The following is a 139,706-nucleotide window of genomic DNA, read 5'->3' on the forward strand; positions in this document are numbered from 1 at the left end:
AGGCTGTTTCCTCATAACTCTCCAATCAATGTAGTCAATATAATCAATATATGTCTCAGTCAATACATTATCGCCTAAAATCCTCTTTCGAGACCTCACAACTAGGATCATCTAGAACTTTTCACTTCCTATGTTTGATTGACGTCAATAAAGTAACCCTAATAATACATCTTAGTTATTATTCTTATTATTATTTAATAAATTAAATTAATAATAAATATAATTATTAGTAAAAGCGGATGATTCCTTTATTTTTATGAGTTTCCTGGTTTTGTAGCGCGCGCGCGCCGTAGACAAATTCCCGGCATCGACCGGCGCGGATATCAGTTGTCCGGTCCGTGACACTGTGTGCTCCTAAAACAGCACCATACACACCCTTCACTCGCGAGTTCGTAGCTAAATTTGAGACCACCAACGGACGGGGTCTGCACACCCTCAACCCAGCAAACATCTCGTCGTTGATTCGAGTCGACGAACAGGAACAAGACACGATACTAAACAAACACACGGTCATTATCTGAAATCCGAACACGTTTAACCGGCGAATGTCGGCGATTTTGTCGCTTCCGCGGGCAAATAGTATTCCGTTCAGTTTTACCCTTCCCTGGATAAAGCGAGAACATGATTCCTGATTCCTCGTAGTAGTTGACAAAAAAAAACTAGAAGTACTCTAACGAAATTGTTGAAAAGGTAGATAGATCCGCGGGTCTGACGAAGGGGCCAGAGCGCCAGTCATTAGCGGTCATTAAGGTTAGAAAATAAACTAGATGGTATCGGCGAATTCCTATTCAAATTCGCCCACGCATTTCACTTCCATCCAAAATCGTTCGACGCTTACGAACACGTGCGCAGCGTTACGATGACTTGCGGAGTCTAGCCGATGTGCCAAGTCAATGTTTTTATCCTACCAGACAAGTCTGGTAGTAATCTATCGATCCTGGAAGGTTAAAAGTTAGGTTGGCACCGGGGCGGTTTCGAACCATCGTACAAGGATGGATCGTACAATCACAGCCGAACCTCTCACCGTCTGAGCAACCTCCGTCCACACAGGTGATCATAAAGGATAAAGTTTCTGGCGTTAATTAATCCGCTTGGGACCTGCGCCCCCACGTTCACTTCAACTCAGAATCGTTTGAGGTTCACGAACGTGTAACTGGCTCGTACAATGACTTGCGGTGGCTAGCCGATGTGTCAAGTCAGTGCTTTTATCCTCCCAGACAGGTCTAGTACTAATTTATCGAACCCGGAGTGTGAAAGGCTTAGTGAGCACTAGGGCGGATTCGAACCTCTGATCGATCGTGCAGGAAGCGGAACCTCTAACCGCTACACCACACCCGCCCCACAACAAATTAAGAACTAAATTATCAGTTATGTTCGCCACAAAAATCACAAATTCCAGTGTACATCAAAAGAAGAAATATGTGACTGTTGGCTGTTGAAGGTCCCGAAAGATCATTTTTATGAACTTATTTTATTTTTGAATTTATTTTTATGAACATGCGGTTAATTCCGGGTTAAAGTTGAGATCCACCAAAAACGCACAGGAATTCTCCTTTTTTAGAGGTGAAAAATGGACTTTTTGCCTTTATTTTATTATTTATTTGTTATTATTTTATTTTATTTTTACCAACTAATTTTTAAGGCGTCCATGTTTGACAAGTAGAACGCAAAACTAGACCAGAAAAGCTCCACATCAATATTCTCTGGAATTGGAACATTAGAAAGTTCTGGAAGGAAACATTGTTGAACAAACAACATCTACGAAAGAAATCGTTTCTCTTGTTTATCGGAATCACACTAAATGTCCGTAAATGCGTACATATGTAGTGTTGGTTAGCCAAAATCACATCTTCATTTCACCTTCATTTGGACTCGTACATAACTTGATAGAATAGCGACGTGCCTTCCAATATCCTCAACATTGTCCCATGTGACTCGTTAAAATCCTTGATTTTCTATAAAATAAATGAAAATAAACTAATAATCAGTAAGATAAACCAAAATAATGAATTAATAAAGTAAAAATAATGAGTAAATAAGATAAATAACAATAATTTTTGGGTGTAGAGTCACGAACGATGACAACTAGGTGATACTTTGCGTCGAAGAATAATTTTTTTTTAAATCAAGCTATGTTGTGAACAACCTGAGACGACCGAAGAATGCTAAAATAATAACTGATTTTTTTCGTTGATTTTTGAAAACTCTGACAAGTACGAACCAAAACGTTGAAAACATTTATTAATAAGAAAAAGTAGTTCTGAGCCCACGGCCGGGATCGAACCGACAATCTTCTGATTAGAAGTCAGACGCCTTATCCATTAGGCCACGCGGGCTTGGTGCGGTCAGCAGGCATTTCACCTTTTATGGTTTTGAAAAGAGACAAAGTCTGCATCCTTGTGGTTTCCGTGAGAACTGAGATAACATATCGGATAAATTCTAATGAAGTAAAAGTACTGGACGTTGGTCCTGTGACCACAAATCCTTGAAGAATATAATCTGCTCTGCCTGTAGTACAATATTAACGAAATCGGAAGCTAGTGTCATCTTTTCGGCGAATATTACCGAAATTAATATGTATATTAATAATCATCTAAAAATATAGCCGTAAAGTATGAAGATAGAGTAAGTAAAGTGTAAAGTGTCTGACGTTAATCAATCCGCTTGGAACCTTCGCCATCACCTTCACTTCAATTCAGGATCGTTTGAGCTTTTACGAACTCGTGTACAGACTTTACAATCACTTGCGAGGGCCAGCCCATGTGTAAAGTCAGTGTTTTTATCCTCTCAGACGAGTCTGGTATCAATTTATCGACTCCGGAAGGATGAAAGGGTTGGCTGGCTTCGGGGCGGTTTCGAACCATTGACCGTCCAGTCGCAGTGGAATCACTTACCGACTACGCTATACTTGTGCACTTCTTAGGCAATTGCAACCGTATAATTGATATTATTCTATTTTATTCTCACTCAATAATCTGCAATCAGAGTTATAAGCAGTCATCTTCTGCGATCTGACAGGGACTTTATTTCCTTGTTTTATTTGTTTTTTTTTTAAATTTAGGATGGTTTTGGCAGAAATAAAAATAAGAATAAAAATAAAAATGGAATGAACGTGAATGGAAACGACAACGCTTTCAATTCTCGATAACACTAATAGCTTCTGTAATATTTTTCCGAAATATAATTCATACATAGGTCCACAACACGTCCAGGATGCTTTATTATTTAGAAATTCCACAAAATCATCTTTTATGCATGAGACTTCACAGGTTTCTGCTTCTTTTTATCGTAGACCTCATATAGACCGATCAGGAACGAGCAGGACAACAAAACACATAGCGTTGTCGCTAAAAATTTCCAATGACTGAGTACAGGATTGACGTGGAGACAGAAAAATTTGATTTGAAAAATTTTATCAGCGCTCACCTGCTGAAATAAAGAATGCGCTTTTAACGTGGCCAGGAAAAGCCTCCATTGGAGTGTAATTCAACGCTTTATTCTCATTCTCTGAATGCGAAATATCACCGTAAGAAATCAATAAATCAATGGGTACGGATCATACCGTAGTTGTCATCAAGCGAACTGAAATCTGTTGCTGTGGTATGAGCGCCACTTTGTGAAAACGCTAAAATGTTGCACTTTTATTTTTCTTCTTTAATTTTTTCTTTCGGTTATCTCATGAATTCAAAAATTAGGCATCACTGACTTGTTGTTGTGCCTTCCGAGGATCCAATGACAGATGGATAACATCCGAGTAGAGCTAAATTCCCATCTATTATTTAACATTGTTAACGCCCGGAATATTTTATCACATTCAATGCAAACTGCGGACTTAAATGTCGTTTTTATCTAAATTTTGAAATTAGTCGCCAGTTGATCCACAGTGTGTATGTAAGTCGGCGTTTCGCACTGACGTTAGATATTATTGGCTAGATAAATAAAATGCTCCGCCCACTGCTTACGGGATTGGTTGAAAGTGATCTTTTATTCTGACAAAACTTTGTTTGCCTTTCAATAATTGTACACAAATATTTCGTGTCACTTAATTATTTCTATTTATTTATTCGAGTGTAGATCTTTGAAGAAAATATCCAGGAAATTGTGGAAAAATTGTAAAGAAGCGGCTGAACTCGAACAGATAGATATTCTTACAAGAAATTGGGCCGAAATCCCACTTTTCCTATCAAAAATCGATCTTAAATGGAAAAAACCGCTAGGAACTAGGAAAATATAGTGAATAAAAATGAAAAAAAGAAGTAGAAAACATATAAAAATAAAAAAGACAAAAATAAAAAATATAGCAATAAAATAAATCTCTGGCGTGGATACTACCGTTAGCAGTAAATATGATCCAGACGGATTCGTTTTCATGCAAAAAAAAAAACACTTTGAGACTCAGACAGGGACTTTTCTTCCTTATTTTAATTTTCCGAATTTTCCACTACGATCAGAACTATCAGATCTTCTGCATGAAGAGCATGGGTAGAAATCGTAAGAATTCTAATAAATTAAATAATAATAGTAATAAATTCTTATTTAAGCTAAAAATCAAACAAACCTAGAATGAAGACTCGAAATCCGAGCATCATCTATCCGGACTACCACCGAGTATCCATGGAGGTGGATACGTGGAACACGTAGACGTTTCTATGTAATAAAGCATTTATCGACTTGCCTGTTTTTCGACTCGAAAACCTCCGTGAAGGAGTAATTAAATTTCAGCATTCATACTCCGTGTTGTAATAAAAATCTAATTGTTTATATGTTTATTCGCGAAAATACAGTAGTGGCGCATCCGAGAAAAAGAATACACACCTTACCCAACTCGAACCAGAAAAAAAATTCAGGGAATTTTTTTTTTCAAAAAGAAGAATCGGCACTCAAAGTTTTGTCAATGGAACCTGACGCAGTCCTTTTCGAGTTCAATAAGAGGTCTAAACTAATTCTGGTTTAATATAGGGGTCCCAGAACAAATTATTAATAGTAGAATGATAACGGATGGAAATAAAAGTAATAATATAATAAAATTGAATAAGTAAGGAATTTTGAACAAGGTTCCACAGTAAACGGGACGATCTCGTATAATAATGATACTCATTAAAGCATATGGATAAATATAAAGCTTTGGAGACCGCTTGTAGAGCAATTCCCGGGATTTTTCTAAGGTTTCCAGGTAGATCCTCAAAATTAGAAAAGATAGAAGGATTTTAAAATCTTGTTATGATTATCACGTGATTTCTATTCGTAGTGCAACTGCTTTGAGATCAAACAGCTCTTTTACTAATCTGTCACCTTTGAATTCGGCGGAAATTAACCGACGGAAATTCCCCCCCCCCTCTCCCCTCCCGGTATCCAAATTTTACTGGGGAGAACTTTACTACCGATGGCGTCTGATTATCCATTTGACGTTAAAAGTTGTTCCTAAGCAGGACTTTTTTTTTTGTTTTTAAAGGCATCACCCCACGAATCTGAGGCGGTGCAGATTTCAGGTGGAGTATTCGTATACAGGATGGGAGATTACGGAGAGGGGGGGGGGGGGGTGATTCCGTCCATTTCTTCCTAATTGCTGTAAAAAAACGGCCCGGAAGATACGGCTTCAGGCGTTTTGGCGCACTATTTTGTACAAGGAGTTCGACTGGAGCGCGCCAGCGTTGTGCGGCGCGGCACCTTCCGGGTAGTTTTTTACGGCATTTAGGAAGAAATGGACGGAATCACCCCCCTCTACGTAGTCTCCCATCCCGTATACGAATACTCCACCTGAAATCTGCACCACCTCAGATTCGTGGGGTGATGCCTTTAAGGGAGTTTTTTAAAACCTACGGTACAGATACGGTAAGCTGCATTGTATTGCTGAATGAGGTGCAGATAATTGAGAAAATCTGTCCATTTCTTCTTAAATGCCGTAAAAAAAAACGGCCCGGAAGATGCGGCGCTTGTACAAGGCTGGCACGCTCCAATCGAACTCGTAGAAAATAGCGCTCCGGAAAGCTCGAAGCTGCATCTTTCGGGCTGTTTGTTATCGCAATTAGGAAGAATTGGACGGGATCATCCTCCTCCCTATAATATACGACCTCGTATAGAACTAACCCACCTGAAACCCGCATCACCCCATATTCGTGGGGTGATGCCTTTAAGAATATCTACAATCCAGAAAGCCACTTAGGTTAAAGCTATAAGAAATAGCGAAAGACACCTATATGAGTTTGCTTTTCTTCAATTTTTATTAAATATGTGATCTCTAGAATATTTACTCTAGCTTTTTTCCTTATTCTTATGCTATGCAAGGGTTTTGTAAGTTATTCCTCATAGTGCCTGTTCTTATTCATTTATTATCCGACGCTTTTCTCTTTTATGTTATTTTATATCACTACAATTTCTCCTGAACCATCTTTGTCCTGTCGATGAGCTTCAGAGAAGGAGCACTTTTCTGAAAAAAAATTATTTTAATATCACGGACACAAAAAATTGAGTTATTTCTATGTATATGAGGGTTAAGTTTCCGAGTACTCAAAGCAAATATGACAATCTTTTTTCTTTAATATTTTAAAAAATGTCTAGAAAATTTCTTTTATGTGCCAAAAAGCGTTCAACGTACCCAATACTAAAAGAAATAGCAACATTTGATCGTATTCAGAAATAGAAACATTTCACTCGACACATCATCACAAAGTGAAGATTTCCACTAGCAACTTTCTTCCTTTTCGAGAAGAGCAGCAGAGAAAAAAACCAGACCACTTCAAATTTCTGTTGTGTTAATGGTATCATGTGCTTTTATTGCTTAGTTGAGAGAAAGTGTGTGTGAAAAAATCTACTCACCATCAAATGCATGAAGTTTGCGTGTTGTGTTTTTTTCCACAAGAATTTCATAAAAACTACCAGTGTCGAAAGAGTATAAAACCGAAAGAACATGCAGTATCATTCATCCTCGTCATCAATTATGAGCTTCTTCTACCTCCTTTTATCCCTATTCTTACTCCAGAGGTAAGTAAGTGTTCCCTAAATTGTTCTCCCAATTTTTCTATCGTCTGGTAATGCTTAGGTCGAGTCATTTTCAAGAGAGAGAGAGAGGGGGGTGATCAACAAATTTAAAACTTTAGAGAGGTACGACAAAGAAAGAAAAAAAGAAGAAAAAGAAAGGGAAAAAATAAGCTAGGATAGTCATATTGCGCAGTAACAATTGATTATAGCTACGCAGTGTACCGTACTGTACCTTTAAATCGCTAAATCCAGTCACAGTCACTTGTGTTTACACCAGCGACCGCCACGCTTCCGTCGAAATTCATGCCTGCTCTTAACGACACGGACTTTCACGCGCTCTGCTCTGACACAATCAGATTTTTATTATGGTCGTTCGAGCGAGCACTATTATCAATAAAAATACAGCTGCATAAGGAGACGGGTGTAGCGCAGACGGTAAGAGATCGGGCTATGACCGCACGATCCATCGATGGTTCGAAATCGCTCCGGAGCCAGCCAAACTTTCATCCTTTAGGGGTCGATAAGCTGGAACTACACCTGTCTGGAAAGATAGAAACGCTGACCTCATACATTTGCTGGTTATTGTAGAGGTCAACACGCGTTCAAAACAGCTTCAAATTCGAAAAAATTGCAGTCAGACGCGTTGTGGCATTCTGAACGGATCAATACGCCAGAGATCTAATCTTTTTTTCCTTTAAGTTCATTGCTTCGGAAATAAATTTAAAAAAAAAAATAAAGTGCACATTTCAGATCGTTTGCGAGCTCTCCTTTTGTCGGCGATGAAGGTATGAAAGTAATTTTTATTTTTTTAAAATCTTAATAAGGTAACGTATCTTTTAGGGGAACCCACCATGCTCCTCAGTGCTGAGCCGATCACTCATGCTCATGCGACTCCCATCGTGGCACCAGTGGCGCCTGTCGCTACGACACAGTACCATCTTCCCGTTTATTCCTATTCCACGGTAGGATTTCTTTTTAGCACTAATTGGGGATGAAAAATATTTTTTTTTCACAACGTTTACCCTAAGCATGTAGTTTTTCAGTACTTTCACTATTACCATCCTCGGGCTGAGGTTCACAATGTGGTGAAGTCCTATACTAAAGGTAACTATTAAAAAAAAGTCTGCATCCTATTCCGATTATACTGGAAAAAATATATTACAAAATATTTAAAAAAAAACATATATTATAATATATTGTTTAAAAAAAAGTACCTACATCCAATTCTGATGCTAATCAAGTGAAGAGTGTCGGCTATTTTTAGAAGCAGCCCTCGCTTCCGAGACTTCGGTAGTTTCCGGAGATGATCATCTTCCTGCGTCCTTAGGATTACATCCATTTGATCAAATCTCGGATTATGTCTCGTCGACACCGATGCGTTCCCGTTTCCATCGAAAGAAATATGCGAAGAAAACATCTCGACTGCACAAATCGCTTGAGAAGAAGAAGTTGAAGAATTAAAAATGTATAATATTATTTTTTTGTTTTTATACTGTTTAATACAGAGAAATAAATCCTCTGAAGCAAATTTTGTTTTGTTTTCATTAAAAAATCATCATTAGAGAAAAAATGTTGAGTGTTAACGTCTGTTTCGGGACATTTTATGGGAGTTGGGTAAAGAACAAATTTTATTTTAAAGGTATGCTATCTAGTTAGGATGACTTTAAGGACCTCTCCTTAGATCCAGATACCTCTTATATCACATCCCACAAAAATCCGAAACGTTATCGGTTAGTTTCTTTTTTTTTGCACGAGTGACAAGAGGAGAAATAGCATAATCCGCAAATACTAAGAATAAATAAATATAATGATAATAATAATATGATAAATAAAAATAATAAAAAACTTTTAAAACGAACTAAAATAATGTGAAAGGTGTTTTTTCTTGAGAACAACCCTAAAAAAGAATTCTAAGGGCCACTAGCACACAGATTTTCTACGACGTCGCAAAAATTCTCGGGAAACTTCTGATCTCTTTCTCCTGGGCGAATACATCCCTCTGATTGATATGTGCAAAAATCAGATGTATCACAGATAATTGGATGATCACAGACGTACGTTGTGAAGCTTGAAAGTTTTCTGGATAGAGATTGAATTTCGCCAGAAATATCTCGAAAACGTTGTATGTAGGTATGCCGATTGTTTCGGCGAAATTACGAATCCACTGCCTGGTTTAAAAATGACTTGGGGGCCACCTAACAGAAACTTCCAATTTTTTCCTGAAAAAAACTCTTCAATGCCTGTAAAAGGAGTGGAATTAAATTCATAATTAAAAGTCTAAAAAAAATTAAATTGAATTTAAAAAAAATGTTCAAATTGAAGTTAAATTGGAAAATAGCAAAGAAAATAGAAATTACTTGCGAACCTAATGGAAACTTCCTCGTCAGAACTTCGATCCGGTGCGTCCGTCGCGTTCACATCGATTTGAGCGTGATCTCGTCAATCAATCGCCAGAAAACGCGAGAAAGCACAAATCAACAAGAGATGAGGGGATTTTAATCGTGGAAACTCCTTCCAAGCGTATTTCAATCCGATTTCTTTTCGGGAAAAAAAACTGTTGGAATGAACAGGGAATTTTCTCAAATGGAAACCTTTATTGAAGAGGTCAGTTCAAAAAGGAATTATTGGGTATTTACTTTTATTTTTTCTCAGCTCAATTTTTTTTTGACATTCTGGGAATCGCAAGGGGTTATGTTATGGAAGCTGTTGGAGGGTGATCGGGCAATCAACAACAATCCTTCCATGGAACAGCTCCAGAAATTGGTCGATGCAGCGCCGAAAAACGCCGAGAACATCCCGGAGCCGCAGCTCGGTGCACGACCGCGCAAGACCTTCTCCATACGGCAAAGGCGACGCGGTAATTTCTGGACGGCCTGGACTAGACGACGGTGCCCAACTCTCCCTACCGGCTCGGACTTTGCTCTGCCTGACCTCACTCGGCTATCACTTCTTGCTCCGAGCCCTGAACCAACATCAGGAACATTTCAAAGATTTCTCAAAAATGTTCTCAAAAACGTGCTTAACGGATTTTTATCGTCGGTCGTAGCCTCTCTTCCTCTGAAAGAAGGTTATTAAGTCATTAAGAGTTTAGCAGCAATTAAAAGGCTACAAATTCCTAATAATTATCGTAATTGTTGCTCTTTTACTTGTATAAATAAAATTTTTAAAATATTATTTAAAAAATCCAAAAGTGGGAAGAACGGTAAGCAGATGGTATTGAGTATGGAGTATTTAATCTCAAATGAGATATTTAGATGAGTTTTCTTAAACCTTACCATTGTAATTTACGTAATCGATTGTAGATACAGTAACCACAGCTTAATCTACTTCAAAAAGGAATGGTTCCATCGAACTCAATATATTTCGATTTATTTATCCATTTATCTTTATATTTATCTTATATTTGTCTTTACTTATTTATCTTGATCTATTTTCCGTTCGGGATTCATGCACCATTGGCCTCGGTGGAGCACTGGATAAGTTGTTTGTTTCATGCTCTTACGCTGAAGAGTTCAATCTCAAACCAGCTCTGGTTTTTGCACGTTGAAGATAATGAACTATGTACTATGTTATGCGTGTGGAATATTTGCTGCTTTCAAATTTCGGTAAGAAAATAGAAATACCAGATTTCTTCTTTCATTTTTTTTCTTACCATTTTTCCATCTTCAATTAGGCGTTTAATATCCACCTTCGATCAAATTATCACCATTCCAGAGCTTTTTTTCGCATCACGAATTTTCTGGATTTTTCCTGAGGCAGGTCGAATAGAAAATTTACGATAAACACTTGAAGGTCTCCGTTTTTCCATCTTAATGAGGTTTTCTTCTTATTTCTAAGGACTGAGTACTGTAGCAATACGAGTAGACATTTATTTAAATCGATGGCAACCGCTGAAATTTCTCTCGGAAGCGTAGTAAAAAAAAAGTGAAAAAAGGAAAAAAGAAAAAGAGTGTCGTTCCTGGGAAATCTTGTCCAAAATCCAAGAAAGAAATCCAAAATTGGTGTTTTTTTTACGATGAACCACCATATAATTAGTTTCCTTTATATACATGAATATAGTGAAAAAGAGAACGATGATATTTTCAATTTTTTATTTTCGTGGTCCGTAAAAAAAATCAAGCAACAACGTGGTCAGTAGTCAAAGGTTTGTGATGAGCGGTTGATGCCACATCTTTTCAGTTCTTCGACTTCTTATCAAACGATTTACGCGATTTTTTAGCGTGTTTTTGACGATGAAGACGGGCACGGAACGGTAGCGCAAGAGCGTCGGAGAGGTGGTGTTCGGTGGGATGAAGTCCTAAACCGCCAGGAAGATGTCCGTTCTCGGAAACCACAGATGTTGCAGAAGCGTGACCGCTCTCTGAAAAAATGACTGCTTTTTTATTGAGATCTCGAAAAAAATACGATTATATTCTTCGAAAATTACCTTTAGCATAGGATTTCACAACGTTATGAAGTTCAGTGCGTGGGTGGTAGTAATGAGTGTGCTGGAAAAAAGTATATTCCGAAGAGAAGCAAAGAAAAATACGGTCAAAGCTCTGGAAAATCGCTTCTATATCCACAGAAACGTTAGAAAATGACAGTGATAAGCGCTAGTAGAAAAAAACCTACCACCGCATAGGGAAGAACCGGTGAAGGATAGTACGGTGCCGGTGCTACCGCAGGCACTGATGCCACCACTGGTGCGACATGAGCATGAGCAATCGGTTCAGCTGCGACGGCAACTTGTGGTTCTTCTGAAAAACAGTACTAACTGATTATGACTAGTCCACAGTACTAGTAGTGCACTACTGCGGTATTACCGCAGTAGGAGGAAAAAAATTCCATTCACAAACCCTCAACGACCGGTGTTGGGAAACTAGCAAGCGATCTGAAAATAGCATCTGTAAATAGCAGAACCCTGCCACTGGCTTTGAATTTTTTTCCAAACCTAATTTTTAATTTAGAAAAAAAATTTAGAATTCAATTTAGAAATTTTTCCTCACGTTGTATCACTAGCCTAAAACATTGGAGTTTTTACTCTTTGACGGTTTCAACTCCAGAAGTGGAGGTTTGAGGGAGGTCCTTTACATAAAAAGACAAAAAATAGGTTCCATAGGATATTTAGAAGTTAAAATGTAGAAGAGAAGTAAAATAATGTATAAAATGTATTATATCTCATTGCTATACAAAGAATATATGTAATAGATGAGAAAAACTTTTAATAGCTTGAAATTTAATCCATTGAGAAAATTCTAAAGAGACTTCCCGGATAGAAAGTCTATTTTTGAAGATTTTATTTTTTTTTTTTTGTAGGAAATACGAACCTTTGAGTGAAGAAGAAAAGGATGGAGAGTAGGCCGAAGGCAACTGTGCTCATTTCGCCGATGTCGGTGGATGCTGATGCTTTCCAGTGCTTTCTGTCACCAATTTATACTCCTGCTCTTATTTTCCATTTCTATCGAAAAAACTACTACTAAACTTGAATTTCTTAATGGAAAGCGATTTTTTTTTATCGTTCCTTTTGAGCAAGTGTTACTACTCACACACTATGAAGTTGAAGTAGTTAGGAACGTGAAAAAAAAAGAAAAGTTGAAGGACGATGTTACTAGCACTATCACTGAAGATCTATGCACTTTACATCGTAGCTGCAATGCTACAGTGAATGTATCTTCAAATTATTTGTCCTTATTGTCCTTGGCTACCCGTGGCCTCTTCTATCATTAAATACACTTAAGGATTCTGCACGCTTCCCTTGGACACATTCGGTGGAGCCGCGATTACTCGTCCCGATCTGCCGAAAGAAGAACAAACCGATTCATTGCGACATTGAAATAAAGTTTAAGAACAGTTAACTTTTTTTAGTGATGACGATAGCAGTTAAAGGAATCACTCCACGAATCTGAGGTGGTGCAGATTTCAGTTGGAGTATTCGTATACGGGATCGTAGATTATGCAGAGGGGCGTGATTCCGTCCATTTCTTCCTAATTGCCGTAAAAAACGGACTGGAAGGTACGACTTCGGGCGTTCTGGCGCACTATTTTCTAAGGGAGTTCGATTGGAGCGCGCCAGCCGTGTGCACGCGCCGCATCTTCCGAGCTGTTTTTTACGGCAGTAAGGAAGAAATGGACGAAGTAATCTCCCTCTCCATAATCTACTATCCCGTATACGAATACTCCACCTGAAATGCGTACCACCTCAGATTCGTGGGGTGATGAATTTCACACAGTTAATTTGAATTCCTAAATATTTATCTGTGTTACTTCCGGAGAAAATCACGACTGAAAACAAACCACCCCATCCGATCTAGCCACTTAAGAATCCCAGGTAAATCACTTCTCATTTTTATTCAAAAACACGAGTCAATGACAAAAATACACAGAATAAAAAGTCTTGCATTTCGCAAAACTCAAAAATGGACTCAGCTGACACTCGACTGGTGCTGAAATTGAGTAACAATCGACAGATATTCAAAAGATGCAAGGATTTATGCAAAATTTCTAGCAAAGCTAAAGCTGATTCATATGGAGTGAAAGATTTCTCCTAACAAAATATTCAAAAAAAAACACACAGATGCAAAATACTGAAAAATACTACGATGATACCCGTGCATAACCTGCCCTATCCGCCATTCATCTATCCAACTAATCAATAAGGTGCGCGCGCGGCGCGATTACGCTTCTGCTTCTCGTTCCAGCCGTTGAGCTTCAATGTCCAGCCGATTCGCTAACGACATGTTACCAGCGTATTCAGCCACACATGACGCCAATTTCATGTCGTTTGCAACGAACGAGGACAGGCACGGTGACGAGTGGTTGATCTCCTGAAAATGGAATCAATACATTGGTAAAAAAAAAGAGGTCATCTCTGGGAAAATCGTGCAGAAATAGAAGTAGATCCAGAAATTCGCAATTCTTATCTTAGGAACTTTATGTGTTTTTTTTTTTTTGACATCGGCAGAACCTCCAGGATGACTTTTTGACAGGGCTTTCTCTTTGTTTTAACTCCCGTATAATAAAAAACAGTGAATAACTATTTTCTCACGCTTAGAAAAAGGATTCAGTCCAGTTAGAAGCGAAAAATTATCACTAATTTCTCCAGATGATTATTGATCTGATTTGATCAATTCCTTATCAATGTGAATTTGGTTAGATCACGAGAGAAACACTAAAAAAACTCCTTGTACACACCATATGGAGTGTTTTCAGATATTGTCGTACAGCTGGTGCACTATCGATCGATCGCCATCTTAAATCGGCCGAACCTCCAGGATGACTTGGCTGAAATAGTTATTCTACTAACTATTCTTTCGGTAATATTACCTTATTCTTCATTTATTTTATTTTTTTCTACATACGGTTATTTTTTCTACACACGCATATCCTTTAGACTTTCATAGCTTTTTTTTTTGTAAATCACACATTGATACATTACATTAGATCATCTGTCGATGTATTCACCACGAATGTCTATCGCAGCGTTCCATCTTTCTGGAAAAGTTCGGATTCTCTGGAACCAGAAGCTAAGGAAGGACTAAGACCTAAAAAAAATAACTCAACAGCGGACATGCGCGCCATTCATCGACATCCAGATCATTTCGCGCACTCGTCGGCAACTTGAGGCCCTAAGGTGGGAAACGGTCCCGTATCCACTCTGTTCTCCCAACCTCAAACATCACATCAACAACAACAACAAACAAACAAACAACAAACCAGATGATCCGGGCCCTTGAGCTTTTTCTGGAGGACAAAAACTATTCAATTCTTTCATGGTCACAACCCCCGCCTACCCAGCTTCTGGTCTCAGGGAATTGTAACCCTTCCAGAAAAATAAGCACTGTGGTAGACGCTCATGGTGAATACATCGACGAATGACCATCAATATGTAATTAAGAAACAAAAATACAAATATAAAACATAAAAAATATGAATAAATAAATATACAAATATAAATATAAAATTGTAAGCTGGAATTGTAAAGGGTATGCGCGTGTGAAAAAAAAATTAGCCAACCTAAAACGACTTACCATCCTCATTCGCTCCAATTCCTTCGCCAATTTCGTGACTTTACAACTGGGACGATCGACTCGATGATCAAATATCTGCCTCAAAGTCCAGTCCTCCTGTTGGGCGAGTTCGTGATCATCCAAGCAACTGAACATGATTGGTAAAAAAAAAGAAGCTCCTAGAAATCGTGAAAACTCGTCCACCCGTCTACCTCTCAGTGACAGTTATTGGCACTCGTCCATGTCCGGTGGTGAGAATTTCGACAAATTCTCGCTTTCTCTCCTCATTAGTCAAGTCAAAGTATATCTCCTCTACGCCGGCTCCACGTAACGCAATCGAGGTCACGTCATCGATCGGTGGTAGAACTGTAGGTGCAGTGTCATAGTATGCCTGCGGTGTCGCGCTCTGTAATTATATGCTTTATTAGATTTTTATTTTTTTTATCGAATATGATCCATGAAAAATATTACGACTTCAGCACAGAAACCTGAAATTTTTCTCCAATTTTGCTGCCAGCACTGTCTATAAAATGTAAGTTGCCTAAACCAACTACAAAGTTTTGGAAGTTGGCCATGCCCACTCGGATCAGTTGCACAAATGCGGGGAAATCCGTCAATGAAAAATTTCAAATGTCGATTTTTTTAAAATTTTAACTCAATTATTAGTTAATTTTATCGATTTGATTTGATATGTTTGTTTCAGTAACTGACTATATCAAGCAAAATTTATCCTCCGCCTAAATAAATCCTTCAGAATCTCAAAAACCAACCGAATTCACGTGGATACTTCGTAGAAGCGGCCTAAGATTTTAGAAGAAGCTATTTTAATTATATTATTTTAATTATTTTTAGCTAAACACCAATGAGGGACTAGTATTCGTAAGGGCGTTCCCAGAGATCGGGCTCCATTGGTCAGCTTTAATATGCAGCTCTATGATTTAAAAAAAATAAGTGACAGCGGTGTGGTAATATAATAGAAATTTTTTTCATCCTGAAAGAAAAATCATGGCTGTGGCAGAGGTGAAAAAAACCATTTTTAAAAACAATATAAATCGAATATAAAACTCCTTATGCTCTGAAGGGCCAGTCTTGTTGTGTAAAATTCAGGTGAAATTCTAGTGAGCTCTGTTCCATCTTGTTTTTTTTTTTTTGTTTTATAGCACATCTGCAAGTGCTTTCAATAAATAAGTAAATGAATAAATATATAAATAGTTCAGATCATATCACGATCAATTATTATTCATTAACTGCTATCGTCATCACCGAAAAAGCTAACTGACCTTAAACTTTATTTCAATGTCGCATTGAATCGGCTTGTTCTTCTTTCGGCACATCGGGACGAGTAATCGCGGTTCCACCGCATGTGTCCAAAGAAAACGTAGCGGCTGATGATAGAGTCTGAACACACAATGAAATTTTCCTGCAAGAAAAAAAACAAAGAGAAGAAAAGAGGATAAAGCCGTGAAACACACCGATTATCCGCCACGTTGTGACCCACGATTGGATACATCGATATCACCAGCAAAGCAATAGAGAGGTTATCATGCTTGAAACCGTACCTAAACCCGTAATTTCCTCTAACCGCGTCTATCGTCTATCAAATATTTTTTTGAAAGAGCAAAATGCAGAAAATCATAAAGAAGAAGGGCTGGACTAGAAAAACAAGTCCAGTACAGTTCCAATTAAAATAAAAGCCTTAACAAAGCAACGTCCTCTAAGTTCTTTAAGGCACCTTTTTGCGAGGTTGGTTAAGTTTATTTTGAGTAACTTTGTAGCCCTCCTCGCCCCATACATTCTAAATCCCATCACTGCAACGCAGAACTTGCAAATCGGGAGATGTTACCGGTGTCGTTATTTCCCCCGCAGGCAGCAGATCAGAAGATTTCGTGAGATTCGGTGTATTCTACTGGATTTCCTGCACAGCTCAGTGAAAATACTCAGCGGGACGGTTTCACCGTGGAGAAATGAGCGGCAATGTTAACATCAGCTACTGATTACCATGGTTCCCAGAGGACTTCCATACGGAGTCGTAGATGGCGGAAAACCACGTGGTTCCGCTCATCTCTCCGTGATCATCGTAAGAAACGACATGGGAATCGCTTTCGTTCCTATTAGGTGCGTTAGTACGCGCCTCTGTGAAAATATTATTAATTTATTATTATTTATTACTATTTGATTTTTCTAATTTTTTGCGTCTTCCATTTATTTTGTCACTGATTTGGGGGCAAAAGATTTACACAATGTTACGTTAAAAGTGCAAAATATCTATTTCCAAGTAGTTCTGCTTTTTTTTCTAAACATTGCAGCCATTTTTTGCACCTGCACATTGACATGATCATGCAAGTGCGGTCAGAATCCTATAAATAAAACATCCGGGCGCAAGTACCAACATCCAGACAATCACTATCCTTTAAAATTCAGTTCTGAACGTATCGTGAGATGGGCACCATGGCTCATTTAAATTATGAGAACAAAGTGAGGGAAGAAAAAACGAAAAATAAATAAATTCTCACCTCCCTTCACCCAAGAAAAGCATTGCTAACGACCGATGCACCGACATTTCCTCGTGATATTTCCATAAATAATGAGACCAGTACGAGAGTTCATAGTCATGTGATCGACGATATCGAGCAAATCTTATAGTTTCTACTTTTCCTCGTCCAACATTCAACTAAAATTCAATCAATCAGCCGAATCAATAATTTTCGGATGAGGTCGAATTCCACCACTCACTATTGCCATGCTGGTCAGCATCATATCAGCGCAAAGATTCACCACGCTTCGAGTCGCTGCTCTGATTAGATGTCTAGCCGGCCAATCTATGTTTTCGATGTTAAAATCGTGCATGAGATACCGTAGTCGTTCTTCCTAGGAAAAAAAAACTTGGATAAGGTATTTTATGTTATATAAACACAAACGTCATACATTCCTTATCCGAAAAAAGTCTACGCCTATAATACTTAGGAGAAGGGGCAGGCAAGAATGTCAACCAAAAAGGATATTTTTCACATTTTTTTTTCGAGCAGGCATCTATTTATTTTGTTTAGTTATTTATTTGTTCAAAAATATACATAAAACTGCGCCAGAAATAGAAATGTTCAAATTAAAAAAACTGTAAGTAAAAATGACTAAATTCAGCAAGGTGATTTTCAAGTATTTCCTTTAAAATCACGGAATAAAAACGCCGATTAATGTTGGACGAGAACTGGTCCACAGTAGAAAACGTTCATAGACAACCATTTGCACTTTTTTGTTATTTTTCACTTTGCACGTATGCACCCAAACATTAAAAGCATCACCCACACAAATCTGAGGTGGTGCGGATTTCAGGTGGAGTATTCGCATACGGGATAATAGATTATGGAGAGGGGGGGTGATTCCGTCCATTTCTCTTTGAATGCCGTAAAAAACGGCCCGGAGGATACGGCTTCTGGCGTTCCGGTGCGCTACTTTCTACAAGGAGTTCGTTTGGAGCCCGCCAGCCTTGTGCACCCGTCGCATCTTCCAAGCCGTTTTTCACGGCAATTAGGAAGAAATGGACAGAATCATCCCCCCCCCCCCTCTCCACAATCTACTATACCGCATGCGAATAATTCACCTTAAATCCTTACCACCTCAGATTCGTGGGGTGATGCCTTTGAATAGAGCACACACGTCATTCATTGCTTATCAAAAAAAAAAGTCTACACTTATAAGATTTAGGAGCAAGACCAGGCAAGGGGAATCAACCAAAAAGGTCATTTTTTACAATCTGTGTGCAGGTATCGTGCTTACTTACTTATCTATTCGAAAACATACATAAAACTAAGCTAGAAATGGAAATGTTCTACTTAAAAACTGCAAGTAAAAAATAGCAATATTCAACATGGTGATTTTCAAGTATTTCCTTTAAAATCACGGAATAGAAAAAGACATTAATGCTGAACGAGAACTAGTCCCCAGCACAACCCATTCACAGATAATCATACGCACTTTTTGATATTTTTCACTTTGCACGTATGCACCCAAACATTAACGGAAGAACGTATTCGACAGCAAAGGTGAAACACGTGGAAGGCTGCTGGAGAACGAGAGGAATGTGTCACACTACTTGTTTTTCTGATTCGCTTCGCATATGGGCGAACAGCGCCTGGGACCTTTTCTCGCTTGACAAAACAACTGCGTCGCAATTATGCTCTACGAGCCAAATATCTTCTACATGGAAAAAAAAGTAAATGGCACATTCCATACTCACATATCACCATCATGATGTTATTGTAAGCAAAGAAAAAAAAGAAAAAAGGAAGGAAAAACAGAAAAAATGGAAGTTAATTCTACAAAAAGTGAATTTGAAAATAACAAAAACCTACTAATATTGCAGAAACATTATCGTAAGTGTCGCCGATCGCTCCGCTATATTTTAATGCCATTGCAAAACATGCACCGCTCATGGCGTACAAGTAAACCTGAACAAATTCGATCCAGGTGATAACTCCCAACAAAGATGTACCTTATATCAGAAAACCTCCAACACTAACCTCCGCTACAGTTTCTTTATCGACAACCTCATCCCAATAAGCTTGTTCCTTCTCCGATATATCGACTTCGACAGATGATGGGAATTTCAACACAGAGTAGGCGTATTCGTGGATAATATCGGGGATCTGTGGTTATCGATTTGTTTATTCTAAAAAAAAATCCTATAAATTCGCATAGCGAGCGCAAACTCACTTGTTTATCGATCCACACCACGGTTGGCTCTATTTGATCCCAAAGTACTAAACTTCTCGCCAATACACGAATAAAAATCTGAAAAAGAAAACTATTCATTTTTACTGAATAGAAATTCCTCTAACGGGACCAAAAAATATCCTTAAAATTTCCTACTGGAACAGATTTTATAGTGGAACAAAAACAAACAAAAACAAACGACAACAAACAACAAACAAGCAAAGACTTCTAAAAAAAATTTCTATGATTCAAAACGAAATACATCTAATTCTGACCGAAACCAAAGAAAAAAGTAGGAAAAAAGAAAAAAGAGTATGAAATTAGATGAGTTTCTCCTGTTCTCAAACTCACCAAATCTGGGCGAATCTCTTCAAGCATCGAAATTGTGGCTGGCAATGCCAAATCCTTAGCAATCGCCTCATTTCCCGTACGCATGTACATCAATCCTAAGGCAATCGTGGCCGGATGAGCAGTCATATGAATATTAACATTTGAACCTTCCTAAAATAGTAATAGATAATCAAACGTGGCACATATCCATTTTAAAAATCTCGTTAAAGCTCTTGATGGAAGAAAATTCTAGAAAATAATTTACTCGTACGAAAAACTCATCGAACTCACTCTGACATGGTTTGAACGACTCTCTTGCGGCGGTGCTGTGGTGGCCGCTTGTGCTTCTGGACATGTCATCATTTGAGGATGTATAAACACGCATTGATCCTATAAAAAACACTAGGAAAAATGGCCTATGAAGAAAATGGGACCTTTAAGAGAATAAATGGAACAACAGAATCGGATGTCATCTTCTACCCTCTTTTTTTTTTGGAAGATAACCTGTGAAACTTCGACTTTCAACTATGATTCTTCCGAAATTAACCTCGCGTACCAGCTTACTCCCCACAGCAAATAACCAGCGACTTAATTTGAGGAAACCAATGCGCTCCTCCTTATTCCACCAATGATAAATTACTAACTTGCCCACTGCTTTACTGTTCGCGTGACTTACTCCTGTTTACTCTTATTCTACTCTTCTCGTTGCTGGATTTTCTATTGTTTATTTGTATTCATTCCTTGCCTCTCACTCTGGGCACGCTTTTGAGCGTAATAAATAAATAAATAAATAAATAGTGATGGAAAATCAACTACGACAAACCCTTGGTCCTCCAAGCATCAAAGCACGAAGTCGATCCGGAATAGATGGAAGTGGTTGTTCAAATGGTGGTCTTGCGGCAGCAATTTCATCTCCTGAATAAATGTAGGATGCTTGTTTTTTTTTCTCTGTTTGAATTGAAAGAATTTTCTAAGGAATAAATTCCAACGGGGAAACAAAAACAGCATTAGTAATGGTAAACGAATCACAAAACAAAATAATTAAAAACGTGAGAAATACTGAACTTTGGATAGCAAAAAAACCATCACAAAATATCTTTCACCGAGAGCACTATTTATGTCATTTTTTCATGTTATTTATTTGTGTAATTAGCTAAACAAAGAACAACAAAGATAAACAAGGACGTAATCCTATGCAATATTTTTATGAAACTTTTTTAAAACTAAAAACTTAAACTTTTTAAACGAAACTTTGTTTTATGAAACTGACCTGTTTAAAAAATTGTGCGCTTTTTTTCGCACGCAACCATTAGGAAATGCTTAGTCAGAGATAATTTTACTTTACCATGCCTTTTTTTAATTATGACTAACACCGCTCCAGCGAAAATATTGTGGCTAACTTAACTACGTAAAATTGCACAATAACTTATTCAAATTCACAATATGAAAGAAATGAACAGAGAGGAGATGTACGGTATATCAAGCAGTTTGATTTCGACAAAATTTTGAAGCAAAACTTTCCTATAAACAAGTTCTCGTCTGAATGTAACCGACGGAATCAATCGATAGGTATCAAGCGTTAAGAATTACGAACCAAGTGAAAGGTCGGTATATCCTACTATATTATTAGATTCAAGCAAATTATTGATTTTTGGAAACTATCAAACCGAAACCACCACTAAAAGGCTGTCTGAACCAAATAAACTATCAGCTTTGTGCGACTCAAATTTCATTTCCGGTTGGATAAAGGAACGTATTTCAAATTACGCTTCAAAAAAAAGAAGGAGCAAAAATACAAGAGATCTGCTGTGCTAGAAAAAAGCTATTCTTTGAAAAAATTGAAAATTCGAACAAAAAAAAAACAGGACAGTCGAGAAGATAAATAAACACCTTTCGGCAATCAAACTAAAACTCACCCAATCCGAGACATATTAATCCTATCGCAAATCCTGCGCTTAACTTGTAAGCTGGAAGTTCTGGTGACGGTTCTTCATCAGCACGCAGAGACTTCCCTATCTGAATATTCTATTATTCATATTCAAATATTGGGTGTTTCAGATAAACAAACAAACAAACATTCGTTTCATTCATTAATTTTCGTGAATTGGAGGATTAACAGAGAAAGAAGAGTAATTTACAACAGAATAAGTCCAGAAATAGATTATTACTGTCTTAGACTAAAGTAATCTACGCGTTCCAATTGTTTCATTTCCCTGGATCTGTGATTTGTAGAAGAAACACATACAATCATTCGTTTTACTTTATTCATATGAATGATGAATTTAATGATTTTATAGACAAATGAATATTCGAATGATTGCAACGCAGTTTTACAAAATTTGAAATTTCTCACTGTTTTCTGCACTTTTATTTGTTCACTTGTTTTGATTTTTTTTTTGTTTAGGATTTCCTATGTTAGAAAGTGAAATGTCCCATTGAAACAATTTGCTTCCTCTCTAAAATCTCTTTCCAGCCAGTGAACACTTTTTGTTTTGTTTTTTTTTTTTTGCAATCTCAGGACTACACACCGGAAAAATACATTCCTAAAATACAATGAAGCAGAATGTATGATCACCAAATCTTCCTTCGACTTCTTCCATATTTTTTTCACAGAAAAAGTGACGGAAGGATTTTGTCTGCACTATAGGAGGAAGTGACTGGAAATGAATAGAGAAGGGGGATAATAAAATAAATGTTACAAATAAGGAAGTCTCAGAGTAAATAGGTTTAAAGGCTGCTTTTGAGAGCGAAGTAATAATAATTGATCGCGAAGATTACAAATGCATACTCATTTATTAATCTATTTATTAATAACTAGTACTTAATTTACTTATTTAATTATTTACTTATTTATTCATTTGTCTATTCATTACGCTCAATGGCGTGGTAAAAGGATGTGGCAAGGACCATTACAAACAGATACAGTAAATACATAGTAAAAAGAAAGAAAGAATAAAACGAACAGGAATCAGGCCCGTGTACGATTTTGGCCTAGATGAATTGATATACAAACGCACCCAAAATCCAGAATTAACTAAACCATAAGAAAAAGGTTGGGAATCACTTCTAGACCCATCGAACAACCTAAATCCATTTATTTCAGTCCATTTGAAAAATTAAAAGAAAACAACGAGCTGCAACATTCAAAAAATCAGTGGAGAGGTATTTCGTTATTTCCTATTTTATTTTTTAAAATCAGTCAAATTTATTTTATTTTTAAAATCAGTGGAGAGGTATTTCGTTATTTTTTATTTCATTCATTTCCGAGGAGGAGAAATATACTATTTTTAGCTCTATTACCCCGTGACCACTAATTTCTGTAACGAATTCTGTTCGAATAATCGAATAAGTCAAATAACTACGCTGATTTCGAATAAATAGCTACTATACGACCCTCCGCAAAAAAAAAAACAGTCGCTTCCATTTGATTTGTAATTACTGTCAAAAATTTATGACCAATGCTAATAATAGCGTTTTGAAAGCTGTACACGTATAATGCGGTGCTTGCCTGCACTTGGCACCTTCACCGATAATTTTTGCAATTTAAGCCACACGTTTACGGAAAAATCTAGCTCTATAGCTATAGTTCTCTACTTTATCTAGTTTAGTACTCTAGTTTTTCAAATATATTCATTAGTGCAAAAGCGATAGTAAAAGAAGTGAAAAAAGGTACTAATTTTCACAGCAAATCTACACCGAACTCGAAAAAAACACTATCCGAATTCCTATTCCTTCACACTATCCGAAACTTTTATTTGCAACTAATACGAGGCGCCAACTCTTCGTTTATTAATAATTCAAAAATCGATTACTTACAATAAATAATAAAGTTGTTGTTATAACTACATGAATTATTCAGTTGACGAAAAAATGATTTCTAGTCCCGTTCAATGCGTCTTTCTCGCCTTCCGACAAAAAAAGGTCCCGCTGGCTGTGCAGCTAACATAAATTCAAGTGCGCTTTTTTTTTTCTAAAATCCTATCTCAAATTTTCCATGCAGATAATAGTAGGTGCAGAATCCGTTTATTTCCAGCACAAAAAAAAACAATCTATTACTTTCAGGATAAATTCCCAGTTGTAACTATACGAAGTGTTTGGACTCTATGATATGCAGTTTGAGAAAAAAAAAAACTAATTTTCAGCCAATTTTGTCGCGTTATTCTCCGCAGTGAGAAAAAAGAAAACTGCCCTCTGGCTGTACAGCTCATATAAATTCAATTGCACTTGACTTAATAACTAAGCATACTTAATTCCGGAAAAAACAAACGAGGGAATACAAACGGAATTAGTTCAAGGGAATCGCGGACCATTCTTGTCCTTTTTGTGTTTTTCTCGCAGAGTTCAGAAAATACTTTTCCAGAAAGTTAATTGTTATCGATAGAGAATGAGATTTCTGTAATAATTAATGAGATAATAAGATTCCCATAATAATCAATAAGAAAATGAGATTCCTATAATTTTTCAGAAGATAATGTGAATCAAACTATCAGCAACCAGAAGACCTCTTTCTCACGCAATAGTAAAGTAATGCCATTTTTCTTCTTTTCTTTTTTCTTGTTTACCCCATTTATTTTTCATAAAAACATTTGAGAAAAAAAAAACAATTGCAACAGAAAAATTTACATTCCTCAGTTCACTTTTGATTGAGTGATTCATTTTTTTCTGTTATACTTTTGTTGTTTCGTATTCTTTACACCTATTTTTCGTTTGTAAATCCCCTTTCTTAGCCGGTCATACAATTTCCTGCGTCTCCGGATTTTGCAGGGATTTCCGCTCGCCCTCCTTCCTTCAACTTGTCAGTGACTCAAAGAGAAATACGCAGAAAATCGACAAAATTCTTCTTCTCCATTCTTCTTCTTTCTTCTGATTAACTAAGCGTTTTGCGAGAAAAAAAATCAAAAAAGAAGGAAATGCGTCGAAACCCAATGAAACTAAGTGAAGTATCGAGAAAAATGGGTCGCTGGGCTCGTCTAAGAAAAAACCTCATTTCCGACGACGACAATCCGTCATGGTGCAAATCTTTTCGTTCACCATTGAAGTCATCACCCCACGAATTTTCGGTATGGATTTTCGTTGGAGTATAGCTATATCGGGTTGTAGATTATGAGTACAGAGGTGGTCCGGCTCATCTCTCCCTGCATCACTGTAAACAGACGGCTTCAGAATGCGGTTCCTTACGACGTCCTCTATTCCAATGCGCCGCCCTTGCGCCCCGCCCTCGCCTGCGATTCGTCGAAAATCCATTCGGACCCCCCGATAGGTAATTCATCTCATTCGACGATTCACAGGCGGAGCGGGGCGCGAAGGTAGTGCGTTGCAGTAGAGGACGACGTAAGGAACCGCATTCCGAAGCCGTCTGTTTGCAGGAATGCTGGGAGAAATGAGCGGAACCACTCTTGTATTCATAATCTACGACCCGACATGTCCAACAAAAATCCATGCCACGCCAGATTCGTGAGCTGATGCCTTTAACGAATCGTTTTGCGGGAAAAATCATGGAAGAAGGAAATGCGCTGAAACCCTATGAAACTTAGTGAAGTATCGGGAAAAATGGGCTAATCGCCTAAGGAAAATCCTGATTTCCAACGACGACAATCCGTCATGCTGCAAATCTTTTCGCACTTATGCGTCGGGGTACGTGCGTGTGTTAGCGTCCCGCCCGTCGTTTCCCATTTCCCAGGCAAACAACGCGAAAAAAGAAAACTTCGTATAGTCAACTATACAACAGAGTAGACGAGACGAGTTTCGACACGTATAGAACGTGAATAACACGCCGCCCACTTTGTTAACAGGTTCTCATCGGTTGTAACACGTTCAAAACGCGAAAAACACCTGTAAACCTTCCGAACGTAATAAATGAATGAATGTGTGAATGAATGAATGAATGAATGAATGAATGAGTGAATGAATGAATGAATGAATAAATAAATAAATAAATAAATGAATAAATCCATAAAAATGCATGAAAAACACGTTACACCCAAGTTATTCGTACTATTATGAAAAATGAATAATACATTTTAAAAAAATAAGTTCTTAACAAAAACTTAACAAAAAAAAAACAAGTTCTTATAGGACACATACCTCATTAAGCAACTTATTGACGACATTTGTATGACCAGTTTGTGCGAAAAGAATACCAAGCCCGGTGACGGCACTTGTTTGAATCAATGGATCGATTTTTAGATTCAACATCGTCGGTCCCATGAGAAATGGTAAATGTGTGGTCAACATTTTATGTACCTACAAAAAAAGTAATTATCCTGCACTTAGATTAGAATAATGATAGAGAAAGGGAATCTCAGAGTTTCCAATCCATTTCAAAATGTTGGCTAAGTGGGCGGAGTCAAGTGCAAAATCCGGCATACTTTTGTGTTTTTTTTTGCAGATGGAAAAATTATATAAGGGAAGTGTACATTATATGCAAATATTTCATATTTTTGTGCTATTTTACAGAGAGTGTAGGACAACAAAGCGCTCCTAAACCCTAGATGTATTTAGTCCGGACGCGCGCGCATCAAACAAGCAACACGGCCGCCTATGGCCAAAATTTTGAAACGAACAAATATTTCTGTGCGTATTCTTGACTGTTTCTGAAAGTACGTGAAGAGTAAAAAAATTGAGATAGTAAAGAAGAGAAAAAAATTGAGATAAGCGAATACATATAGTCCAAAGCACTAAGCATAACTACTATTTAAAAAAAAAACATAAAAGTAAAAGAATTTGGGCCATTTTTCAGTTTTATTCCATGTCAAATACTTGTTAATGGTCTTTGATGAGACTCTTTCGAATTCCTTATACTTTTACTGCAACGTTTTTAAAATGTTCGACTTCAACTGTTCGATTTTACAATCAAAAATATTTGGTGCTAACGGTGCTACTACATTTAAAACACTCCTGGAAACATTTCATAAGCCGTCACTTCCTGTAAGACTTAGGCTTATTCTTTCTCTTGCAAAAAACACCCACTAGAAATCCTGTAGGATTTGTTTCCGTAAGAGGATCATTGATGACGTATGACGAAATGTTCTCGAATGGATTACTAGGATAAGGTGGTCTGGATACACGGACATACTACGCAAAACTCAAGCCCAACTTCTTTCGAGTAGAATTTACTCAGTTTGCAGTGGATTCCAAATCTATCTACTACTTTTGTCTCCACATATTTTGTCCGGTTGATTTGAAATACAGTTTGAGTTTAGATTTTTCACCGACACAATGGTGTAGCGCTTAAAATCGATTTTTAATACTCAATTTTTGTATTTAACGTGATTTTTGTCACATAAAACCTCTACGAATATTTGTTTTACAATTATGATGTATTGCTAGCAGTTGCAGTTATCTTTTCTTTTATTTCCTGAAAAAGTCACCTGTCATATATCATCATGTTCAACGTTTATCTTTTTTACAAAAACAAAAGCAGCACTTTCCTGTACAACATGCGAACAGGCAGATTATAGAAGAAGTTGTTGTTGTCAAATTTTAAATGATAGGTCTAGCGTGTGCGTACTCAAAAAAAAAGTAGTTATTTTCTCTTCAAATCGTAAGAGTTGCCATTAAATAATCTAAAATCCTTTTGTTTAGCATAATGCAGAAAAAAAAACAATAACATCACATCATACGCTCACATGAATGGTATCAAATGTCACTCATTTAATCGTTCTTTAGATGATAAGTGAGGACGGCATGTGGACAACTGTTCCCGTCGTTTGCACATTCAAAGAATGTTCACTATCTAATCTGTGATTCCCTACAACCTTTGTAACTGTCTCTCTTTTCATTTTCTTTCCCTTTTTTCTCGGATTTTTTTCCTCGAAGTTCACGTGTATTTCCCCTCCATTAAATAAAAGAAAAATGGATGAACTGGAATTTTCGTCATATCATCGATCACCAAAATTGTCTTCTAATGTGCAAAAGAGGCCAATCAAGAGGAATGTTCCAGCAAGAAAAAAAAAGATTGCCTGTGACTAACAAGGGTCTTTCGCCAAGACTCGTGACTAGTAATAATTATCCAAAATTGACAATTATAGTGAGTTAAGGGCGGATCGAACACAATTAATTCTAATACCAAGAAAAAAAAGAATACACCCATTTTAGCCATAATAAAATTGAGCCTCTACGAAAAAATTAAACAATGATAATAATAATAACAATAAATAATAAATAATTAACAAACACTAATAAAAAAAATAAAAATAAAAACCAATATATATAATAATAAATAGTAATTAATAAATCATAATTAATTAAATTGGGTTACTAGGTTTCCAGGTATGGGTTGATAGCAACGAGGTGTTCAGATCAACAAGAGTTGTGGGACAGTTTAGAAGAGGACTTCAATTAATAAATAATAATTATTATTAATAATTAATAAATAATGACAAATAAAAATTGATAAATAATAATAAATAGTAATTAATAAATAATAATTAATTAAATTGGGTCCCCAGGTTCCCAGGTATGGATAAACAGCAACGAGACCGGGAGATATTCATCATAGAAATTTTATTTAGCAAAAATTTATTGATACACTGATGTGATTTCTAAATATTCGCAAAACCATAGCTCAACCATAGCTTTCCATATACTCGCATAACAGTTGGCTAGCTAGTTTTTTTTTTTCTTTTTTTTTTAAGATTCCATCCATATTAAGTTCACATATTCGCCAGTGGTTTTTTTGTTTCTCGTGGTGAGCGCAACGTGTTTATCGCTTTTTTCCTTGCTTGACCCATGTCGCCTCCGCCTCTGCGCTGCTCCAATCGCATTCGAATCGCGGCCCTTTAGATAAACATATGTAGAACTGCCAATATATTCCAAAGATGTCTTCCCTTGCAGTTCTACAGCATAAATGGTTCTTTTCAGGATCAACCTGAGTTAAGAGGGATTAATTATTGAAGTAATTCCGTATCAGGACTTGAATACTTATTTCTATTGTTTTTTTTCCCAGTGTGACAGTAGTAGTCATTCTGTCTCATACAGAAATTTAAGCCAAAACTATTGGAAAAGATTCCCAGTTGACGTCGCATTTATTGCCCGACGCGTAACATCACTGCCGCGCTAATCGATACGGCATGTTGAAGCGAGACTGGTTAACAGTCCCGCCCCAACCTGCCATATCGATTAGCGCGGCCGTAATGTTAATGAGTATAGGCGCAACCATTGAGCAGCCGGAAATCCGCCCACCCACGTCACAATTAATGCAGTAATCATCAGCCGTAATTACAATGCATAATAAATACCCGTTACATCGCAGTGACAAAAACGTGAATTTTGCAATTAGGGTGTAGATTGCAGAAATACCGCAACTTAAGCTGCAAATTATCACTAATTATAATTATTTTCTACTCGCAATTAACAAAACAACAGATTTCATTGCATTAAAGCATCAAAGCGCAATCACATCACAATCATAGAAGTGCTTTGTGCACTTAAAGCCAACGTGCAGCACAAAGCAGCTGTAACGGGTCCCTACCCTTTAAAAACGAAATATTATCTGAATTTATTTAAGGTGTATAAATATTCGAATTTCACTTATTGATAAAAGAAAGTTTCACAATAAAAACATCTATCATTAACAAATTTTCAATCGTGCAAATGTATGAATGTCATTGCCCTGCACTAGAGTGCAACTTACCGTTCAACGACATAGCATTGTACACCTTTTTATGGAATAAATTATCTAAAACAATCAATTGACTACTGTAATGGACTTTTATGACGCTAACAAACTATTTTTATCGGCAGCTTTGTTCTTTGGATGCGAATGCAGAACTGACATTTTGCTGAACAGCAACAGATGGATTTCTGATGGATTTCTCTCTTATTCGGGAACGATTTTCCACAAAAGTTTTAAAACTTCCCCATCGTAGTAAGCTTTTCTTTACTAGGATAGAACACTAATCCTGAGATGAAAATTTGCATACGTTTACGTCTCGGATACGTATTGTGCAAGATTACGTGATTTACGCTTAAAATTGCGGCGATTCGCTTGTGACAGCTCTCGTCATCGCTCTTATATCATTCGTTTATCGTCTTTTCATGCGTCATGGCTACATGTAATCGTCATAGGATGATGACGGGGTTTTCGCCCGTAGCAACTAATTCATTTCATGATTATTGATCGGTCGTATCTGTCGTGTAGGGGTGGAGCGCTGTCTGGTTGTTCTAATGACTGGTTTATTAGTTGAACTCTTCGTGAGAAAAACTTCACAAGTGGAAACGGCTGTGTAACATAATGGGTTTCTTTAGAGGGCGGAGAGTTAAGAAATTCTTAAACATACTGGGACTCTAGTATGTTTAAGAATTTCTAGGTCTATCATTTATGGTGCCCATAAGATATTTGATCGCAAAATTAGGGTCCTATCACGTGTGAGTGTTTTGTGCGAAAATAGCATTTATTTCCCGGCCAATCCCCTAACACTCACATTTGTTTGTAAATTTCTAGAAGAAATGATTCAGATTCCCATTCCACTCCATTGTTATCATCATTTTATCCCGATGCGATGTGTTTTGTAGTCTTTCTGTTCACGTGCATTGCACGTTCAGTAGAAGTACAAGGTACAAGTAGTAGAACTTTTCAAATAAACTTCCAAAACATCCAAGTAACGTCTAACCCAATATAACACAGCAACAACTCAGGTTCTAAGGAATTTATGAAAAGTTCTGGAACGCTGCACATTTCGCAACATTAATCCCACCCGCTCCGTCTCATCATGAAAACTATTGAGGCCACTTGCTCTATGATTCCAGAAACCATCATGTGAGCTATCGGTTACGCTCGCCATTACGCAAAAACGTATGGTCGTCGCGTACCTTTTTTCGTGAGGACATGGGAAAATCTCCGTGAAACAGCCATCCGGTGCCTAAACGCAGTGTCCCGCCCCGGCCGACACACGAAAAATCAATAACCATTGAATCTCAGGTTTAGTGGTGGCCGACCGCGATGTCGACAACGTAACGTTGTCTCTTTGCGGTGTTCGGATATTCCGGGTGTTAAGCCTGAGTTACCGTATGCATTCAAGTCCCCTTTTTCATTCTAGATTATGTTTATTACATTTATTGCTTATTAGTTACGATCTATGTTTATAAAACTCTAAGCGATAGGCTCAAATTGCTACCAGCTGATGTTTTATTAAAGAGAATACCTGTGAGATAAGGTTCTATCATTAAAAAAAAAGTAGATCTTTGCTTAAATCTAGGTTCAGATTACTAGAAATAACAGGATTTTTTGTACTCAAATCCTTTCACGAAAGGTGGTTCACGTAGATCTAGCACAAATTTATTCCGAACCCCCGCAAACGCCCTTCAAATGCATATTCCGTATCAATCGTCGTCAGGACGATGAAGCTTTTCCCCATGCTCATAACATAATGATGTATTATGCCATGCTCTTCACCTACTCCCACCTAATTCGAGCTTATCTATTCCTGATTTTGATTAGAAAATGTCAGATTATACACTGCAAAACTGTTCTATACGTTCAGTGTACAATCTGCTATTTGCTGATCATAAATGCAGTGGATAAGCTCTATGGCTTTTGAAGGTTTCTATCGGCTTTACCGTATTCTCATTACATTAATTCCGTCCTGTTTCATAGATCTCGAACAATTTTTTGGTACCGGTTGAAATAAGTTCTCGCGTCGATTGATCGCAAATCAAAGAACTCTGGCTACACTGTTTCGTTATAGGGATTCATTAGAAATTAATTAATTAAGCCCGCATCGAAAAAGCTGAAAAAGAACATTTCTTACGATAGGTGTTTTCAAAATTTCACCATTGTAGGAGCATCTTAATTCCCCATTTAGAAAGATGAAACCTCTTCAAACTTTTAAGATGGAACGTCTAGCACCAAAAAAGATCTAAAACTTATTTTAACCAAATAATTCATTAATGGCAGCGGCTCAGCATCAAATGTATATCAAATAAACGCGAAGACTAAGCATTTGCGTCTTGAATTGCATGCAGTCCCGCCCATTCCAACACCCGATAGTTGCGGCAGGCGTCCATTGCTGTTGGGTCCGCCATGGAATGGCGTTTCTGTTTTATTTAATTGTAGTTTTATTATGCTTGTGCTATTCTACTTTTATTATGCTGCTGCTATTGTACTTTCGAAAGTTTCATTTCGTAATTTTCTTACTTCAAGAATTTTCACGAGTTTGTATCGAGATTAGCCCAAATAATGTTAATCATACGTTTTAACTGCTCTCAAGCCACTCTGCAATCATACTCACTTGCTCATTTTTCTATTTCGCTATAATTTTGTGTAGGATTGATCGAGCACATTCGAATGAATCGTTCCATAAAAACATTCATACTTTGCCATAACAGCCATCACATACTCGCCCACTAATCACCGTCAGACGCGAAAAATCGGATGTGTTTAGCTTCCGTTGTGGAGTGCAGTAGTGTGCAATGTGCAAAGTAACGTTGTGTTTTTTTTCCTTCACTTCCTACATCTCTTCTCGGGGAATTTAATCTACATTTATATCTGCTTTTTTTTTTAAATTGCACTAATACTCAGGAGTGATTACTCCTTTCGAAGCTGTTTTCAATATCAACTTTTAAATTGCGAATTTAGCTTTGAATGTTGTGATCACACGTTATTAACGTACTTCTTCAATGAATTTGCTTATTTTTACATAATACCACTTGTGGAACCAATTATGCTTTATACCATTTATAGAACCAATTATACTAATGAAGTCACAGATTTGCAGTAATATTTTGAATGTATTAGCATACACTTTTGCTGAGGAATTCACATCTCAGCGAAAAAAAGGAAGAAAAAATCCAAGACTATCACGTATTTCTTTGTTAACTGTATCTTAAACTAGTCCATTGGGAAAGCTTATATCCTAATTAACATTAGTCCTTGCACTCTACTAATGCAACTACCCTAGTTCTGCAAGCTTTCTTAGCAATCATAATGAGATATTTCTTTGCAACACTTAATCGCTCTCACTAAGCACCCTGCCACTATGAGTATACGTCCCAATGAAAGGAGAATAACTGTTAATTCAATTGTTTTTATTCGTATCTCTGCCATTTCCGTTTTTGTTCCGTTGATCAACGCATTACGACCGTCGCACTGCATTGCAACACAGTCAAATTGGCGTTTTGCCATATCCACGGGTCGATATGGTTGAACGCTATCGATCGACAACCCAGGACAGCTGGTCGCAATGCGGCGACCAACAGTACAAAAACGATTACGACGATCATGCGTCATTTAACACCATGATTTCACACATTCCGTCTAATATATGATGGATGTTGTGAGCTGTATTTTCATTTTAGATTGTGCTTTAATTTCTGAACATTTTTCCTGACTTTAACCTTTGCTGTCAACATCCTTCCCGTCTATGCAATACGTGAGGACATTTTTTTCTATGCTTAGCCAATGCTGTTCAGTGGGTTCATGTTGGAACATTCTCGAAACGTGACCTTTATGGCAGAGAGGAATCATTCTCCTCCTTGCGCGCTGCGATGTTGTCCTTTAAGGTCATAGGCGGACGAACTCGACAAAACGCTATCGGTTTTGACTAGCCGGAGCAAAAACATGTGGAAGAGAGTACTGCTGTACTTTTGGCTTCTTGCACTCCCAGAAATACTTACATTTCTCGTCATCGCACATATTCGATTAGAAAACTTGTACAAATCCTCAGCGCCTTAAGTTCCTGCTGCATTGTAAAATAGCCCCAATTTTCTGCTCTTAGCAAATCTGTTCATTAATCGATCGTATCGATCACCATCCACATCCGTTTCAGTGGCACCCATATCCAACCTAATGGCCCGAAATCATGAATCTAATAAGGATAAGTAAGTAGAAGCGTTATTTCTTAATCAGTTGTTGTTAAAGTCAAATAAAAAACACTACTGGGACCTATGTGACGAAAAACTGCAAGCAAAAAAAAATCCTGAAAAGGACATCTGTCCAATGCTAACCGCAAGATCACGAACTTTTAAAATTCTGCAATAGGGTCCCGCAGCAATAAGTCATCATAGCCTAATGTATCGTAGTACATGTTTCGTACATGCTGAACTAGCCCAACTCCCCAAAATACTTTTGTTTACACAACTCTCCCATGTTGAACGCGACATGTATTGGAGACCACCGACCATCGTACAAGTACGAGTTTGCCAATTGCCTCCTTTGTATCTGGAGTAGATCTAGTTCGTGTTTCCAGCACCTCCTCTGAAAACGCTATTCACATACGACTTCGCTGAAACACTCATACACCATACTACGGAAACTGCTGTACGTTTATATCGATTTTTGGGAAGAATTTCCGCATTTATGCGTGGATCTACGTAGAATTCATTCTTATAAGGTAGCGAACGTCCACATATTGAAACATGCACGCATGCGACTAGTTGCCGAGGATAAGCAAGTTCTAATTAAAGCTATCCCGATAGCTAATTGTAAGCGGGCTCTTTGTCATTCGTCATACTAATCTTTCCAGAAGGATTTTTTTTTTGTATGCGAAAGAAATTATTCGCTTTCCACGTTGGGTGAATTCATTTCATACCTTGTATATGATTTATTCATCAGTAAGCATCACAATTCGTTACTTTCATCTAAATCTACAAACGAAAGTTATTTCTTGATAATTTTGTTTTTTTTTTTCTTATCTAGCATCGTCTACTAAGATTTCCAAGAATGAAGAAGTTCCTGTTCAAGTCATTACTCAAAATAACGCTTCTATTCTCAGTAACGCATTCAAACATCATTTCGTAACTTATTTCTCAGTATGTTGACTCAGCTGTTGTAAAATATTTTCATAGAACTAACGAACGTGATATAATCATAATGCGAAATAACTTTGCTTACAAATACAAACGCTAGATTTAAGTGGCAGGCGTGCCTTATATTTATATGTACGTGAACATTCGATAGGAATGATAATTTCGAATTACGTGACATTTGTCGTGATGAATTCACTTTTCGCTCTTATATAGGCAAAAGTCTCGCTCGCCGATAATTTCTCTATCTGCAGCCATGCGCTGTGTGTTTGATTTGTGGTCATTTCGTTTCGTAGCAGAGGCACAGCAGCGAATTCAATATTAATGTAGTTGTTGTTTGGTAGATAATTTAAAATGCCATACGTTTATATGACGTTTACTAACTGGCAAAATATTGCACGTCTACCAATTTGCTCACATCGAACTTCCTGTTGTTTTTCTTTATTTTTTTTTTTAATTTGATTTCTTTCTTGATAAGTACGTTACTCATCTATGCTCACAACCTTGTGTTAGATGTCACTATATGATAGTCATGTGACTAGTTACTATTGATTTGGTTTTTTTTTTTTGTTCCAACTCACATGCACCCTCACACCTCCTACTCACCCTTTTTTCAATCTATGACGCATTTTTAATTCCTACCCTATGCAATGACGTAGTCCAGTGCATCACAGCTGTCAGAGGGAAAAGTAGGCATTGGTACTTTTAAGTGCAAGCACTCTATGTCAAATCTTCACCTGAAATAATAATCACAGGGGAAATGCCACATAACTCCGCCACCGCACCCACCCATGGGTAATTTATTACTACTGTGAAAGTCGTGAATGGAGCAGATAAACTCTGATTACCAAGTTAATTATCATTTTACATTTTTAAGCAGTGTGTATCATTCTTTTCTCATTGAAAACATAGTTGAACGGGAAAAAAGGTAAGTACATACTACTATAAAACCAAATTTCCATCGAAACCACCATTCTCATGTTATTCTGAAACGGTAAGCATTCTTCTTAGCAAATAGACCATGAATTTTCTCTTTTTTACGTTAAAACCTGAGAATACCACTATATCCTCAGGAAAGCGCTATTCCGACCTGTAACTTTCCCAGTTTTTTGTATTCCTCTCCTATCTGTTTATCATTTCTGCGATGGCACTTAATGCTATCCATCAAAACTAGTAGCTTATCGTATACACCATGTATTATGGTTACCTGCACGCACTTATCAGCTCTTACTTTCGTCTGTTCAACATTAGAAATGCCCGTTAGAATGCCTTATAATTCGTGCGGCTCTAACTGAACGCAGCCAAACACAGACATCTAGCTCGTTTCTTTTATGAAAGAAAAGGTCTTTTCAGAGGCGCAGAGTGGACGCCTTGTTTCTGATCCCATTTATACACTATTAATCCGGAATTTTCCAAAGAACGACCACATTTGTGTTACTTTTAGCTCATATTTCACATAAGTCATATTCATTAAAAACTAAGATGCATGCACTCCTTGATGTTCTAAGTTTCATTGCAAGCCATATATCTTCATTACTTCTAATTTCGTTTAGGAACTCATATCCAAACGAAAGGAAAGAAAACGTTGAGTTTTGTGATTTCTGATGTTTGACCGAAAAAAGGTCCATTAGTTTGCGGAGTTCAGTGCTAGACAAAAAAATCAAGGGAAAGGGGACAAATTTGCTTATGTCATAATTGAAAAGTTCTTTATTTGACCACTGCGAGACTCGTGGAGGCAGCTATATTGGGTAGTGTTCTATTTTGCAAAAACCAGTACCCTGTGAATACATATTTATGATTAACAAATGTTCGCTACGTTTATATCTCAATACATTGCTACGATCAATGGGAATGTATTGTTTTGCAGATGGGGAGTCGTCTATACTGGACGAGCTCACCGCACGATCATTCTATGCCAAGCGAATTTATCACTGGCAGACCTTGTCACAGTTTATATAAACCGGATCCACCAAGAAGTCTTGACGATTCTGACTACGATTCACCATCTTCGGATTACGATCCTCCTCATTCACCATCCTCTCCTCATCCGGGGACACAACGACACGAATATCATTCGTTGAAATTACTTGGAGAAGGTGGGATAATCTGTTACTAATTTAACCCGACATTCGATGGATAGGTGCTGTATTTAGTTAATAATTCATAGATGGAATACGTCTAGAGAAAAAAATAGCACCACATTAAATCCCCTGTTTGTATGCACAACAGCATCTCAGCATGTACGTAGTTAACATGATGATAGGAATGAAAGGATTATAAACGAAAAAAGTGGGCGGCGGATTCAAAGCCACAAAGGATGATATAGTTGTTATCCTGTTTCCCTTGTGATTCTCTCATTGGCATTTGCCCAATGTTCTTATGTAGCATGCAGTGTACTTACACGGCAGCATTTTTATGTTTTGATCCAACTGCACCAAAACTGCTCCAGAAGGCGCGGGACCATTGCTAGCCCCACTATTAATGCAGCGATGAATGAAATTAGCGAAGGTCCCAACTCTATCGGAACCGCCGCCTCCTCCGCTTCGAGGGCAGCCACATGCACAACAGCATCGATCTTCGGGATGTTTGATCTTGCTATACCAGCGCTGTTACACGCCTGTTGTAGGGTCAAAACGACATGAAACACGTACGCAATTGCGTACGCGGCTTCCCTCGATGCGCTTAGGTGTAGCGTAGCGGCTGGGAGCGTGGTGAAACCTTCGCTGACATCACCCATCGCTGTAGTTTGCGATGGACTCAACTCAGTTTCAGCTGCTGCCTCCGCCGCGCCACTTCGAGGACGTACGCTAATGCACCGCAACTATATTCGTGATTCATGTCGTATTGACCCGACAATATTTTGTCTGCTGTTGCGCTCAAGGTAGCGCGATAGGGCCTTCGCTCACTCGGTTGAGTGTTGTACCACATGGAAGATGCTAATGAGTAAACGAGAGAACCACAACGGGATCAGGGTTACTACGACTATACACTAATATTGAGATGATGAAAGAAGATAGGAACCGTTCGTGTACATAGTACAATCCTCAACTGGTTAGAATTTGTGGTGTTTCCTTGAGGGGTTTAATGGGAGTCGATCTGGAGTCACTGCACTGCTGCATTTTTATACTATAACCAACGCGGAGTGCACGCAAAGAACGTTCATATTGGCTCGACGCCAACTTCGAAGAGCAAACAATAGCGCTGGGTGCTACTGTTTGTGACTATATACACGGAAAAATAAGGATTTGAGGGAGAATAAAATGGAATTTGCAGGAGCTTACGGGGAAGTTCATCTCATCCGTAATCCCTTTAATCGTAAGTACATCCCTGACGATTATATTGCACTGAAAGCCATTGATCTCGAACATCGACGCGAGGATTCGAAGCAGAAATTTCGAAACGAGTTAAGTAGACTTTAATTATGTATGACAATTCAACCCGTTGTAGTGTAGTGTTTTTAGGTCGCTTTGCAGAACGCGTTAACCCCTTTACGACATCCAAATATTGTGAAGTGTTTTGGGTCCAACTACGAACTGGAACTGAATCAACTACAAATACTACTTGAATATGTTCCAGGAGACGATCTGAGAACTACAATCCGTGAGTAGAGAGAGTATTATGCCATTCTTGTTCTTAAAAGGTCTTTTCTTTTTTGACTCAGTTATTGGAGAAGTATTTTTGTGGTTTTCAGAAAAGGAACATCATTCGCGTTTGTTGAAAGATTGAATAATACTTTGCGTAGCTGTAAGTACTGAGAATTCGCCACACATGACTCATCTGCAGCCTGAGCTCAAAATGCACGCAAAAAACGTATTCATGTATGGATGAAATTATTCTCAAAAGCGGAGTTTTAAATAGTAATGAATTCACAATTTCTACAACCTAGTATCGTTTTCACATATCTTTAAAAGTTAGTGTGTGGAAGCAAAACCAACCTCGTTAAGAAACTGGGCTCATAGCTAGTATGATGAGGGATTATCAAAGAGGAAATCTACATGGCAACCCTTTGCAAAAGATGCGAAATCAAGCTCCAATTCTGTTTGTAACATTACATGACACAAAAATACTAACGAATTAATATGGGAATTATAAGTCCACGCGCACAGAGGAATTTGAGAGACTGTGCCAGATGTAGGGATTCCTTGATATCAATGGTGGATTCTAAACCTAAAATTTATAAATCCTGGGATATGTGCAGTTATTTACATCGACATAATTTGGCATTACAACTAAGTTTATGTATATGCCTAACTATTTCAGGCTCGAGACGCCGTGGATGCATCGACGTGCGCAGAGCTCGTGATTATTTCCGTCAGCTAATAAGAGGAGTCGATTTCTTGCATAGCTTTCACGTGGTGCATCGTGATCTCAAGCCCGAAAATGTGATAGTTAATAATAATGGTAAGTGTAACAATGTATTAAAGATAAAAGATCTGCTTAGTCGGTTGCAGGTTGTTATTTCAAAACGAGTTTTGAAAGTTGCGGAAATACTAATTTAAGCAATTTGGACATTATCTGTTTTCCAAACTCACTCGCAGAAAAAAAAACACAGTTTTTATAGAGTACAGTTTGCAATTTTACTAGGTTTGCTCAAAATTACGGACTTTGGAATGGCAACACAACTGCAAAGCAAGGATGACGGTACAGAAGTCCCATTGGATCGAATGTGTGGTACGCGAGAATTCATGTCACCGCAAATGTTCAAGAAGAAATATCTGTACGTTTTTTCTTTCGTGATTTCCTTTGCATTAGGCCAGGTTTCATCTCAAAACTGATAATAACCAATAAGCAGAGAGCTTTCTTGCTGATACTGGCTAACATTCATCTGATAGTAGTTGGGGACGTTCTGGTAGTTGCGAACGGGTTTTCTCATGCTATTATTGTGCTATCTAATTCAATTTACATAGTTCATTATCATATCTGATCGGAGAAATGTGTTGAAATATGTGAGTGGTAATTAATCAGCCACCATCCATAAGGTGCAACATGAAGCTACCTTTAGGATGTTCTGCTGGACAAAAGTCACGCAATTTATTGCATGTACTTATTTATTTCGTGTTTTATATTACAAAATACTTTACATATAACATACAGGAGTCAAACTTTGCTTACAGAGGCTCTAAAAATGATGTGTGGGCAACGGGTATCATATTGCTGATGATGTTGACTGGAAGAAGGCCTTGGAAGAGAGCTCGAAAGTAAGTGAATCAGAATTCGACACTATACACAACACTCATAACAACTTCTGTTAGAATATTACTATTGAGTTATTACATTGAAGTTTTACTGTTGAAGATTTAAGCTTTGGGCGACTTCACTGACCGCATGCCCATGTACCTAAAGCCAGAGTCGGTCAGTGACCCCTCTTTGACTGTGTAAATAATTCTAATTAATGACATTTACTTCAATTCCTTTTGAATGAATAATTCAATATTTAGGAGTGATCGTAACTTTTACGAATGGGCGGAAGGAAGAACGTTACCGCGTCCGTTCGACCGGCTGACGCCTGCAACACTCGGTTGGTTCTATTTGTGTGTTTTACGTCGCCATTGTACCACTTACGAGCGCTTTTGCAACAAATCAGCCATTTACTATGCATGTTTTTTTGGAGTTTAACGCCGTTTTCTACCTATGGATTTTTTGCAAACGTAATTTAAACTAAGTCGCATTTATTCATGTCGGTTCACTCTTAGTTGAGCTGCTGATCTTTGCCGCTGATGCTTCATTGTTTTGTTTTCATGTTTCTGTTGTTTGTTTATCTTAAGGCACCGTGTTGTTGATTGTTAGTTAACTGACTTGTTTTCAGAGATAGTGGAGTTTGTTTTGAACATCAGTGAGCACTCACGTCCCTCATGCGATGAGATCCTCGACCACTCTTGGCTAGCTTTATAACACACTTCCCAGAGGTTCAGAAACTCGGTGATGGCAATTTACTGCTATTTCCAGCATGCTTATCGCCTTGTCGATGCATGACTGAAGAATTCACTTCTCCTTTAGTGATGACTTAGTAAATTTCGCGAATGTTGTTTTTTTTTGTGCCTCTCATATTATCCCTCCGTTAATATTCTACTTCTTTTAGAACAGAGGGCAGATTATCTGGTGATCGATTTTGTTGTTGGCCCACCTCGCACAAACACGTTCGTTGAATTATTGTTTTTAGGGAAATTGATCGCCAGATAACCTTGTCCCTATTATGCCAGTCCTTAATATACGGGCTCATATGATTGGGTGACTACTGAATTATTGTTTTCCGTTTTATTTGGTATTACAACTTCATGGTCTTCGTCAAGAATCAGGAATTTACGAATAAACATGCCGCTAGTAGCATGATTTCCGTCAATTTGCAATCTCAGAATTCTTCCGAGTCGATGACGCGTGTGTTGTGCTACATTGTGTGATAGTTGGTGTCAGCTAGCTCTACATTGCTTTTGTCCATGTGTCAGATGTCGCGATTCAGGACAATGACTAAATAATGCATGTCTTCGCTAGATAAAGTCATCATTTTCTGCATCAATATCCAAGCGCTTGTTAGGTGTTGTGATTCTGCATTAATTCACGTTTTTTTTAATGTCCCGCTTGTGTTACTCATCGAGTCTTTCGCAATTTCTGTTCATAATATGATCTCAGTCACCTGAGAAGCGTGACAAGTCATCCAGCAACTTCCTTGTGCTGGAATGATATTATCGATTTCTGTTGATCTTTCACGGCTGTTGCGTTCTTCTTCTGGGTATGATCAATACGTTTGTACGTGTTAAATGTATGCCTTCTCCACCAATATGTTGTTTCTACTTTTTTTTGTTCACTGAGCACCCTACTCTCTCACAGTCACTAGTTCACCACATACATATCATTGCTTTGTTAGCGCTGCAAAAAAACTTTTCCAATGACAGTTTAGGAATAAATTTATGTCAGCACCGTGATTAACTAGTTTTTAGATGGTTTACTGCTTCCAGAACTCATGTGTTCTTCAATAATTCCGGAGAAAGTTAGTCTAATTTTATTGATTATGAAATCTATGAGTGTATTACTTTCTGTTCTCGGTTTCCGGTCAGGAACTGCGATGTTTAAGACATATAAACAAGATTTTTGATGTTTACTAGTCTGGATGTGTCTGCCTAACAACCAAAACGAAACACAAACAGAGTGGAAACACTCAACAGCACATGACTGACATTCAGAGCGTGTACACTGCCCTTGTCTCGTTTTCTGATACGAGAGCTTAGGGGAAAAGTGTTCTATTATTTTTAGACTTTCTTCTACTGAAGTTTACTTTACTTTAATTTACTGAATTTTCTTTTTACTGAAGGAATTATATGAAGTTAAGTTCATATTACTATATTTTTCCTCTAGTTTGTGCATGTTCATTAAGGAATATGAAAAAAAGAACATTTTCTCATTGGAACTTCCTTGGAAACGGTTCCTTTTTCATAGTAATGTCTGGTAGCTGGAAACGCGTTCTCACGTCAATTTCAATTAACCGCCTATTTTATTACTTTATGCAAGAGTAGCTGCATCGTTAATTGCTAATTAAAGACCACACTACTCTTTATTCTGATACTGTTAGATTCTTTACGTTACTTTACTTCTCTCGTCGACAAAAGACTTTTTCTTGACTGACAAGCAAATAGGACATAGTGGTAAGACGGGCTAACTATCTATTCATGCGTATTAGCTTTCCAGTTGTCAGCTAATGTTGGCGGTAGCAGTAGTTCATACGAAGAAATGATTCTTTCTGCATAACCTAAGTGCAGCCTAGCAAAACATCAAAATACGTCAGCCTTGGTGATAGTGCAAAAGATGCCGCACACATGAATCTTTTTACTCTCATTACTGCGGAAGTTTTCGTTCCTGTACTCACGAAATTTAATACATTTTTTTTTTGTTTTAACGAATTGTTGGAGGTTAATAAAATGTTTTTTAATGAGAGAAAATATTCGTGTCTTTCAAAACTGAGTTCGAATTTTATATTTGATGATACTCTACCAAGAAGTGGTGTTTCTCATCTTTCTCTATAAAATGGACGTAAAAACTGAAAATATGTCGATGCCATATTTTCAGTTACGCGTTTTAATGCTGTATGGACAAAGTACACACCTATCTTGACCCTACATTGTCCAGTTACTATAATTTTTGAAGTGATGTGTAGAGATATGCTTCTTTTTCATCTTGTGACACTATACACTTGACCTTTCTTAGCATCCTGCCTTTTGTAATCTAAAAGCAAGACCTTCAACGTCATGAGAATCTATTTCTTTGGGGAAAGTGCGCTCTATAGTACCATATTTTAACGCGGTTCAAAACAACGATTAGCTAGAAGTGTTACAACACATACACAACGAACTTAGTTGTTGTTTTTTTTTCCTTTTATTAGGATTTTCGTAACAACTGTGCGCGTTCTCAAGTTTTATGAATGATTGGTCCGTCCGATGTTTCCTTCAGCTACATTGATGGTGAGCGCGCCAAACATGTGGAAAAACAAGCACAAATTTATTCTTCAGTGGAGAACGGGGAAAGTTCTTTGATGTGCGCGTGAGAAATAGTTCATTTTGATGGTAATAAAACCTGTTTCTGGAAATAGGTATTTCGTAGTTTGCAGTCGGAATAATCATCACTCAATAATTTGCTTCTCGCTTTCACTTGTGGCAAAGTTTTACGTGTTGGTTGCAATTTTAGCGTAGGATTCGTATTTTACACACGCACATGTTTCATACGCCTCACGTAAGCAGATTAGAAACCCTCCCCACTTGTTCCTCCAAGCTTGTTAAAGGTTGCTAATCTATGCTTCGTATCTTTAGCGCATTAGAACTGAATTCAAGCCAAAACGGACGAAGCAAGTTTCTGACACTTTTACGTCATTTCTTAACATGATGAAGTCTGAACACTTGCTGTTTTTTCATCTTTTCCAGACTGATGTTTTATTATGTCATCGTTGTTACCTGTTATAGTTCCTTTTTTTTAATCATATCCAGAGCGCACAAAGTGGATAAATGATAGATTTCTCGCATCACACTATACAATAAAATGGCTTGCGCATAACTTACGGGTATAGCATTAAGAATAATGACCGTCCAAATGTCCTAAAGGATTGTTCGGACGACGCGGGGTCATTTCTGCCTCATTGTCAATAGTTACTTCGTCATCTCAATGGTTACTTATGCGTCTACACATAATCGTAATAATCACAGGCGCATGTAATCGTTTTATTTGCTTCAGGTAATGGAACTGCCACTGATTACTCATGAACATTTGGATAACGGGTATTCTCCGGGTTGTTCGCCTTTTTCTGTCGATTCTGGCTATTCCGATGGATCAGAAATCGATTTGCCTCTGGAGGAACCAAGAAGTGACAGTATTCGAACGCGCACTAGTAGCAACGATGTCGATTCTTATCGATCTAGCCCGTCTCCAGAAAGTCGACCGATTCGTTACAACATTATAAAACGTCTTGGTTCAGGTGAGCTTGAAAAGTTTTGCTTTCCGAGACTTCCAGCTATACATGTTGTTTCTTTTCAGGAAGTTTCGGCGAAGTCAGTCTTATTGCTAATCCACTTAGTCATAACGTGTTATCGCGTCGTGAAATTGCTCTAAAACGTATTAATATGGCGAGGTTAAACCCAAAACAACGGGAAGAAGTGGAGTACGAGGTATCCGGTATCTCCATTAACTAGTGATTCATGCTAACTTCATTCACTTTACAAAAACTGTGTCTTCTTCTTTTCTTAGTGGAAAAATAGCGCATGCCATTTCTGGATTTCTTTTCTGAGCGAGCCCACTAGTCTTTTGTTCTCAACTATTCAAAAACGATTTTGAGGAGAAAATTATTGTGAAAGGTGCAGTTGGCGCATGAGGGTACTTTTGAGTAATTTTTCGCATTCAAAGAAAAGAAAGGGATAGACATTCCCATATGCGCCTAATACCGCGAGTCAGATGAGGTCACATGCCCTTTAAGATAGAACAAACTCGAACTTTTGATTGTTATTCCCAAGCTCAGTAGTCGGAGAAGTTTTTAAGGTTGCCCTACACGAAACGCTGACTAAATCAGATGACAGTCACATCGTTCATTGTTATGGTGCATGTGACGACTTGGTAATGGAAGAAAAACATATCTACTTGGAATACGTAGACGGAAGTGATCTTTTCGAACTGGCTAGTAAGGCTTTCTTTCCTTACCCTTTTCTGTTTGCTAAGAAAACGTAGTATGTAATGGTTGAACTTATTTTGCGACATCTGCGTAGTTTATATTCCTCGTGCTTCAGTGAATAAAGGAGGTGTAGGCAAGTCAGCTGCAAAACACTTCTTTCGGCAGCTGCTGGAAGGGCTTGCCTTTTTGCACGATTTGTCAGTTGCTCACAGAGATATCAAGCCGGAGAATTTGCTTATCGATAGACGAGGTTAGGTTTTAAGCTGACAAACCAGAAGCATTAGTAAATCCTGTTTCTACATTTAGGTACTCTTAAAATAGCGGATTTTGGCCTTGCTGATTGTTATCGCGAGTCACCAGAAGAGCCAGACCGTCGACTTTCGCGTATTTGTGGATCCTACGAATATTTGTCTCCGCAAGTACTCGATAATGACTATAGGTACATAGCCAATTAGGGGAATTGATGTAGTGACCTAATTGATTACATTTTTCTTCATTTAGTGGCCCAAAAAACGACATCTGGGCAGCTGGTTGCGTGCTGGTGGTAATGCTTACGGGTGACTTGCCGTGGGATATAGCAGCTCGGTTAGTAAATTTCATGCATCTAATAGAAAACCGAAAAAAAAGCAAGGATAGAAAAATAAGTTGAAGAACGCTTCTAAATAAAGATTTTTCTAGAAGCGATCCTGCCTTTCTGATGTGGTTAAGGGGTGAACTACCTCCTGTTCTGAAAAGAATCGATAGCGAGGCTTTATGTGGGTTTTGATAACGTTTTTATGAAATAGACCTAGATAGCACCAGAAGGCGGAGAAAGAAAAATGCATGTCTTTTGAGTTCATTTTTAGCCCTCATGAAAGACTGTTATTTTTCGCAATAACACATATTACTACTTAGCAAAATACTGCGTTTTTCAGAACATTTATAAAAAGAAGCAGATGAGTCATAAATAAAAGTAGGCTGTCTGAAAAGTTCTCTTCACTAGCTCAGTATGTATTACGAGGGAACACCACTCGAGTACAGCGCTCGTTTGGTGAACCACTTTAAATGCAAAGAAGTGATTAGTAATGCTATCATAAAAGTGATAAATTTCTACAATTTCAGCAATTATACGAGATACCCTTGTAGTGGATGAACTGTTACGCCCAACAGCAAAGGAGCTCTTAAGACATCCATGGTTATCCCCGTCAAGTAGTATGTTTATTTTCTTTCATTTATAAAACTATAAAAGAGCGCGAGGAAATTAAGAGCGAATTAGGAGGCACTTCATCATTCTAGGAAGGCGATCTAAAAATGTCGACAACGTCGGCCCTCTAAAGCGAGCAAAGATGCAGCAATGCTGATCTTGAGAAGGAAGAGTGTTTTCATGTGAGGACGATACTTGGTTTAAATCATGCGGTTCTATGGAGTACGGTTAAGGAATACGTGTTTTATGTTGCAATGTCATGTTAATTTCAAAACCATGCCGAGTTTTATGATTGTTTTATGTTGGATAAATAAGCTATCTAGAAGAAGTTGATGAGTTCTTTCATTATGAGCTGATTGTACTTGTCGGGTTAGACTACACCTTGGGTATCTGTTTCTCATTTGAAGTTTGACTATTTCTGATAAATAAATAAGTGGTTTTTTTTAAAATAGATTATAGCACAAGTAATGAATTTGAATTAAATAATTGAAATTGAATAGATTTTTGAATGATAATTAACCATTTAGCATACCTGCAAAATGTAGAGTTACTTGACGTAAACGGCGAGCAGATGTTACACCCTAACACGATTATCCGCATTATCGCCGAGAAGGGCCGCCCATTACCCATACAAACTGAATAAAAGGAGAGTCACCTGACGATCGGCTGTTCCAATCTTCGACATTGCCATACCCAATAGCAAGGCAATGGAAGGAAATTTGTCAAGAGAAGCCAGAACTTCATGGACATGGAACGTGTTAAAATTAGGCAGGTGCGCATTCAATCCGAAAGCGAATAGCAGACCAGCAGCAGTAGGAGGCGAAATCTAAAAAGTACAGAAATACAGATGACAACAAGTGTAATGTAAATACACTACCAGGAAGGTAACTGCATTTACCTAGTTCTAGATGTACGGCACAAATATATATATACATACAAATAAATATATATGCATATATAAATGTATAAATAAACAAATAAATATATAAATATATATATATAAATTAATAAATAAATATATAAATATATATATATACATAAAGGAACTTCCACACTAAACCATTTCAAAGGAGTTAATTAATCCGCATGGGATGCGCCACCTCGTTCACCAATTCGGACTCGCTTGAGGTTCCCGAACGAGTAGCTAGCCTGTATAATGACTTGCTGGGGCTAGACGATGCGCCTACCCTACCTTAACCATGATATTCTGTTGCAATTTCGGTTTCACATAAGACAAAACTAAAAACATTTCCATTCTCGACAGCAGAAGTTCAAATGGAATTCCCAGATTTTCCAATTCAAAAAGTGGTTCGCCCAAGGACGTGCCACATGTTCCAGATTTTCCACAGTTCCACATGCGTGAGTTCGCATGAGGCACCAGGGTCACAAAACAGTTGACGAGGGTTCACCACCGAAGGGACAACAGCGCCACGCTCGGCCATCTCGCCATACATCTCGTAAGGCAGCAGTTCAAATGGAATTCCCAGATTTTCCACAGTTCCACATGCGTGCCAGAATTCGCATGAGGCACCAGGGCTCACCAAAACAGTTGACGAGAGTGGGATTCGAACCCACGCCCCCGAAGGGACTGGTGCCTAAAACCAGCGCCTTAGACCGCTCGGCCATCTCGCCATACATACTCGTCGAAGGCAGCAGTTCAAATGGAATTCCCAGAGATTTTCCACAGTTCCATGCGTGCCAGATTTCGCATGAGGCACCAGGGCTCACCAAAACAGTTGACGAGAGTGGGATTCGAACCCACGCCCCCGAAGGGACTGGTGCCTAAAACCAGCGCCTTAGACCGCTCGGCCATCTCGCCATACATACTCGTCGAAGGCAGCAGTTCAAATGGAATTCCCAGATTTTCCACAGTTCCACATGCGTGCCAGAATTCGCATGAGGCACCAGGGCTCACCAAAACAGTTGACGAGAGTGGGATTCGAACCCACGCCCCCGAAGGGACTGGTGCCTTAAACCAGCGCCTTGGACCGCTCGGCCATCTCGCCACATCTCAATTCCGGAAGGCAGCAGTTCAAATGGAATTCCCAGATTTTCCACAGTTCCACATGCGTGCCAGATTTCGCATGAGGCACCAGGGCTCACCAAAACAGTTGACGAGAGTGGGATTCGAACCCACGCCCCCGAAGGGACTGGTGCCTAAAACCAGCGCCTTAGACCGCTCGGCCATCTCGCCATACATACTCGATTCCGGAAGGCAGCAGTTCAAATGGAATTCCCAGATTTTCCACAGTTCCACATGCGTGCCAGAATTCGCATGAGGCACCAGGGCTGACCAAAACAGTTGACGAAGAGGGGATTCGAACCCACGCCCCCGAAGGGACTGGTGCCTTAAACCAGCGCCTTGGACCGCTCGGCCATCTCGCCACATCTCAATTCCGGAAGGCAGCAGTTCAAATGGAATTCCCAGACTTTCCACAGTTCCCCATGCGTGCCAGATTTCGCATGAGGCACCAGGTCTCACCAAAACAGTTGACGAGAGTGGGATTCGAACCCACGCCCCCGAAGGGACTGGTGCCTAAAACCAGCGCCTTAGACCGCTCGGCCATCTCGCCATACATACTCGTCGAAGGCAGCAGTTCAAATGGAATTCCCAGATTTTCCACAGTTCCACATGCGTGCCAGAATTCGCATGAGGCACCAGGGCTCACCAAAACAGTTGACGAGAGTGGGATTCGAACCCACGCCCCAAGGACTGGTGCCTTAAACCAGCGCCTTAGACCGCTCGGCCATCTCGCCATACATACTCAATTCCGGAAGGCAGCAGTTCAAATGGAATTCCCAGATTTTCCACAGTTCCACATGCGTGCCAGATTTCGCATGAGGCACCAGGGCTCACCAAAACAGTTGACGAGAGTGGGATTCGAACCCACGCCCCCGAAGGGACTGGTGCCTTAAACCAGCGCCTTGGACCGCTCGGCCATCTCGCCACATCTCAATTCCGGAAGGCAGCAGTTCAAATGGAATTCCTAGATTTTCCACAGTTCCACATGCGTGCCAGATTTCGCATGAGGCACCAGGGCTCACCAAAACAGTTGACGAGAGTGGGATTCGAACCCACGCCCCCGAAGGGACTGGTGCCTAAAACCAGCGCCTTAGACCGCTCGGCCATCTCGCCACATACTCATCAGGAGCAGTTCAAATGGAATTCCTAGATTTTCCACAGTTCCACATGCGTGCCAGTTTCGCATGGGGGCCACCAAAACAGTTGACGAGAGTGGGATTCGAACCCACGCCCCCGAAGGACTGTGCCTAAAACCAGCGCCTTAGACCGCTCGGCCATCTCGCCATACATACTCGTCGAAGGCAGCAGTTCAAATGGAATTCCTAGATTTTCCACAGTTCCACATGCGTGCCAGATTTCGCATGAGGCACCAGGGCTCACCAAAACAGTTGACGAGAGTGGGATTCGAACCCACGCCCCACGAAGGGACTGGTGCCTAAAACCAGCGCCTTAGACCGCTCGGCCATCTCGCCATACATACTCGTCGAAGGCAGCAGTTCAAATGGAATTCCTAGATTTTCCACAGTTCCACATGCGTGCCAGATTTCGCATGAGGCACCAGGGCTCACCAAAACAGTTGACGAGAGTGGGATTCGAACCCACGCCCCCGAAGGGACTGGTGCCTTAAACCAGCGCCTTGGACCGCTCGGCCATCTCGCCACATCTCAATTCCGGAAGGCAGCAGTTCAAATGGAATTCCTAGATTTTCCACAGTTCCACATGCGTGCCAGATTTCGCATGAGGCACCAGGGCTCACCAAAACAGTTGACGAGAGTGGGATTCGAACCCACGCCCCCGAAGGGACTGGTGCCTTAAACCAGCGCCTTAGACCGCTCGGCCATCTCGCCACATCTCAATTCCGGAAGGCAGCAGTTCAAATGGAATTCCTAGATTTTCCACAGTTCCACATGCGTGCCAGATTTCGCATGAGGCACAGGGCTCACCAAAACAGTTGACGAGAGTGGGATTCGAACCCACGCCCCCGAAGGGACTGGTGCCTAAAACCAGCGCCTTAGACCGCTCGGCCATCTCGCCAACATACTCATCCGAAGGCAGCAGTTCAAATGGAATTCCGAGATTTTCCACAGTTCCACATGCGTGCCAGATTTCGCATGAGGCACCAGGGCTCACCAAAACAGTTGACGAGAGTGGGATTCGAACCCACGCCCCCGAAGGGACTGGTGCCTAAAACCAGCGCCTTAGACCGCTCGGCCATCTCGCCATACATACTCGTCGAAGGCAGCAGTTCAAATGGAATTCCTAGATTTTCCACAGTTCCACATGCGTGCCAGATTTCGCATGAGGCACCAGGGCTCACCAAAACAGTTGACGAGAGTGGGATTCGAACCCACGCCCCCGAAGGGACTGGTGCCTAAAACCAGCGCCTTAGACCGCTCGGCCATCTCGCCATACATACTCGTCGAAGGCAGCAGTTCAAATGGAATTCCTAGATTTTCCACAGTTCCACATGCGTGCCAGATTTCGCATGAGGCACCAGGGCTCACCAAAACAGTTGACGAGAGTGGGATTCGAACCCACGCCCCCGAAGGGACTGGTGCCTTAAACCAGCGCCTTGGACCGCTCGGCCATCTCGCCATACATACTCAATTCCGGAAGGCAGCAGTTCAAATGGAATTCCTAGATTTTCCACAGTTCCACATGCGTGCCAGATTTCGCATGAGGCACCAGGGCTCACCAAAACAGTTGACGAGAGAGGGATTCGAACCCACGCCCCCGAAGGGACTGGTGCCTAAAACCAGCGCCTTAGACCGCTCGGCCATCTCGCCACATAACATACTCGTCGAAGGCAGCAGTTCAAATGGAATTCCCAGATTTTCCACAGTTCCACATGCGTGCCAGAATTCGCATGAGGCACCAGGGCTCACCAAAACAGTTGACGAGAGTGGGATTCGAACCCACGCCCCCGAAGGGACTGGTGCCTAAAACCAGCGCCTTAGACCGCTCGGCCATCTCGCCATACATACTCGTCGAAGGCAGCAGTTCAAATGGAATTCCTAGATTTTCCACAGTTCCACATGCGTGCCAGATTTCGCATGAGGCACCAGGGCTCACCAAAACAGTTGACGAGAGTGGGATTCGAACCCACGCCCCCGAAGGGACTGGTGCCTTAAACCAGCGCCTTAGACCGCTCGGCCATCTCGCCACACTCTCAATTCCGGAAGGCAGCAGTTCAAATGGAATTCCCAGATTTTCCACAGTTCCACATGCGTGCCAGAATTCGCATGAGGCACCAGGGCTCACCAAAACAGTTGACGAGAGTGGGATTCGAACCCACGCCCCCGAAGGGACTGGTGCCTAAAACCAGCGCCTTAGACCGCTCGGCCATCTCGCCACATCTCAATTCCGGAAGGCAGCAGTTCAAATGGAATTCCTAGATTTTCCACAGTTCCACATGCGTGCCAGAATTCGCATGAGGCACCAGGGCTCACCAAAACAGTTGACGAGAGTGGGATTCGAACCCACGCCCCCGAAGGGACTGGTGCCTAAAACCAGCGCCTTAGACCGCTCGGCCATCTCGCCATACATACTCGTCGAAGGCAGCAGTTCAAATGGAATTCCTAGATTTTCCACAGTTCCACATGCGTGCCAGATTTCGCATGAGGCACCAGGGCTCACCAAAACAGTTGACGAGAGTGGGATTCGAACCCACGCCCCCGAAGGGACTGGTGCCTAAAACCAGCGCCTTAGACCGCTCGGCCATCTCGCCACATCTCAATTCCGGAAGGCAGCAGTTCAAATGGAATTCCCAGATTTTCCACAGTTCCACATGCGTGCCAGAATTCGCATGAGGCACCAGGGCTCACCAAAACAGTTGACGAGAGTGGGATTCGAACCCACGCCCCCGAAGGGACTGGTGCCTTAAACCAGCGCCTTGGACCGCTCGGCCATCTCGCCACATCTCAATTCCGGAAGGCAGCAGTTCAAATGGAATTCCCAGATTTTCCACAGTTCCACATGCGTGCCAGATTTCGCATGAGGCACCAGGGCTCACCAAAACAGTTGACGAGAGTGGGATTCGAACCCACGCCCCCGAAGGGACTGGTGCCTAAAACCAGCGCCTTAGACCGCTCGGCCATCTCGCCATACATACTCGTCGAAGGCAGCAGTTCAAATGGAATTCCCAGATTTTCCACAGTTCCACATGCGTGCCAGATTTTATTCGCATGAGGCACCAGGGCTCACCAAAACAGTTGACAAAGTGGGATTCGAACCCACGCCCCCGAAGGGACTGGTGCCTAAACAGCCCTTCGGCGAAGGGACTCCTTAAACCAGCGCCTTAGACCGCTCGGCCATCTCGCCAACATACTCGTCGAAGGCAGCAGTTCAAATGGAATTCCCAGATTTTCCACAGTTCCACATGCGTGCCAGAATTCGCATGAGGCACCAGGGCTCACCAAAACAGTTGACGAGAGTGGGATTCGAACCCACGCCCCCGAAGGGACTGGTGCCTAAAACCAGCGCCTTAGACCGCTCGGCCATCTCGCCATACATACTCGTCCGAAGGCAGCAGTTCAAATGGAATTCCCAGATTTTCCACAGTTCCACATGCGTGCCAGATTTCGCATGAGGCACCAGGGCTCACCAAAACAGTTGACGAGAGTGGGATTCGAACCCACACCCAGCCCCCGAAGGGACTGGTGCCTAAAACCAGCGCCTTGGACCGCTCGGCCATCTCGCCACATCTCAATTCCGGAAGGCAGCAGTTCAAATGGAATTCCCAGATTTTCCACAGTTCCACATGCGTGCCAGAATTCGCATGAGGCACCAGGGCTCACCAAAACAGTTGACGAGAGTGGGATTCGAACCCACGCCCCCGAAGGGACTGGTGCCTAAAACCAGCGCCTTAGACCGCTCGGCCATCTCGCCATACATACTCGTCGAAGGCAGCAGTTCAAATGGAATTCCTAGATTTTCCACAGTTCCACATGCGTGCCAGATTTCGCATGAGGCACCAGGGCTCACCAAAACAGTTGACGAGAGTGGGATTCGAACCCACGCCCCCGAAGGGACTGGTGCCTAAAACCAGCGCCTTAGACCGCTCGGCCATCTCGCCATACATACTCAATTCCGAAGGCAGCAGTTCAAATGGAATTCCCAGATTTTCCACAGTTCCACATGCGTGCCAGAATTCGCATGAGGCACCAGGGCTCACCAAAACAGTTGACGAGAGTGGGATTCGAACCCACGCCCCCGAAGGGACTGGTGCCTAAAACCAGCGCCTTAGACCGCTCGGCCATCTCGCCATACATACTCGTCGAAGGCAGCAGTTCAAATGGAATTCCCAGATTTTCCACAGTTCCACATGCGTGCCAGAATTCGCATGAGGCACCAGGGCTCACCAAAACAGTTGACGAGAGTGGGATTCGAACCCACGCCCCCGAAGGGACTGGTGCCTTAAACCAGCGCCTTGGACCGCTCGGCCATCTCGCCACATCTCAATTCCGGAAGGCAGCAGTTCAAATGGAATTCCCAGACTTTCCACAGTTCCACATGCGTGCCAGATTTCGCATGAGGCACCAGGGCTCACCAAAACAGTTGACGAGAGTGGGATTCGAACCCACGCCCCCGAAGGGACTGGTGCCTAAAACCAGCGCCTTAGACCGCTCGGCCATCTCGCCATACATACTCGTCGAAGGCAGCAGTTCAAATGGAATTCCCAGATTTTCCACAGTTCCACATGCGTGCCAGAATTCGCATGAGGCACCAGGGCTCACCAAAACAGTTGACGAGAGTGGGATTCGAACCCACGCCCCCGAAGGGACTGGTGCCTTAAACCAGCGCCTTAGACCGCTCGGCCATCTCGCCACATCTCAATTCCGGAAGGCAGCAGTTCAAATGGAATTCCCAGATTTTCCACAGTTCCACATGCGTGCCAGAATTCGCATGAGGCACCAGGGCTCACCAAAACAGTTGACGAGAGTGGGATTCGAACCCACGCCCCCGAAGGGACTGGTGCCTAAAACCAGCGCCTTAGACCGCTCGGCCATCTCGCCATACATACTCGTCGAAGGCAGCAGTTCAAATGGAATTCCCAGATTTTCCACAGTTCCACATGCGTGCCAGATTTCGCATGAGGCACCAGGGCTCACCAAAACAGTTGACGAGAGTGGGATTCGAACCCACGCCCCCGAAGGGACTGGTGCCTTAAAACCAGCGCCTTAGACCGCTCGGCCATCTCGCCATACATACTCAATTCCGGAAGGCAGCAGTTCAAATGGAATTCCCAGATTTTCCACAGTTCCACATGCGTGCCAGAATTCGCATGAGGCACCAGGGCTCACCAAAACAGTTGACGAGAGTGGGATTCGAACCCACGCCCCCGAAGGGACTGGTGCCTAAAACCAGCGCCTTAGACCGCTCGGCCATCTCGCCATACATACTCGTCGAAGGCAGCAGTTCAAATGGAATTCCCAGATTTTCCACAGTTCCACATGCGTGCCAGAATTCGCATGAGGCACCAGGGCTCACCAAAACAGTTGACGAGAGTGGGATTCGAACCCACGCCCCCGAAGGGACTGGTGCCTAAAACCAGCGCCTTAGACCGCTCGGCCATCTCGCCACATCTCAATTCCGGAAGGCAGCAGTTCAAATGGAATTCCCTAGATTTTCCACAGTTCCACATGCGTGCCAGAATTCGCATGAGGCACCAGGGCTCACCAAAACAGTTGACGAGAGTGGGATTCGAACCCACGCCCCCGAAGGGACTGGTGCCTAAAACCAGCGCCTTAGACCGCTCGGCCATCTCGCCATACATACTCGTCGAAGGCAGCAGTTCAAATGGAATTCCCAGATTTTCCACAGTTCCACATGCGTGCCAGATTTCGCATGAGGCACCAGGGCTCACCAAAACAGTTGACGAGAGTGGGATTCGAACCCACGCCCCCGAAGGGACTGGTGCCTAAAACCAGCGCCTTAGACCGCTCGGCCATCTCGCCATACATACTCATCGAAGGCAGCAGTTCAAATGGAATTCCCAGATTTTCCACAGTTCCACATGCGTGCCAGAATTCGCATGAGGCACCAGGGCTCACCAAAACAGTTGACGAGAGTGGGATTCGAACCCACGCCCCCGAAGGGACTGGTGCCTAAAACCAGCGCCTTGGACCGCTCGGCCATCTCGCCACATCTCAATTCGTCGGAAGGCAGCAGTTCAAATGGAATTCCTCAGATTTTCCACAGTTCCACATGCGTGCCAGAATTCGCATGAGGCACCAGGGCTCACCAAAACAGTTGACGAGAGTGGGATTCGAACCCACGCCCCCGAAGGGACTGGTGCCTAAAACCAGCGCCTTAGACCGCTCGGCCATCTCGCCATACATACTCGTCGAAGGCAGCAGTTCAAATGGAATTCCCAGATTTTCCACAGTTCCACATGCGTGCCAGAATTCGCATGAGGCACCAGGGCTCACCAAAACAGTTGACGAGAGTGGGATTCGAACCCACGCCCCCGAAGGGACTGGTGCCTTAAACCAGCGCCTTGGACCGCTCGGCCATCTCGCCATACATACTCAATCCGGAAGGCAGCAGTTCAAATGGAATTCCTAGATTTTCCACAGTTCCACATGCGTGCCAGATTTCGCATGAGGCACCAGGGCTCACCAAAACAGTTGACGAGAGTGGGGATTCGAACCCACGCCCCCGAAGGGACTGGTGCCTAAAACCAGCGCCTTAGACCGCTCGGCCATCTCGCCATATCTAACTCCGTCGAAGGCAGCAGTTCAAATGGAATTCCCAGATTTTCCACAGTTCCACATGCGTGCCAGAATTCGCATGAGGCACCAGGGCTCACCAAAACAGTTGACGAGAGTGGGATTCGAACCCACGCCCCCGAAGGGACTGGTGCCTAAAACCAGCGCCTTAGACCGCTCGGCCATCTCGCCATACATACTCGTCGAAGGCAGCAGTTCAAATGGAATTCCCAGATTTTCCACAGTTCCACATGCGTGCCAGAATTCGCATGAGGCACCAGGGCTCACCAAAACAGTTGACGAGAGTGGGATTCGAACCCACGCCCCCGAAGGGACTGGTGCCTAAAACCAGCGCCTTAGACCGCTCGGCCATCTCGCCAACATACTCAATTCCGGAAGGCAGCAGTTCAAATGGAATTCCCAGATTTTCCACAGTTCCACATGCGTGCCAGAATTCGCATGAGGCACCAGGGCTCACCAAAACAGTTGACGAGAGTGGGATTCGAACCCACGCCCCCGAAGGGACTGGTGCCTAAAACCAGCGCCTTAGACCGCTCGGCCATCTCGCCATACATACTCGTCGAAGGCAGCAGTTCAAATGGAATTCCCAGATTTTCCACAGTTCCACATGCGTGCCAGAATTCGCATGAGGCACCAGGGCTCACCAAAACAGTTGACGAGAGTGGGATTCGAACCCACGCCCCCGAAGGGACTGGTGCCTTAAACCAGCGCCTTGGACCGCTCGGCCATCTCGCCACATCTCAATTCCGGAAGGCAGCAGTTCAAATGGAATTCCCAGATTTTCCACAGTTCCACATGCGTGCCAGAATTCGCATGAGGCACCAGGGCTCACCAAAACAGTTGACGAGAGTGGGATTCGAACCCACGCCCCCGAAGGGACTGGTGCCTAAAACCAGCGCCTTAGACCGCTCGGCCATCTCGCCATACATACTCGTCGAAGGCAGCAGTTCAAATGGAATTACCTAGATTTTCCACAGTTCCACATGCGTGCCAGAATTCGCATGAGGCACCAGGGCTGACCAAAACAGTTGACGAGAGTGGGATTCGAACCCACGCCCCCGAAGGGACTGGTGCCTTAAACCAGCGCCTTGGACCGCTCGGCCATCTCGCCACATCTCAATTCCGGAAGGCAGCAGTTCAAATGGAATTCCCAGATTTTCCACAGTTCCACATGCGTGCCAGAATTCGCATGAGGCACCAGGGCTCACCAAAACAGTTGACGAGAGTGGGATTCGAACCCACGCCCCCGAAGGGACTGGTGCCTAAAACCAGCGCCTTAGACCGCTCGGCCATCTCGCCATACATACTCGTCGAAGGCAGCAGTTCAAATGGAATTCCCAGATTTTCCACAGTTCCACATGCGTGCCAGAATTCGCATGAGGCACCAGGGCTGACCAAAACAGTTGACGAGAGTGGGATTCGAACCCACGCCCCCGAAGGGACTGGTGCCTAAAACCAGCGCCTTAGACCGCTCGGCCATCTCGCCACAACTCAATTCCGGAAGGCAGCAGTTCAAATGGAATTCCCAGATTTTCCACAGTTCCACATGCGTGCCAGAATTCGCATGAGGCACCAGGGCTCACCAAAACAGTTGACGAGAGTGGGATTCGAACCCACGCCCCCGAAGGGACTGGTGCCTAAAACCAGCGCCTTAGACCGCTCGGCCATCTCGCCATACATACTCGTCGAAGGCAGCAGTTCAAATGGAATTACCCAGATTTTCCACAGTTCCACATGCGTGCCAGAATTCGCATGAGGCACCAGGGCTCACCAAAACAGTTGACGAGAGTGGGATTCGAACCCACGCCCCCGAAGGGACTGGTGCCTTAAACCAGCGCCTTGGACCGCTCGGCCATCTCGCCACATCTCAATTCCGGAAGGCAGCAGTTCAAATGGAATTCCCAGATTTTCCACAGTTCCACATGCGTGCCAGAATTCGCATGAGGCACCAGGGCTCACCAAAACAGTTGACGAGAGTGGGATTCGAACCCACGCCCCCGAAGGGACTGGTGCCTAAAACCAGCGCCTTAGACCGCTCGGCCATCTCGCCATACATACTCGTCGAAGGCAGCAGTTCAAATGGAATTCCCAGATTTTCCACAGTTCCACATGCGTGCCAGAATTCGCATGAGGCACCAGGGCTGACCAAAACAGTTGACGAGAGTGGGATTCGAACCCACGCCCCCGAAGGGACTGGTGCCTTAAACCAGCGCCTTGGACCGCTCGGCCATCTCGCCACATCTCAATTCCGGAAGGCAGCAGTTCAAATGGAATTCCCAGATTTTCCACAGTTCCACATGCGTGCCAGAATTCGCATGAGGCACCAGGGCTCACCAAAACAGTTGACGAGAGTGGGATTCGAACCCACGCCCCCGAAGGGACTGGTGCCTTAAACCAGCGCCTTGGACCGCTCGGCCATCTCGCCACATCTCAATTCCGGAAGGCAGCAGTTCAAATGGAATTCCCAGATTTTCCACAGTTCCACATGCGTGCCAGAATTCGCATGAGGCACCAGGGCTCACCAAAACAGTTGACGAGAGTGGGATTCGAACCCACGCCCCCGAAGGGACTGGTGCCTAAAACCAGCGCCTTAGACCGCTCGGCCATCTCGCCATACATACTCGTCGAAGGCAGCAGTTCAAATGGAATTCCCAGATTTTCCACAGTTCCACATGCGTGCCAGAATTCGCATGAGGCACCAGGGCTCACCAAAACAGTTGACGAGAGTGGGATTCGAACCCACGCCCCCGAAGGGACTGGTGCCTAAAACCAGCGCCTTAGACCGCTCGGCCATCTCGCCATACATACTCGTCGAAGGCAGCAGTTCAAATGGAATTCCCAGATTTTCCACAGTTCCACATGCGTGCCAGAATTCGCATGAGGCACCAGGGCTGACCAAAACAGTTGACGAGAGTGGGATTCGAACCCACGCCCCCGAAGGGACTGGTGCCTAAAACCAGCGCCTTAGACCGCTCGGCCATCTCGCCATACATACTCGTCGAAGGCAGCAGTTCAAATGGAATTCCCAGATTTTCCACAGTTCCACATGCGTGCCAGAATTCGCATGAGGCACCAGGGCTGACCAAAACAGTTGACGAGAGTGGGATTCGAACCCACGCCCCCGAAGGGACTGGTGCCTAAAACCAGCGCCTTGGACCGCTCGGCCATCTCGCCACATCTCAATTCCGGAAGGCAGCAGTTCAAATGGAATTCCCAGATTTTCCACAGTTCCACATGCGTGCCAGAATTCGCATGAGGCACCAGGGCTGACCAAAACAGTTGACGAGAGTGGGATTCGAACCCACGCCCCCGAAGGGACTGGTGCCTAAAACCAGCGCCTTAGACCGCTCGGCCATCTCGCCATACATACTCGTCGAAGGCAGCAGTTCAAATGGAATTCCCAGATTTTCCACAGTTCCACATGCGTGCCAGAATTCGCATGAGGCACCAGGGCTGACCAAAACAGTTGACGAGAGTGGGATTCGAACCCACGCCCCCGAAGGGACTGGTGCCTAAAACCAGCGCCTTAGACCGCTCGGCCATCTCGCCATACATACTCGTCGAAGGCAGCAGTTCAAATGGAATTCCCAGATTTTCCACAGTTCCACATGCGTGCCAGAATTCGCATGAGGCACCAGGGCTCACCAAAACAGTTGACGAGAGTGGGATTCGAACCCACGCCCCCGAAGGGACTGGTGCCTTAAACCAGCGCCTTGGACCGCTCGGCCATCTCGCCACATCTCAATTCCGGAAGGCAGCAGTTCAAATGGAATTCCCAGATTTTCCACAGTTCCACATGCGTGCCAGAATTCGCATGAGGCACCAGGGCTCACCAAAACAGTTGACGAGAGTGGGATTCGAACCCACGCCCCCGAAGGGACTGGTGCCTAAAACCAGCGCCTTAGACCGCTCGGCCATCTCGCCATACATACTCGTCGAAGGCAGCAGTTCAAATGGAATTCCCAGATTTTCCACAGTTCCACATGCGTGCCAGAATTCGCATGAGGCACCAGGGCTGACCAAAACAGTTGACGAGAGTGGGATTCGAACCCACGCCCCCGAAGGGACTGGTGCCTTAAACCAGCGCCTTGGACCGCTCGGCCATCTCGCCACATCTCAATTCCGGAAGGCAGCAGTTCAAATGGAATTCCCAGATTTTCCACAGTTCCACATGCGTGCCAGAATTCGCATGAGGCACCAGGGCTGACCAAAACAGTTGACGAGAGTGGGATTCGAACCCACGCCCCCGAAGGGACTGGTGCCTAAAACCAGCGCCTTAGACCGCTCGGCCATCTCGCCATACATACTCGTCGAAGGCAGCAGTTCAAATGGAATTACCAGATTTTCCACAGTTCCACATGCGTGCCAGAATTCGCATGAGGCACCAGGGCTGACCAAAACAGTTGACGAGAGTGGGATTCGAACCCACGCCCCCGAAGGGACTGGTGCCTTAAACCAGCGCCTTGGACCGCTCGGCCATCTCGCCACATCTCAATTCCGGAAGGCAGCAGTTCAAATGGAATTCCCAGATTTTCCACAGTTCCACATGCGTGCCAGAATTCGCATGAGGCACCAGGGCTGACCAAAACAGTTGACGAGAGTGGGATTCGAACCCACGCCCCCGAAGGGACTGGTGCCTAAAACCAGCGCCTTAGACCGCTCGGCCATCTCGCCATACATACTCGTCGAAGGCAGCAGTTCAAATGGAATTACCAGATTTTCCACAGTTCCACATGCGTGCCAGAATTCGCATGAGGCACCAGGGCTGACCAAAACAGTTGACGAGAGTGGGATTCGAACCCACGCCCCCGAAGGGACTGGTGCCTTAAACCAGCGCCTTGGACCGCTCGGCCATCTCGCCAAAATAACCCGCCGGCCATCTCGCCACATCTCGTCGAAGGCAGCAGTTCAAATGGAATTCCCAGATTTTCCACAGTTCCACATGCGTGCCAGAATTCGCATGAGGCACCAGGGCTGACCAAAACAGTTGACGAGAGTGGGATTCGAACCCACGCCCCCGAAGGGACTGGTGCCTAAAACCAGCGCCTTAGACCGCTCGGCCATCTCGCCATACATACTCGTCGAAGGCAGCAGTTCAAATGGAATTCCCAGATTTTCCACAGTTCCACATGCGTGCCAGAATTCGCATGAGGCACCAGGGCTGACCAAAACAGTTGACGAGAGTGGGATTCGAACCCACGCCCCCGAAGGGACTGGTGCCTTAAACCAGCGCCTTGGACCGCTCGGCCATCTCGCCACATCTCAATTCCGGAAGGCAGCAGTTCAAATGGAATTCCCAGATTTTCCACAGTTCCACATGCGTGCCAGAATTCGCATGAGGCACCAGGGCTCACCAAAACAGTTGACGAGAGTGGGATTCGAACCCACGCCCCCGAAGGGACTGGTGCCTTAAACCAGCGCCTTGGACCGCTCGGCCATCTCGCCACATCTCAATTCCGGAAGGCAGCAGTTCAAATGGAATTCCCAGATTTTCCACAGTTCCACATCCGTGGCAGAATTCGCATGAGGCACCAGGGCTCACCAAAACAGTTGACGAGAGTGGGATTCGAACCCACGCCCCCGAAGGGACTGGTGCCTAAAACCAGCGCCTTAGACCGCTCGGCCATCTCGCCATACATACTCGTCGAAGGCAGCAGTTCAAATGGAATTCCCAGATTTTCCACAGTTCCACATGCGTGCCAGAATTTCGCATGAGGCACCAGGGCTCACCAAAACAGTTGACGAGAGTGGGATTCGAACCCACGCCCCCGAAGGGACTGGTGCCTAAAACCAGCGCCTTAGACCGCTCGGCCATCTCGCCATACATACTCGTCGAAGGCAGCAGTTCAAATGGAATTCCCAGATTTTCCACAGTTCCACATGCGTGCCAGAATTCGCATGAGGCACCAGGGCTGACCAAAACAGTTGACGAGAGTGGGATTCGAACCCACGCCCCCGAAGGGACTGGTGCCTAAAACCAGCGCCTTAGACCGCTCGGCCATCTCGCCACATATAATCTCAATACATGAAGAAGACGCGTGGCAGGCGGCAAACCACCAACCCGGCCATCGCCATACCTCGTCGAAGGCAGCAGTTCAAATGGAATTCCTACCAGATTTTCCACAGTTCCACATGCGTGCCAGAATTCGCATGAGGCACCAGGGCTGACCAAAACAGTTGACGAGAGTGGGATTCGAACCCACGCCCCCGAAGGGACTGGTGCCTTAAACCAGCGCCTTGGACCGCTCGGCCATCTCGCCACATCTCAATTCCGGAAGGCAGCAGTTCAAATGGAATTCCCAGATTTTCCACAGTTCCACATGCGTGCCAGAATTCGCATGAGGCACCAGGGCTGACCAAAACAGTTGACGAGAGTGGGATTCGAACCCACGCCCCCGAAGGGACTGGTGCCTAAAACCAGCGCCTTAGACCGCTCGGCCATCTCGCCATACATACTCGTCGAAGGCAGCAGTTCAAATGGAATTACCAGATTTTCCACAGTTCCACATGCGTGCCAGAATTCGCATGAGGCACCAGGGCTGACCAAAACAGTTGACGAGAGTGGGATTCGAACCCACGCCCCCGAAGGGACTGGTGCCTTAAACCAGCGCCTTGGACCGCTCGGCCATCTCGCCACATCTCAATTCCGGAAGGCAGCAGTTCAAATGGAATTCCCAGATTTTCCACAGTTCCACATGCGTGCCAGAATTCGCATGAGGCACCAGGGCTCACCAAAACAGTTGACGAGAGTGGGATTCGAACCCACGCCCCCGAAGGGACTGGTGCCTAAAACCAGCGCCTTAGACCGCTCGGCCATCTCGCCATACATACTCGTCGAAGGCAGCAGTTCAAATGGAATTACCAGATTTTCCACAGTTCCACATGCGTGCCAGAATTCGCATGAGGCACCAGGGCTGACCAAAACAGTTGACGAGAGTGGGATTCGAACCCACGCCCCCGAAGGGACTGGTGCCTTAAACCAGCGCCTTGGACCGCTCGGCCATCTCGCCACATCTCAATTCCGGAAGGCAGCAGTTCAAATGGAATTCCCAGATTTTCCACAGTTCCACATGCGTGCCAGAATTCGCATGAGGCACCAGGGCTGACCAAAACAGTTGACGAGAGTGGGATTCGAACCCACGCCCCCGAAGGGACTGGTGCCTAAAACCAGCGCCTTAGACCGCTCGGCCATCTCGCCATACATACTCGTCGAAGGCAGCAGTTCAAATGGAATTACCAGATTTTCCACAGTTCCACATGCGTGCCAGAATTCGCATGAGGCACCAGGGCTGACCAAAACAGTTGACGAGAGTGGGATTCGAACCCACGCCCCCGAAGGGACTGGTGCCTTAAACCAGCGCCTTGGACCGCTCGGCCATCTCGCCACATCTCAATTCCGGAAGGCAGCAGTTCAAATGGAATTCCCAGATTTTCCACAGTTCCACATGCGTGCCAGAATTCGCATGAGGCACCAGGGCTGACCAAAACAGTTGACGAGAGTGGGATTCGAACCCACGCCCCCGAAGGGACTGGTGCCTAAAACCAGCGCCTTAGACCGCTCGGCCATCTCGCCATACATACTCGTCGAAGGCAGCAGTTCAAATGGAATTACCAGATTTTCCACAGTTCCACATGCGTGCCAGAATTCGCATGAGGCACCAGGGCTGACCAAAACAGTTGACGAGAGTGGGATTCGAACCCACGCCCCCGAAGGGACTGGTGCCTTAAACCAGCGCCTTGGACGCCGCCATCCGCCACATCTCAATTCCGGAAGGCAGCAGTTCAAATGGAATTCCCAGATTTTCCACAGTTCCACATGCGTGCCAGAATTCGCATGAGGCACCAGGGCTCACAGTACAAACAGTTGACGAGAGTGGGATTCGAACCCACGCCCCCGAAGGGACTGGTGCCTAAAACCAGCGCCTTAGACCGCTCGGCCATCTCGCCATACATACTCGTCGAAGGGCAGCAGTTCAAATGGAATTCCCAGATTTTCCACAGTTCCACATGCGTGCCAGAATTCGCATGAGGCACCAGGGCTCACCAAAACAGTTGACGAGAGTGGGATTCGAACCCACGCCCCCGAAGGGACTGGTGCCTTAAACCAGCGCCTTGGACCGCTCGGCCATCTCGCCACATCTCAATTCCGGAAGGCAGCAGTTCAAATGGAATTCCCAGATTTTCCACAGTTCCACATGCGTGCCAGAATTCGCATGAGGCACCAGGGCTCACCAAAACAGTTGACGAGAGTGGGATTCGAACCCACGCCCCCGAAGGGACTGGTGCCTAAAACCAGCGCCTTAGACCGCTCGGCCATCTCGCCATACATACTCGTCGAAGGCAGCAGTTCAAATGGAATTCCCAGATTTTCCACAGTTCCACATGCGTGCCAGAATTCAAGAGGCTACCAAAACAGTTGACGAGAGTGGGATTCGAACCCACGCCCCCGAAGAGGTGCCTAAAACCAGCGCCTTAGACCGCTCGGCCATCTCGCCAACATACTCATCGAAGGCAGCAGTTCAAATGGAATCTAAGTAACGGAGATTCCAGAGGCACCAGGGCTCACCAAAACAGTTGACGAGAGTGGGATTCGAACCCACGCCCCCGAAGGGACTGGTGCCTAAAACCAGCGCCTTGACCGCCGGCCATCTCGCCACATCTCATTCGAAGGCAGCAGTTCAAATGGAATTCCCAGATTTTCCACAGTTCCACATGCGTGCCAGAATTCGCATGAGGCACCAGGGCTCACCAAAACAGTTGACGAGAGTGGGATTCGAACCCACGCCCCCGAAGGGACTGGTGCCTTAAACCAGCGCCTTGGACCGCTCGGCCATCTCGCCACATCTCAATTCCGGAAGGCAGCAGTTCAAATGGAATTCCCAGATTTTCCACAGTTCCACATGCGTGCCAGAATTCGCATGAGGCACCAGGGCTCACCAAAACAGTTGACGAGAGTGGGATTCGAACCCACGCCCCCGAAGGGACTGGTGCCTAAAACCAGCGCCTTAGACCGCTCGGCCATCTCGCCATACATACTCGTCGAAGGCAGCAGTTCAAATGGAATTCCCAGATTTTCCACAGTTCCACATCCGTGGCAGAATTCGCATGAGGCACCAGGGCTCACCAAAACAGTTGACGAGAGTGGGATTCGAACCCACGCCCCCGAAGGGACTGGTGCCTTAAACCAGCGCCTTGGACCGCTCGGCCATCTCGCCACATCAAGAGCGGCCATCTGCAATACCGTCGAAGGCAGCAGTTCAAATGGAATTCCCAGATTTTCCACAGTTCCACATGCGTGCCAGAATTCGCATGAGGCACCAGGGCTCACCAAAACAGTTGACGAGAGTGGGATTCGAACCCACGCCCCCGAAGGGACTGGTGCCTTAAACCAGCGCCTTGGACCGCTCGGCCATCTCGCCACATCTCAATTCCGGAAGGCAGCAGTTCAAATGGAATTCCCAGATTTTCCACAGTTCCACATGCGTGCCAGAATTCGCATGAGGCACCAGGGCTCACCAAAACAGTTGACGAGAGTGGGATTCGAACCCACGCCCCCGAAGGGACTGGTGCCTAAAACCAGCGCCTTAGACCGCTCGGCCATCTCGCCATACATACTCGTCGAAGGCAGCAGTTCAAATGGAATTCCCAGATTTTCCACAGTTCCACATGCGTGCCAGAATTCGCATGAGGCACCAGGGCTCACCAAAACAGTTGACGAGAGTGGGATTCGAACCCACGCCCCCGAAGGGACTGGTGCCTAAAACCAGCGCCTTAGACCGCTCGGCCATCTCGCCATACATACTCGTCGAAGGCAGCAGTTCAAATGGAATTCCCAGATTTTCCACAGTTCCACATGCGTGCCAGAATTCGCATGAGGCACCAGGGCTGACCAAAACAGTTGACGAGAGTGGATTCGAACCCACGCCCCCGAAGGGACTGGTGCCTAAAACCAGCGCCTTAGACCGCTCGGCCATCTCGCCATACATACTCGTCGAAGGCAGCAGTTCAAATGGAATTACCAGATTTTCCACAGTTCCACATGCGTGCCAGAATTCGCATGAGGCACCAGGGCTGACCAAAACAGTTGACGAGAGTGGGATTCGAACCCACGCCCCCGAAGGGACTGGTGCCTTAAACCAGCGCCTTGGACCGCTCGGCCATCTCGCCACATCTCAATTCCGGAAGGCAGCAGTTCAAATGGAATTCCCAGATTTTCCACAGTTCCACATGCGTGCCAGAATTCGCATGAGGCACCAGGGCCGACCAAAACAGTTGACGAGAGTGGGATTCGAACCCACGCCCCCGAAGGGACTGGTGCCTTAAACCAGCGCCTTGGACCGCTCGGCCATCTCGCCATACATACTCGTCGAAGTCAGCAGTTCAAATGGAATTCCCAGATATAGACAAACTTTGTGCGAGAACTGACGGCACAAAAAACCACTACGGAGCTCTTTTCTTGGATGCTTTCAAACGTTGTGATTTTGCAACTTACTCTGAGAAAGAGCAGCTCAAACAGATGATGGGGTTTATAGTCTACTAGCTGTGCCTCTCTTCTTTTTCAGAGTAACGGGTTGTCAGAGAATTGCTATTGCTCTGAGGAATAAGTCGTGATGGTTTCTTTTATCGTTAAAGTGTAAACAAAAAAATTGGTAGGATGTCACACAACATTAGTTGGTAAATTTAACGCTCTAGAAAAATGTAGCGTTTTCATTCTCCCTTTTTTGTCATTAAGATGAAGTATTGTGTAAAGAGAAGAAAGCATTCTCAAGCCATTTGTTTTTTTTCCTCTTTGAACTTAACCGAATGCATAAGGTCGCCGAAGCTGTGAAGGGGAAGTGAAGGGAAGCAAAAAAGTTCCTCCCTCCGCTTGTCTTTGCTCCTCAAAAATGGGAATTGTGGCTTTGAAGGCAGGCAGACCAATCGTCATGGATTAGGGTAAAATTCATTCAATTTTTTACTTGATACTCTTATTTAACAATTCAGAAAAAAATCAGTAAAAATTGAAAAAGTACTGCCGTATAGATCAAGAAATTATCTATCAAAGGTTGTACAACATTTCTCCAATATTTCTTGTTAATATGTGCACTTTTATGTTAAAATAAGCACATATCTTATTCCCTAACCCAATAGGATTCGAATGAACAACTTATTTATGCTCTGTCAGCTTCAATTTGCACGAGTAATAATAATACCTTTAAATATACTAACTGGAAGTTTCTACTTCGATGTATTACTTACCTTATCATTGCTGTGGCATAACGTTAACCACTCATGGTCTACCTTGGTCACGTCAGCACCGACTATGCGTAACCCAGCTGCGGTACCGTTGTAGAATTCACCCCATTCCTTCAATTGCTTCAATGGCTGTAATAATTACAGTTGTTTTTATGCTACCACACTGAGCTTCGAAAGTGCTGGAATTTACCTCTGTCACAGTGAGATCGTAAGTAAGATTTGATGGATAAATTCGCGCCGATAAACATAAGTCCGGGACGTACAATGGTTCTGTTGGGTTAGGTAGAGTGGTCCTTAATTAACACTCGTAAATCCGTTACACAGTATTGGAATGGCACCATTCCAAGCTTCAATCTCACCTGAATTCAAAAAAAGCACGGCCGAACGACTGGCAAAGGTATCGAGTCCATGTGGCAGATAGAAACTGTTCTTGAGCTTCTCGGATTTCTCCATCTGTGCCGGCATCGCTAAAGAAAAAGTTGAAAAGAGTTGAATTTGCTGGGTAAAATTAGAGAATATAATAATATTTGCTATTATATTACACTTCAAAGAAGAGAATACGCCAATAGTCACTTATCAGTTTTAACGCCAGCCAGCTGAGTAGAGCACAATTAACAGTCACCCAACCAAATTTGCGAACAATAATAAAGTTTGTAGGAAGCTACGTAGTTTAGATATTAAAAACTTTCAGATGTAGAAACTAACACATTCCTTTCGAAAGAAATACACATGCAATCTGAGAATATTGTGCTCATGTGAAACTTATTTAAAATTGGCGCATGGTTTTTGTGATGAATGAGAGCATGGGGTAGCTAATCCGCTAATCACTTGTTCTCTTGAGAGCTCAGTTTCATCATAGATGCCGTTACTGATCTCGCTCTACATGCACCTACCACTACCAATTACAGTGAGGAAAACTGAATCTTTCAAAAAAAAAAGTCAAGACACATTATTAACTCATAAATGTTTGAAATATTCGCAATAAACGTCCAGCTTAGATTATAACTGAAACTCCAGAAATAAATTTTGAAGAAATTAATTAATTTCGGGAAAGTATATTGTTGTGGAGAAAGAGGAGCTTACAGATGTTGTGTTGCAATCAGAACTGGCTTCGTGCTGTCCAACATGGATCGAACATTATCACGTCGCACATCCCTTGGCCATCGAATGCGGGCAATTTGTGCCATTTCCTCAGGTTGTGGAAAAGTCCTGAAACACGCGTCAGAATACCACACATTGCAAATAGTTCAAGATTTTGGTATTTGCGCATAAGGCTTAAGCACAGCTCAGAATCTACCCGCTCCTTTGTTTCACAAAAACTGAAAAAGAGGTCAGCCTTAAATTAGTGGCTTATTTTATTGTACTTCTTAGCTCGTAAATCAATTTCTGCATATCTACTGAACGAATTATGTGGGAACCTACGTTGTCGTCTGAGGTCTTTTGAATTGAAACAACTCAGTGGATGTGTGTTGTCCGACAATAATACTGCCCAGCAAGAGGCCAATGGAAGGCGGTAGCTGCTCTATTGTCCATCGGGTGAATCCGAATTCCGAAATGAGACTGACACTTCTGTTAAAATGACAACATATGCAAAAATCCACTACATAGATTTTTTATACACAAAATCGTTGGCAATCTTTAGGAACTCACTTCTGTGCTGGTGTTTTCGTATTGCTGAACATGATCTGCGCAACTCTTTCAATTTGATCTTGTTCCAGACGCAGTCGTCTTTCCCAATTTCTGCCTAATAAACGATGGACGTCGGCCATCAGAGTCAATCGTCCCGCACCCAAACCAACACCAAATACTGGAAAGTATGTTGTCGACCAATCCAGTTCAGTTTGTGGATTGCCGTAATTACCTGTCAACATCCTCGCTACTTTACTGGTACTACCAGCTAATGTTGGCGTCACATGAAACTGCAGTAATCCTGCCACCGCCTTCCATAAAGAAAAAGGATTGTCGACGGAGAAGTTTCGCGTAGGATGTGCATAAGGTGATGGAAATTCGTTCAGAGCTGAACAGGTAAGGATACGGGCAATCATTGGTATTCCAGTACATCATTTTCACGGTGTAGTCGAATAAAAATGACATCACCTCGTGTAATTTGCAAGCTGCTTTCGAAACGGAGGGGTAAAGCAGGAACTTGGGACCGAGGGGGAACCATCACCAGTCCCACTTATCGCTACATTTCGAGAGCAGCTAGTGACGGTGCCAACTCCATCCTAGTCGCTAGCTAAACCGCACCGCTTCAAGCGTAGCCTCTGATGCAACTGCACCGAATTTCATGTCATTCACCCAACTATGCATCCTTTACGTATTGACGAATAAATAAACAATATACCAAATGCTCCACAAAAAGGGTAACTGGTATGATTTTATAGGCCTACCGAGTCCATCGCCACGACGGACATGATAAGAACAATTCCTGCAGTCAGGGAACTCAGCAGCATATTGAGACGAATATGCGGTAAGCCCCAGAACACTGGAAGTAAAAAATGTTGAAATTAGACATTTTAATTATCAGCGTCAGAGATAATTTTGACAAATTCGATGCAATCGAATGTTTCGAAATCATCTCTGACGAGTCCCTCTATTCGAACATCCTTTTAAGCACCGAAACGACAGCTTGTAGAGCAGTAGACAAAAAACAAAAACAAAACTAAATAGTCGACCATTTTCAATTGACGATTTCGAACATCTTTCACTATTCTTTACAAGTTAAACAGTTCTTCGTTTAAACCGTCCAGAAGGCTCACCTAGTAGCGGCATGAAGATAATATACAATTTGAGACTTCATGTGGAACAATCCACAATCTAATGACCATTCCTCGAACATTCCATGGATTGCGCCCACTACGGCATACACGTTTCCGTGCAGTGGAGCAGTTGAATCCACTGTAATATCCACTACAACAGTAGATTTTTCAGCTCGTTCGGCTCCTAGCAATCGCAATTCATTCGTGCTTTCACGAAACTTCACTAAACGATTCCAGTTCTGAAAAAGATGAAATTATTTTGGAGATGAAATTCATGTGGGTGGTAGCAAAGTTTTAGGAAATCGAGAAATCAGACTGAATAATCGGGAAATTGCAACGATGGTGCGGAGGAAGCGTCCCAAGCTTCCGAAATTTTTAGATTCGGTTTGTTGGAATACTGTACACACAGGTCTAGCTGTCTGGTTTAATCTAGTAATTGTTCAGTAACCCAATGTGAAGCTCGGAAATGTATTTTTGATCCATACGGTGAGAGAAAGCGTCTTCTCAACTAGAGAGCGAAACGAGAAAGATATTTTTAAAAAAAGAGTTGCGAACAACACCATTAAAAAGGACATGCATTAGTGGATTGTAGCTAATGCATTCAAAATTAGTGGTGAAAAAAACTAGTCCAATTTTAACAAGATGGATATTTTTGAGCGGTATAGGATTTTTCAGAAGTTACAAATGCAAAAGTTTTAATTCGTAGTTTACTGAGAAGCGTAGTAGCTAAGATGCTGTTTAGAGATTATGTCAGTGCAATGACGCAACGGCGAGATGGCCGAGCGGTCCAAGGCGCTGGTTTAAGGCACCAGTCCCTTCGGGGGCGTGGGTTCGAATCCCACTCTCGTCAGTCCTTTTACAAAGACGTTCGTTTTTCAAGATTACAGTGACGTCCATCAGAACAAGTGTAACACGTGCTTCAAGTGAAATTATTCAGTGAAAGAACTGATTTCTACCTCTTCTGCAGATTCTTTCGGTCTTCTTTGCTTTGCGTCTATTTCACAGCTATCATTTTTGAGAGGAATCTGCAAAGCAATACCAATGTACCCCTATTTCAATTTCTTAAACTCCCACGTATACAGTACGTGTCCTTCAAGAAACGAAGACAAACAAACCTTCCGCCACGGTAATCTAGGATGTTGATCTATGACAATTCCAGCTTGTTCGAGTATGAAACGAATAGCCGAGTGCAGTTGGGGTTCGGCAAGAGAGAGCTCCAAGTCGTTCTCATAGTTTCGATTACGTGTCTTCCAATCTAGCATAAGGTGCATGGCTTTTTCCCGAGGCAATGCATCCATGAGGGAAACAAAAAGGTCGCGAGCTAAAGAGAAAGGTTTGTCTAGTTATCTCTGATCCGTTCATGTGGATTTCACATTTATCCACAAATAAAAGAAGAAAACTGCGACAAAAGTAATGTCATGTGTACATTGCCTTCTTTCCGTCCAACTGCGTAAATATCGCTCTAGAGCGTTATTTTTAAATGACTAAGAGTCATCCTATCTACAATACCACGATACATAAGTGAAGACAACAAAATGCTCTACTTCAAGCATATTTCTTTTATTTTTTTTCCTTAGGTCGAACAAAATATTTTAGAAGAAAAAAATGAAAAAGGTGGACTGCATGCAACCGCAATGCAATGCAAAGACGAAAATATTTGTCTCTTTCGTTATGAAGTGTGGCCCGTAGCTACAAAAGAACTTCCGTGACTCGGTTCGGGGGCGGTACAGTTATACCACGAGTTTTCCTTTTTACAATGAGGGTGGGGATTTTCAGCTTTAAAAAAGGGACGACGCCGAAACGTTAGCCAAAAAATATGTTATTATAATTTCGTTATGCTTAATAACAACTACATATATGCCCCAGTATTTCTCGATTTCAGATGTCGGTATCCATCGCGCTGCAGCCGCTACCGTAAAAACAAATGAGTTTAGTGCCAAATATGCACTATCGCGACTGTAAACAATACTCTAAAAAAATTACTATATGTAGAAACAAAATAGGCGTGCAAAAACTTGAGGTAACTTCGAAAAGCTATAGTTTGCCCCCTATCAATTCGGAGAGACGATTTTTTAAAATAAAATGTAGCAATGTCTACCCACCGAGAGGATTAACGAACATTGGTGGCAGTTTGATACGTGTGAGTTTGCTTCCATATTTTATAACAAAGGAAGAGTCGTCCGTTGGGTACAGTAACATCGATTGTGTGATGGGGAACTATGAAAAATAGCGAAATTCGTTGTTACAACATAGTTTTATCCAAGAAATTTTAAAAAATTCACCCTCGGTATAACAACAACAGCACATTTTACGTGCCCAGAGTAGAGGCTCACTGAATTGTCCAGTTCCAGAACAACTGTCAGGTCACCATCCTTCAAAATTTCAAAGATAGAAAGAGAACTTTTCTCTCACATCTTTTAATGTTTATTCAAGGTGAAGTGAACTCACTCTAAGCGCCGTTGCGTCGCGGCAGGATAGTGTTAACATCGTTCCAGAGGTTGTTATATTGCTGACAGTATGTACAACGCGAATCGAGCGCAATTGGCCAAGCGAGCGGATGAAGAAATTAGCGAACTTTTGAGAAAGCACATTCTGTGACAGGAATATCTGCAAATTATCCGATCAACAGTGACTTAACACCACCTTCAACAATATCGAAACCCTTCATTCTTCCAGAATTACAACTACACAGTAGTTTTACACTCACCTTGTCAGCAACTTCTCCACTTGAATCTCTCCTAGATGGTTCTGTCCAGATGTGATCTAGGCAGAGTTCAGCTAACAAAAGATCGAAATCAGGTTGGCGTTGTAACTCACGACTGAAGACCTGAATCCTAAAAATGCTAAGATAATCGACCTGTAAGAATAACCTTGGAAGCAGGATTACAATGAAGTAAACCACGTCCGACCTGCAAAAATGTCCGGAAATTAGGGTGTAGAGAAAAAAAAACTTTCCGAGGGAAGAAGGAAGAAATCGAAGAGATCACGGGAGCTATAGTATGTAATTATTTTGCTGAAGATAATCTTACTTTGGCGTGATTCCTTTGTATAGAGTTGTGTATGGCTGCGATAAGACAGTGCTCGCAAACTCAGAGCGACCACCAAGAGACCTTAAAAAGTAAAAACAAAGTTACTTTTATTCCCGTGATATGTTTGAACTACATTGGCATTACTGTCTGAAAAGTAGCTGGTAGAAAAAAATTATAATCGCAGCAGAATGAAGTTTGAAAAATGTCCAAAATCCACCACTAAGCTGTGGAACTCAAAATACTCACATAGGTGAGAAAATCGACAACGCTGGACTGTCTGCCGGTGGTGCATGTGGTGGATGAGGAAATGACCGTTTATTCGCCAATCTAGCGGTCATAGATCGAGTATGAACAGAGCGAATCAGTGATCCAGCAGGTGCTGCTGCGGAAGCACGAGGTGGGAGACGTGATGATGGTACTGAAGCTCCAGAATCTATAAGTAGACTATGTGATGCAGATAAGATTGTTGTACGATATGGTTACCATATCTACCATATCTATTATGAACTGCAGATAAACGTGGAACCCACTGGAGTGCAATTAATAATTTCTTATGGAAAAACATATTTAGGCAAAATTTCGTTTCTCATAAACTGTTAAAATTGAAGAATACTCTAATGACGGTGAGATTAGATGGACATCCATCAACTAACAATGTTCCAACAAACATTCTTACTTTGTAAGCGATGAGTTGTAAGTGGTGTTGTTTTCAATGTCTCAGGATTTGGCGTTGCTTGCCTTGATAAAACCTCTGTTCTCCGCTTTTCAAGGAGATCCACAGCTGATCGGACTTCGTGTTCAGATGTGATACGTATTCGTAACAAGCTGTGTATCTAGTATCAGAAATGTATTATATAATCAAAAATTCAATCAAGTCCGTTTACAGAAAAACCAGACTCACTTCATTCACTCTATCAAAAACCAACATGATGTCATCTTCTGTACCAACAATCGTATACTCTGACTTCTCCCAACAGAATAACCACTGTGTTAATGAATCTACAAATAACAGAAACGGTAAAATCACAGAGGAGTATTTAACATCAACAAAAATCGAATGAAAGATTACCTCTTGGTTTGAATATAACTGCCAATAGTTCATTTAACGGATGTGATAGCGAATACAAAGCTACATGATCCTCTGCTGGTGGAATCTTTTGCGTTGAAAGATCACGTTCCACAAGAAGGCCAAAACTGGTCGCATATACGGCATGGATCTGCACCAAATACTCTAAGATTAGAACAAAACAAGTAAATTATTTCTTTAATCTTAATCAAAAAGGAAGAGAAACAGGGAAAAAATGTCGAAACCTAGTGTCCTGTGAAAACGAAAAAGTTTGACACCGCTTTCTAGCGGTAAGTTAGAACGACCTGAAGGAACAACTCACATCAAATTGCACACGGAATCCAAGTGGATGGGAGTCGTTCACAGATATAAATAGCATATCTCTTATTCCAACAACGCAAAAGAACTCTTGACTGCGATTCGTTTCATCTTCACCTTTGGATGGAGGAAATACGACATGAAGAAGCTAAATTATGGACAAGATTTGAAAAAAGGAACCAAACCATATTTATTTATTTCTATTTATATCTAGGGCGGGTGTGGCGCAATCTGTTAGAGGTCCGTTGTAGCCACACGGTCGAGGGTTCGAATCCGTCCTAGTGCTCACCAAGCCTTTCATCCTTCCGGGCTCGATAAATTGATACCAGACTCGGCTGGCCCCCGCAAGTCATTGTAGGGGCCAGCACGCGTTCCAAAACCTCAACGATTACGAATTCCAGTAAAAAACGCGTTGGCGCATCCCAAGTGGATTGATACGCCAGTGACTTTATCCTTTATCCTTCTTATTTATAACTATCTTATTCTTGTCTTTATATTCGGGTAAAATATAATTGGAGAGAAGCTAAGACATGTACAAAGTTGCTAAGAGAAAAAATAAGTTAGAGGAGAAATAAGACTGGCACTGCCCCAACCCCCCAAACCCCTTCGACTATACGAATGTATATAAAAACGATATACGAATGTAATTAGACAAGTAAATATGGATATGTACAATAGGGTCAAAACGACATGAAACACGGTGCAGCTGCGTATTCGGCTACCCTCGAAGCGGCGCGGTGAATATGGCAGTTGGAATCGAGGTGAGACCATCAAGAACTGCAGCGAAGAATGATGCTACCAAAGGTCCTCCCTGGATCTTAGCCGCTTCGCTGCACCACTTTGAGCGTAGCAGCTTATGCAACTGCACCGTGCTTCATGTCGCTTTGAACTCCTACTGTATGTACGACAAAAAAAAACAGCAGATCAGCTGATCTTCGTAAAGTGACGGTGAAATACTGTAGAACTGCATGGAGAGACAAACTTCACTTCAAATGACTAGATGAACTGACGGAGAGGTAAAAAGGAGGTATTTGATTAAATGCAATAGCAGGTATAGTGTTTAGGCATAATCATCGCTGATTTTGCTCCTTGATAATTGTGGACATATCCATCAATTTACTCATTTTGATCATTTAGAAATCAGAAACCTATTAGAAACCACTATTTTTATCCAGTGTAAACATTATGACGAAAATGGCCACAACATGATAAGTATAGGCTCTTTTCCAAGCATTCATAGCGATTCATCAGATACATAGTCAAAATATTCTAAATCGTACCTGTCTAATATCATATGAGACATCATGTCTCAAAAGCAATCTACCCGTCCCTGACGAAATTGTCACCTCATGGCCAACAGCTATCGCATATTGGTACGGCCCTTCTTCACGTTTTTGCTGACAGAAGAGTAACTGAAAAGGGACTAGTATCGCCCTTTTAAACTGTAAACAATTCCGCTGGCATTACGTTTTTAAGAGAATGAAAACATATTTATACTAGCATCAAAGGGCTACAGTAATGAAAATTTTAAAGTCATGAAATAATGAAAGGAATTGAAAGGAAATCGTTGAAAAAACATTATGATTGAGCACTGAATGCAACAAGTAGTCCTATTTTCCTCCATTAAACCGTAGCTCGTTCATTCACAGAGAGATTATTTCTCGAAAAATCAACGTTTTGCGTCCATTAAAATACCGTAAGATAGATAGAGGCAGTGAGGGGGAACTGAAGTCGAGTAGATCAATGATTTTAAAGTCAACTTAGAGAATGAAAACAAAATATTTCATGAAAAAAGTTTTAGTTGTGATGAGGGCTGACAACAGGGTAGGTGAAAAATTTGAGAAAAAAAAAACAAAAAGGCAATCCCAATTAAAAGCTCCATGCATTCGCCGAATCGCTATCAGTAGGACTTGAACGAAGTAGTAATTCTCTAGTCAACCATAGTAAATCATTAATAAATCCTCATGAATAAACTTGACCCCACATTCAATAACTCTGTTGTCGAGCTTTCCTCAAAGTTTGTAGCTTTTGGATGTAGGATAGAGTTACATCCAGAAAAATAGTTGAGCCCGTCTCTCACAGTTGACACAACACAGAACATCACCAAGCTTAGCTCACCTTCTCCGTTTTCCCTTTGAATGATGGCAATGGAATATTCCTTTTTGACGTAAGAATCATGTCGTTTTCTTTAACTTGCTGTGTATCAGCGCTGGCCGATTCGATCATTCGACGGAGCGCACCGTGGACACTGACGCGATGACTAATCAGAGTCCCTGCCGCGAAATATACAAAATATTTTAGAAGAGCTTTGTCGAATACAGAACACCTCTCAACATCATCGACCGGTCTCCTGCACTCCGCCACACAAAACTTTCCTTACGTATCGGTATCGTATAAAACGTACCGTATTGTACTGATACGAATGTCTACGAAATACCCTTTGGATCAATCCTGTGTTGTTTACACAAGTCACATTTAACTAGTTTATTAAATAGAAAGTACAAAGTGTAATGACAGCATACCAGCTTCAACCGATTCAAAACCATACACGCATCAAAACCGAGATTAAAAGGGAAATGGTAGTAGCGATCGAGTTATTTTCGCAGTGAAAAGTGAGTTTTGAGGTGACAATTATGAACATGAGATCACCGCTAATAGTGTTTGAGAAGAACTAGGCAGTTGTAGCATCAGTTACAGGCGTTTGCTCGTCATCAGCTTTCGGTTTTTTCGCTGTCTCCAATTCCGCCTCAGTTTCAGCAGCTCTCTTAACAGGCTTTCGAATCTGAAAAGATAGATTTCATTGTTAGTTTTTTTTTCTGTTCAAACCAATACCATTACGATGGAAGAAATCAAAGCAAAGGTTTTTGCAGATTTTTGCCCTTCACAGCAATCAAAGCACTCAAAAGAAATCAAAAAAAAAGAAAAGAAAATGAAGACTGGTGGTGGTGTATGGGCAGTACAGGATTAGACTATATAACTATGTTCACTATCTATTATTTCATATTATTTGTTTGATAACGCTTGAATGTACTTCTTCATTTAACGAGTGAGAAAAGAGCGCAATAGAATTGTGCTTGCAAAGGATTTGCTTCATCTCTATAATAGCTACAGGAAAAAAAAAGAAAGATGTTAGTTGGGTAAAGACGCCAGCAGATTTTCTATATGATCGCCACAGTCCTTACTACAAATCAATATCGCCGACTATATAGAAATAAGTTAACTACAAAAAAGGAACGTTTCTAAAAGGCGATCTTTCCAAACTTTCAACATATTCTACATCCATTCTTTTTCAAAAGTCAAAAGTAGAAATGCCACCATTTTCTTGACAATGACTAAATTCTTATAAGTGACCATTAATACGTTAATATTAAAAAACGTCAAAGAAAAAACAGTAAAAAAAATAATATTCAAATATGACAGATGGGCACCTACCATGTTCGAGATATCGTTGACTGGGGTATCCTCGTTGACGGCGGCAAGCTTAGGTATAGTGGCGGCGAAAGCTGTTTTCAGTTCTTCTGCAGCCTAAAATTAGGAAAAAAGTACTGATGCTTCAATCAAATAAAAATACCCTATGTCATACTTTCTTAAGGGTAGCCGCACTCTCATCTGCATCCTGAATTTTCAGCTGGATATCTGGGATGAGTCCCTTCAAATCAACAAGTTCTTTTTCTAGGTCTGCCTTTTCTTTTTCTTTTTCTGGTTCAGTCGTATCCGCCAAGTTCTTCTCAACGGACTCTGGAGAATAATGTTTAAAGGTTGAGAGATTTGTCTCCCGCAGTAGCTCGAGTGTGACAGCACTAACCGATTCGGAGCTCAAGGCATTGCTTTGCCTTCTGATAATATTCTGACGCTTGTTCGAAGTCTTTGTCCAGTTTGTAAACGCGAGCAAATGTCACATACGTTTGTGCAATAACTCTATCACCCGCTGGAAGGTGAAGAAGTTGCAGTTGGAGCGCACTTGTGAGGTCATCAATAGCCTAAACAAAAATGTGACATGGTGCTAACGAAAGCACTACAGTAAATCTATAGGTTACAGAAAATAGTGTACAGTTAGATTCATACCTGTTTATAATTCTCCTCTTCAATAGAACACTCAGCTAGGGAAAAGAGAACGTCGGCCTTGCGTAGCTCCCATTCTTTTGTAGGCTCCTGCTTATCGCAAATATTACGCGCAACCTAAAATGATTGCAATTCAGCGCCATACATGCGATCTGATCAAAACCTTGCGACTAATATCTACCTCAAGAACCTCCCAAGCCGTCTGGAAGTTGCTGGGCTCTTCCTCTGTATCATCCTTGGTATCACCTTCGGTTTCTTCTGTCTCAGTGGGTTCTGCAGCATCACCATCGGCATCCATTGGCTCTGCATCTTCATCAACTGATGAAACTTCAGTTGCTGGCTCCGTGGCTTCTTCAGCTATCTCAGCCGAGGTGGCCTCTTCGGAGGGTTCCCTAGCTTCTGCCTTTTCTTCAGCCTCTGTAGCCTCTTCTGCCTTTTCTTCAGCTTCGGCAGCCTCTTCAACTTTTCCTTCACACGCAGACTCTTCAGGGGTTTCACATTTTTCGTCAGCAGGCTTAGCTTCCGACTCTGGAGAGAAAACTATTACATTGAAGTTTAAGACAATAAGGAATTTCGAACAACTCACCAGCCGACGATTCTACTTCAGTCAATTTCTCCTCTTTTTCAGATTCAGCTTCATTGGTTGTTGTGACTTCGCTATCTCCAGTGGCTTCGGCATTCGCCTTTTCCAACGCTTCAGCATTTTCTGCAAGGGCTTCTTCAACTTGCTCTCTGATCTCTTCACGTTCGCTTTCTAAAACGTTCCAATGACTAATTTCTTGGGATACGTGGAAAGAAATCGGAGAAGGAAGCTAATTAGGCATGATATCAATTAGAGACCTTAAACTCTAAATTAATGCACAATTTCTGTCTTATTACGAAACAATTCGCCACTTGGCAACACTGCCTTCAAAGGTCTTAAATAATAACTTTCTGGCTCATTCAAATTGGCTATTTCTTAGCGTTAAATTGCAGAACTTTGGCAATGACGTTGATGAAATTCAAACCGACCCTCTTTTTAGACACCAATTATGTTATATTACATCATTTGCATATATTAGACAAAAACGCAGATCATAAGAATATCTGGACATTAAGTTAACACCGACTTCTTGGATTAAATTAGTTAATTGAAAATCAGGTGCCTGAGGGATCGGAGGCAAACAGCGCTCAAGCTATGATCGAAGCGCAATGTTTGCAAACTGTGGAGTCAAGGTGAAGAAACAAAGAAACAAAAGAACACACTACAGCTCATCTAATGTACTGTTCCTTAACGGATATAAGTACTTACAAAAATCCGAGAATTTCTTACGTCCGGCACACTTTTTACAAGAATCTTAGTATGTAGTAGTCATAGCAGACAACTAACCAGTAAGTTTCTCAGGATTGCCGATGGTCTCATCCTTATCTTCTCCATCATCTCCATTTTCAGTTTCTTCTTTCTCCTCCTCTTCTTCATCATTCTCAGGTATATCAGTGAGTGCATTCTTCAGTACGTCGGCGTCGATGCGACCCAACTCAATAAGGCATTGTCCATAGTAGTAATGCGGGTCGAATGATTCGCTGGCGAAGACCCCGTACACCTCAGCACTGCAAAAGTTCCCTTATTTTTAGGACAGAAAATAAAGAGAAATAAAGAGAAACTTACGAATAGTTAGCACAAGTGCTTAGCTTATCGGCGGCTGACTCATATTCGCCGGCTTTAAAGTCGCGTTTGCCTTGGGCGAGGAGATCCTTCAGTGCCTCCTTCTTTCTAGAACAAAAGAAAAAGTGACTGCCTTGACAAAAATAAAGACTGTTAAACCAAAAATGACTAAACAAGACACATGCATATGCTAGAAGTTTGACGAAACTAACTGTTCAATGCTCAGTTCGGGAAGATCAACGTCCTCATTTGCAACTTGGCCGTTGTTAGCGTCATCTGAGGAAGTGACAGTGAACGTCTCCTGGTTAAGAGCGACCATGGTTGAGTTAGTAAGCTTAGAACCTAAATAAAGGTATTCCGTAGACTCGAATAACCAAAGATATATCCAGAGAAATAGTTGATGCAGAGGCAACGTATAGAGCTCTACATGTAGGCTTCGATTCAGTTTATTTTTTAAGAGAACAGAAGTGAAGAAAAGAGAGGAGAAGAAGAGAACGAATACAATCTTCAAGAAAAGTGCAGTGCAATCCTATTCCCCACTCTACTCCCTGTATTTCCATTTCTCTCCGACAAAAAAAAAAGCGAATAATCGTATCCAAGATCCAAGGCATGTGTGTTAATTCCTTCCTTCTAAGAACGAAAATAAGAAAATCCCTTCTCCAAAGTACTATGGATCAAAATTGCATCGATTCCCGCTATTTTCATTTATGGGAGTTATTGTGGGAAAAATACCAAATCCAGCCAAAAGTCAAATCCCCCAAGACTAACTTCTTTCTTGAACTTGATGGTAAACAAGAAACAACAAGTAAGAAACAATACTACGTCATTGAGAAGGCAAAAATATGAGAAAGACATATCCTCAACCACGATCGAGGTGAACGCGATTCAAATAATTGCGCGCCAGAAATTTCCCGCGAATGGGACGGTCATCGCCATGGAGGAACACACGACACACGACATGCGCTATCCTTTAATAAGTGTTTTTCGTGGAAATGTGGTTTTCCTCCAGAACTTCTTCGAATATCCTTGGTTTTAGGTGTGTTCCATTCAGCATTCGCTAACTAATGGGAATGAAGGCTTTCGAGGAACTAAGGGTGCTTTCTAACTGTTTCAATGTTTAGAAAAAGAAATATTCTATGCTAACGTCTAAAAGAAGTCTCAGTTTGAGTGCAACCGTTGTGTTTGCCTTCAAATTTCCATGAAAGGTGACTAGTATGGAGAATTGGTACAGCACGCCACGAATCACATTCGATAATGACCTGAGTGCGTGGATTTTCGAAAAAGAAAAGTGCGCGACTTTCGAAATTCTCAACTGTTGTTGTTTAAACTATTGGGATTCGAGGTAATAAACAAGGAGACATTGAGTCCTTCGACGTAAGGTAATTCTTTAGAAGATAGTTACCTGAAGTAGAAAGAAAGAAGGATACAAGATTGCTGCTGCTAAAAGCTTCAGAATAAAAAACCATCGTAATCCACTCCAAAATTTCATGCTATGAATACATAGAGAGGCTTCTTGAATTTGCTGTGCCCGCATTTTCTCCTTTGAGGGAATTCCAGATAGATGAGTTTAGTGGAAATCTAAAATTATTCCACCTCTTCGCGATTTCCTCAACTATTGCGTTAGATTGGACGTTGGTGGGAATTTTACTAGTTTTCTACTTTGTTCCATCTTTCATAAAAAAATTTTTTTTTTTTTTTTTTTTAAATTTTTTTTTTTTTTGAGGAATTTTTTTTTAAAATTCTTCCTACATATCGTATCTCATGTGTTTGGCTAACCCAATGGATGTTTTGTTTCTTTTTTTTGTTTTTTTGTTTGATTTACTATAGTCACTTCTTGATTTGTTCAGCCTGGGAGCCGCGGTGCGTTCATCGTAGCGCGCCCTCTTTCTCTGCTTGAAACACGTCACGTCCTCCGCAATGCTGCTCTAATCGAACTCGCATAGCGTTCATTCAGATGAACAAATTCTATGTCGACTATACCTCGCTTTTCTATGAAACATTGCATTTTACTAGTTACAAATGTATTAAATTAAACTACTATTAAAAGGAATTGCTACTGTAATGAATTTTAGTCACATTGAATGTTACGGGATGCGTTCATGTATGCAATGGGAGCAGGAGCAGCAGGCGCTAGTGCTGCGATAGCTTCGAAATTTGCTTTTGGTGAATACACATCCGATACACATGAGGTAAAAATGTTGAAAGCCTGTACATGAAAGAAACTTTTGAGACCCAGAAATTTTCTTTTAGAGGTAGTGTATCATGAAACCAATGATGTTGGCCTCTCTTTGAGGAAATATAGAATTCTGGGCGTATATTACGACTGTGAGCGTAGCCCTACTCAATTCCCTTTAATCGTCATGAAAATCCGCGAGAAACGACGTTTGTTCCAACGAGGTTCGTAGAAACCCATCACTAAAATGGAAGATTGCTCACCACTATTGGCTCTCATTTCTTCAAACTCTATCTTCCTTCTTTTCTATTAGTAGCTTTAGTTTACATGTCATAAATCCTCTAAGAATAATGGTTAGTTTTTAGGGAGGCAATTAACTTAGTTATTCACTTCCAGGGGGAAAAAAGCTTGGTTGAGTGCCCCTTCCCCAAACTACACTTGAAGGCATCACCCCATCAATCTGAGGTGGTGCAGATTTCAGGTGGAGTATTCTTACAAGGGATAGTAGATTATGGAGGGGAAGGTGATTCCGTCCATTTCTTCCTAATTGCCGCAAAAAAAAAAACGGCCCGGAAGATGCGGCGCCAGTAGTATGCACAGGCCGCATCTTCCGGACCGTTTTTTTTTTGCGGCAATTAGGGAGAAATGGACGGAATCACCTTCCCCTCCATAATCTACTTATACGAATACTCCACCTGAAATCCGTACCACCTCAGATTCGTGGGGTGATGCCTTTAACACCAAACTCCTTTCCCACGTTGTTATTGCAGAGGATTAGGGGGGAATTGAGTAGGACCACGCTCATACTCGTAACCTACACATCAGGCTCTAGATTTCCCCAAACAGAGACCCCAGTATTGTCAGTTACATGACACTCTGCCTCTCCTCCAATCGAAGTTCAATGTAATTTTAAAATTCTGCAAATCCTCGTTCAGAAATTCGTCCTATCGTTAGCGGTTTTTGCGCTGAGCAACGTGTTGATGTGGTGGTCGTACACGAAGTCGTTGTCAATGGCTGATTCCACGATGCAATGCATGTCGGTTAATACGGGGACAAATTTTGCTCTAACTGTAAGGATTTTAATCAACTACAAGGATAGTAATATATGTTTCGAAGTTTTTTACAGCCGGGTCAAAGCGACATGAAGCTCGCTGCATCGCGGTGCGGTGGAGCATATAGTTAGGGATGGCGGCGCGGTGAAGATGGCGGCGCGGTGAAGATGGCGGCGCGGTGAAGATGGCGGTTGGAATCGACGTGGGGCCATGGCGAACTGCAGCGAAGAATGGGGCCACAAAGAAAAAACCCCCACCCCCTCCCCCTCCCGCCCCGCCTCCTAACGACCCCTCTCCGTATACGAATGCTCCACCTGAAATCCGTATTACCTCAGATTCGTGGGGCAATGCCTTTAAGCAGTTGCGATCGAAGCGGCACGGTGAAGATGGCGGTTGGAATCGACGTGGGGCCATGGCGAACTGCAGCGAAGAATGGTGCCAGCAAGGGTTCTACCACGATCTTCACCGCTACGCTGCACCGCGCACGAGCTTAAAGGCATCACTCCACGAATTTGAGGTGGTTCGAATTTCAGGTGGAGTATTCGTATACGGGATCGTAGATTATAGAGAGGTAGGTGATTCCGTCCATTCCTTGCTAACTGGCGTAAAAAAACGGCCCGGAAGATGTGGCTTGTGCACACAGCTTGCGCGCTCAAATCGAACTCCTTGTAGAAAACTGCGTCGGAATGCTCGAAGCAGTATCTTCCGGGCCGTTTTTTACGGCGATTAGCAAGAAATGGACGGAATCACCTAACTCTCTATAGTCTACGATCCCGTATACGAATACTCCACCTGAAATCCGTGCCACTCCAGATTCGTGGGGTGATGCCTTTAACCACTTGCACAACTGCACCGTGCTTTATGTCGTTTTGATCCTACTATACGTTTTAGTAGAGGAACATGTTCTTTAGCATCACATTATAGATTAACAAGCGCCACCACAGTTGTAGATGAAGGCAGGAATAATGAGAGAAAAGTGTTTAAATAGCTCCTATTGAAAATTTGTTCTCCATTTTTCCGAAAAAAAAATTGACAAGAATGGAACGATGAAGATCGAATCTGATTTGCCATTTGACATGAAAAAGAAGACGCGTTATGATATTTCTAACACAACAACATTTTAAAATCGATGCTGTGCGATCGGTTGAAATGGGAGTGAAACGATTGGAGAGCGGATTTTCGGCGCAGCGGTCTGGTCTGAACACATTAGGAGGAGTTGAGGACAAGGCCGAATCAGTAAAAACTACATTTATCTAGGACATGTTTGAGTGTATATAGCTTAGAAACGTTGCTTTCTTAGAGGTTTTATTAGAGGATCTTAGAACCAATTTTGATGAATGGATACGTTTCAGGGTATTTTTGGCTACCTATTCTTCTCGGAAACACATTCTTTGTTCTGGTGTTTTGGTTTGAGTCTGGTGTTTGTTGGAGTATGTTTACTTGCTGCTAACGATAAAGAAAAGAGCGATTAGGAACACTATCGTTCTCCATGTCAGTATTCAAGGTACTATGTGTTTCTTTTCCTCTGTTGCAAGAAAAGCGTGGTGATCTTCGTTTCTGTTGATATTTATACAACATTTCCACTTGATTTAATCTCTTATTAGAGAACTTACCGTATTTATTTCAATTTTGTCATGTACTTCATTGATTGCTTCCTTTTGTTATTTATTGCAGAATGCATTGATTCATGTTGTTGTTTTTTTATGGCTGTTATTTGTCGCAATAAAAAGAAAATTGCGTAACAAAAGTCAAAATCCTTCTGTCTTCCTTCTGTCCAAAGAAACATGATTATTTGCGTCAAATCAAATTCTATATGAGTGGTTAGCTCCTGAAAAAGCGCGCAGCATTTGACCAGTAGTTAGCGAGATCATAGATGCGATAGTCGCAGCCGGTGTTTTGACCTCCTTCACTTTTAAACGGTTAGCGAAATTACCCCCTTCACTTTTGGACGGTTGGAGAAATGATCCCCTTCACCTGAGCTCCATCCCATGAGCTAAACCCCATTCACCTGAGCTCCATCCCATGAGCTAAACCTCCTTCACCTAAGGAAGACCCGGCTCGACCCTATAGCACCTATGAGCGAGATATTTAGTTAAATTCCGCTGCCATGCATGCTTGTAATTGCACAGATTCGTTCGGAATCTCCATAGAAGTAAACTTGGCGTGAGCCACCGGTCGGTTATGTGTTGTTGGTCGTGAAGTGTCGCGTGACCTATTGGTGGATCCGCTTTAGAATTTTTATAACTTCTGCAAGGTATCCAGAATTCCTCTTCATTATTTCACTGAAATATTGACGCCTGCGAGCAGAAAACACATTTATTACTAGTGAAGAGGTAGTTGTGGGGGAGGCACTCCAAAACTGCTCTAATCAAACTACAATGATCGTTCTTAGAGCACAAAAGCCGTTCTTAACTGTAATTTGACTTTCCCATTTGAGAATACGATAGTTCATGAAAACACTCAATGACGAGATGTGACCTGAAGTAGTGTCCGAAGTGACAGTGTAGATGACATTGCATTAGATACTGAAGTATAAACCAAGAAGAAAACTATGAAACTTCATAAACAACTTCCGGTTCCCATTGAAACATCGACACGAGTCCAAATTCTGAACGGTTGTCATTTCTAGGGCGTGTATTTGTGCATCTGTGCTTAGCAATGGGAGCACAAATTGAAACAGCGGTCGCAACGACTTTTGACCGACGAGTTTATAAGAAGGGACAATGTCTATGCGCATGCTTCATCATATTCGTCATGATTTACAACACTTTATTGCTCCTCACCTCTTATTTCGTTGTGATTCGAACGGAGACGTGCCTTAATCCTGCTGGAGTAGGACGTGAGTACCAGTGGATTTATTTTCAAGAGTAGTATTTTCAAGAGTAGATGATGAGGCTAGATGCGATGAGAAAAAAAAACCATCCACCACGAGGTCATAAAAGTTCTCGCATGAGCTGAATATTATTGATAGAAAAACATTTCTACCTAAACATCTCTCTAGGATTGGAAACATCAGACCGTCTAACTTTCTACTACGTGTGTCAAATTTTCATTCGAATATTCGGAAAGGTAATTGGAATAAGGAACTAAAGCATTCTCCAATATTCGGATAGCGGTTACAAAAGAGAAATGAACTACAAGGATCTTACCACATTGAACGCGTAGTTCACCATAGTCCAAGGAAAATTCCTCTAAAATTAATATGTAGTCAAACAGATTCTGATTTTCTAATTGAGGATCATAGGATGAATTATTGTTACCGTGATTTTCGGATACTTTTACAACTCAGAGTCAAACCTCAACTGAGAAATTGTAGTAGATCACTTCGTAGTCCAGTAGTACTATTGAAATCCGTGATTATCGTCTTGCTACTAATCGTTTCATGGATTCTGCTTGGCTTTTCATGATGTAGTTCAATTCTTTCCAAGCACAAGTAGTTATGCAGTCGGATCAGAACGACCTGAAGCTCGGTGCCATTGCATGAATGCATGCGCCCGGCGCAGTTGAAGTGGTGGGGTTGCGAGCGATTCGGACTCGAAGAGATGAATAAACTCTGTGAGGGTCCCACCTCGGCACCAACCGCACCATTGAGCGCGGTCATCTACGCATCTGCACAGAGCTTTAGATCTTTTTGACTCGAGTATTCGCCATTAAAGTGTTCAATTGTGTCTACAAAAAGTATTTACACAGAAAGATACCTACTGTAGTATTACACTACTCTGATAAGAATTACGGTAATAGTGACTATGGTGTTAGTCTAGCTGAAAAATATTTGCATAAGAGTTGAAATTCCGTCATATAGATATTTAGGGTTTCTCTTCAAACTTTCAAATTTTCGAAGATTCGAATGCTTAGAAAAGTTGAAGATTCGGACAGTTTGAAAGCTCGAATTTTGAGCATTAAATGTGGATTTTTTCGAGTTTTCAACTATTGGATGAAGAATCCCCAAATTCATCACATTAGTACTTGAATTATTGATGACAAAAGTCATCCAGGTGAATGGCAGAGTTTTTTTTTTCTTGGGGGGGGGAATGCTCTTGAACAATTTTTCAAGAACTTTCTTGTAACGGGTAGTTTTCCTGCGAAAAACAAGCTTTTTGAGACGAGAACCAAAACCGAATGCTTCCAAAAAAAAACTTCTTACTTTTGGTTAGCTTATTAATAGGAGTACACAAGAAAGTAGGCAAAAATTTGTAGAAATTTGCTAGTTACAGACGAACCATCCCCAGATTCATTTAACTAGCTTAATTTAAATTTTCTACTTCTTCCTTATGCATAGATTAATTTTCAGCATGTCTGATGGGAACTTGTCCAGGTCCGAATTTGGTTTGCATTACCGCTGCTGATGTGTGCTGCGATGCGACTCAAGTGAGACTGTTTGCTTCAATAATATACCTTAGAACCATATTTATGTTTTTTTCGAAGGTAGCATCTAGGCGTCTATAAATTTTGGGCTTGCATAGCGTCAAATTCATCCCACTTACTACTCAGCAATAGTTGGTTTGTGCTGGTGACACCTATAAACGATTCTGAGTTTTTGGAGTGTTGTGATTTCGTACGAGGAGACTCTCAGGCAAAGCCAGGTTTTTAAATGGCTGATAGATATATTTTGGTTCTCCTGGTCGTCAAAAGTTCAAAAGAAGACCGAAACAGTGAGAAAAAAGAAGTATTTTTACTCTACAGTCTTTACTAGCACATGGGTGCTGTTTAACAGAGCGCGTGCTTTTTCACATCATTGAAAAATTTGAGTGCCTCGTAGATTGAAAAACTGGAAGTTCTAATTTCGGAATCCATAGAACATCAGAAAACACGGTTCTATGAACAGCAAAGTTGTCGTTATTTCACTGAACGCTCTGCTTCGAGCTTAGAAAAATAGCTTCGAAAAAAAGGCTTCTCGTATTGAGGTTATCCCTGATCCCACTTTACCACCGGTCACGAATCCACCTACAACCGCAGCGCCAGTTACTGCTATTGTAACTGTAGCTACTACTGTACCAACGGTTGCAACGGCAAGAGTTACAAGCGCTACTGTAGCCACTTCAAGTAAGTTTTCATCCATTGTGGAGCAAAGCAGAAGAGGAGGCGTGGCATTCCAAGCGGTGATTGGCTGACGATGCTCTGCTCTGTGTGGCATGTGAATTTATTTCCTTAAAGGCATCACCCCACGAAGCTGGGGTGGTGCGGATTTCAGGTGGGTTATGCATACCCGGAGTCGTAGATTATGGATAGAAGGGTGATTCCGTCCATTTCTTCCTAATTGCTGTAAAAACAGCCCGGAAGATACGGCTTTGAGCGTTCCGGCGCGTTATTTTGTACAACGGGTTCGGTTGGAGCGCGCCAGCTTTGTGCACCCGCCGCATCTTCCGGGCCGTTTTTTTAAGGCTAATTAACAAATGGACGGAATCACCCTCCTCTCCGAAATCTACGACTCCGTGTAGGAACTGTCCACCTGAAATCCGTACCACCCCAGATTCGTGGGGTGATGTCTTTAACGTTGCCTATTAGGATTTTTTCAGCGAGCGATTTTTTTTACAAGTATACACTGATAGGCGGTGAACTCTCAGAATGAAAATTCCTAGGGTCCCAAAACAGGAAAGAATTGCATGTAACCAAATCTGCCGCTAAGAGCGTATCTTTCAGATATTTACGAACTGCTTGCACACACTGACTTTTATGCTTGCATCGCGTGCCCGATTGAAGTAGGATAGAAGTAGTTATGCCTAGAGAGAGAGATTGCGCGAATTGCTGTGAGTGCGTCACGGTCGCCTCGATAAACATAATTGCGGCGTTTATACTTGTGGCTATCGCTTCTTGATAGTGTTCGGATATGCGCTCGGGATTCACAGGGTTTTTTTCTTTGATTTCTTCATTTAAAGCTGCTGTTATTCATCTATGCTTTGAGAGCATCCTTGATAAGCCGATAACGATCCCACTTTCCCATGCAGGACAACCCAAGCGCATGTTCTCGACAAAGTATGAACACGCTTGTCGCCGATGTTCTCGCGCTGCTGCTCTGCATTCCACAAAAAATGGATGTTTGGGAGATTTCGTGTAACATTGTGATATTTCAGCTTGCTATGACCGTCTAAACCCTGCGACAAATCTGTCAGATTGTCCGAGCAGGGCGTATTTATGTCAGAACACTCTCTACTATGACCTGATGACTCAGCAATGTCCGTTGACTTGTGGTAGATGTACGAGTACGACAACTGCCACAACTGGTAGTGTTATCCACCTAGATTCTGGACTTCTTACTTTTCATTTTCAACATATGTGGATGATGTTGGCGAAGTCAAATATTACTGGAGTCATTCGTGTATATTGTTTGTTTCTTTAGCCTGTGTCGATAAACTGAATCCAAAGACAGGAGTGTCCGATTGTCCATCAATGGTATCATACTGTAATAACTCAGTTTACTATACATTGATGACCGACCAATGTCCACGTACATGCGGGCGTTGCTCAACGTCATCTACATCCTCTACGACGACTAGTAAGTTGTGTATTTGATTTTAAAAAAAGTCTCATCTTTGTAGTTAGGGAGTTGTTAATGTTAACTACAATTTTACTGCAACGAGTGTGGCGCAGATGGTAAGAGGTTCCGCCACGGCTACACCATCAATGGTTCGAAACACCGAACGACTCCTAATTGAACTGAACGCGACGGCGTATCCCAATCATATTGATTAGCACCAAACACTTTATCCTTTCATTATGGCCTCAGTGTTTTTGAAAGAAAAACTAATAAAAGTGTGCTGGCTCCACGTAACATTTTAGGGGAAGATTATAGAAGCAGTGATTGCAGTTACCGTGTCCAGGAATTTCTGCAACATCCTCAAAATCACGCTGGAGGCGGTAATTAATGAGTGGAAGCTGTAAAACACAGAGTGCTGCGCAGAAATTATCCCTGAGATTGGCAAAATCTTACCGCTACGGTTCCGTTCACATCTATTTCTTCTACTGCTGTGTGGGAAGCGTTAAGCGTTGCAAGGAGATCGGTCGAAATCCCGAAAATATCATGGAGCACAGACTTTACGAGCCGCTTTTGCACAATATGTAATAACAATACTTTATTTTATTTTAGCATGCGTAGACAAAGTGAATCCAACCACAAACGTTTCGGATTGTCCAAATATGGTATCGTACTGTAACGATTCAAGATACTACACTTTAATGACTGAGCAATGTCCGAAGACGTGTGGTCGATGCAGCAGCACATCCGTTGTATCTTCGTCCAGTTCCACAAGTGGGTGATGAATCTTCTTTTCCGATAGTTTTCTGATAACGGATAGAGAGAAATTTTCCAGATTGTGTCGACAAGCTGAATCCATCGACGAACGTTTCGGATTGTCCCGGTATGGCCTCTTACTGTCGTGTGACTAGTTATGTCACATTAATGAAGGAGCAATGTCCTAAAACATGTGGCTATTGTTGATATGTTCCAATTTTTTTTTGTCTTTTGTTTTCAAACACTAATAATGATGATAGTGATTTTTGTGCTTATTGATTTGTTAGTTTCCCTTGTGCTCCCAAGTTTCTTTTCGATATCTTCTATCTATCCGAGTAAAAAAGGGGAATAGGAGGGGAGAAGGGTTGCTTAAAAGTGTTACCAAAAATGTGGCATTTTTGAAGCGGAAAGGAGTGGGACCCATTTTCAAAATATTGTAATTGACCTAATAAAATATTGAAAATACTTACGGTATTTTAATAAATTCAAAGAATGAAGGATAAGTCCACTGCTTTCTCTGTGTTTACTTATGATTTTTTTGGGAACTAGCTAGCGTCCCTTCCGCTCGCCCGGTCACGTGTAGATGTGATTCTATTTGTTCTGCATATACAGCGTTGCCAAAAATCTTATCTTTCCAAGAAGATGCGCTAGGGCAGCTTTGCTTTTCCGATAGATATTTCCGAATAGCATACAAAATAAACTTTTACTTTATAGAGAATTTTATTAAGATATGTATAGGCCTGTGTGTTTTCCATTTTCGTAAATAAATGTCTTGGAAATGCATTTTTGTTATGTTGATATTGAAAAGACAGAGAAACAATGTTTGTCTGAGGAACTTCCAGCAAGTTCCGACTCCATACCTCCTCCAACGTCTCCATGTCCATGAAAATGGCCTGAAGCTCGGCACAATTGCGTAAGCAGCTGCGCTCGAAGTGGCGTGATGAAGCTAGCGATATGGGAGCAATGTGGGACCATCACGAGTTGCACGGATTAGTGGTGCTAGCAAGGGTTCCCTATGATCCACCGCGCTGAAAAGCATACAGAATTCGCAGCAGCACTAAAGTCGGAAAGTAATCCGCGCACTATACCGCTGCTTTATCTCCGTATAAAAAGAGGCGCAACAAGGAAAGCTGGATGCAGCTCTTAAAATTATTCACGGCAAACTGGTAAAGGCTGTGAAAGAGTAAAACGTTGCATAATAGTCGTTAATCGCAAGGTCACAAGATTGCAAGTTCGTCGCAATGATTGAAAAGCATAAAGAAATCCATAAAAAGTCCGCTGAACACAATATATGTTTCGCAAGTCTCCGGAGGTTAAATTCGGACTTTTGCATCTGTATTCCGACATTCCTACGGAAATGGACAGAGCTTCAGGTCGTCTAGAGACGAATCCACTTCCCCTATGATGTCTGATGCGGAAAGTGCATGGTCCCACGTAAATAATTCTTTTTTTTTTGTTAGGTTGTTTTTTTTCAAAAGCAGCATACCACGAGTCTGACTAGGTAAAGGAATCCACGGGAAAATCTAGAGTAAGGGTTGCAGATTATGCGATCAATGATCTGCGGATTCCCTCACTACCTTAGATTCGTGATATGCTGCCTTTAAAGGAATTTTTAAAGGATTCTAAACTAATTTTGCTTTTCCCTTTCTTTTGGCAGTGAAATAGTGAAAAAGGAGAAATTAAAATTTTATTCACCATAATATTCGTAATGTGTTAGGGCGTGGAACGTAGTCCCCTGCGTGCCATAGTGCAAACACCTGAACCAACGAATATTCAAGGTTTTTTTCGACTGTATAATTCAAACTATACCAACTATTCACAATGAATAGGAAGAGGGATTTGTGATCTGGTTTTGTACGCTCATTATATGGTCTTTAAAGCAAAAAGATCGGATATGTTGGTGTTTTGCTGCAGAACGTTTTGGAGTAAATTTATTAAACTACACTTTACTGTCATAGAAAATCTAATAAAAGTGAGTGAATTCAAAAACCTAACCTAACCTCCTTAATTCTAACCGATAAGAGAGATAGCTTGCAAAAAAAAGAAGAATCAATTTCAATCGAACCCAAATGAAAACCTGAATCCTTGATTGAAAATTCGTCCATGAATAAATGAATAAACAATACAATAAATGTATTGGGTTGGAAGTTATTCAGATCATATTGGGTTCCACATGGAATAACAGCTGGGTTCATTTTCATCGCATTAATCTTCCCAAAGGTAAATATTACAGAGATTAAGCAGAAAATCGTAGTTCAAGTAGTTTTGCGCCTCTTTTGAACCTAGATCAGAGAAAAATCGGAAAAAAATATTTTTTTTGTCTTCATTTTACTTACATTTGTTTTTTATTTTATTATTTTTGTTTCTGTTTTTTCAATTTTTTTATTTCATTTTGTTCCATCCAATTATTATCTCCTTCTGAAGCATTTCCAGCAAAAAACCTTCTTCATTGATGACGATCTCGGCTTTTTTTTTTGTGGAATTCTGAAAATAATACATCAAGGAGATCCCTAGGAAATGGGACAAAATCGTTGATAGTGACGGTAGTCATATTATAGATCAATGGTGATTAAGAATAAAATAATGAACTAAAAAAAATGAAAAACTTTCTACTCAGGACAGTAACCAGAACAGAGTCTGTTGAGTGAAACATGTACAGTAAATCCACTATCTGACATAACAATCGTTTTTTTTTTTGGACGAAAAGAAATCGCTTCTCCAAAAAATCTCACACACTGTAATTCACATTCATGCTCCATTAAAATATATGCTTAATTATTTTTCTTACACTCACTAGATGAATTCTGTCCACTTTCTTGAAATACGAATTAGTTTCTCCCTTGAATTCGGGTAAAAATCCTTCTGTGGCAATGGCAAGGTCTGGTCTAGGCAAGACGACAAATGTAGCACTACGTAGCATGCACCAGTCCCGTAACTACCAACCGTACCCTAACTAATCAATATACAGAGCAAAATACAGTATCGTATGGTTCACGCAGACTACAATCCTCGGCTGCATTGTCATGAATAATCGTACAGATCCTTTGTGTTAGTTTTTTCCTTGGAGTTTTTTTCTCTTCTCAGCTGCTATTCCTGCGAAACCATTTCGATGGGGATTGTTCTGGCTATTTGGTCAGCGCAATGAGAAACTTAACGTTGATACAGGTGCCGAGGTGTAGGTCCTATAAGAGGACGCTCACCTTGTGCTGCTTCAGTGGATTCAATTCAAATTCATTACATTACAATGATCGCATTCGCATTCGTTCTGCTAGCATTCGCACCTGTCGTGCAAATTTTCGCACAGATTCAAACGTGTCGTGATGGTGGTGTCGGCCGTGAGTTCTTTAGGGGATCTGAGATGCATTCTTGATTTCTCCCCCAGTATTTCTCTAGGTAATAATATCCGTTATATTCCAGCTTGTATAAATGGGACGTGCCAATTAGCAAGTCAATTGTGTATTAACACAACGATGGGTGAACTTTGCTGTGAAGTTTCGCAGGTGAAAACAGAAGAAAAACACTTTCCCAGCAAAACGTTAGGAAAGGGAAACACGAAAGGATAAACACCAACCGTATTGTAAAAAATTCGTGTTTTGATGTGAACATAAATATTTAGCCATTGAAGAAACGTGTATACAGGTCGCACATAGTCGGCGCCTAATATTTTCAACCCGGGCGGTGACGCATCCGCTGTAACTGACGCTCGCTTGGTACATTCGCACTTCCACACTCCTCGTTCTACCTTGTTCTAATCAAAAGGCATACCACGGTGGCTCGACCGGAGCGTTATTTACAGCGGGTGCGTCGCGGCCCCGGTTGAAATCATTCGGTGCTGACTGTGAATGACCTGCATATACTGGTCGGAGAGCGTGGTTGTGTACGAGTTGTACGAGTTCCAGACGTATGCTGTTCGATATGTAAAATCTCTGAATGTAAAAGGAATTCAATACATTCAACTCAATACATTGGTTGATTTTCAGTCCAACTTTAAGAAAGGTGTTGAAATTTCCCAAGAGAGGTGCTGAAATTAGGAAAGAAAAATTGAAAGCTTTACTGATTCAATCTCATCAATGGGAAGCTAGCAAGGATCGGTTTTCAAGCGGAACGTTGGCGTTTGTTCCGCAGAACATGGATGATCCTAGAAAAACGGTTATTTTTTTAGTGGATTTCAATTTTAGATCGGCGATGAAACAACGACAACGGAAACGACAACGGCAGCGGTACAACCGGTGGTTACGGCTGCTGGTGCATCTTTAGCTTATTTTGGTTGCGAATTACAAAACCTACCAAAGTTTCAATTCTAGCTTGTATCGATTTTGTAAATCCAAAAACGGGATTGTCGGATTGTCCATCGTTGGCTCGTCTGTGTACTGATGGAAGGTATTACGCTGTGATGGCCGTTCAATGTCGAAGAACATGCGGATTTTGCGATGGTACTGTCCCATCGGTAGCAGTGATTGCAGGTAGAAATTTCAAGCCTACCGCTTATATTTTAGTCGTTTATACGCACAATTAATTAAATGTAATCAGAGAACTGAATGGATTTTTGTAAGAACTTCCAGACCTATAGTGATATCTAACCTCATGCTTCAAATTCTTCATTTCAATGATTAGCTCATGCGTGACTAAGAAAACTTCAAGGTAGATATCGATATTGTTTTCATATGTGCTGCTCTAGGATGTTACGATTTGGTCAACGTTGCGACTGGAATCTCCGATTGCCCTGCACGTGCTGAATACTGCAATAGGCCAGCATATAGGAATCTTATGAATCTGCAGTGTCCTAGAACATGTGGACTTTGTTAGACTACATATTTACCCCATTTCTGTAAATGTGTTGTGGTTGCTGGTATGAGTATCGTACTTAACCTGTTCTATGTTAATGCGATAAAAAATTAAAAGAAGTCGAAGTTCTTAGTAATCAAAAACGCTTTCAGCAATCCTTTATTTATTTTCCGTTAAACGGAATCTTTTTCTTCTTTCTAGCGTTTGTCCCACGTTGTTGCAGGATTCGCCTTTCTGCTTCTTCTCTTCTATTTGGTTTGATCCAGCGCATCAGCCGTACACACACGTGCATCTATCATATGCAACCTTACACGGTCCAACCAGCGAATCCTTGATCTGCCGCGAGGCTTCACGTCTGAAACATCGAGCTTCAAAGCGGTTTTGGTAATAGAATTACCCTCTTGCCGCGAGACGTGACCAAACTATCTTAGTCACGCCTCCTGCATCTTTTCAGTTATCGGCACGACGCCGAAGATGGAGCGTACAGTGTTGTTGGATATTTTGTATTTTAGCGTTATAACCATCCGCATCTCAATAGCATGCAACACTCTTTCCAAGGCTTTTCTCTCGCATCGTACTACATCCTCACTTAGCTAGCCTGTAGCTGCGGCTCTAGGACCGGGCTACTAGCCGGACACATTTGTGGCATGGTCGAGCCTGCCAAGACGAAGTCTCCCCATCATTGCTATCCGACGACCAGAGTCACCGCTGCGCCGCTCTGAGGCGTGAGGTAGGGTTTGCAGCAATTCCGATAGCCAGAATGGCATGTTCCAATTGCACAACGACACCTCACCTCACTTGTACCAAGGTACTTCTCGGACTTGCTCCAGTGTGCACAAGTAGTACCTGCACTCGCACCGACCGCATGCACTAGTTCTCTTTGGCCCGTTCTTTTGTGAGAGACGCAAAGTGTATTATTTTCCTTCATCGATGGTGCTTCATGGGAAAGCCTAACCAGCTAGCAGGCAATCTCCATTTGTCCCTAATAATCCCTAATATAGCTTCGGAAGCGGTTATAGTGCGGTCAAGTACGATCAGAGGTTCCAATCCGCCCTAGTGCTCACCAAGCCGTTCATCCCTCAGTGGTCGATAAAGTGGTACCAGTCTTGTCTAGGAGGATAAAAACACTGACTTGACACATCGGCTAGCCTTCAATTCATTGTATGGACCAGTTGCACGTTCGTAAACCTCAAACGATTCTGATGTGAATTTGGTGGCACATCCCAAGCGGATTGATTAATGCCAGACATATTATTCACTGTTATAGCTTGAAACCTAGTTCAATGGTTATTGCTGAGGAGCATCACATGCTCCTTTTACCTTACTTGGCCTTCGTTAGCTAATGCAGCAGCAAATCTCATCACCAATCGTTGAAATAAGAGAAGGATTCAGGTCCCTCTGTCATCTGCGTGAAAAGGATACTCACTCCTTCGATTGAGCGTTCAATGACGCCTACGGCACTTTCCTGATGGTTGCGAAAGGTCTGTTCTTCTGATCCATAATTCAAAGCGGGGAGAACTACAGCGTTGAACATTTGCTCCTGGTCTTCTTCACTATGTCGTCGATGTCATACACCGCCCTCGATAACTTAAATGCTTTACTCGCCTATCATTTCCTCCTGCCCAGCCCGAGGTTCTGGTTTTTCTTCATGATGTCATGTTTTCTTCATGTTCATTTCCTGACGTAGATATACGAAGCTGGCTCTTTCCGACATGTTCAATCGGAACGTAAATAGAGTATCCGATACCCATTTGTCTCTCATACTTTACAGATCCACATTCTCGACTATCGCAAATTTGACTGAAGATCGTCGCTTTCACATGTCGAATTTGGTAACCTCTTGTTCCTTTTGGATGATGCTGGATGTTATCAGAAGGATGTCGATGAAACGCCGATGTAGGAGCCAAGCACCAGATCTTACCACATGACATCTCATCTCAGCTTACGCACTGCGTTCTTGAGAGTGGTACTGAATATTCTGAGTTTGGTTGTGTCATCCTATCAGATCGCACTCTTCACGTTGACCATCATGTTCTTCTAGGAATGCAAAATCCGGTTTGCGAAGTTAGTATATAACTCTTGAAATTCCTTTATGCTCTGAGTAGAGTAGCCCTCTTCAAACCACGGACGTTTTTGTCTCAACTGGATCAAAGGCCTTCTTTGAGGCGACGAAAGCGACATATTGGATTCTCGCGATTCTGCTTTAAGCTTCGAAACAGTGTGATGTAGTCGGTCGAGCTTAACCTTTTCCACAATCCTGTTTTCTCGAAAGGCTGTCTGCATCTTCCTTTATTCTTCTTTCTATCATCTGAATTAATCTTAAGCTGTATGAGTCATTTCGTAGTCCAACCTGTAAATACTCATTCTCACACGCAAGAAGACCTATAAGGCGTAGCGTATTTGAACTGAGTATTTAAAATCATGGAACATGGAATCATGTGCAAAGGTTGGCGATTTCATCATTTATCCTGTGCAGTAGCGTAGGACTACATCGTCACTGTTAGCGCAATTAGCCGTTTTATCTTTGGCACCGTCGTGCTGCAGTTCTGCAAGTAGAAAAGGAGAAAAACAACGACAAAACAGGGAATGTGAGCGCGATGATAAATACATGTGCGCACCTGCAGAAGTTTTTTTTTTCGTAAAATCCAATAGTTTCTGTTCAAACATTAGCACCTAAAGTCCGTTATTTCTAGCCTTTTGAAAAGAAAAAAGCGAACAATTGCGAATTTCGCAATTGTAATCTTTTCAGTGATGTCATTAAATACATTCATCAGCAGTCTGACGCTGGAAACAACAAAAAGTCCCAAAATTCCTCAAAACGTTACGGTTTGTGCAGAAATAATGCACAAAAAAAGCAAGAATCCTGGAGAAACAGTGGAGTTGGAAGGCTAGGGAATTTTTCCACCGATATAACAGAGCATGTAAAAAATCTGTAGTACTATCCAGTGCAGACTTCCTACATCAACTGATGCGAAACTAGGAGGAACTTAGCACAATCCATTCTCAACTGAAAATTGTTTCCTTGAACTGATAAAGAAACTCAAGTGTTTGTCGGTGTGTTTAAAGGCAACATATCACGAAACAAAACCCCAGGAAAGAAGTATAGTTCGGCCTGAAGATTTCAGAAATGACTGGGGCTCCGCTCAATTCTATTTTAACAAGTCGTCCTTTAAAAACGTCATGAGAACCGTTTTATTTCCTACGAAATACGTTAGAATGCGCACCTTTCTACATGATCCGCTTCCTTCAGCATCCAATTCACTTGTTTTACTCGAACAGGCTGATGATGAGACCTTATTGCACAAAGGTGGCGCATTGCAACATCACCCCTTATCCCCACTTGCTGCGGCTTAAATCGTCCAAAATTATTAAACGACGACTGTCTTCAAATTTCCTCTTATAATTTTTGACAAAATTCTTCTTTCTATGCAACAAATAACATAGTGATCTGTTCATTCCAGTAAGATTTGCAAGGGACATACAAATCAACCGATTCTGTCTCGAAGACCAAATTATGTGAAACCGTTTTGTGAAACCGTTCGACGAACTTCAGATAGCGATTACTGCAGAGAATCTGTACTAGCACCCCACCAACATGCACTGTTGAAACAGCTGCTAAAAGAATGAATGGCTTTATAAAGGGGCAGTTTGACTTTACAAGGAAGCAGCTTTTTAACTCAGCCAACCAGTCCACAATCATGTCTGTGGGATTCATTGCACTACTACCATTCCTCCTCCAAATAACCCAGGCCCAATTGAAAGTCTGCACCGATGGAGGAGCTGGACGTGAGTGATTTTCAATTTCACGGCTATACAGGGATGAGAAGAGCTTACACTTTTCTTAATAAAATGGTTAACTAACTATTGACTAATTGAGTTCCAAAAGGACTTCCTGAAAAAAGAAAAAGATAACTTCTTTTTTTATGAAGAATAGAGTGCCTGACGTTAACCAATCTCCTTGAGGTGTTAACTTCAATTCAGAATCGTTTGAGGTTTACGAACGTGTAACTGGCCTACACAATGACTTGTGGAGACTAACCGATGTGTCAAGCCAGTGTTTTTATCCTCCCAGACAAGACTAGTACCACTTTATTGACCACTGTGGGATGAACGGCTTGGTGAGCACTAGGGCGGATTGGAACCTCTGATCGTACTTGTAGACAGCGGGACATCTAGCCGACTGCACTATAACTGCTTCCGAAGCTATATTAGGGATTATTAGGGGCAAATGGAGATTGCCTACTAGCTGGTTAGGCTTTCCCATAAAGCACCATCGATGAAGGAAAAATAATACACTTTGCGTCTCTCACAAAAGAACGGGCCAAAGAGAACTAGTGCATGCGATCGGTGCGAGTGCAGGTATTACTTGTGCACACTGGAGCAAGTCCGAGAAGTACCTTGGTACAAGTGAGGTGAGGTGTCGTTGTGCAATTGGAACATGCCATTCTGGTTATCGGAATTGCTGCAAACCCTACCTCACGCCTCGGAGCGGCGCAGCGGTGACTGTGTTCGTGTTCTTCGTGTTTTTTTGGTGTTCAGCACTCCGCCAAAGACCAACCCAAATAGGTCAAATGCGTAGGAAGAGCGTGGAATCTTTGGTAGCAGCTCTCCGCTTCGTTACGCTGAACTGCCGGACATTGTCGACCACCCGAGGTACTCAAGTCATTCAGTGTCGACAGGCAGTCCACACGACCTCCACACTCCCAAGATGTGGAGTTGACGAAAGAATGGATTCCGAGCGAGTTTTTGCTGTCCATCGAGGTTAAGCAACCCCGTCAGGCAATAATACCAGTTCGCCGATTAAATTAAGTAAGTCAGGGTAGCGTTGGGGTAAATGCTCAGAAGTCCAACAACAGTACCTGAAATTTTTTCCACATCGTTATTTCAGGGTGTGAATAAAGCTAGTGCTTTCTTCCTTCAAAAATTGCCCGTAAAATTGTTGTATATTACTCTATAATTGCATTTAGCATGCGTCGTTGGGAAATGCCCACTGGCTTCGCAGCAATGTATACAGACCGCACAAGGAGAAGTGTGCTGTGACAACAACAAAGTAAATACCTTTTCTAGATTTATTTTCAACAATTTAACGAAGATGATGCGAGAAGAGAATGTAGAAGATAAACAACAAAGTTAGAAGTTAGTATGTATTTGACGGGAGAATTTTCTTGATATTTCCTTTAGTCAGAGCCTCAGGCTAAAAAATGGTAGGAAGAAACTGATCCTAGCTCATGGTTGTTTTGTTGTCAGTGATGGTAAAGAGATTCTGACAGTTTTGAAAAGAACACACGTTTTGCGGCTGACAGCGCAAGAATTTGCTTAAATGGATAATTGGTATCTTAGGATCTGTAATGGCGTGCTCTGCAATGGGCTCTAAACTTCTCTTGACTGACACTTTCATTTTTCGATATGATTGTATTCTCCCCACTAGTGGTTTTAGTAAACTTTTTAAAATATATCTATTACTGTTTCTATATTTTTCCTGATTTTTTCAAATCCCAAGGATGGAGGGATGTTTCTCGCAGTTGAAATTCTCGTTTTGCCCTACCGTGGCTTAACCTGCAGCGTTATTAGGATATGTTCTTCATTTGAGGTTGTCTCCAAATTTACACTTCTGAAGGCATTGCTTAAATAGAAAAATAAGCGAGAAAAGAATGAAAGAATTAGATGAGAAGGCAAAAATAAGAGAGACCTAAAAACCAAAGTAATGTGTATTGAAATTAGTGAAGATATGTCATAACAGTGATTTTTTCAGATAGTTGATGCAAGTGCCACGACCACAGCACGTATGTATATTTCTTTCTCATTTTTCGCTTCTTTTCTATGATTTCCATGGAAACGGTATGAATAGGAGTTAAGCGCTTTTGAAATTTTTTTAACTTGCGATGCATGCGAAAAAAAAAACTCAAAAACGATAATCAAGAGTGGCTACGGCGCATAAGTGACAATTTTCCTCGCTTCTTGAAACGGTTTCCAGAAAAATTCTTCTATTTTGCCTCGACAAAATGTAGAGAATCCCGTTATTTTTACCTAAATAGCATACAAGAAATTTCTTTGACTTTTCAGTATTTTTAGGGTTTTTAAACTATTTTTTTGCTTTTTGCGTACTAATAGGCCCATTCATTCAGCTTGCGTGGATAAGGTGAACCCAAAAACTGGTGTTTCGGATTGCCCTAATACATCATATCTATGCAACAATGCACTGTACTTCCAACTTATGACTGAACAGTGCCCGAAAACATGTAATCGATGTCCTGGGACCGCCGTTACCGCACCGACTTCCAGTAGGTTACGCTATCCTTACACTGGCATGCATACACTTAATACTATTTTCAGCATGCCGGGATTACGTTGATCCCAGGACTGGAAGATCAAACTGTCCTCAGATGGAGAGCTACTGCAGAAACCCTCTTTACATGCAATTAATGAGAGAACAGTGTCCTAAGACATGCAAGTATTGTACTTAGGTTTATTCACACTGATTAAAGGTCCAATTTTCCTTGCAATGCAGTGATTACCTTATCGCTGCACATTACATTTGGATATTAGAAGGAAGGAAATAAAGGATAGAATAGATAGTGTCGACTCAGTGTTTTATTATCCTCCCCGACAGTACCAATTTATCGACGTCGGAGGGATGAAAAGCTTACTGAGCATTAACTAGGACGGAATCAAACCTCCGATCAATCGCGCAGACAGCCCACTGACTGCACTACACCGGCTCAAGGAAAGAAATGGGAGCAACAGGAGTCTTACAAATGATTCATCATAGTTTAACATCTGTATATACGGAAGTGACATGACACTCTGCACAGAACTCCAAACAAAACTTGAGACACTGAGAGAGTACAAGATGGCATTTGCAGAACACAAAATGCCGCCGCGATTCGTTTTTGCAGACGTGATTAAGGATTTCGATTAAGTTTTAAGGTAACGGTTATGGAACTCTTCATGCTGGAGTGCCTCTACTCAGTACACCAACACAATCTTACTTGGATCACTTAGCAAATTAGCAAACACAATTTTCCCAAAAACAGAAATATCATTGTCGCCAAAAGAGATGGTTTGGTGAGAATTGCTACCACTATCACATCATCTTTGTTTCAATGATGACATTGTTGTTTAAACGAATGCTAGTCGATGGAATCGCGCAGAAAAATATACAATGCGACTTGAAAAAGGTGGTTATGTAAGGGCGTTGGGGAACCATTCACGCCCAAAAGATCTGGAATATACAGATAATCTAGTAATGTGTATGTACGTTTGGAAGTGAAGATAATAAACGATTGCGCTGCAGAGTTGTGTTGGAGAAAGCTTGGAAGCACACAAGTACAACAATGATGTATGTCTTAGGTTGAAAACGAGGTCTTGTCAGTTTGTTGATAAGTCTAGAAGTTTCGATTCTTCATCCATAATTGACATACATACAGACATCCATAATTTATCATATGGTAGTTGTAGAACATTCTCGAAGCTTCCCCGCAAAGGTATATATACCCGCGTACGTCTCCTTAACTATAAAGGCACTGTATCACGAAATTGACGTGGTACGGAAACCTCAGCGAAGATTAAAGCCTGGGTTGTAGATTATGAAACCGAGCGTGGATGCTCCTATCTCCGTATTATTCCGCTTATCTGCGTATTATAATTACTTCCATAATCTACTACTACTTCGTGACACGATGCCTTCTAACATGCGACATATGTGAGAGAATAGTTGGCAACAGCATGTTCAACAGTACTAAGACGACCGCTTACAAGGATCCAGACACTGTTTGGAGGAATGGACACTGGCAGAAGTGATTATCAAATTCCTCCTTTATGTATGACGTATGTTGTGACGCGTTGATGCGACGTGTTCTTGGTGAAAGCATGCATTGAGCTCTCGACAGTATGTGGGGGCCTCCTTGAACTTGTTTTTGTTCTGTTTTTTGTGATTTTTAATTATTTTTTCGCGTAGTAGTGCATGTCTTACTGAAGCTAATTTCCAATTGTTTTGCACCCAGGTCACCTCTATGATATTGACTTCCGTGCGTTTGATTTTCGTCCCGTTTTTTGTGCTATTAAGTGTGACTGGTATCTTTTTTTATGTATCATTTGTGCTTTTATTGTTCGTTTACGTGCTTGAGCACTCACCAGTAATGCTCACGTTTGTCCGGTGGCGCGTACTTGCCCCTTGGATTCTCACCTCGCAGGGGCCTCAAAGAGCCTCATATGCTTTCTTTGAAAGACTTTTTGAAGAAGTCTGACCATCAGCCAGTCGCACACAGCTTTGCTGAGGTAAGACTGAGCTTCGAATACCTCCGTCCACTTGTGTAGTGCTATACTCCTTTCATAACACTTTCAATCATTTCCATTTTTCCTGCATTAAAGGTGCTTCACGGAGAAGCCTAACCAGCGGGTCGGCAGTCTCGCTGTGTTCCCAATCCCTAACAAACCCCAACATCGTTTGGAACTTAGTCACCTCTTCCATTAGTTATTGGTTACACCCTCTCAGTTTTGGCACTGCACATAACTCTTGAACTCCCTTCATGTACTCACTGTGGTAGCCATTCCTGACCAAGGCTCCCGGAACGTTCAATATCAACTGAATCGAAGGCCTTCTTTGAGTGGACGAAACATACTGGACATATTGCCCAAGTTCGACTGTCCTTGAATCTTGCCATGTTGAATACGTAGCTTTTTTATTCATTTGCGTGAACTGCGTTACCACGTTTAGCTAATGGGGTAAGCACTAGCCAATCTGTTGCTGTTTCAATTTGCTTAGCGCTTGGATGCTTTCTGTAGGTGATAAGGGGTTTGAGAGAATAAATCACTAATGGCTTAGATTTTTCCAGGCTTTGACGAAGCCGAAAACGCCGAAACGTTAGCTGTTAATAAATATCAATACCACTCTTGGCCACAGCTCAAGCAAATATCAATAAAAAAGAGACATATAGCATTCTCGCGACTCTTCTTTGAACTTCCAAATAGTGTGCTGTATTCAGTCGGGCTCAGATTTTTCCGAAACTCTGCTTTGTCGAAGGCCTTTCTTTCATCTTCCTTTCTTTTTTTTCAATTATTTGAATAAATGTTGGGAAGTATCAACGTTGTTAGAAGCCTGTAGATGACAAACAAGTATATTTAGGGAAGTTGGCAATCCTGTGTGGAGCCCTATTGTTTAACAATGGTGTGTATTGTCTTAATTTGTTTAGGTACCGTGCATTCCGGGAGGTAACGTGAGGAGAGTCTGGGCGGTATCACAAACCACAACCGGCGTCAATTCTAGTGAGTATACTGTCGGTTAGATCTGTAGAATTCAAAATCCACTGTATTCGACATTTGAAGTTCATCTTGAAAAAATTAATATGCTGGTGAGCCGAAATGAATGAGTCATTTCGTGGTTCAACTTGTGAATACTTATACTTATTCTGAAGGTTGAGAAAACCTAGACCTAGCGTATTTGAACTGAGTACCTATGATCATACATGGATCCCTGTGCAAAAATTGGCGATTTCATCATTTATGCTGTGCAAAACCAGATCCTATGTGAGCATAGTCAGTCGTTTTTTTATGGTACTGTCGTGCTGCAGTCCTGCAATTAGAAAATCAGGGAAACAACGACAATACAGGAAATGCGAGCGCGGTGATTAATCCATATGCACAACTGCACAATTTTTTTCCATAACTTCCAATAATTTCTGTTCAAACATAATCACCTTAAAAGCGTTATTTCTAGCGTTTTAAAAAGACAGAGGCGGACAATTGCGAATTTCGCAACTGTAATATTTGCATTGATTTCCAGTGATGTGTTTAAATATATGCATCAGCAGTCTAACGCTGGAAACAACAAAAAAGCCCCAAAATTCCTCATCACGTCACGATTCCTTCGAAATATTAAGAATCCTGAGGAAGCAATGGAGTTGGAAGACTAGTAATATTTTTTTGCCGATTTAACAGAGCATGGTAAGGATCTGCAGTACTATCCAATCCAGATGACCTACATCAAATGATGCGAAACGAGGAGGAACTTAGCATAATCCAGCCTCAACTGAAAATCGTTCCTTTGAACTGATGAAGAAACTGTTGTTGGATTTTGTTACTGTGCTCAACGGACAAATTTATGACAAGAATAAATGTTTAGTTTTGAAGGTTCATAAGTTAGCCGTAGAAGGTCTTCGACCACATAAAAGATCTATTCAGACTTGAAAAAGGTGAAGATCTGGGGGTTATTGTAGAAAATACATATTTGGCCATATGCTAACGTATTGTAAAAAAAATCTTCAGTATCCTAGACTCGCATACAGTCTATTTTTATGAGGATTACCGAGATATGTACTAAGATAACGAATAAACAAGCATATGTCATAAATTCAGCCAAGTGAATTCTGTGGTACAGTGTTTCAAAATCCAGATGTTCTTGTTTGTACTGGTGTTATTTATTGTTGATAGCGGAAATGGCACACATTTTCTAGGAAGAATATCCGGACAAACGCTGTTATATGAAAATCTCGGAGTAGTAGAAGTAAGGAGTGCATCGACACAATCTTCAGGCTTTTCTTCTCCCAAGGAGCCGCTGAGCTGATCACCGCATATCCTCACTTGTTGCGCCTTAAATCACCCAAAATTATTAGGCGACAAATCTCTTTAAATTTTTAATAATCCAAGATGTGGTGCTGAGATGTGGTACAAGTCAATGTTTTGCAAAGTTTCAACTCTCAAAAGTACACGAATTTTTCGTCATATTCCTGCAGATGTAGAAAAAATAATAAGCATAAACCGATGTGGCATATTTTTATGTGTTTTTTATGTGTTTTCCGCAAAATGATTTCAAAAGATCGGTATCCGGCACACTTGCTGCCTTTATTTCACACGAAAATTTTGACACGAAGCATAAACCTAACCGGTCGTTTGCACGGTGGTTCAGTGTTGGAAAATGTCTATGTGAAATCCGTACCACCTCAGATTCGTGGGGTGATGCCTTTAAGGTTTACGAACGTGTGACTGGCCCATACAATGATTTTCGGTGGTTGGCCGATGTGTCAAGTCAGTGTTTTTATCCTCCCAGACAAGTCTGGTACCAATTTATCGATCCCAGAGGGATGAAAAGCTTGGTGAGCACTAGGGCGGATTCGAACCTCCGATCGATCGTACAGGAAGCGGAACCTCCGACAGCTTCACTACACCCGCTCACACTTCAGGGATACAACATATTTATTATAATAGCGGTAAAAACTAATCCAGGCACCATCTGAATGGGATCTCATTTAAGCCTCCGGAAGTTAATTCCAAGTGCACCAACTTCTGCTATTTATTGTAACGTTATTTTTTTTTGAAACCTGTAATGGGAACTGAATTTCTGTGTGACACTATTAAATCAAGAAACGTTATAAATAAAGACATTATTATGAATTACATTAAATTTTGAAACCTTCTGGATCAGCAAGGTTAGGTTAAGCTTGAGGGTATGGAACAGGAAATTCGAACTGTCGAATTCCCTAAATAATTTGAACAACTGCACATCCTTCAATTGGTGCCGGCTGCAATGATGTCCTTGAAGGGTTTAACGTTAAAAGATTATCGATCAGCGCAGTAGTCATGATCGACAGCAAAAGCGGTGACAATCGATAATCTCTTCTATTCACTTGCTTATCTACTAAATAATTCACATTGATATGCTGTGCCATTCATCCCTATCATTTGGTAGTGCCGTATGACGTTGGAGAGCTGATTCACGGATCAAGTAGGTTTTCAGGAAACGAAATTTCGATAACGATAATGAGAGGATAAAGGGATGACACGTAGAAAAACACAATAATTCGTTTGCCGATTGCACATCGTGGCAAGGTCATCATCAACATTAATCCAGGATAAAATAACTGTAAACGACTGTAGCTAGCACAGTTCTGATGCCGAGAGAATTACCATATTCAAGTTGTCCTTAGATTTTGAGGTTTGACTCGTTCACCAGTTTTAAAACTTTTTCTATTCTCAATTTCCTCAACTTATCTGCTGAATTGGCTTTCATGTGGGTGAAGCTTGAGGAATTGGTGGGTCTTTCTACGTACAGTGGATATGCTAACGAGACGTTAGCCGCACGTTCAGACTGGTATATATTAAGAAATATAATTTAAAGTCAAAAATGCATGAAAACAGCTGACAGATAGACACTCAGAACTGCACCTTTAAACCGCTTATGTAGAGGTAGTTCTTATGAGTGAGAAAAGTTTAGAATTTATGTGGCTTCTGAAGTTTAACTCATTCTCTGTCTCTATAGAGTTTGACTAGGAAAACACCATTCGGGATGTTGCTCGATAGTGATATCCTCGAAATCTTCCTCATATACGCTGAACCGTTCTGTGGTGCCCTCTCCACTGATCTAGAATACGTCAACTTACTTTGAAATTCTAGCGTTCCATTGCGTGTTCTTCTTGCGCGTGTAAAAACAAAAAAAATCTCTACAAAGTAGGAACAGAACGATAACAGACGCACATTAATCTTTCCCTGTAGCATATAAAGGAACTACAACTGTGTTAAAGAGATCACCCCACGAATCTGAGGTGGTACTGATTTCAGGTGGAGTATTCGTATACGGGATCGTAGATTATGGAGAGAAGGATGATTCCGTTCATTTCTTTCTAATTGCCGTAAAAAACGGCCCTGAAGATAGGGCTTCGAGCGCTCCGGTACGCTATTTTCTACAACGAGTTCGATTGGAGCGCGCCAGCCTTGCGCACGCGCCGCATCTTCCGGGCCGTTTTTTTTACGGCAATTAAGAAGAAATGGACGGAATTACCCCCTATTCATAATCTGCTATCCCGTATACGAATACTCCATCCGAAATCCGTACCACCTCAGATTCGTGGGTGATGCCTTTAAAGGATGATGCGTATGTGGTCAGAGCCTGTTAGATAGAGTTAATACTTCTCTTTTATCTTCTTTTGTATTGCAAACCCTTTTCTTTCCCCTGGAAAACGATTCAGGAATGTCCTGCCTTGCATTATCCAATGCATTGAGAAGCCAAGTTTTTCACATTCGTTGTCTTGGAAAAGTTCTATATTCCTTCTCAATAGGGTTGCGAATATGTAAGGAGCTGTCGGTGAAAAAAGGAAAAAAGGTTTCCTTTTTACCTACCTCAATGTTTATATGACTCTATCATGATCGAACAAATTAATGAAAGAAATAACGCCCTTAGCTGCTTTGATATCATTGCATTTTGTCACTTTTCTTTTCTTTTTTTCAGGAAGGAAATTTTTTCTTTCTTTTCTAAAGTAGTTTGGATACTCATTTTTTTTCTTTTAATTGGTTTTAACATTGTACTCGCTCTGTTTCAAGTGTTATACATAAGTTCATTTCATAGCGAATACTTCATTCATACTGCAATGATTATTTGAATTATTATTGCGTTGTCTTCAGCTTCAGAGGACGCAAAGACCATTCTCACATACTGCGTTTCCACTGCAACGCTTGCACGGTTCGCCCATCTTATAGATTTGCCCACCCGTCGTGAACAATCTGAAATATCATATGGATGAGTTGCTGGGATCATCTTTAGTTGTCATTTAATTCAACTTACTTCGGAGCATAGTGACAAACTACATTCGTAAAATTCGAGCATTTTACCACCGAGCAACCAATTTCCTTATGTTCGTCCCAAAGGATCTTAATTTATCAATGAATATATGCTATTTATAGTGATAAATGATCATAAATGATGATGAATAATAGTTATTTTTTAGAAAAACCAAAGTCAAATACCTTCGCCAGATTTGGTATTCCTAGATATGGTCCGTAAACGTTCTTGTCGTTCGGTCCTTGAAGGAAGCTGCCGGTTCCAGCTTCGCTCCTCCATATTTTAATGGTCTAAACTACTAATGCAGAGGTGATTGCAATTTTGCGATAAACACAAAAATACCCACAGCTCTTGTGATAGCTTCCAGGTCAGTTTTAGGGCCTTTATAGGCGTATCGAACTTCATCGTATTTATTGGTCCAAGAAATATCATCTTTGCATTTTTGAGCCCAATCATTCGCACTCTTCTCCGCGTCGCAATTGTAGTTCTGAAAATTGAAAACAGTTCAAATTTAAACTAGAATCAGTGCAATTTCAGCAGCAAATATCGTAAACAAGCTGACCAGTTTTATCATTTTGGATGCTCGGCGAGCGTATACGCCATTTTTCAAGGCGAATGTTCCCTGAGCAACTCGACTTCTGCAAAACGTATCGCTCTTTGATAGTAGATTAAAATTAAAAAAAAGTCCACAAATAGTGTAGTCCAGTAAGATCTTAGTGTATGGTAAAATTTTTGGTGAGTATAATACTAGCGTACCTTATTTGATTATGTCGTTTCAAGAACACATTCCTGATTGTATCGGATATCGCTTGATTGTTAGGACAGATGGTATTAGGAGCTGGAAGAAATATGGATGTATTTTTTAAAATTTAGAACTAAGAGGAGACCACATAGAAACCATAAAATTAGCAAACCAACTCAGTGTGGAAGGAATTTCTTAAATGATTTTGTGGTTAACAATTTTTTGGGAGTGTTAAATTGTTTACCACTGCTGATTTGGATACATTGAATAATTTTTTAACCTAATAAATGGTTAATGGGTCCTGAGAATTTTAGAATTTGTTCTGCCATGGGAGGGAGTCTGCAGAGAAATTTTATCTGCTTTAACGTTTTGTTTCTCCTATGAACTAACAGTGATATACAAACAAATAAACAAACAAACTAACTAACTAAAGCGGTTTCCACGCGGCTTTTTTTACGACGATTATGGGAGATGAGCGGAAATATGCTGGGTTCCGCAATCTGCTATCTATTCGAACTCTGCGCTTTCGGTTTGGATTCAGCACCACGTCACAATCGTGAAACGATGTTAAACAGTATAATTATTTCATAGTCAGATTATTTCATGAGTTCTGCAAAATTTAAACGCGCTAACAGCAGACCGGCAGATACTTTTGGTGAATTTTGAAGCGATCCATTCGAGTTTGCTATGCTTTAACTAGGAAGATATTCTAGGAGCGAAGGTTAAATCATCGGCCGTTTTTTCTTGGTCTTCATATCTCAATCCTGATCATCTCATCATCTGCTCAGGAAAATTCTAATAATATTAATATTTAAGGCACATGCCCAATCCTTTAGGGTTAGAGACCTAGCCAAGGCAATTTTAACTCTCGTCATCATTTTTATTATTTACCTCCTACAAATTTACTGACGTGAAACGATAGGCACATTAATTTTATGACAAAAATACTAAAATTCTGTTTATGAATAGGAAGGAGAGCCCCTATGACATTGAATTAAATTCCTTAAATTAAATTCTCATAATTAGCGTATTAGAGGTTTTTTTTGAAATTTGGACTGAAATGACTCGTAGACGTAGCTGGCAGATGATGGCACATAGAAACCAGTAGATGATCTTCAGGAAGAACTCCAAAAATGGAGTGGATCTTGAAGCCTACTCTGTCGATGTTATCATCGGTAATTGTGGAGATGTGTTGCACAAACGGAGGTCCACTAAGATCTGCAGGGATCCTTATTCCTTATTTTGCATTCTTACCTCTCACCACTTATCAAAATTTAAAGTAATACACTTCTTAAGGCAGCTTTAATTCCATTAACTCTCTACTTTTGTAATATGGAAAAGTCTTATCTCGTTCCTTATAAAGGAAGGCTAGAAATTGGATAAGTCTAAATGAGGTCCATCTTCTCACTCATTTTCCTCATCGAGACTAGTTACTTGAGTTGTAGTCATAAAAATGTAGCAGAGCTTCTTCTGTTGTTATGATTAATTTCAGCTTAACTCCGGAACTTTCTATCGTTCCTATTTTCCGTAGAAATTTTTAGATTTGCCGAAAACCTGTGTTAAGATTCTGATTATTTCAGTAATTATGCGAGGAAAACTAGGTAAAGAAGAATGGAGGACTCACCAGTTGCGGCGATAGCGCCAAACAGAACTGCTGTCAAGATCTGAATACTTGAATTCTTTTTTAAAAAAAATTTATGTGGACCACAATGGAACTCACCGCAATATATTGCTGCATTAGATCACGTTGTTTGACGGAAAGCTATGCGCTGTTTTATACTCTTATAGAACTATCGATTTTCTTTGTTTTAAATCCGCTTATTGTTTAGATTCCACCTGAACAATCTTCATCGGTAATCTATTTTGTTGGACTATTGAACTTTGAATTGTTTTTTCTATGTATTGGAAGAACTCATTGGGAAATTCTAGCAATAATTCTCCTGAAGTTTTTCACAGTTTATTTCACTAAATCATCACGATACGAGTTTATGAGAAAAACACTTCCAATTTCCTGGTCACCCATCAGTGATTTATCCTAATTTGAAGCCCGTATCATTTGTATTTCTCTTACTTGACACCACAATTAGTTCGTTACTGTATAAACCCACCTGTGAGCACTGGTTTCTGCACCATAATTATAGGTCTAGAAGGTGAAGAATAGTGTTCGCTAGAATAAAATATTCTTTTAAATCGTTAGTTTACTTACAATTCTTTCGTCATTTTGAATTTTTTTTTTATTTTTCTATTTTTATTTTGGTTGCCTCATGAGCGGTCACTTTTTTAGACGTAGTGAAGCGATATCGAGCAACTAAGGATTTGCAGGGTCCATTGCTGGCATAAATTACGGTAGCCGGAGCCGGTAGGTCCGACCCTCATCACTTTTGGAGTGACAGCTGGCGAAGGGACTCCTTCACTTTTGCACGGTTAACAGAGGGATCCTCATCGCTTGTGCAGCACCTTATTAGCTAGATCCTGATCCCCTTCACCTGAGGAGGGTCTGGTTCTTTTCCATCACATCTATGATTGCTAGTTCACAGCTAGTGAATTAGAAACTTTATCGGATTGAATCGCGTTACGAATACATCTCTTATGGAACCGATAGTATAACTACTTTCCTCTTGGGCGTTTTGGCTGTAAACTTCAAAATAATTTTGTCTAAAAGATCATCCACCGTTTAATCCTGTGAAAGAGTAATAATGAAAAAAGACGAGCATAAGGAAGAAAGAACTGTGCAACAACACCTTTCTCCTGCCAAACACCACTCGCGCTAAAAGACTTCAGTTGCGTACTCTTGCGTGTAGAAATAATGGTTTCATTGATTCCCATCTGAAAGAGGAGAAACGATGATCAATATCAGAACTCGTCTTATCCATTCCTTCTTGGTAATGTTAACCTTACAGACTTTTTAACAATTTTAAATTTTACTTTTTTTTTTTTTTTTTTTTTTTTTTTTTTTTTTTTTTTTTTTTTTTTTTTTTTTTTTTTTTATTTAATTTTTTTTTATTATTTTTAAATTTTTTAAAAATAAAAATTTAAAAAAAAAAAAAAACTAATACCGACTTTCTAACCTCGTCGAATCCTCCATTCTTTCTAAATTGGAACTCTAAACCTTCGCAGGAACCTCTTCGATTACCCAGAATTTGCTGCACGATTCGCACCCGTAAAAAATCACCCACAATTAGATGACGGGGCAAAGGGCTCTTTGTTGCTTAAGTCGTGTCTACGAGAACATGCTCTTCAATATATACAAGGTCCATCTACGATGAAACTTCTTACCGACTGCGCTACACCCGCTCCTTCTTCTCCACAACGCAAAAAAGTGAGTTAGAGCGCAGCAGTTGTTTCAAGCTAGCAACAAAGAGATAGGCGGTTTCTTAAACTTTCGTAGTTCCATAAGCTCTGTAGGATGTCAACAAATACCTACGTAGAAACGCTTCAAGAAGGACATTGTGTGAGAAATCCTTGTTTGTGTTCACCGCGAAACGCGTACTGCTGCGGCGTATCTGTCTGTGTTGCACATGGTGACCGCGACGCGACGGACGGAAAGAAACTAGTTATTAGGCAACGCTGTGGCTACCAGCTATTAGATAGCTACTTTCTCATGGTTGTCCTACCTATCCTAAATGCAATTAGGTATTTGAGTGTTTTCGCTTCTTTTCTTTCATTTCGTGATGCATGAGAAAAAAAAAGACAGGAAAACAAAATTTAAAAGTGGCTAATGTGCAGAAATGATAATTTCTTGTAATCGCTTCTCAAAACGGTTCCCAACAAAATCATGCTAAGTTGCGTCGGAAAAATGTAGACAATCCAGTTAATTACATTTAATACCTTGCGAGATATTTTTTTTCGAATTCTCACCATTTTTGCAGCTCTGTTATATGTTTTTCTGAAAAGAGTGCAGCACGTAGTCATATTGTGTGCAACTATGCATATGGCCACAATGCACACAGTCACAAACTCTACTGAAAGAATTGTTAGATAAAAAAAACCAGGTACTAAAATTTCAAGTAGAACGTCACGTGTTTTTGTGTAGAATGGTGCTAGAATGCACGAACAGCAAAACAAACAGTGACTTTATTATGCCACTCTTTGAATAAAATTCAAAGGTCAACAGCTGTTTTCATTCAATCTTCTCCAAAGTAGACATACAAGAACTCATTAAATGTTATTAACACTTTGAATGGTGTATCCAGAATCGATATGTCACGAAGGCGGATGGTGGGAACAGCAGAACGAGACCCGTTCGCTGATAAACTCGCTTCAAGTCTCTGAAGCTCAGGCAGCTGCGCAGCCTTGTCCTGATGTCCTTTAAACGCTGCGGTGGAATGTAGCGATTGGGATCGAGGGGGATCCCTGCAAGGATGATCTACCGCTGCAGTTCGCACTGGTCACAGTTCGACCCTAACAGTAGGCTCCATCACGCCGCCTCGATTTCAGGTCGTGGAATTAATTTGACGCATAATTCTCAAGAAAGTTTGAGCAAATTCCACTAAATCTACAATAATCCACTTAAATGGCTTTCACTTAAAGCTAAACGGAACAAAATTGAATGTGGTAAAAAGTAGTGAAGTGCAGTGTCATCTATAACCCTACTGTACAGTATAAACCGAAACTTCACGTCCTTTTCAGAACTGGGACCGTATCCAATTATATCCCTCAAAGAAAATTCGCTAGGCATTGATGGCGATGGCTACTTCAAGGTAGTTGTCCCGTTAGAGTTCATCAGAACATGAATATGCTCTTCTTCCGGAAAATCATACTTAAAGAGATATCATTTAGTATGCATCGCCGGAGGGTGTAGTTCACCAACTCAGCTATGCATAACAACTGTGTCCGGGACAATGTGTTGCGAAGTTAGTTAGGTAGGTTCTTTAAAAGTTCAAACAAATATTATGTTCTTGATGAAGTAACGTTCTTCGCCAACATTTTCTGTAATTCAGTCGCATCACGTCGCGATAACCGTTAGTCATTAGCGCGGCGAGCGCGGCTAATCCTGATCACTCAATGATTTCTAGCAAGGTTTCTGCATCGATGGCTGTCGCATTACAAAATTCTCGCGCATCGGTTTGCAACGGCCTTCGAAAAAAGTTGTAATGCGACAGCCAAAAAACCTAGCAAAAACCATGCAACAAGAGCAAAAACCTTGTGAACTGATTATAACATTGCATTTAGCTTAACAAAGAGTAAAAGCGAATAATTTTGCGAAAACCACAACAAAACTTACGTTTCAGATAGTCTACACCGTCGGTCCTGCAGCGCCATAGTGCCTCCACAAGTAGGTGGAAACAACTAGGAATACTAAGCAGTATGCAGTTTGGAAAATAGAAGCGAGTGAAACCATATAAATGTTTCCTGGAGGATTTCCAGTTGGACAGATCTCAGCTGTAGCACATTGAAAGTTATTTCATTAGTATCACCAAATTCACACTTACACTGAGATGTATATTTTTCATTCCAATAGCAGCCACTACAACATGATTCGTTAGAATTGATCCAGGATCCGATTTCGGATTGTCCCAGTAAGGCATATCTGTGCAAAAATCCGTTGCATTAGCAATTAATGACAGAACAATGCCCGCTGACGTGCAATAAATGTATCGGAACAGGAACAACAAGTAAGCATAGAGTATACGGATCAAAGAAGATCTGTCGAGAAAGTTCTCAATGTCACTAAGGTCAGTGCGCTAGAAAAAGCATCATTTAGTATACTTGTTTGTTATTATTTATGTTTGTCAATCAGATGCGGGTGTAGTGTAGCGGTTAGAGGTTCCGCTTCCTGCACGATCGATCGGGGTTCGAATCCGCCGTAGTGCTTACCAAGCCTTTCATCACTCCGGGGTCGATAAATTGGTACCAGACCTGTCTGGGAGGATAAAAACACTGACTTGACACATCGGCTAGCCACCGCAAGTCATTGTATAGGGCAGTAAAACGTTCGAAGGATATTGAATTTAAGTGACGTTGTGACGCATCCCAAGTGGATTGAGCGCATCCCAACGCAAGGAACTTTACCCTTTATCCTTCATTATTTATGTTTATTTAACAGTTGGGTTAATATGCTTCGCCCTCCTCAATAGGGTATTCTTGGTTCGCTGATTTTTTTCGTAATGTATCATTTGTGCTCCTGTTGTTCTTCGATTAGTTCGAGTAATACATACATTCATTCCAATCGCAAGCAAGGGTTGCCCAGTGGCTTCTCTCCTCACAGGGACTCGAAGAGGATCGCAAATTTTATTTGTGGGACTTCTTGAAAAGGTCTGACCATCGCCCAGTCGCTTACAGCTTTGCTCTAGCGACTGCCGTTAAAAAGCATCACGTGCACGCCCTTCTTAATTTCACTTTCCTTGGCATATCTGGCAGCGCCTTCGAATCCGTTGTAGTGCAAAGCAAGCCCTTCATCTCTCCTGAGTAGATAAATTGGTCATCTTCAATCGTTGAAATGAAAGGAGGATTCAAGATTCATGTCCCATTTTTATCTGCGTGAAAAAAAACTCATAGCGTCACACCTTCGATTCAGCGTTCAGTGACGCCTGATGTGTTAAAGAGGTGGGCGTGGAGCCAAATGCTCCTGGTTTTCTGGTTTTCTTCACTACGTCCTCAATGTCTTACAGGCTCCACAAGTCCGTCATTTCCTCCTACCCTAGGGTTCAGGTCGCTCTTAATTTCCATTTCACGACGTAGATGTATGAAGCTCAAGGTTTTCGATATTTTTAATTCGCTGAACGTTAACGGAACAGCGATACACATTCGTCTCTCATACTTCACAGATTCAGATTCTCGTCTATCGCAGATTCGGCTGAAGACGGACGTTTCCACATGTTTCGTCGAGTTTATTCCATTCCATTTGGCAGATGCTAGATGTTATCAGAACGATGTTAGTAAAGCTTTGATTTAGCTGCCGACCATCAGGTTTCATAGATGTTTGAGATGGGATGTCAGGTTTCAACCCATGACATCCCATCTCAAACAAGCAGATTTGGGGAATGGTTTGCAATCTAGTGTTCACCAATAGTACGGTGTCTCTTGTCTTAAGACGTTTAAGTGCATTGCATTCCGGCAGGTAACGTGAGGACAGTCTAGCACTTATCACATACCACAATCAGTGTCGACTCTAGTGAAGATATTGTCAGTTAAATCGGTTGAATTCGAAAAATTTTCTCATATATTTTAAAGATATTTTCCTACAGGGTCGATAAATTGGTACCAGATTTGTCTGGGAGGATAAAAACACTGACTTGATCATCGGCTGGACCCCGCAAGTTATTGTGTAGGCTAACACGCGTTCCAAAACCTTAACGTTTACGAATTCCAGTAAAACGCGTTGGCGCATCCCAAGTGGATTGATACGCCAAAGACTTTTTTATCTTGAAAAAAACCAGGTAATTTCGTGGCCGTAAAAACTTCCACTTATTTTGACGTGTAAGAAGACCTATGAGACGTAGCGTATTTGAAGTGAATGCGTAAAATCATACGTGGAAACATGTGCAAAGGTGTACTACTTTCTTAAGCTGAACCAAGATTGTTATTGATCTTTATTCTGGCTAACGTTTCGGCGTCGTCGCCTTCTTCAGAGTCTGGAAAAATTAAAGACACGTGTAATCTACTCTCTCAAATGCCTCGTCATCCCACAAGATATGATTTAGCAAACAGATTGTTTAATAGCAACGTCAGAAAAGCAGACCAGCGCTCACCTTGATAGCCACGAAATCGTGATGTTAGCGGACCACCAGTTGTGAGAGTTGCGCCGCTAGTATTAACTAGTAATGATGCCCCCGCCTCTGACCCCGTAGGTCAAAACCCGCAAAGGTCCTGATATAGCGCCAGCTCGTTGGTCACAGCGATGCATTCTTCTTTACGATTCATGATAGGACTTTTGGCCGTGATATAAAACGCTTCCAATGTTTTTCGCGCTAAAACGTCTGATTCGCGTGCCAAGATAGTGACAGCTGTCTTGAAAAGGGTGTTGTCATGACACTGTCTGCGATGAGGATCTAAAGGGGATGATGTTTTTGATTTTACGAGCCCGTCTAGGTGCTCCTTGACGCGGATACATAGTGGTCTTCCTGTTTCGCCAATGTACTCAGTCCCACATAACTGACAGGTGATTAGGTAGATAACCCCCGATACCACGCAATCACCCTGCCTACCGCTTGGACAAACGATGCAATTCGCTGTCTCACAAAGTCTGTCATATGCGCGATTGCGGACTAGCTGCTGCTTCAAGTTTACAGGTGGTATGTCCACTACTCTGACTGAGTCTTGCAGACCCCTGTGACATGTGCAAAGGATTGGCGATTTCATCATTCTTGCTGTGCAAGACCAGATCCTATAACTGTTAGCACAGTCAGCCGTTTGTTTTTTATGGCACTGTCGTGTTGCAGTCCTGCAATTAAAGAAGGAGACAAACGACGGCTATACAATAAATGCGAGTGCAATGATAAATGCATATATACACCTGGAAAAGTTTTTCCGTAACTTCCAATAATTTCTGTTCAAACATTAGCAGCTAAAGTGCGCTATTTCTAGCTTTTTAAGAAGAAAAAAACCAAACAATTGCGAATTTCGCAATCGTAATATTTCCGATGATTTCCAGTGATATCATTGAATACATTCATCAGTAGTTTGGCGCTGGAAACAAAAAAAGCCCCAAAAATTGCTCAAAACATCACGACAGAATATTGGTGTACAAAGAAAACAAGAATCCTGAGAAACCAATTTAGATGGAAGACCAGAAATTTTTTTGCCCGATATAACAGAGCATATAAAAAAATCTGCCGTATTATCCAACGCAGACGTCCTGGATTAACTGATTCGAAACGAGGATGAACTTATCGTAATGAAGTCTCAACTAAAACTGTTTCTTTGAACTTATGAATGAATTCAAGTATCTGCTAGTATGCTTAAAGGCAGCGTGTCATGAAATTGATGTGGTACGGGAACTCCAGGAAAAACGTTGAGTTCGGATTGAAGATTACGGAAGCGAGCGCGGCTCCGCTCAATTCTAACTAGTCGTCCATAAAGAAAAACGGCTTGAGAACCTCTTTACTTCCTACGTGGTAAGTCAGATCCGGTCCCCTCAGTAGTTTATTCATTGGGTTTACTTGAACAGGCTGATGAGAACACCTCGTTCATCTTCGACCGTTTGCTCGAGGGCGCTGCGCGTGCACAAGAGTGGCGCATTGGAACTGCTTTTGTAGGGAGAAAGCTGTTTTCCAGGCATTTTTTTACGACAATTAGGGAAAATGAGCGGAACTAAGCTGGTTTCCGTAACCTACAACTTGGACTTCAGGCTTTCGCTGTGATATCCGTACCACATTTCGCAATACGCTGCCTTTAACGGAAATGTTCATAACAGGAATAAATGTTTAGATTTAAGATTTCATAAGTTGCTGTAGATTATGTTGGAAGTCGATAATTACAAAAAAAAAGATTTATTCAGATTTAAACAAAATAGACAATAAATAAAAATATAATAAACAAGTACATCATAGATTCAACGTAGTGAATTCTCTGGAATTAATTTTCAAATAGCAGCAGATGTTCTTATTTGTGCTGTTGTTGTTTATTGTTGTTAGTAGGGGTACCACACTTATACATGATTTTCTAAGATAAATTTTCGGATAAACCCTCAAGTTGAGTTGAGTGACGACTTCTTAGAAATAGAAACAAAAAGCGCACCAACGAAATCTTCAGGCTTTTCTTCTCTTAAGAAGCCGCTGAGCTGATCATCCCATATCCTCACTTGTTGCGGCTTAAATCATCCAAAATTATTGAGCGACTCTTCTCTTGAAATTTTTAATAAGCCAAGGTGTGGTGCAAGTTGATTCAAGCAAAGCATTAAGCTGCGTTCGCGCAACAAATAACATGGCGACCGCCCAAATCCCAGTGAGATCTCCAAGAAACTTAGAAATCAACAGATTTTGTCTCAAAGTTCAAATTTTGTCGGAACCGTTCAGTGTTCGTCGACGCATTTCAGATGGCAATCACCATAGAGAACTATCTGTACTACCACCCCACCATCATGCACTGTTGAAACAGCTGCCAGAAGAATGAATGGCATTATAAAGGGAACAGTGTACCTTCAAAAGGAGGTAGCTCTTTAGCTCAGCCAACCAGTCGACAATCATGTCTCTTGGATTCATTGCACTATTGCCATTCCTTCTCCAAATAACGCAAGCGCAGCTGAAAGTCTGCACCGATGGAGGAGCTGGACGTGAGTGATATTTAATTTTATTTCGATGCAGGGATGATGAAGTGCTTACACTTTGCCTTATAACAGCAACCGGTCGTAGGTAATGGTTTCGTTCACCATTTGAGTTTCAAAAAGACTTTTCGAAAGAATTGGCTACTTCTGACAGATGAAAAAGATTATTTCTTTTCCATAATGCAATCAATTGAATAAGAACAGAACAGTTGTTGCTTTTAAGTCGGTTTATAGGCTATGTCTATAGGATGTCAACAAATATGTTTGTAGGGACGCTTTAAAGGCATCATCCCACGAATCTGAGGTGGGACGGATTTCAGGTGTAGTATTCGTATGCGGGATCGTAGATTATGGAGAGAAGGGTGATTCCTTAAATTTCTTCCTAATTGCCGTAAAAAAAACGGCCTGAACGATACGGCTTCGAGCGACCCGGCGCGCTATTTTCTACAACGAGTTCGATTGGAGCGCGCCAGCCCTGTGCACGCGCCGCATCTTCCGGGCCGTTTTTTTTTACGGCGATTAAGAAGAAATGGACGGTATCACCCCTCTCTTCATAATCTACTATCCCGCATAATAATACTCCACCTGAAATCCGTACCACCTCAGATTCGTGCCTTTAAAAAAGACATTGTGGGAGCTTATATTGCCCTGCGGTAAACGCTCAGAAATGCAACAAAAGTACCAACAATTTATTCCCTTTATCCCAGAAAGTGAATAAATCTGACGCTCCTTCCCTTTCGAATATAAAACTGCACAAAGCATTGTTGTGTAGTAGTCTATAATAACATTTAGCATGCATCACTGGGAGATGTCCGCTGGCTTCGCAACAATGTATACAGACCGCACAAGGAGAAGTATGCTGTGACAACGACAAAGTAAATATCTTTTCTAGATTTAACATTTAATTTAGATCTAACATTTTTTAACAATTTAACGAAGGGGATGCGAGAAGAGAATATACAAGGTGAACAGCGAAGATAAAATTTATTTTGCAGGAAAATTCTCTTGATTTTTCCGTTAGTAAGGCTTCAGGGGAAAAAAGGCTAAACAAAAACTGATCCTAGCTCATGGTTGTTTGAGCACTCAATAGTAGCGAAGAGACATCGACCGTTTTGAAAAAAAAACACACACTTTTTCGGACTGCAGCGCTACGAATGGAATTTGAATTGGATAAATTGGATAATTTGAAACTTCGCAAATTCGAAAGTGCAGTCATGCAACGACTTAAATAAGTTTCTTCATGGAAAATGCATGAAAAACAATGCGCTTGCGACAAATACCGAGAGCATAAGTTATTGTTATATTGTTAGTTATTGTTATGCTAGATCTTTGATTGGATGACATGATCTCAACGACGTAATAAGGAGTACTACTCATGTAGTACTAAATCTTTGATGCAGTTAGAAAATGCTTGACGAAAATTAAGCGTTCTGCGTCATGGAGACTGAACTTGTCTTGGCCTAACACTTTCAAGATGATTCTATTTTTCCCACTAATGGTTTCTGTGAACTTTCTATAATGTATCAACTACTTCTGTTTCCAAAAAGAACATGCAATATATCCCTCAAAGCCTCTTTCCAGAAGCGACAACGCCGAAATGTTAGCCGTAATAAATTTTGTTAACAATCTTGGCTGTTGCTTAAATTCGACTATCAACAAGTTGCAATCTCTATGCCAAGATTCAAGGAAAGTCGAACTTTCTTCTGTTTCCTTGTCTTTCTCTCTCTTTTTTTTTCAAAGACTAAGGATAGAGTGATGTTTCTCGCAGTAGGAGTTGTCGTTCTGCCCTACCATGGCGTAGCCAGCACCGTTATTATGATCTGTTCTTCACGTGAAGTTGTCATCAAAATTCATTTCTGAAGAGTCGCATTCATTAAATAGAAGATTGCAGGAGAAAAGAGTAGAGAAATTGGATGAGAATGCAAAAGTAGATTGAAATTAATGAAGAGGTGTCATAACATCTATTTTTTTTTTTCAGATAGTTGATGCGACTGCCACCACGACCACAGCTCGTATGTCCAATTTTCTTATTTTTTGCTTCTTTTTTCATCATTCTAGTCTAGCATAGATAACAATCATGCGCTTTTGATATAATTTATCTTCCAATCCATGAGAAAAAACTCGAGAACAAAAATTAAGAAAGACTGTTTCGGAAAATTGATAATGTTCCTTGCAGTCCTTCCTTGAAACGGCTTATTTATTTTAAGTTGCGTCGACAAAATTAAGAGAACCCACTACTACATTACTTATACTAGTATTTATATGTAGTATAAAGTTACATAGTATATACATCAAAGCGTCTGAGGAGGTTGCGTGGTCAGTCGTAACAAGATCGCGATAACGAGTAGACGTCAAAATCAAAAGAGTTTGGAAAGGTGTGGGAGAACAAGAAACCGCTGAACGTCTATACTTTTTTAAAGCAGTATAGCGGCGAAATTGAAAGATGTTCTTCAGTCTTCCACATTGCCAACAGAGTGGTCGTCAGTGAAGCAACCCTGCCAATTTGGAGGGACCAGGGGATGTTCATAGACCGATATATGCAGTAAACGAGGAACCACCGACTTAGTCGGGAATTCTGTTTTGTATCCAAAGGGTGAAAATGGGAAATCTGGTGGGGACAACGGAATCAGCGCGGAAATGCAAAAATATCTTCCTCCGTCTGGGATTCGTGATAGAAGGGTAGTAGCGGACCCTTGCAGCTATCGAACGATCTCTTTGCTGCGTGCTGTGTTTGGAGCAAATTGTCCTGAAATTACTTATCAAACATCGCGAAGAAACAACGAGAGACGAGAAGCTGGCTTTCGTCCTGGCCGATCCACGATTGACCTGATGTTCATCTTCGGGAGAGCTATCGAAATCCGGCTGCCTTTCTGGATTTTGAAGCCGCTTTAGATTCTCCTTATGTTCTCAGAGCACTTTGCGTTGATGGTGTACCAGGAAAGCTCGTTCGTCTACTTGACAACACCGTGGTAATTGAAGTAAGACAAGCGAAAGTGGAAGGATCCTTTCTGCTCAACTTCGTTATCGGTGAAATCATGTAAAGAACAGTCGATCAGTGTTCTGCCTACATCGTCTTAGCAAAATCAGGGTGCCCTTTGACCAATCCCGAGTATGAGGATGATGTTGTTATATTCGTTTCAAGGAGCGCTAAAGTTCAACATGCTATTAACTCTGTATCAAAGCTAGCCGCAACCTTTTGACTTTGTCTACGCCCTGATGAGTGCAAGCAGATGTTGCTCATTTCGAGATCTCAAACAGGGATCAGGGTGGACGGACTACAGATCGATAGTCTCGATGAGTTCTGTCACCTGAGCTGTATGCTGAAGAAGAACGCCAGCTACGAGATATTATGCTATATATTTAGCAAAGATGATCTAAAGCCACTCTTGTCTTCAACTACTTATCAAAATGCCTCTGATCGATCACCAACGAAGTCAAGCTGCGAGTCTACCTATTCGCAATTTGCCCAATCATGAAGTACAGATCGGAGACTTGGGCAGCACCGTCTACGGTAATGGAGACTGAATGAAGCAAGATGCTTAGACGGTTGCTTGGTTACTTTTATCCTAGGATATGTCACAATGAAAATTTTCACACGGGAATCGATGAGATGTACCGATGACACATGGAAGTTATCAACATCTTGGACCGCCATTGAAAGTAGATATAGGAAACGGTCTTCGCCTTTTCGGAGACATACTGAGAAGACCAGCAGATTGCCTTGTTCTGAGAAAGGGGGCCGGGTTCAAGCTTAAAAAGGCTGCCTGGCAGAAGTTCTGGACTGAGGTGGTGAAAGAGGGCTTGAGGACACTTGGCGTAAAAGAGCAGTTCAGGCGATACACAACGTTTCGCAGGATATGGAATAGCGACGAATGGATTGATTCCATGCAAGCTCTCGCAGAAGGTCGAGAAGGTAAGGCAGGTATGTTGGTAGGTTCAAGGACACCACACTTCGACGAAGATGAAAACAATCGCGTTATCGTTACTTCAGACCGCCCATTGAGTCAAATGACCTTACAAGTGATTTCTTCGACTTTTCAGTATGTTAACAAGCTCATTCATTTAGCTTGCGTGGATAAGGTGAACCCAAGAACTGGTGTTTCGGATTGCCCTAATACATCATATCTATGCAACAATGCACTTTACTTCCAACTTATGACTGAACAGTGCCCGAAAACATGTAATCGATGCCCTGGAACCGCGGTTACCGCACCGACTTCCAGTAGGTTACGTTTCTCTTGCACCAACATGCATACCCTTAATAGTATATTACAGCATGCCAGGATTTCGTCAATCCTAGGACTGGACAATCAGACTGCCCTCAGATGGAGAGCTACTGCAGAAACGCTCTTTACATGCAATTAATGAGAGAACAGTGTCCTAAGACATGCAAATATTGTAATTAGATTTATTCGCACTGAATAAAAGTCCAATTTTCGTTGAAATGCAGTGATTACTTTGTCGCTGTGAGACGGTTAGAGTTTCTTTACGCTTGAGTTCTGTTCTGGAGAGGACTCTACACGTTCTCTTCACTGACTTACACTACACTTAAATATTATCACTTTTCATGACTCCACTGCAGCTGGAGAAGATTCTAAGCTAATACTATCAACTGTATCCATCAGTTTTGAGTTGCATAAACGATATGGCCACACCAAAATTCAGTAAACCACAGGTATATGGCATCTTCAAGTCTGTGCGAGGAATGATTGGAGCTTGATAGGCATCAGACAATTATAAAATCATGTGACGTTTCAATAAGCCTCCAAAGAAGCGAGAAAGGAAGATCTTAATGAAAAGAGCGAGCATTGGTTGAATTTGCACAGAAGAGGTGTATTAGTCATCCTCCAAACCCCCGAGAGTCCATCAGTCACAAGACGAACATGATCGCCCTCCTGAACTGGAGTATAAAAATCATTACTTCGACAAGTAAGATGAGGACAGTCTACGATTTCAATGCTGATTTCTTGTATAAAGGTGAATCCTTTTGCTTCTTCAGTACCTAAGGGAAAATGAAAATTTATGCCGAAGATCCTCTTTGTCGATCCCCAAACCGCTATTACTATTAATAAAGAGTCGTAGCTCACTCGGCCCCGACAATTAAGCCAAAACGGTGTTATTTGATTAGGATCTTCTTTTGTCACATCTTTCAAACTTCTCGAGCTGGAATAAGAGTACCCCAACGGAAACTCTCAACACCTTGACAAGCCACTTGAACAATAAAATGCAAAGTTCCCAAAGAAGATTCTGTGAGATTGTGATGTTGTACTGAAAAAGGACCCAGATAATATCAACAATTATTATCCATTCTATTAACTTCTGATATTCACAATTGCCACAGAACAATAGACGGGAAGAAATGGGAGCAACAAAAGTCTTAAAAATGACTCAGCATAGTTTAACATCTCTATATGCGGAGGTGGCATAATACTTTGCACAGAACTGCAAACAAAACTTGAAGCACTGAGAAAATACGAGATGCCTTCATGCCTCAATTTCACCGACATGAAGAAGGATTTCGATTCAGTCGGAAGGAAACGGTGTTTGAACTTCACCCTCAAGTGTCTCTACTCAACACATCAACACAATCTTATTTGGGCCAGTAAGCAACTTCACAAACAGAGGTTTGCCAATAACAAAGTATCATCGTTGTCAGAAAAAGATGGTTCTTTGAGAATTGCGACATCATCTTCGCTTCAATGATGACATTGTTATTAAGAGAAAAACTAGATAATAACCAGTCGAAACGAAAGCTGGTCGATGGAGTCGCAGAAAAATATACTTCTAGCCACAGATATGTGTGGAAAATGAACAGCTTGAGAAGTATACAAAAGCAACAATGTTGTATGTCTCAAGAAGAGCGAATACGCCAGTCTTACACCTACCTATCAAGTCGATAAGAAAGTCTTGTCAAAGTTTCTTGAAGAGTACAGAATTTTCCATTCTTGATGTATACCCAAAATGTATCATGTGGTAGTTGTAGAACATTCACGAAGCTTCTCCGCGAAAGGTATGTATGCTTAGGTACCCTTCCCTAACTTGAAAGGTAGTGCATGACGAAATTGATGTGGTATGGGAACCCTAACAAAAACGTAAGATTTGGATTGTAGATTACGAAAACGAGCTTGTTCCATAATGGTCGTAAAGGAGCGATCTAGAAAACGGCGTTCTTTCTTATAAAATCAGTTGCAGCCCGCCACCCTTGTGTACGATCTGGTTTCACAAGTGAGCAGTCGAAGGTCGAACAAATAAGCTGTTGAGGGAACCTTAGCGAGTAGGAGCAAACGCCGTGCTCACATCGTTTTTTACGTGTAGAGGTCTACTTTCGATAACGTCTTCACATTGTCGATTTTGTGACACGATGCCTTCATGCATGCGACACATGTGAGCGAAGAGTTGGCGACAGCATGTTCAACAGTACTAAAACCACCGCTTATAGGTATCGAGGCAGTTTGGAAGAATGGAACACTGCCAGAAGTGATGGTAGAGTTCCCTCTTTCTTTATGTATGGGATTGAACAGAACTTGTCTCTTGGAGGTAATCGACTATGTCGATTACAAACGTACATAGGTCGCCGATGATATCCTTCAAGAACAACAAATTGTATCATAGTTTTTGCATTTGTGCTGCGAATTTACTACTTAGTTTTACTTAGGTTGGCATGCAACGAAAAACTGACTGCGAGGGTAATCGAGAGTGCTGATTGTCGACATCGGCACATTGTGAACATTGCCACCAGACAATTTTTGATGTTAATATTGACCAATTTTTAGCACAGATGCGGTGAGAATGTAAGTGATATAGGTGCTGCGCTCTAATGCAAGTTGATCGATACTCTAATATTCCCTTTAGAGACAAAGCTCTTTATCACGAGAGGCGAAGAAACCTTGCGGCTGGACTCATAAGATCCCACACCTGGAACACACTAGGAGGACCCTAGCCACCAGGCACCTGCAAACCAAAGGCGGATCAAGGATGCATAGGACAACGACACCAAGGACCGCATCGCCAATGCGAGACTCGACGGTGGTCTTAATGGGAACGAAGCGCATATCAGCTACCAGAGGTGAGGCTTATTCTTTGCGTGAGTTGAGAACTGCTTCCACTGCGCGGAGCTTACTAGAAGCTGGAACAAAGTATTTTTTCTACTTAAATAGATGGTTATTTTTACATATGCGGAGAAACTTCTGCACTGTTAGAGATAGTCTATAGACTTTTTCGGTGATTTAATAGTTGAACATTTTCCAAGCATGCAGTGCTTCCTCGCATCACAATTTGCACTCAAAAATGGTGTTGTTCGTTACCAAAGTCGGACAAGCCAGCAGCTGACACGGTCTCACTACAAATCTCATACGACATAAATAGAACGGTCTTCGTGTCCCTAAAGCGAGCAGAATCCACTGAGGAAAAGAAAGAGGAAACTGGCCAGAGGCACACGCTCGGAGAAGTCAAAGACTAGCGAATAGATGACAGAAACAGTCTGATAATATCAATCTTCTTCCCTGAATAAAATTTGCAAAGTTAGAGGGAACGCTGCGACAGAGACCCTAAGAAATGTTAAGCCAGACCTATTAAAACAGTGGAGTTAATTTTAATTTATGACACTTATTGACTGATATTTCAGCAGTTGTGTTGCTCTTATACATTGTGCATGATATTAAGCCCCTGTACTCCATGCAAATGCAATAAATGAAGCACGTGTGTTTTTTGATTTTAGCACGAGAAACTTCCAGAGTTATATGAATGAATTGAAATTGGTGCAGCTGCTGAATCAAAAACGGGGCCTTTTATACGTCGATCGGACGGAAGCACGAAATCTGCTTGCTATCTGTACTTCAGCTACCTGAATGTCTACTGCACTCGCTGTGTTACTGTTTGTTTTCTTCATCGAAGGAACTCAATCTCAATACGTCCTTACGTGCGGAAATGGAGGAGTCGGGAGTGAGTAGCAACTTAGTAATTAGAATATGTCTGTTTGAAGCCTAAGTGTAGCGTTCTATCGAAATGAAAGACACAATCAGCAGGAAACGTGGGTTGTTGAAATATCTGCTTAATTATATTAATCCGACTAGAAACAAGTGCCAGCGCCTAAATTCTTTTCAATAGCAGCGACTTCTGCAAGAGATACTCAAAACTTCATCACTGTTGCTACCTTCTATTTCGAGCTAGAACAAGAATTACAAAGAATCACGGAACTGACTATGCAACACTGCAGGGTGAGATCTTAATGGATTACAGGGCCCAATTCTTCCCATAGGCAGCGCATGGAAAAATCATGTTTTTCTAAATAGAGTGTAGAAAGCAGTCATATTCTTCACAACTATGTAACCACAGTATTCTCACAAAATCTTCTGAAACAGTAGTTAGGACATCAAAGAAAACAAACAGAAACTGAAGTTTCAAGGACAACGTCACACGTTTTTATGTAGAATGGTGCTAGAATGCACGAACAGTAAAACAAACAATGACTCTATTATGCCACTCTCTCTAGCAAATGACAGAATGAAATCCAAAGGGCAACAGCTGTGTCCATCTAATCTTCTCCAGAGTAGGCATACAAGAGCTAATTAAATGTTGACACTTTGAATGGTGTATTCAGAATCGATATATCATGAAAGCGATAGTTGGAACAGCAGTACAACATCCATCCGCTGATACCCCTGTTTCATGCCTCTCAAGCTCAGGGAGCTGCTTAAAGGCATCACCCCACGAATCTGGAGTGGTACGGATTTGCGGTGGATTATTCGTACACGGGATCATAGATTATGGAGAGGAATGTGATTCCGTCCATTTCTTCTTAATTGCCGTAAAAAACGGCCCGGAAGATGCGGCGCCGCACAGGGCTGGCGCGCTTCAATCGAACTCCTTGTAGAGAATAGTGCGCCGGCACGCTCGAAGCCGTATCTTCCGGGGCGTTTTCTACGGCAGTTAGGAAGAAATGAACGAAATCCCCATAATCTACGACTCCGTATATGAATACTCCACCGGAAGTCCGTACCACTCCAGATTCGTGGGGTGATGCCTTTAAACGGCTGTGATCGAAGCGCTGCGGTGGAACATAGCGATTAAGAGCGAGGCGGGACCCAGAAAAGGATCACCTATCGCAGCAGTTCGCACTGGTTGCACTTCCATCCCAACCGCCAGCTTCATCACACCGCCTCGATGTCAGATCGTACAGTTAATTTGATGAACTCCCAAGAAAACTTATGCGAATTTTCGTGCACGTCACAAATTCACTCATTTAATTCTACAATAATCCACATAAATGGTTTTCACTTTAAACTTAACGGAACAAAATTAAATGTGGTATTAAGTTTTGAAGTGCAGTGTTGTCCATTGCTCTACTGTAAAGTACAAACCGAAACTTCACGTCCTTGTCAGAATCGACCGTATCCCGTGAGACCGTGAGACCGTATCCCTTATTCATTATTTCCCTCGAAGAAAATCCGTTAGATGATTGATGGCAATGATCATTTTAGGATACTTGTCCCGGTAGAGTTCATTAGAGCATGAACATGTTCTTCTTTTGAAAATGATACTTCCGATACTATTTAGTATGCATCGCTGGAGGGTGTAGCTCACCAACTCAACTTTGCATAACAACTGTGTCCGGGCCAATGTGTTGCGAAGTTAGCCAGGTAGGTTTTTAAACGTTTCCTTTAAGCAAATTATTATCCTCGTGATGTAGTCACATGTAGGAACCTTTATTTTTCTTTTACTTATATAACGCAATAAAAAGGTGGGTGTGGTGTAGCGGTTAGAGGTTCCGCTTCCTGCACGGTCGATCGGAGGTTCGAATCCGCCCTAGTGCTCAGCAAGCTTTTCATCCCTCCAGGTCCATAAATTAGTACTAGACTTGTCTAGGAGGATAACAACACTGACTCCACACATCGGCTAGCCACCGCAAGTCATTTTTCGTTCGTAAACTTAAAGCGATTCTGAATTGAAGTGAGCGTGGGGGCGTATCCCAAGTGGATTGGTTAACGCCAGAAACTTTATCTTTTGTCTTTTATATAACTTAATAAAACGGCCGTCAACGAATATTATACAGAAAAATAATAGAAGCATGTATACGGTAAATACGCGTAGCAAATCGTTCGTCGCCAAAAATTTTGGTCCTTCAGTCGCATCACGTCGCGTTAACCGTTCGTCGTTAACAGTAGGCATGACAAATTCTGATCACTCCATGATTCGTCCGAGGTCTATGCAGCGACGGCTGCCGCATTACGAAATTCTCGCGCATCGGTTTGCAACAGCGTACGGAAAAACTTGTAATGCGACAGCCAACGGTACAGAAAACCTTCCCAGCGAGCGAAAATCTTGTGAAATGAAAATAACATTGCATTTGGCTTAGCAATGAGTAGTAGCTAATAATTTTGCGAAAACCTCTTCAAATGGCAACAAAACTTATGTTTCAGATAGTCTACACTGTCGGTCCTGCAGCGCCAGTGGTGGCCCCGCAAGTAGGTTGGTACAGCCAGGCATTCTAAGCATTACGCAGTTCGGAAAATGGAAGCGCGTGAAACCATATAAATATTCCTTGGAGGATTTCCAGTTGGACAGATATCAGCTGTAGCGCATTGAAACTTGTTTCATTAGTATCACGAGATTCACCACTCACACTGAGATGCATACTTTTCATTCCAGTAGCACCTACTGCAACATGCTTCGATAGAGTTGATCCAAGGACCGGTGTTTCGGACTGTCCCAGTAAAGCATTTCTGTGCAACAATCCGTTATATCAGCAATTAATGACAGAACAATGCCCATTGACATGCAACAAATGTACCGGAACAGGAACAACAAGTAAGCATACAGTAAACACATCAAAGAAGACATGCCAAAAAGAAGGCTTCACTCAGACCTAACAGAATTATTTCAGCATGCCGCGATTTCGTTGATCCAAGAACTGGAGTATCGAATTGTCCTCTGCTGGTAGCCTATTGTAGAGATGCTCTGTACGCCCAACTGATGAGAGAGCAATGTCCTAGGACATGCGGTTACTGCGTTTGATTAGTTTCTAATAAAGATTTTGGTATGAGTCTTAACATCTGCTTTTCAACGTTTCAAACAGTAGGATCTTCAAAGACATTTAGAAGTTTTCTTTTTCGACTAGTTCTGTTCATTCTGAAGAAGACCCCCTTTCCCGGTTTTCATATTTCATTCATTCGATATAAGCTAAATTACAATTACTTACATAATTCTCCTAGTGTCACCAAAGTCAGCGCGCTAGAAGTCAGTATATCATTATTTGGGTGAGTATACTTCGCCCTCCTCCTCAAGATATTCTTGGCTTGCTGATTTTTCAGGTAGTACTTCTGCGATACTCTCTGACTCGCCCACATCAGAAGTCACGATTTTCTAGCTCATAGTCGCATGAATTGCAAAAAATGTGCAATGGATACAGTCGGCATTCCCGGTGAAAACTCGAACCTCTTTACCTTTTCCTTTCTATGATTTTTCATCTTCTCGCATAATAGTGCATGTCTTAATGAAGTCATTTTCCATTGGTTTTGCCGTTTATCTTGCGCCAAGGTGACCTCTGTAATATTGGCTCGTAAGCATCTATTTTTTGTTTCATTTTCAAAGCGAATATGCATGAGTGGCATCCTTCGTTGTGCACCATTTGTGTTCCCGTTGTTCGTGAATTTGCTCGAGCGGATATCAGTAATACATACATTTGTCCCGACTGCGTGCGAAAGTTACCCAGTGGGTTCTCTTCCTGCAAGGGACTCGAAGATGATCGTATTCTTTCTCTGACGGACTTTTTGAAGAGGTCTGACCATTTTTCAGTCGCTTAGCTTTCAGCTTTGCTCCAGCGATTGCCGTCAAAACGCATCACGTGCACGACGCTCCTAATTCCACTTTCCTTGGTATATGTGACAGCATCTCTGAACATTTATCGGTGATATGGGAGTGAACTTTGAATCTCTTCTTTGACTTGGGCAAAGCGGGGTACCCCTAGCACCAACCTTTCAAATGCGCGTTCTATGACGCTGATCGCATTTTCCTCCTGCTTGCGACATGCCCAAGTTTCTGAAGCACTCGTTTCCACCTGCCCAACTCCGAGGTCAGATCGCTCATCATGTTAATTTCCCGACCAAGATATGCATAGCTAGAGCATTCGAATATAATCGTTTCGTTGACCGTGGATGGGGCATCGGATACCCAACTGTTTCTCATGAACACTCCAGGTTCGGCTGGATATCGATATTTCTACACGTCTACACAGACGAGTATTCGCTCCGCTTGATTGATGTTTGATGTTATGCGAACAATGTCATCAGCAAAACGAAGATGGTGTAAATCCCGGTTCTCAACTTTCACTCACGAAGGCAATACGTGAAGACGACACATAATTCAACATTAAGAACAAAATGTTAAGTATGAACAAGTGCCAGTTCTACGCCTCAGACTATGCGAAATTGGCGCTTGCACATTTTTACTATGCACAAGCTCCGACTTCATATAAACTGCAAACGCGACTCATATCGGATGCCCACTGTTGTTGCTGATGGCAACTCAGATGCATAAAGTGGGCTCCTTAAGGTGTTTGGAATGTTGGCGGCAGTACATTCTGACACTTACAGGAATTGATGACTACTAGGACTCTTTCTCATTTGACTCAAGTGTTCTAGTCACCAAATTTGTAGAGACGCAAGAAAACGTCACCGATGCCGCTTCTGGCGGTACCCCGCCCTTGAGATCAAACAACGAGAGGGTTCCAACACTGAGACGTGTTCAGAATAACAGAGAAACAGCCATTTCTTTTCAATTTCAGTGGCTACAGATGCAGAAAAGATACCAAGAGTTCAAATATGTCACTGAGGATTGAGTAATTCATTTCTACGAAAACAGGGTCCGTAGAACAAAGATTGTGCATTCACACTTAACACCGCTCTGTGGAACTATTTCTGGATTTGCCAGAAAACGAATGTTAAATAGGAGATAAGAGGCAGTTGCGAGCACGTACCCAGATCCCAACGGCCACGGAGTTCTCTCCTCGCAACACATATTTACAGTTGCAAGGTATTTCATAGTACTGAAACAACGTGTGAGATGTGGAGAGCACATCTGAAGCATCCTACAAAGGTTATTTAATTTTACTCATTATAATTCCGCCACGTAGGGGCCCATAATAAATTAATTTATCTTGCTCTACGCCCTCCATCTAGACCGTAACTAAAACGTGAGACGAAGGCACTCTATGATTTATGAGGCGAAACCATGAAAACACCTACCACAAGCAAGTAAGTATGAATAACAAAGGAATTTATAGACATCCCGCTTATAGAGGTATCCAAAACCAGATAAGGCGTCGACAGAAAATGACACTTAAAGTAATAAGCACTTGTCTCAAAGCGTATTGAATGCATTGAAACTTAAAGGTCTCGCAGATGGTGTCGGGTTTCAGGTGGGTTTTGCCTATACAGGGTCGTAGATTGTGAGGAAGAGGGTGATTCCGTCCGTTTCTTCCTGTATCAGTGGACAATCCCAGAATGCTGTTTCTTATGACGGCTTCCGTTGCAAAGCGCAACGTTTGCGCCCCGTCCAATCCCGCTCCGGCTGCGACTCGTCGAAAAACCATTCTAACGAATCATAGGCGGAGGCCGGTGCAACGGTGACGCGCTGCAGTTGAGGACGTCGTAAGAAACAGCGTTCGAGGGTTGTCCGTTTCCACCGATACCGGGAAGAAATGGACGGAATCACCCTCTGCCCACAATCTACGACCCCGTATAGGCATAACCCACCTGAAACCCGTACCACTCCAGTTTCGTCTTCCTTAATCGTTAACTTGATTTGTATAAATGATCTAGCACAAACCAAAATCACAGCACACACACAATGGAGTCACTTATGTGCTTTTTTTTGAATTTGGATGGGTTCTGATATGTGTTATATGTGCAGATATAAGCCGTGTCGGTAAAGACAAATTAAAGAGAGTTTAATTGATTTTTCTTCATTGAGACTGTGTTAAACCAGTATACGTCACGACACATGCAGACAATGAGTGTTGTGTACTCAAGCCTTTTGTGCCAATACCATGGTGCAGCAGAGCCAATATGGTGTGCCATAGGCGATAGTCCTGAGAAAACATTCAAAAGCATGGCTTGCCACTCCATGCAGGGTGCACGCCTTTTCCTTGTTGGAGCGAGCAGTGGTATTATTCAAAAAGTCATGAAACCCGGCAGTTAAATGCTTTACACAAGTTTTTCTACGAACCTTCATAGCATGTGCATGTATACTGGATGGGTGAAATAGACTCAGCTTGTACAGTCAACCTACATGCCATTAAAATACTAAATTAAATTACTAAATTATTAAACACTTTTAAAGCTCTTTAGTAAGGAAATATATTTACATATTACATTTATATTTTTATTTTTTATTTATATTTCTTAGGAAAAGTTCAATTTCACGCATAAGAAGCACTTTCCACACGTCGTAATGCTAAAATGTCAACAAGGCATCTTGTTTTGAGTATTACCAACGACATTTTGTGACTGATAAGACCCTAACACTGTGGAAGCGTAGAATTTCAACTCACGCCACCACTTCATATCTACTGCTATCGCGAAGTAAATATACCGAAATTTATTCGCAGCAGCAGGAACTCCTGAATCTGAGCTCGTCTGCAGTAATTGATCCAGCTGTTGCGGCTAAAAAATTGACGTTATAAAATCAGCACGAAACGAATTTATCCCGACAAGCTACAGCTTTACCAAAACGATGGCAGTCAGTTCTCTTCTTGCACTGCTTTTCTTCGTTCATGTGACTGGAGCGCAGTATCTTGCATGCCGTAATGGAGGACAAGGACGTAAGTGCGGACATTGCATTTTCGTATCTCTTAATCGGTATTACCACGGTTCAAATATGAATGAGACATGTCCGACAAAAAATGTCCACAGAATCCATGATGAGCTTCATCGCTTGTTCTGGTGTACGTCGCACACCTTCGTCCAGGCCTTATCGCAAAACTGACAATTTTTAGAGTCTTCGCAGGACAACAGAGAGTTATGGTTGTAGATTACAAGGAAAAGCGTGGCCACGCTCAACTCCCCTTAATAGCAGTAAGAAACGGCGTGGGAACCACTTTAGTATCTACGAAGTAAGTTAGAATGCGCTATCCTTGTACACGCCTCGGTCCTTTTCTTCTCCTCTTCCTCGGCAGCCTATTCATTGATTTTTCTTGGATACGGTGCAGAGGGAACACATTAATTCTCGAACGCTCGTTTGTGGAAGCGGTACGTAACCAAGGGTTGTGTGTTCTAAAGTACCTTGTGAGAAATTAGACGCTTCTACGAAATTTCTAAGGACGAATAGGGAGATGTAAGCGTGGCTACGCTCATACTTGTAATCTGCAATCGAAACGCTATATTGTCCCACGGAGATCTCACTTTTTTAAAACTTTTTTTCGTTTTCTTTTTAAACTTTTCTCCTGCACTTGTAAAGAGCAATAGCGTAAGATCAAAATGAAAGTGTGGCGTACACCAGAGTAAATCACGAAGCTCACATGGATCCTGTGAACATTTTTTTTGGAGCCGCCACATTCATTTCATCCATATTATCCATATTGACCCCTACGTCGTCAATTTCCTGTGAATTAAGCCATTTCTTCTGCCCAAATAGTGTCTCTTCCTTCAAAAATCGCTTGTAGAGCTTTTATGATTCGCTTCATTTTAGAGGATATAAAAATAAGAACATTCTAATGTTCTAGCCAAATCTATTCTATGGCCCTAAATTAATCTCATAGTGCGCCCTGGTAAGGGCAGATAACGTCCGCGACCCTTCCAGCCTCAATAGCTGGTCTCGAAACTCTCGGTGGGTGGATCGGTGGTGTCATTGCCCGCCCTTACAAAGAAAAATGATAAAAAAAAGTCTTTAGCGTCGATGAGTTATTTTAGATGCGCCAACGCGTTCCGTTTCAGTTCAGTATCGCTTGATATTTTCGACGCGTACGCGGCTCGTACAGTGAGCTGCTGCTTTGGCCAGTAAATATCGCATGTCAGTGTTCTTCTACTTCCAGAAAAGTCTAGCACCAATTTAGCGAGCCCGCAGAGACGAAAGGCCTGCTGTCTCGGTGCTATGAAAGAAAAACTGGTTATAAATACATTCACTCCGTGACCGTCAATCATCAAACTTTAGGATTCATCCGGGAATCCTAGTGTTTGTAACCGTGCTGCAATTATTTAATGCCAATCCAATTTTTAATCCTAGCGCGTGAACCTGAAGGAAGAGCTGCCAAAGTCTCTGACATAAAAGAAACATAGTCTAAACTCCAAAAATGAATCGAATTAAAAATCACTGAAAGGATCGTTAAAAACAGATGTGAAGATTTCTGATAAAAATTGAAAATATTTAAATTAAGCATGTCTACCTAACCGTATCTGTGCTCCTGGGGCTCTCTGCATACCAACGATAGTAGGAGATGTGTGCTGCGAATTGGCTCAGGTACTCCAGTTTTATAAATATATAATTGATTATTTGTTTCATAATGCATTTGTTGTATTAGACAACAACGATAGGATTGATGTGACTAAACTAATGCTCCTTAATAATTGAAAGAGAATGCCCAGCTCGAAATCTACTCCTACATTTTTTGTCGAGTTCGGATCTGTGAAACTGATTGACTGTGTTCGTAATGGTCTAGATGAATCACTTCGAAAACAATGGACGAAGAGCCGACGAAGGGCTCCAAAATTCAGATTTGTTAACGAATGTTCGTCGTACGTTTCTAAGCATGACGCACCGATGGAAATCACATGAAGAGAGCGAATTTGATCGCTAGATTTTTCGATATGAATGTCGAACGTCGCTTGATTTATCGATATCGATCCTAGCAATTTGTCCAGCAAAATGGCGATAAAAGCCAAAGCTCAATGCTCTACATTACCGTTTGACCATCTCCCATACAGTTCGGCGCGGCAAACTATAAACACACTTTAGATGAAGGCAAGTCCATCGAACAACTAAAGACCACGTCCCCCACCCACGCCCTCCACTCCTACCTCGTTTTTACGTAGAAATTGTACGAATAATCAATCAAACCTACCTCGTATCCTCTTAACACCAAAATGAACTTGATTTTAACATTAGGAAAAACGCCACTTCTGTAAGTATAGGCAGAAAAGTGGAGAGCAGACTAGATCTATATAGGCCAATATCATTCCGTAGGTCTCCTCCAAACGCAACGCAGTGCAAGGGATCAACGCAACCGGGTAACTTCACGCACCTGTTCCGAGGAGCAAGCTCCCAAGATAACGTAGTGGGAGACTCATGGGCTTCAAAAAGAATGCAAAGGATCCTCTCATTTGGTTACTTTACTATGTAAAGCTTGAACGTGCCGCTCCCCTGTCCTCTATCGTAAGCGGCGACGTACCTTACAATCAATGGTTTTCTTAACTAAACTGTGTTAGAAGTGCAAAATTTCGAGTTTCCTTGAATATTGGCATAGAGATTGCAATTTATCGATAGTCAATTTAGCAACAGCCAAGATCGTTAACAACCTTTATTACGGCTAACGTTTCGGCGTCGTCGCCTTCGTGAGAACCTGGAAAGTCAGATCATTTGTGATATATCCTCTCAAATGCCTCATCCAGAACAAGTCACCATTCCCTAAGATACCACATCCAAAATCGAAACCAAAAGAGTCCAAAACGTTGTGCTTACCCAGGTGGCCGCGTTGCCGTGATATTAGCGGTTCTCCGCGTGATGAAATCGCTCCGCTAAATTAAAGGGTGTTACTGTGTAGGTGACATCCTTGAATTTCGTTCAGGAATGAATCATTAAATGAGCTAAGCGCATCACTTTCCGTACGATCATTGTTTGCATTTTACCAAAATGAAATGTGTGATCAAGCATAGTTATTTTATAGATATGTGAAAATATTTGTAGCTCATCAAGGCGTCAGCAAGTGAGTAGAGATGGTGTTCCAGCAAAGGAAATTTGCAAATATGTTCAATGTGACTAAGAATGAGAGTTTTTAAAAACAACACTTCCAGATCGTTCTTCCCGGCGTACCCACAACAACAACAGCAGCTCCAGTGCTACCTCCAGTGGTCACAGTACTTCCAGCAAGTACGTTGTACTCGTGGACTACGTACTTCACATCCATATAATACTTAATACATTTAGCTTGTGTGGATAAGGTAAACCCAAGAACCGGAGTCTCGGATTGTCCTCGGTTGGCCTATCTTTGTAACAATGCTGTTTACTACACGCTTATGACAGAGCAATGTCCAAGGACATGCAATAGATGCACTGGTGTAGGTGTTGCACCGGCACCAGGCGGTATGAGATCTACATTACATATTATCTATTATATTCAATCATATTATATTCAACATATTCATTATATACATATATCGATCCATTATAACAAAATAAATACATAATAGAATATGATTAAGGATTTATTGAACGACTAGAAGCACTTTTTCCAGTGGTAGTGGGAACAACCTGCCAAGATTTGGTCGACTACCGAACCGGAGTCTCGAATTGCGCTCAGATGGCTGGTTACTGTCGGAATCCAATCTATGCGACATTAATGAGGCAACAATGTCCCAGAACGTGTGGATACTGCGTTTGATACTAGTGACAGAATAAAGAATTGTGTAGAACATTTTATTTTTGTCCCAAATTCATCGCAACAAGAAGGATTTGACTTTCATACCGTGCATATGTACAGAAACTAACTACTTTAAAGTGCTTCTGAAAATTGAGAAAAAGAAATTGAAGAGAATAATAGTAGAAGAAGTAAATAACACTAATGGAGACTTACAAGAAATATCCAGATCGAATACGACAACATACATTTAGATTTCAGTCCTCCATATACCTATCCAGTAAACAAAAACGAGTTTTAAAATCAATATTGAAGAAAAAAATTGCTTCCGATATGTTCTCAGTCACCTATTTTCCTCATTTTTACAACGAAAAAAAAGTGAGAATCATCTCTAATGCGTATACATGCAAGTATACGTGAAAATAGAAAGAAAATGTCAAATTTCGAGGAGAATCGGTTCGATTCCAATCAGGATGCTCCAAAATTTCGGTCATATTTAGGAATGTCGCTTTAAAATCGGATCAGAAAGCTCATTATCAAGGACTCGCTATTTGTTATTGCTTGCTGATTTAATTTACCTGATTTTTCTAAGACCTAGTGAAAAACTAAATCTTAGGAGTTAGATCGGATAAGCATATCAGATTTCTTATATATCCATTTGTCGTTATCGATAATCGAATCCTAATATTCAGAGGCGCTGCTCTCGACTTTTCCTTGCATTTGAGCTCACCCTTCCGATAACCTTAAACCTTCAACCGCATTTTACTTTTACTAGCGTCTATGGAACTCTCTATCTATTGTACTGTACTGTACTGTACTGTATAATACTCAAATCTGTACTTGAATCGAATATTTTGCTACTGTAGACAACCCTCTCAGATAGTTTCTTATCCAGTTCACCATGGATTCACCTAGCTCGCACTTTTATTCAACCAAACAACCCATTCAGCATCTTCTCTGGAGCACTTTTGGTAGGGATTTTTTGGTTTCAGGTCTACACAATTGGTTGTATCGTTCAATTTTGCTTAAACAGTAATGTGTTTCGACCACACTTGGTTACGGGGATGGATAGAAACCGGACGAAAAATATGGAACGGTAGACAAGAGTGTTCAAACACTGCAACTGCCTGTGATCCAGAAATCTCTCGCGACATACCCCTCAACACAACGTAGATAGGGTCTCGAGGTGTGTAGAAAAGATGCGAATTGCCGTTCACGGTCAATCAGCTATCTATCAAGACCTTTGTGGGTTTTGATCTACGTGATCATTTACGGGTCACATCTTATTTTGTGCTAATGGAGGAATTCCATCAAACGTCGGAACGCTAATATCACGGTGACACAGCTACTGAGGTAAACACAACGATTTGAGCTCGTTTGGTTCCTTGTTCCGGATGTGATCACTTATAGGGAGGAGGGGTAACCTGCTCTAGACGAGGCGTCTGCGAGGTGGCTCTGCGAACGTTCTCACT

The 139,706-nt window shown here is 41.6% G+C and overlaps 29 protein-coding genes across 37 annotated transcripts; 21 read left to right on the top strand and 8 right to left on the bottom strand.

Annotated features, from left to right (window-relative positions):
• Window positions 1-3,249: 3,249 nt before the first annotated feature.
• RB195_015978 (uncharacterized protein) lies at window positions 3,250-4,589 on the bottom strand (the record flags this gene model as incomplete). Its single annotated transcript, XM_013436934.2, has 5 exons — window positions 3,250-3,347; window positions 3,427-3,507; window positions 3,563-3,625; window positions 3,707-3,760; window positions 4,559-4,589. The coding sequence occupies 5 exons, from the start codon at window positions 4,587-4,589 to the stop codon at window positions 3,250-3,252; spliced, it is 327 nt and encodes a 108-aa protein (XP_013292388.2).
• Window positions 4,590-7,829: 3,240 nt separating this feature from the next.
• On the top strand, window positions 7,830-8,439 carry RB195_015979 (uncharacterized protein; the record flags this gene model as incomplete). Its single annotated transcript, XM_064206938.1, has 3 exons — window positions 7,830-7,940; window positions 8,022-8,082; window positions 8,243-8,439. 3 exons carry the CDS (start codon window positions 7,830-7,832, stop codon window positions 8,437-8,439), a joined length of 369 nt encoding a protein of 122 aa, XP_064062819.1.
• Window positions 8,440-9,669: 1,230 nt separating this feature from the next.
• On the top strand, window positions 9,670-10,053 carry RB195_015980 (uncharacterized protein; the record flags this gene model as incomplete). Its single annotated transcript, XM_064206939.1, has 1 exon — window positions 9,670-10,053. The coding sequence occupies one exon, from the start codon at window positions 9,670-9,672 to the stop codon at window positions 10,051-10,053; it is 384 nt and encodes a 127-aa protein (XP_064062820.1).
• Window positions 10,054-11,153: 1,100 nt separating this feature from the next.
• RB195_015981 (uncharacterized protein) lies at window positions 11,154-30,833 on the bottom strand (the record flags this gene model as incomplete). Of its 3 annotated transcripts, XM_064206942.1 has the most annotated exons (20): window positions 11,154-11,338; window positions 11,405-11,465; window positions 11,590-11,714; window positions 11,814-11,848; window positions 13,636-13,781; window positions 14,149-14,238; window positions 14,985-15,111; window positions 15,176-15,369; window positions 16,244-16,361; window positions 16,436-16,522; window positions 17,477-17,634; window positions 17,697-17,831; window positions 19,313-19,408; window positions 19,481-19,606; window positions 19,674-19,751; window positions 20,025-20,174; window positions 20,295-20,393; window positions 20,827-20,918; window positions 21,920-22,019; window positions 26,088-26,210. In XM_064206942.1, 20 exons carry the CDS (start codon window positions 26,208-26,210, stop codon window positions 11,154-11,156), a joined length of 2,325 nt encoding a protein of 774 aa, XP_064062821.1. The 3 variants fall into 3 exon arrangements, with proteins under 3 accessions (XP_064062821.1, XP_064062822.1, XP_064062823.1); XM_064206941.1 differs by lacking the exons at window positions 11,154-11,338; window positions 11,405-11,465; window positions 11,590-11,714; window positions 11,814-11,848 and adding an exon at window positions 30,816-30,833 and having other exon boundaries at window positions 13,632-13,781; window positions 26,088-26,246; XM_064206940.1 differs by lacking the exons at window positions 13,636-13,781; window positions 14,149-14,238; window positions 14,985-15,111; ... (11 more) ...; window positions 21,920-22,019; window positions 26,088-26,210 and adding an exon at window positions 12,285-12,337.
• Window positions 30,834-36,612: 5,779 nt separating this feature from the next.
• On the top strand, window positions 36,613-40,637 carry RB195_015982 (uncharacterized protein; the record flags this gene model as incomplete). Of its 3 annotated transcripts, XM_064206945.1 has the most annotated exons (9): window positions 36,613-36,841; window positions 38,019-38,153; window positions 38,322-38,345; window positions 39,006-39,146; window positions 39,330-39,462; window positions 39,860-39,943; window positions 40,089-40,097; window positions 40,184-40,263; window positions 40,552-40,637. In XM_064206945.1, the coding sequence occupies 9 exons, from the start codon at window positions 36,613-36,615 to the stop codon at window positions 40,635-40,637; spliced, it is 921 nt and encodes a 306-aa protein (XP_064062825.1). The 3 variants fall into 3 exon arrangements, with proteins under 3 accessions (XP_064062825.1, XP_064062824.1, XP_064062826.1); XM_064206943.1 differs by lacking the exon at window positions 40,089-40,097 and having other exon boundaries at window positions 37,996-38,060; window positions 38,207-38,345; XM_064206944.1 differs by lacking the exon at window positions 40,089-40,097.
• Window positions 40,638-43,961: 3,324 nt separating this feature from the next.
• On the top strand, window positions 43,962-46,226 carry RB195_015983 (uncharacterized protein; the record flags this gene model as incomplete). The annotated part of the gene is made up of 9 exons (XM_013436938.2): window positions 43,962-44,199; window positions 44,259-44,389; window positions 44,757-44,895; window positions 45,002-45,136; window positions 45,193-45,325; window positions 45,388-45,471; window positions 45,565-45,641; window positions 45,988-46,077; window positions 46,162-46,226. 9 exons carry the CDS (start codon window positions 43,962-43,964, stop codon window positions 46,224-46,226), a joined length of 1,092 nt encoding a protein of 363 aa, XP_013292392.2.
• Window positions 46,227-46,592: 366 nt separating this feature from the next.
• RB195_015984 (uncharacterized protein) lies at window positions 46,593-47,324 on the bottom strand (the record flags this gene model as incomplete). Its single annotated transcript, XM_064206946.1, has 3 exons — window positions 46,593-46,601; window positions 46,725-46,895; window positions 47,262-47,324. The coding sequence occupies 3 exons, from the start codon at window positions 47,322-47,324 to the stop codon at window positions 46,593-46,595; spliced, it is 243 nt and encodes an 80-aa protein (XP_064062827.1).
• Window positions 47,325-47,438: 114 nt separating this feature from the next.
• RB195_015985 (uncharacterized protein) lies at window positions 47,439-48,985 on the top strand (the record flags this gene model as incomplete). Of its 2 annotated transcripts, XM_064206948.1 has the most annotated exons (3): window positions 47,439-47,627; window positions 47,683-48,189; window positions 48,245-48,985. In XM_064206948.1, the coding sequence occupies 3 exons, from the start codon at window positions 47,439-47,441 to the stop codon at window positions 48,983-48,985; spliced, it is 1,437 nt and encodes a 478-aa protein (XP_064062828.1). The 2 variants fall into 2 exon arrangements, with proteins under 2 accessions (XP_064062828.1, XP_064062829.1); XM_064206947.1 differs by lacking the exon at window positions 47,439-47,627 and having other exon boundaries at window positions 47,761-48,348.
• Window positions 48,986-50,372: 1,387 nt separating this feature from the next.
• RB195_015986 (uncharacterized protein) lies at window positions 50,373-51,035 on the top strand (the record flags this gene model as incomplete). The annotated part of the gene is made up of 1 exon (XM_064206949.1): window positions 50,373-51,035. One exon carries the CDS (start codon window positions 50,373-50,375, stop codon window positions 51,033-51,035), a length of 663 nt encoding a protein of 220 aa, XP_064062830.1.
• Window positions 51,036-53,228: 2,193 nt separating this feature from the next.
• RB195_015987 (uncharacterized protein) lies at window positions 53,229-54,275 on the top strand (the record flags this gene model as incomplete). The annotated part of the gene is made up of 1 exon (XM_064206950.1): window positions 53,229-54,275. The coding sequence occupies one exon, from the start codon at window positions 53,229-53,231 to the stop codon at window positions 54,273-54,275; it is 1,047 nt and encodes a 348-aa protein (XP_064062831.1).
• Window positions 54,276-54,544: 269 nt separating this feature from the next.
• On the top strand, window positions 54,545-55,015 carry RB195_015988 (uncharacterized protein; the record flags this gene model as incomplete). Its single annotated transcript, XM_064206951.1, has 1 exon — window positions 54,545-55,015. The coding sequence occupies one exon, from the start codon at window positions 54,545-54,547 to the stop codon at window positions 55,013-55,015; it is 471 nt and encodes a 156-aa protein (XP_064062832.1).
• Window positions 55,016-55,298: 283 nt separating this feature from the next.
• Window positions 55,299-55,658, top strand: RB195_015989 (uncharacterized protein; the record flags this gene model as incomplete). The annotated part of the gene is made up of 1 exon (XM_064206952.1): window positions 55,299-55,658. The coding sequence occupies one exon, from the start codon at window positions 55,299-55,301 to the stop codon at window positions 55,656-55,658; it is 360 nt and encodes a 119-aa protein (XP_064062833.1).
• A 584-nt stretch (window positions 55,659-56,242) lies between these two features.
• Window positions 56,243-57,275, top strand: RB195_015990 (uncharacterized protein; the record flags this gene model as incomplete). 2 transcript variants are annotated; one of them, XM_064206954.1, is made up of 2 exons in its annotated part: window positions 56,243-56,671; window positions 56,727-57,275. In XM_064206954.1, 2 exons carry the CDS (start codon window positions 56,243-56,245, stop codon window positions 57,273-57,275), a joined length of 978 nt encoding a protein of 325 aa, XP_064062834.1. The 2 variants fall into 2 exon arrangements, with proteins under 2 accessions (XP_064062834.1, XP_064062835.1); XM_064206953.1 differs by having other exon boundaries at window positions 56,243-56,788.
• A 250-nt stretch (window positions 57,276-57,525) lies between these two features.
• RB195_015991 (uncharacterized protein) lies at window positions 57,526-58,215 on the top strand (the record flags this gene model as incomplete). The annotated part of the gene is made up of 1 exon (XM_064206955.1): window positions 57,526-58,215. One exon carries the CDS (start codon window positions 57,526-57,528, stop codon window positions 58,213-58,215), a length of 690 nt encoding a protein of 229 aa, XP_064062836.1.
• A 1,403-nt stretch (window positions 58,216-59,618) lies between these two features.
• RB195_015992 (uncharacterized protein) lies at window positions 59,619-60,029 on the top strand (the record flags this gene model as incomplete). The annotated part of the gene is made up of 1 exon (XM_064206956.1): window positions 59,619-60,029. One exon carries the CDS (start codon window positions 59,619-59,621, stop codon window positions 60,027-60,029), a length of 411 nt encoding a protein of 136 aa, XP_064062837.1.
• Window positions 60,030-62,517: 2,488 nt separating this feature from the next.
• RB195_015993 (uncharacterized protein) lies at window positions 62,518-62,928 on the top strand (the record flags this gene model as incomplete). The annotated part of the gene is made up of 1 exon (XM_064206957.1): window positions 62,518-62,928. The coding sequence occupies one exon, from the start codon at window positions 62,518-62,520 to the stop codon at window positions 62,926-62,928; it is 411 nt and encodes a 136-aa protein (XP_064062838.1).
• Window positions 62,929-64,204: 1,276 nt separating this feature from the next.
• On the top strand, window positions 64,205-66,145 carry RB195_015994 (uncharacterized protein; the record flags this gene model as incomplete). Its single annotated transcript, XM_064206958.1, has 3 exons — window positions 64,205-64,356; window positions 64,518-65,355; window positions 65,411-66,145. 3 exons carry the CDS (start codon window positions 64,205-64,207, stop codon window positions 66,143-66,145), a joined length of 1,725 nt encoding a protein of 574 aa, XP_064062839.1.
• Window positions 64,723-65,583, top strand: RB195_015995 (uncharacterized protein; the record flags this gene model as incomplete). Its single annotated transcript, XM_064206959.1, has 1 exon — window positions 64,723-65,583. The coding sequence occupies one exon, from the start codon at window positions 64,723-64,725 to the stop codon at window positions 65,581-65,583; it is 861 nt and encodes a 286-aa protein (XP_064062840.1).
• Window positions 66,146-66,972: 827 nt separating the features above from the next.
• Window positions 66,973-76,455, bottom strand: RB195_015996 (uncharacterized protein; the record flags this gene model as incomplete). Its single annotated transcript, XM_064206960.1, has 24 exons — window positions 66,973-67,014; window positions 67,061-67,186; window positions 67,248-67,350; window positions 67,417-67,524; window positions 68,141-68,266; window positions 68,480-68,626; window positions 68,708-68,864; window positions 68,919-69,074; window positions 69,448-69,542; window positions 69,817-70,055; window positions 70,773-70,841; window positions 70,932-71,137; window positions 71,919-72,033; window positions 72,099-72,188; window positions 72,265-72,423; window positions 72,524-72,650; window positions 72,846-72,926; window positions 73,092-73,278; window positions 73,522-73,678; window positions 73,747-73,844; window positions 73,915-74,062; window positions 74,234-74,377; window positions 75,510-75,641; window positions 76,348-76,455. 24 exons carry the CDS (start codon window positions 76,453-76,455, stop codon window positions 66,973-66,975), a joined length of 3,120 nt encoding a protein of 1,039 aa, XP_064062841.1.
• Window positions 76,456-76,900: 445 nt separating this feature from the next.
• On the bottom strand, window positions 76,901-80,255 carry RB195_015997 (uncharacterized protein; the record flags this gene model as incomplete). Its single annotated transcript, XM_064206961.1, has 10 exons — window positions 76,901-77,011; window positions 77,662-77,754; window positions 77,813-77,967; window positions 78,035-78,209; window positions 78,295-78,408; window positions 78,473-78,819; window positions 78,878-79,045; window positions 79,661-79,881; window positions 79,940-80,044; window positions 80,149-80,255. The coding sequence occupies 10 exons, from the start codon at window positions 80,253-80,255 to the stop codon at window positions 76,901-76,903; spliced, it is 1,596 nt and encodes a 531-aa protein (XP_064062842.1).
• Window positions 80,256-82,017: 1,762 nt separating this feature from the next.
• Window positions 82,018-84,633, top strand: RB195_015998 (uncharacterized protein; the record flags this gene model as incomplete). 2 transcript variants are annotated; one of them, XM_064206962.1, is made up of 3 exons in its annotated part: window positions 82,018-82,125; window positions 83,045-83,179; window positions 84,514-84,633. In XM_064206962.1, the coding sequence occupies 3 exons, from the start codon at window positions 82,018-82,020 to the stop codon at window positions 84,631-84,633; spliced, it is 363 nt and encodes a 120-aa protein (XP_064062843.1). The 2 variants fall into 2 exon arrangements, with proteins under 2 accessions (XP_064062843.1, XP_064062844.1); XM_064206963.1 differs by having other exon boundaries at window positions 82,045-82,125.
• A 1,186-nt stretch (window positions 84,634-85,819) lies between these two features.
• RB195_015999 (uncharacterized protein) lies at window positions 85,820-95,195 on the top strand (the record flags this gene model as incomplete). The annotated part of the gene is made up of 13 exons (XM_064206964.1): window positions 85,820-86,000; window positions 87,453-87,529; window positions 88,066-88,204; window positions 89,233-89,382; window positions 89,499-89,654; window positions 90,246-90,407; window positions 90,469-90,582; window positions 93,474-93,554; window positions 93,605-93,724; window positions 93,807-93,889; window positions 94,568-94,634; window positions 94,694-94,852; window positions 95,068-95,195. 13 exons carry the CDS (start codon window positions 85,820-85,822, stop codon window positions 95,193-95,195), a joined length of 1,617 nt encoding a protein of 538 aa, XP_064062845.1.
• Window positions 95,196-96,820: 1,625 nt separating this feature from the next.
• Window positions 96,821-97,105, bottom strand: RB195_016000 (uncharacterized protein; the record flags this gene model as incomplete). The annotated part of the gene is made up of 1 exon (XM_064206965.1): window positions 96,821-97,105. The coding sequence occupies one exon, from the start codon at window positions 97,103-97,105 to the stop codon at window positions 96,821-96,823; it is 285 nt and encodes a 94-aa protein (XP_064062846.1).
• A 1,767-nt stretch (window positions 97,106-98,872) lies between these two features.
• On the top strand, window positions 98,873-101,638 carry RB195_016001 (uncharacterized protein; the record flags this gene model as incomplete). Its single annotated transcript, XM_064206966.1, has 5 exons — window positions 98,873-98,960; window positions 100,142-100,224; window positions 100,927-100,957; window positions 101,300-101,455; window positions 101,508-101,638. 5 exons carry the CDS (start codon window positions 98,873-98,875, stop codon window positions 101,636-101,638), a joined length of 489 nt encoding a protein of 162 aa, XP_064062847.1.
• A 5,783-nt stretch (window positions 101,639-107,421) lies between these two features.
• RB195_016002 (uncharacterized protein) lies at window positions 107,422-111,203 on the bottom strand (the record flags this gene model as incomplete). 2 transcript variants are annotated; one of them, XM_064206968.1, is made up of 9 exons in its annotated part: window positions 107,422-107,529; window positions 108,599-108,665; window positions 108,727-108,812; window positions 108,909-109,013; window positions 109,070-109,210; window positions 109,286-109,361; window positions 109,480-109,561; window positions 111,090-111,129; window positions 111,186-111,203. In XM_064206968.1, 9 exons carry the CDS (start codon window positions 111,201-111,203, stop codon window positions 107,422-107,424), a joined length of 723 nt encoding a protein of 240 aa, XP_064062848.1. The 2 variants fall into 2 exon arrangements, with proteins under 2 accessions (XP_064062848.1, XP_064062849.1); XM_064206967.1 differs by lacking the exon at window positions 107,422-107,529 and having other exon boundaries at window positions 108,569-108,665.
• A 6,053-nt stretch (window positions 111,204-117,256) lies between these two features.
• RB195_016003 (uncharacterized protein) lies at window positions 117,257-117,769 on the bottom strand (the record flags this gene model as incomplete). Its single annotated transcript, XM_064206969.1, has 1 exon — window positions 117,257-117,769. The coding sequence occupies one exon, from the start codon at window positions 117,767-117,769 to the stop codon at window positions 117,257-117,259; it is 513 nt and encodes a 170-aa protein (XP_064062850.1).
• Window positions 117,770-119,590: 1,821 nt separating this feature from the next.
• RB195_016004 (uncharacterized protein) lies at window positions 119,591-124,075 on the top strand (the record flags this gene model as incomplete). The annotated part of the gene is made up of 5 exons (XM_064206970.1): window positions 119,591-119,678; window positions 120,462-120,544; window positions 121,648-121,681; window positions 123,736-123,891; window positions 123,945-124,075. The coding sequence occupies 5 exons, from the start codon at window positions 119,591-119,593 to the stop codon at window positions 124,073-124,075; spliced, it is 492 nt and encodes a 163-aa protein (XP_064062851.1).
• A 3,441-nt stretch (window positions 124,076-127,516) lies between these two features.
• Window positions 127,517-130,682, top strand: RB195_016005 (uncharacterized protein; the record flags this gene model as incomplete). The annotated part of the gene is made up of 5 exons (XM_013443593.2): window positions 127,517-127,610; window positions 129,225-129,307; window positions 130,088-130,136; window positions 130,317-130,475; window positions 130,552-130,682. 5 exons carry the CDS (start codon window positions 127,517-127,519, stop codon window positions 130,680-130,682), a joined length of 516 nt encoding a protein of 171 aa, XP_013299047.2.
• Window positions 130,683-134,399: 3,717 nt separating this feature from the next.
• RB195_016006 (uncharacterized protein) lies at window positions 134,400-138,258 on the top strand (the record flags this gene model as incomplete). The annotated part of the gene is made up of 5 exons (XM_064206971.1): window positions 134,400-134,487; window positions 136,039-136,121; window positions 137,672-137,747; window positions 137,805-137,960; window positions 138,113-138,258. 5 exons carry the CDS (start codon window positions 134,400-134,402, stop codon window positions 138,256-138,258), a joined length of 549 nt encoding a protein of 182 aa, XP_064062852.1.
• Between the last annotated feature and the right edge of the window lie 1,448 nt (window positions 138,259-139,706).

This window comes from Necator americanus, chromosome V, assembly GCF_031761385.1.
Source record: "Necator americanus strain Aroian chromosome V, whole genome shotgun sequence".
Classification (NCBI taxonomy): Eukaryota; Metazoa; Nematoda; class Chromadorea; order Rhabditida; family Ancylostomatidae; genus Necator; species Necator americanus.